The 144,179-nt window shown below is 40.4% G+C and overlaps 2 protein-coding genes across 2 annotated transcripts; one reads left to right on the top strand and one right to left on the bottom strand.

Annotated features, from left to right (window-relative positions):
- Window positions 1-7,295: 7,295 nt before the first annotated feature.
- Window positions 7,296-72,888, bottom strand: LOC114652319 (transmembrane protein 144-like). Its single transcript, XM_028802660.2, has 12 exons — window positions 72,636-72,888; window positions 66,125-66,295; window positions 64,088-64,210; window positions 62,176-62,275; window positions 58,804-58,884; window positions 50,409-50,490; window positions 45,257-45,333; window positions 39,970-40,088; window positions 22,961-23,080; window positions 17,543-17,640; window positions 13,231-13,284; window positions 7,296-8,319 (listed from the first exon to the last, which is right to left on the bottom strand). Exons 1-12 carry the CDS (start codon window positions 72,742-72,744, stop codon window positions 8,236-8,238), a joined length of 1,218 nt encoding a protein of 405 aa, XP_028658493.1. The 5' UTR covers window positions 72,745-72,888; the 3' UTR covers window positions 7,296-8,235.
- Window positions 72,889-95,439: 22,551 nt separating this feature from the next.
- Window positions 95,440-142,885, top strand: gask1b (golgi associated kinase 1B). The gene is made up of 4 exons (XM_028802661.2): window positions 95,440-96,460; window positions 111,602-111,816; window positions 134,568-134,794; window positions 142,347-142,885. Exons 1-4 carry the CDS (start codon window positions 95,572-95,574, stop codon window positions 142,552-142,554), a joined length of 1,539 nt encoding a protein of 512 aa, XP_028658494.1. The 5' UTR covers window positions 95,440-95,571; the 3' UTR covers window positions 142,555-142,885.
- The last annotated feature ends 1,294 nt before the right edge of the window (window positions 142,886-144,179 follow it).

Here is a 144,179-nt window from a genome sequence, read left to right on the forward strand (position 1 = left end):
TCAGGGTGATGTTTTTAGATGGGTGCAGAATTGGCTCAGACACAGGAAGCAGAGGGTGATGGTGCAAGGAACCTCATCAGGTGATGGATGATGTTAAGAATGGTGTCCAGCAGAGGTCAGGGCAGGGGCCGCTGCTATTTTTAATATATATAAATGATTTAGATAGGAATTTAAGTAACAAGCTGGTTAAGTTTGCAGATGATAGCAAGATAGGTGGATTAACAGATAATTTGGAATCCATTATATCATTACAGAAGGACTAGGATAGCATACAGGCTTGGGCAGATTTGTGGCAGATGAAATTTAATGTCAGTAAATGTAAAGTATTATACATAGGAAGTACAAATGTTAGGTTTGAATACACAATGGAAGGTCTCAAAATCAAAAGTACACTTTATGAGAAGGAGTTTGGAGCTGTAGTTGAAATTATCTGTCACAGTGTTAGGAAGCCATTAAGAAGGCTAACAGAATGTCAGGTTATATAGCGCCTTGGTGTGTGCAGTACAAGTCCCAGGAGGTTCTGCTCAAGCTTTATAACACACTGGCGAGGCCTCATCTGGAGTCCTGTGTGCAGTTTTGGTCTCCCGGCTACAAAAAGGACATAGCAGCACTAGAAAAGGTCCAGAGAAGAGTGACTAGACTGATTCCAGGGCTACAGGGGATGAGTTATGAGGAAAGATTAAAAGAGCTGAGCCTTTTCAGTTTAAGCGAAAGAAGATTAAGAGGAGACATGATAGAAGTGTTTAAAATTATGAAAGGAATTAGTCCAGTGGATCAAGATTGTTACTTGAAAATTACTTCATCAAGAACATGGAGACACAGTTGGAAACTTGTCAAGGGTAAATGTCTGGGAAGTTTTACTTTACATAGGGAACCACAGACATATGGAATAAGACACCAAGTAGTGTTTTAGACAGTAGTACTTTAGGATCTTTCAAAACCAGACTTGATGTTACTTTAGAACAGTGCTTCCTGAACTCGGTCCTGGGGAACACACTGTGGCTGCAGGTTTTTGTTACAACCAGCTTCTGTCTTTAATTGGAGTCCTGGACTAATTAAGTGAACTGTTATTGCCCAGATTCTGTGGTTTGGTAAAAAAAAAAAACATACTAAGCTAGGGGTTCTCAAAGTCGGTCCTGGGGGCCCACTGTGGTTTCAGGTTTTTGCTTCAACCAGATTCATAATCAGTGACAACTGATATCACTGATCTCGATTAATTGGCTGGTGTTCTTTTTCTCTTCTCTTATTCTACATTAAGAAAGCACAGCAACATGATTTTTACATTTATAAGACATTTAGTAATATTTCCATTTTTGCTAGAGATTTAAATACTTAACTCACTTTTGTTGCTTTCATTATATGTTACCCTTTCTCTGTGTAGTTTGCTCCCTTCCTTGTATCTTAATAATGACAATTAAAAACCAGCAGAGCAAGGCCAACAACACTGAATCATGAAAGGCTGCAACTACTTTAGCATTAGACCCACTAATTAGAAAATAATGGATTAATTAAACAATTAGAAAACACAGAAAAATAGATTGAAAATCAAGATGAAAATATTGTTAAAAAGAAAAAAAACATTATTCCAATATAACTACTTAGTATATTTTAATTAGATTTTTAACCAAACTTAGTTTTCTAATTTCTATATTGTTCTCAAAACACAGAATCTGGGAAATAACAGTTCACTTAATTAGCCCAGGAGTCCAATTAGAAACAGAAGTTGGTTGCCACAGTGGGTCCCCAGGACTGAATTTGGGAATCCCTGCTTTAGAAGAATTAAGTGGATAGGACTGGCAAGCTTTAGTGGGCTGAATGGCCTGTTCTCGTCAAAACTGTTCAAATCTGTGGTGATCTAAAAGTAGTGGCACTACTACTAGGAATGCAACTTGGATATACTAAGACCTGTTTATCGTTTGCAAATGGGACAGCCATGCTAAAATGTCCCATTATATTATAAAGAACTGGCCCCTCAGTAAGCACTTGTCACATAAACCACATGTCGACCCAATGAAGCTTTTTTTTTGCCTCCTGTTCATATAAAACTCGTACTGTTGAAAATTTTGTGAAAGCAATGAATGTGAAAGAAGGATTGATATTTGCAATAGACGTTTCCATGAATAACTGATGCCAAGATTAAGGAAGGCATTATTGTTGGTCCACAAATCAGACACGCCATCAATGACAAGCAGTTTGACAATGTGCTAGTGGGGCCGGAGGAAATTGCAAGGTATAAGGCATTCAAGGATGCTGTGAAAAGTTTCATGGTACCTCCTGAGCACCATTATGTCCAACTATTTGACAACATGCATAAAGCACAAAAAAAAGCATAAAAGTGAAGTGCAACATGACAATCTAGGATCATTTTCTTGCATCACACTTTGACTTCTTTTCTGCTGTTCATGCAGTGAGTGACCAACATGGACAAAGGTTTCACCAAGACATTGCAATGATGGAAGAGCAGGATAAGGACAAGTGAAATCCATCAGTGCTGGCTGACTATTGTTGGACACTGAAATAATAAAATGAAAATCGGCAGCAAAATATTTTTACCTCAATTTAAATAATGCAATATGTCAGAATCATCAAGAGCTTAAACACAATAAACTAAATAAAAATTAATTTCATGTTTCTCCAAATTTGCTTTGTGATACAGTCAATCTGAAATTATATTTGTGTTCAGCATTAAGATAGCTATCATAACCATCAAATGTTTTTCTGATAAAAAATCTTTTGCAAAAATAGTTGTTTTGTGATATTAATTTTGTTATTATTGTTGGATTATTATTTAAGCTATACCTGTTCTAAAATGGGATCTCAGACATGATGAAATGGTGTGAGGACTCTAAAAGAAGCTACTGTATAAAGCAGAGCAGGGCCCTCACTTTCCAGCCCAGAGGAGGCCCACCTAATCCAGCTCACTCCAAACTACAGCAGTACGCTTCAGCCTAACAAAGGTCAAAAACGGAGCTACTGGATAGAAGTTTACCAATAAATTTTAATTTTATAAACTGCCTCACTAGATGGTGGAACCATTGACAAAGTCCTTCTGTTGACCAAAAGGCAAACAATTATCCTTTAAAATGACATTTTTTATTGAAAAAAATCTGGGTTTTGTTCATCTGTCACATGATTACTTCCAAACCACTGGGGCTGGAACTTTGATATTGGTTTTAATTGAAAGCTTATGGCGTGATGCATACTGGTCCCCTCTGGCAGTGTCTTAAATTGTTTTGAATCCTACCTGGCAGGTAGAAAATTCTTTGTTAGTTGTGGTAATTACACTTCAAAGACACATGATGTTCTATATGGTGTTCCACAAGGCTCTATCCTGGGTCCGCTGCTCTTTTCGATTTACATGCTTCCATTAGGTCAGATTATCTTGGGGCATAACGTGAGCTACCACAGCTATGATGACGACACATAACTGTACTTATCAATAGCACCTGATGACCCCGACTCTCTTGATTCACTGACACAATGTCTTACTTGTGTTTCTGAATGGATGAGTAGTAATTTTCTCAAATAAGGAGAAAACATAAATTTTAGTGATTGGCAAAAATGGATATAATGAGGTTATTAGAAATAAACTTGATGCATTAGGATTAAAAGTCAAGACTGAGGTAAAGAATTTAGGGGTATTATTGACAGTGACCTGAAATTTAAATCACACATTAATCAGATTACTAGGACAGCATTTTTTTCACTTATGAAATATAGCAAAAGTTAGACCTCTTATAACATTGCAAGATGCTGACAAATTAGTTTATGCTTTTGTTTTCAGTCGACTAGATTACTGTGACGCACTCTATATTACTGTGACGCACTCCTCTCAGGACCACCCAAAAAAGATATCAATCGATTGCAACGAGTGCAGAATACATCTGCTAGGAAAAGAAAATCCGAGCACATTTCTCCAGTTTTGATGTCACTACATTGATTACCTGTGTCATTTAGAATTGACTCCAAAATACTGCTTATGGTTTACAAAGCCTTAAATCGTCTCTGCTCCATCTTATATTTCGGAATGTCTTACACCTTAAACTCCAACTTGTAACCTTAGATCTTCAAATGAGTGTCCACTTTAGAATTCCAAGATCTAAACTCAAAAGAAGTGGTGAGGTGGCCTTCTGCTGTTATGCACCTAAAATCTGGAATAGCTTGCTAATAGGAATTCGCCAGGCTAATACAGTGGAGCACTTTAAAAAACTTCTGAAAACACATTACTTTAACATGGCTTTCTCATAACTTCATCTTAGTTTAATCCTGATGCTCTGTATATTCAATTAATTGTCATTATTATTCATGGTGGCTCCAAAATTCGTACAAACCACTACTTTCTCTTCTGTTCTTTTTCCGTTTTTCTGTGGTGGCGACCTGCAACACCACCACCTAATCAAAGCACCGTGATGTCCCTACATTGATGGATTAAAGGCCAGAAGTACACATGACCGTCATCATCAAATTCTTCCATGAGAACCCTGAATAAAATGAGGACTGATTGAGGTCATTTATGTTAGGTAGAATGCCTTGAAGGGGCTGGGTGGTCTTGTGTCCTGGAACCCCTGCAGATTTTATTTTTTTCTCCAGTCGTTTTTTTTTTTTTTTTGTTTTTTATGTCCTCCCTGGCCAGTGTTCCCTAATTTTAATTCTTATTTATTTTGTCTTTTTTCTTTCTTCATTATGTAAAGCACTTTGAGCTACATTACTTGTATGAAAATGTGCTATATAAATAAATGTTGTTGTTGTTGGTGAGGCACAACATGTAGCTAAGTTTCAACCTCTGCAGAGCTATCAGGCTTTGTGTGTTTTACGTCAAGAAAGGTGACATGACAGAAATAAAAAGAACAGCAGTAACACCTGTCAACCGTCAAGCAATTTGCAGAAGGTGATTACATAATATGAAGAAGAAGAATAACACCACTGGCATCAGCTGCATGGCAACCTGCTGGTACTTGCGAACAACTGGGGCTACAATCTGGATCTTGAGAGGACCAGCCTGTGTGTTTCCTGATAGGATAGGATCAGATAAAGGTAAGGTAAGGTAAGGTAAGGTAAGGTAAGGTAAGGTAAATAGCTTTATTAATCCCAATGGGAAATTCACTAAAATAATAAGAAAAATTTCAAAGAGCAAAAAAGAGCTGTAGAGAAAAGTCAAGCAAAATGACACCTTTTATTGGCTAACTAAAAAGACTACAATATGCAAGCTTTCGAGGCAACACAGGCCTCTTCTTCAGGCAAGATGATTACCTGAAGAAGGGGTCTGAGTTGCTTTGAAAGCTTGCATATTTTAAAAATTTTAGTTAGCCAATAAAAGGTGTCATTTTTCTTGGCTTTTCTCTACATTCATAATGGCTAACACGGTACAACACCCTAGTACTAAAAAAGAGCTGCTAAAGTGTAAAATTCTCAAAACACAAATCTAAGAGCAGAATCCAATAAACAGTAGCAAAACGGAATGAAAAACTATACTCACTATAAACTTCTTCCAAAGTGAATGCACCACTCCTGAGCTCCCATTTTTCCCAGGTTAAATAGCCGGAGAGAAATCTGAAGAGCGATGATGTCAGAGTGGCCGTCTCTTGGGGAACCACCCACGGAGCACATGGAATGAATGTCACTATAAGGTGACAGTACACAATGGTGCAAAAATACATAAAATTATGGCAAAATTAACAAAATACATAAATTCAGCCTGATATATAATAGTAGCCTGTAACGTTTTTGTCACCCCCAATGTTTATTACAATTCAGCACCCACAGTCATGTTAATCTTTATGCTGAATGCTTTCATACCCTAAAGCACAGGTGTCTATCTCTGGTCCTGGAGGGCCACAGTGTCTGCAGGTTTTCATTCTAACCATCTTCTCCATCAGTGACCAGTTTTTGCTAATTAACTTCTTTTGCTTTAGTTTTAATTAACTTGACTCAGGCCCCTTAGTTTGTCTATTTTTCTTTAATTTGCAGCCAAACAATAATGAGACACAAAACAAGCCACCACATGACCGGCTCACCTGTGCTCATCACACAATATCTGAAAATAAAGAAAGGTGAAGGTCTTGGTAAGGTTCATCTCTCAGGTCACCAAACCATTTTGATGATGTTCTTAGGAAAAACAGAAAATCAATTTTAGAAATGTCTGCTGTGGCAGAATAAGAGCAGCAACAAGCCATAGAATTAAATAACGGGTTTAATTAACAGTAACAATCGGCGTCTCATTTCTGTTTTGCTGTTATTTAATGAAGAAATGAATAAATTCATAGGACTGAATCCTTAAAAATAGGGATATTAAAATGAAGGGAAAAGGAGTTAATTAGCAGTAATGACTGGTCACTGATTAGGAAAAGGGTTAGAATGAAAACCTGCAGCCACTGCGGCCCTCCAGGCCCAGAGTTCGACACCCTTGCCCTAAAGAGAGGATATACAATAATAAGATATTGAATCTGGCATCATGTAGTGCCAGCTTGCAATGAAACAACTTCAGTCTTTGTTGGTTGATGGAAACACTCTTAACTTAAATTATTATCCTTTAAACATTGACTGCTGGATCATTTATTACCAGGATGCTGCAGTATTGGTCTATGCATATATGATAAACAATGAACTCTATCAAAACTTATAAAAAATGTATAGAAATTATTAGAAAGCAAAGGTTTTATTATCAACAGTAACACAAAACAAGAGAAACGTACTTAAGGACTGGATCATTTGTTATACCAACATCGCCAGAGATTCTCCAACAATCTGTAAAGTGAAAAACTAAATTCATAAATGTTAAGAAACTGTTAATTACTTTATTTTAACCAGTAACATGACTAAAGGTTTCTTACTACTCAAAGCGCTCAGCAATTGCAGGTTAAGGGCCTTGCTCAAGGGCCCAACAGAGCAGAGTCCCTATTGGCATTTACGCGATTCGAACCGGCAACCTTCCAATTGCCAGTGCAGATCCCTAGCCACAGAGCCACTGGAACCACAGAAAGTTGGTACATCGATTATACGTCTCATCTGTATGACGGTGCCATTTTTAGAACATAGTGTCCCCATCATTGCACTGGGGCATTGGGATCCAAACTCAGACCACAGGGTAAGCGCCCCCTACTGGCCTCTTCCAGCAGCTGCCATCCAAGTACTGGCCAGGCCCAAACATACTTAGCTGCAGGTGGATGACCTTTTCTGAAGTGCTCAATGAGACACGTCACGTTCAAACTGTTAAAGGTGCTTAAAACTATAATAAATAGCATTTCAACCTGTAGAGAGCACATGAAACCAAATAATTAAATTAAAAAGAACACACACACAATAAAAAATATTTTCTTTATTTTGTAACAATTCTTTTAATTTTTCAGTTTTGGTCGCTGACATCATACAAAGTTAAAGTGCAGTCGTTTAATTTGCTTGTTATGCTATAAATGTTTCAAGGCTCATGAGACGCACTTAAGGACTGGATCATTTGTTATACCAACATCGCCAGAGATTCTCCAACAATCTGTAAAGTGAAAAACTAAAACGCCTGGTAACGGTTTACTATTTAACATCACACGTCTTTCCATTGAAAGGTGAACCGCCTTCCACTAAAAAGTGGAAATAAAGCACAATATGACTCAAGGAAGACATTCTCAAGTTGTCTTTTTTCCTACTATCAGAACGGTTGTATTTTTCTTGCTATATACAGCAGTTTTCCAAAAAAAAAAAAGTATTTTCTATTGCACATTTTTGCAACTTTACTATTCAAAGCTACAGCTAATGCCAAGATAAAATAATAGGTGACCAACGTTTAATACCTGCTACACTGTAGCCATAAACACCATTTTAATGTAAGATATGGCAGAAAACTGTAAACCACACTGCTTATTGGTACACCGAGGATGTCTTTTATAAAGGCGTCAAGGGATTTAAACAATTAAATTACATATGTGCACAAGTATTATAGTTTAAATGAAGATACAACTTTTGCAGCTCGGTGATATCGACTTCATGCAAACATAACAGTATTTTAGACATGAAGCGTTGATATTTTTTTCTAATCCCTTTATCCAATTAGACTCCACAGATAAAAAGGATAAAAAGTGAATATTATTTCAAAATTTAATGAAGCATGAATTAGCTATTTTAATCTTCTAAACCCTTTTGCTTTGGCTTTTAAAAACTGAATTATAACTGAGCTGATTTATAAACAACAGCGGGGGAAAAAAGGGATTGTGGTGTGTGCTGCCATCTGAAGGAGAAGCGCGGAGCTTAGAGCTTTGAAAATGCAGTCGTTAGGGCACCAGCCAACACAATGCAGAAGGCTAAAATCAAAATGAGGTAGTTTCGAATGCCCTACAAAGAAAGAAAAACAAAATTTTTGTAACATCTATGTAAGAAAATGGCTTACATATTCAACAGTAGTACATAAGAAAAGGCATTATATGCAATACATTACACAGTATATTCAAATAGCTCTGAGGTTGTAATTAAAAAGCTAAAGACAGACAAAGAGGGAAGGTGCGATATAATATGCTAATACAGGGGTTCTCAAACTCACTCCTGGGGACCCCCTGTGGCTGCAGGTTTTTGTTCCAATCAGATTCCTAATCAGTGACAACGCCTGATAGCACTGATCTCATTTAATTAGCTGATATTTTTTTTCGCTTATTCTACATTCAGAAAAGCACAGTAGCATGATTTTTACATTTATAAGATTTAGCAATATTTCCATTTTTGCTATAGATTTAAATGCTTAACTCACTTTTCGTTGATTTCATTATATTTTACCCTTTCTCTGTGCAGTTTGCTCCCTTCATTGTATCTTAGTAATGACAATTAAAAATGAGCAGAGCAGACACCCAGGCAAGCAACACTGAAAAATTAAAGGCTGCAACTACTTTAGCGTAAGACCCACTAATTAGTAAATAATGAGTTAATTAAACAATTAGAACACCTGGAAATGTAGAATAAAAATAATGTTAAAAAGAAGAAAAATACATTATTCCCATATAACTGCTTGGTATATTTTAATTTTTTTTTCTTCATTTTTATCAAACTTAGTTTTCTAATTTCTATATTGTTCCCAAAACACAGAACTTGGGAAATAACAGTTCACTTAATTAGCCCATGAGTCCAATTAGAAACAGAAGCTGGTTGGAACAAAAACCTGCAGCCATAGTGGGTCCCCATGACCAAGTTTGTGAAGCACTATGCTAATAAGAAGACAGATAGATTTGAAAGGTGAAATACACAACACAGATAGTCTCACTAATAAGCACTAGATAGATAGGCAGATAGCAGAACAGAGATATTACACATTTTAGTGATAAATGGAGTATGGGGAAACAGGGGACTCTAAATTAGCCTCCTACAGTGGTGTGAAAAACTATTTGCCCCCTTCCTGATTTCTTATTCTTTTGCATGTTTGTCACACAAAATGTTTCTGATCATCAAACACATTTAACCATTAGTCAAATATAACACAAGTAAACACAAAATGCAGTTTGTAAATGGTGGTTTTTATTATTTAGGGAGAAAAAAAAATCCAAACCTACATGGCCCTGTGTGAAAAAGTAATTGCCCCCTGAACCTAATAACTGGTTGGGCCACCCTTAGCAGCAATAACTGCAATCAAGCGTTTGCGATAACTTGCAATGAGTCTATTACAGCGCTCTGGAGGAATTTTGGCCCACTCATCTTTGCAAAATTGTTGTAATTCAGCTTTATTTGAGGGGTTTCTAGCATGAACCGCCTTTTTAAGGTCATGCCATAGCATCTCAATTGGATTCAGGTCAGGACTTTGACTAGGCCACTCCAAAGTCTTCATTTTGTTTTTCTTCAGCCATTCAGAGGTGGATTTGCTGGTGTGTTTTGGGTCATTGTCCTGTTGCAGCACCCAAGATCGCTTCAGCTTGAGTTGACGAACAGATGGCCGGACATTCTCCTTCAGGATTTTTTGGTAAACAGTAGAATTCATGGTTCCATCTATCACAGCAAGCCTTCCAGGTCCTGAAGCAGCAAAACAACCCCAGACCATCACACTACCACCACCATATTTTACTGTTGGTATGATGTTCTTTTTCTGAAATGCTGTGTTCCTTTTACGCCAGATGTAACGGGACATTTGCCTTCCAAAAAGTTCAACTTTTGTCTCATCAGTCCACAAGGTATTTTCCCAAAAGTCTTGGCAATCATTGAGATGTTTCTTAGCAAAACTGAGACGAGCCCTAATGTTCTTTTTGCTTAACAGTGGTTTGCGTCTTGGAAATCTGCCATGCAGGCCGTTTTTGCCCAGTCTCTTTCTTATGGTGGAGTCGTGAACACTGACCTTAATTGAGGCAAGTGAGGCCTGCAGTTCTTTAGACGTTGTCCTGGGGTCTTTTGTGACCTCTCGGATGAGTCGTCTCTGCGCTCTTGGGGTAATTTTGGTCGGCTGGCCACTCCTGGGAAGGTTCACCACTGTTCCATGTTTTTGCCATTTGTGGATAATGGCTCTCACTGTGGTTCGCTGGAGTCCCAAAGCTTTAGAAATGGCTTTATAACCTTTACCAGACTGATAGATCTCAATTACTTCTGTTCTCATTTGTTCCTGAATTTCTTTGGATCTTGGCATGATGTCTAGCTTTTGAGGTGCTTTTGGTCTACTTCTCTGTGTCAGGCAGCTCCTATTTAAGTGATTTCTTGATTGAAACAGGTGTGGCAGTAATCAGGCCTGGGGGTGGCTACGGAAATTGAACTCAGGTGTGATACACCACAGTTAGGTTATTTTTTAACAAGGGGGCAATTACTTTTTCACACAGGGCCATGTAGGTTTGGATTTTTTTTCTCCCTAAATAATAAAAACCATCATTTAAAAACTGCATTTTGTGTTTACTTGTGTTATATTTGACTAATGGTTAAATGTGTTTGATGATCAGAAACATTTTGTGTGACAAACATGCAAAAGAATAAGAAATCAGGAAGGGGGCAAATAGTTTTTCACACCACTGTATGTGTGTGACCATATGGCATATAACAGTAACTGGCTAGGGCTGTTACCCGCCTTGCATTTGGTCCTACCAGCATTGACTCCAGACGCCTAAAACCCCAACATGGAATAAGCAGGTTTAAGAATGTGTGTATGTAGGAAAAAGACTTGAAAGGCAGAATAAACAGTGCAGTATACAAAATATACAGCTCCTAGTCACCATAACTCTAAAGACAGAGAGATAAGGAAGGTGCTACATGATAGATAGATAGATAGATAGATAGATAGATAGATAGATAGATAGATAGATAGATAGATAGATAGATAGATAGATAGATAGATAGATAGATAGATAGATAGATAGATAGATAGATAGATAGATAGATGAAAGGCACTATATACTGAGATACATAGATAGATGCATATTTTACACTACATAGTATCTAAAAGAAGTATTCACCCCTTTGGAAGTTTAATTTTTTTAAATATTGAGTTAAACTGGATTTTATATGGCAAATTTTCACTCTGATCAACAGCAAGAGACTCCTTAATGTCAAAGTGAGAACAGAGTTTATCAAATTGATTTAAATTAACTACAAATATAATACATAAAATAATCGATTGTGCAAGTATTCAGCTCCTCCAAGTCAGTATTTAGTAGATATACCTTTGGCAACCATGCCAGCTTTGAATCTGTATGGGCAGGTCTCTCTTAATCAACTCTGTTAATCCTCTTAATTCTCCTGTTCTGCAAAACTCTTCAAGCTCTGCCAGGTGTCATGGGGATCATGAGTGAACAGCCACTAATAAATTGTGATCTGCTCTTTGTGTCGGTCACTCCAGGAATGTAACATGGTTATTTATAAGACACTCCTGTGTAGCTCTGCCTTTATGCTTGGGGTCGTCGTCTTGCTGGAAAACAAGTGTTTTCCTAAGGCGCAGGTTCCTTGTGCACTTTATCAGTTTTCTTCTAGGATTTTCTCATATTTTGCTGCATTCATTTTAACTTCACAATCCTTCCAGGGCCTGCTGCAGAGAAGTACACCCCCACACAGGGTGGTATGGTTTTCATAATGTGCAGTGCAAGATGGCATTTAGTCTCGACAGCCAAAAACTTAAATTTTGGCCTCGTCAGACTGTAGAACCTTTTCCTGCTGACTTCATAGTCTTCCATGTGATTTTGGCAAATTCTGTGTTTTTTTTTTTTTTTTTTAATATTTTTTACTTTTTTTTAAAAAATCTATTAATAAAATTTAAAAACTCTTTGCCACTCTCTCATAAAGCTGCAACAGGTGAAACACCAAGGCAACAGTTATTGTCTGAATAGTCTCTCCAATCTCCTTCAGAGTTATCATTATTCCATTTGTGGTCTCCCTCACTAGTATTCTTCTTGCAAGTTCACTCAGTTTTTTGTGGACGGCCTGCTCTAGTCAGATTTACACCTCTGCCACACTCTTTCCATTTCTTAATGATTGATTTAACTAGACTCTGAGGAATATTCTGTGACTTGGATATCCACGCTCCGACTTATACTTTTCAGTCAGTTGTTCATGGAATTGCTTGAAGTGTTCTTTTGTCTTTATTGTTTAGGTTAGGTCAACATTCTGACACATCACAAATTGAACCTCCAGATACAGGAGTGTTTCTAGACTACAAACATTTAAACATCAGAGAGATGATCTCCATTGAACTAATTCTGTGACTTCTAAACCAATGATGTTGGTGATGTGATGTTTTAGGGGTGTCAAATTAAAGGAGGGGAAAACTAAAAAGAACAATTACTTTGTGTTTTGTATTTGTTATTAATTTAGACTACTGTGCAGTGATCGGTTTTCATTCTGACATCTTTTTCTGTTGATCTATATCAAAAAGCAAAATTAAATACATTGTGATTCAATGTTGCATAATAATAAAATGTGAAAATTTCCAATTCATAGCATTGTAGATAAGCTAATTTCTGTAGCTGTCTCCAGAGAGAGTGGGGGAAGACACATGGATAGATATAAATGTCATTAGAGATAGAACGCTATACTCTAGATACTAGATATGAAGGTAACTCTGTAACAAACAGAGAGATGGCATATTAAAGGTCCACATACAGTACTTTACCAAAACCAAAGGGAAATTGCATTGTTATCGTTTTAAAATACTTAATTATCAGATATTGGCACCTTATATTTGTTTAGGAAACAAAGCTGTGTACACTGAGATAGACATTGGACTTGCGCCTTATTATACTAAACTTGACGAATTCTGTAGAATGCATTTAGAGCACTCAAAGATAAAACACAACTTACTTTTACTTCCTTAAACACTAACACTCCCCACATGGCAGCAATGAGTCCAGGACCCTAACAGAAAGAAAGAAAATTTTTATCAGTCAAGTCTTACCCCACAAATGTGTTCTGTTTCACTGTGGATCTTCAGAAAACCATTTATGTAAAAACTACAGTGCCCACTATATTGTTTGGGGCAAAGACACTTTTTTCCTTGATTTCCCCCTCTGCTCCACAGCTTACAATTGCAAATTTAAACAATTCAGATGTGATTAAAGTGCACATTGTAGACTTTCATTTCAGGGGATTTGAATAAATTTCGGTCACACTATGTGGAAATGACATTTTTTTTTTTTTTAAACACGGTTCCCCCATTTCTGGGCACCTTAATATTTGTGGCAATTGGCATTACAGGTGTTTGTGATTCTCTACACTTTGGAGTTTGTAGTTGCCATTGTTCAACATAAGAACAAGAAATTTGCCAATGAAAATCAAAGAAGCCATAATATGTCTAAAAAACAAGAATAAAACCATTACAGACATCGGTAGAGCCTTAGAATTACCTAAATAAACTATCTTGATTATCACTACGAAGAAACAGCACACTGGAAAGCTCAGTAATCAGAAAGGGATTGATAGGCCAAAGAAGACCTCAACTGCCAGTGACAGAAGAATCCTCACTATGGTAAAGAAAAAGCTCCAAACGGCTGTCCGACAGATCAGAAACAGACTTCAGAAGGCAGATATGGATGTGTCAGAGACGACTATCCACAGATGACTTCATGAACAGAAATACAGAGGCCACACCGCAAGATGCAAACCACTAGTCAGCCACAAAAACAGGATGGACAGATTACAGTTTGATGAAAAAGTACTTGTAAGAGCATGCAGAATTCTGGAAAAAAGTTTTGTGGACTGATGAGACAAAGATGAGATGAAAATAAACTGCCCAAGATCCAAATCATTCCAACTCATCTGTTAAACATGTTGCTGGGGGTGCTATGGCTGCCACAGGTCCTAGCACAGTTATCTTCATTGATGATGGAACTACTGACGGGAGTTGCACAAAGAATTCAAAGCTAAAAAATGAACAATTCTTGAATGTCCAAGCCAGTCGCCTGATTTCAATCCAAGTGAGCAGGCGTTCCATATGCTAAAGAGAATACTTAAGGGGACAAGCCCCTGAAACAAGCAGGAGTTGAAAATGGCTGCACAAAGAGGCTTGGCAGAGCATCATTGGAGGAAATCCTCAGCACCTGGTGATGTCAGTGAATTGCAGACTTCAAGCAATCATTGACGGGAAGGAATATGTGACAAAAGTCTTTAATAGACCTGCCATTGATGTGTCCAAAAATTATGGTGTACTGAAATGGGGGGAACCCTACAGAAAAAGTGTTGTCATTTCTACACGGTGTGACCAAAATGTATGCTAACACCCTTAAATGAAAGTCTGCCATGTACACTTTGTAATCACATCTGAATTGTTTGATTTGTAATTTCAAACTGTGGAACAGAGGTGTATATCAAAGAAAAACATGTCTTTGTCACAAACATTATGGAGGGCACTAAAGATCACCTAATAAATACAGTTCACAGATCCACTACAAATTAGCTCTCTAATTACTTCCAGACATCAAAGCAGTTAAACAGATGGATACTTCAAAGAAAAATACTGGATTTATTGATGTTTTCTTCCAGCAAATCAATATCATCTATGTGCACACAACATTCAATTGGCAAGGATACCCGAGTATGTTGTATTTTACATAAACCTTTTTGTGAATATTTGATCTCTTTTTACATATCATAGGTACAACAAAGAGAAGCTGGTCTTTTTTGAAACATCTGTTCAAAGGACTTTATAATAAACCGATTAATGTTTGCTTTAGAGAGATTTTACCATAGACTAGATGTCAGTCCATCACTGGGCACACATGCAGTGACAGAATTTTTTTGTAGATTTACTAGGGAGCTTTGCCCCCTGCTCGCTTCAGTCGCCAACCCTCCTGGCCTGCGCTACATGCCACCCACTTCGCGTCTCTGCCACTTGCATATGTGGATTTCACTTTCACCGAACAACAAATCTTTTAATTCTCGCGGATACGCTGAGTTTGCAATGAAATCACAGTGCTTTGGGGGCATACTGTATTTAGGGTTTAAACTATAAAAATAGGCATATAAAAGGCATTTTTTAACCACATACAAAAGTCGTGGTTTTTCACAATTCACGGGTGCTCTAGGAGCGTAACCCCCATGAATTTTGGGGGTGTACTGTACTGAATTTCTTTCTTCTTCAATGTTTCAGTTCAGAAATGCCAAAATAGAAACTGAGACTTGCTTTTTTGACCTGCACTGTTAAGCTGTGCTTGAAACTGTTATAATGTGGCACCTATGATCACGCAAGCTGGTGACCCACAGAAACGTGTCTTCTGATTGGCTTGTGACTTTGGCTCTGCCAGATGTCCTCCTATCAGAGTTTCTTCCAGTTTCCAGTTGCCTTTGGATTGTGTAGGACACCACTGTACTCAATGACACTTTGATTTATTTTGCAAGTTCTCTAAACGAAAGGCCTACATACACTTCTAACGGTAATAATGCTCTGTCTCATTTCATTTGTTAATCGCCATTTTCTTGTCATTATCATTGGAATATTGTCCAAACAGTACTGCAAAGGGTGTAGTAACACAGCTTTAAGACAGACAGAGAGTTTTTAAGTAATCAATAGAAGTTGGGACACCTGTGCAAACTGTTTGCTTCAACTTGCAAGACCTTCATTTACTTTAATTGCTGCAGAACATCTGTAGGTTTTAATTAATTAAATGTTCCCTGAAGAAGGCCCATTTGTAATATTTTGACCATTCTTTTCAGTTTTTGCTAACCTAAACTTTACATTTAAATCTCTGGCAGTTTACTCCTTACTTTTTCACCATTTCAAATGATTAAATATGAAGAAAAACCAAGGTGTTCAAAAACCTGTGACCAGTGTTGTACATATGATCTCATTTTAAGGTCACTACCCAAGGTAAGGGCAGTAAGACAGGGGGTGAGGAAGGTAAATTGAGTGACCAGGAGACAAAGTGAGAACTGCTGTTTGCCTGGATTGGGATCTGGCTGATAAAATGATGTAAGCATCTAGTTAGAGGATGCTTCTTCGTTGCCTTACACAGGAGATGTGCCAAACAAGTCACAATGTGAGGGAACATCAAGGCAAACAGTAAACTATCCTGACATATGTTATAGTAATCATCTGTATAGTGTATAGCTGTCTAAACAATAGTGTTGATCAGTGAATTTGCTGCATATGCACTTGTTTGTCGATTATTGTTTACTGAGAATTTGGGTTGTTGGGGAGAACTTTTTTCCCCCAGCGCCCCATAATGCTTTGCGAGGCACCAGTGCGACATCCCCCACAGCTGTAACAGTCAATGGATGAGACTGCCACCGTGGTATCTGGTGCCGATCATTTGCATTACAGACTCTGTGGGACTTAGTGGTGGAACAGATAAGTAAATAATGCAGGCTCTCAACATTTTATTTTTATGAATCATATACAGAATAAATAACAAGTTATCTCAGCTTGTCGCCAAGTGTCGATCTTTGAGTTCTATGTCAGTATAAGAGAAAGAGATGCGTGCCCTAATTAGCATAATTAGCCATGTGGAGATTATAAACAAACCTTGAAAGAGCCGGACGCAAACACAAACATCGGAGACTCTATGAAATAATTTTTGAACAGAAGAAAAAGTGCAAAGCATCAGCACAGACAGTTTGGAGAACCTTCAGTGCGACTTCATAAACAGAAAGAGCTAGCGGCTTCAACCATAAAACGGTACTTTGAATTTTCTGCCTTTAAAAGACCTACATATTTTTTCAGACTTTTGACTACGATTTCGGCATTTCTGCTTTGCTTTGACAAAATATATGATTGTGCGTCTCTGACTACGATCTTTCTACTTTGATCTTACAGAGGCACAGTGGTGCACTGGCTGGCACTGCTGCCGCATAGCTCAGGTCACCTTTTTGGCCACAATAATTGGCCCAATATAGTTGGCAGACGGGTCCCTAGGCCTCAGGGACACTTCAAAGATGATTGCACCATTATAGTCCAATCAAATCTGGTTTACTTAGTCCTTCCCCATCGACTTCAATGCATTTTGCTAAGTTTGCCAATATTCGCACTTTGATTTCTCTGAACTTGAGGCGAAATACTAAACATCACTACTAAACAATATAATCCTGGACTGTTTCTTTTTTATATTAATACACCTACTGGTTCATGTTACTTGACAAACCAAACATTTCATGGAGCACTATAACAAAAAAGCCTTCTTACCGCAGTGATAATAGGGAAGCTGACAACAGCGCTGAGGTAGTTGTTGGCCAAGAACCAGCAGCAATTTGCTACTGCCCATAACACCCCGGAGACAACAGCTGAAAAACAAATAAAAATAATAATTTTCTGTGAATGTTTAATGATTGTTATTTGACATTTGTTAGAGCTCAACAATTAAGCAATAGCAACTCTGGCAATCACTTTGAGAAGATTGTAGAGTTGAAAATGTAACCAATTAAAGGGGATTCAGAAAGTATTCAGACCGCTTCACTTTCTACAAATTTTACTGTGTTTAATTTTAAATGAATAAATCTGTCAGTTTATGTCCATCAATTTATAATCAATAACTCATAATAATAAAGTAAAAACATGTTTTCAGAAAACTTTGCAAATGTATTACCAATCATCCATAAGCGCTGTACACCCGTTCAATATTACAGCCTTCTTTCCAAGGACGGCAGAATGTGATGATACAGCCAGTGGAATTACATGTACTGCTCTTAAATACGTTTCTATCATACTTGTTCACTCGTGATCCTATATCGTTTATTACAATAGAAATGTGTGCATTTGTCTATTATCTTCAGTTAGTGTATTCTGGTTTTATGTAAATCTATCTTCTTCTCTAATTAACAATTACCAGATATTTTACCAGGAGTTTTGTTTTTATTACAATACAACTGATCATATAATACATTTTTGGTTCCGCAACTGCTGTATAATGTATTCTTTTTGATATACATCACATGAAATTATATTAGAAAAGAATACACTAGTTTTACAATACAATTGCATTTCCTTTGTATTTCTTTTCAATGCCTTAGTGTACTTATTCATCAGTAATTGCAGGCAAGACACCGGGACAAAGGGTTTTTGGAACTTGTACAAGTTAGCTTTTTTCAATTTTATTCTGACAGTCATGTTTACGCTCTCTCCTCATTATCTGACCCTAACTAAAAGCGTTAGCAATTTATATCCGATCTGACATTGTTCGTTTCAAATAATATTGCATTAGTGTGATGATGTTTTCTGATTGGTACTATTCAGGTCATAAAATGATTTCTTCAAAATGTCACATATATTTGTCGCTTTCTTTTTTTCATCCAGTGCTGCATTGACATCATGCACCAGAAGGCGTGAGCTTATTCAGGACGAGAAGGAGCATGTGGGTGGCCAGTTGCTGTGTGCTATAACATGCATGACCTGGCGGCGATTAAAGCACATGTACTGTACAAGGCATGCATGGGTCCACTGAGCTCATTTCGCAGAGGAACTTCGTTGTCGCTTCTTACAAGAAAAGGCGATGGAAAAAGAAAAAGAGGATGCAGCATCGACAAGCTTCTGTTTCAAGACTGCCGCTTCCCCCAGGAAAGCAAACTGAGTCAGTGTCAGGTGCCCCTTCAATGTAATAGGAACCATAGCATAAAGAGAAATCTGTCCATCTGTATCGTGATTGTGACTGAGAGAATAAAACTGAAAAAAAAAACACTAACTTTTACAAGTACTATAAATTTACACCGGCTGTTACAGACACAAATCAAATGTATGTTTTTATTGTATGATATTAACAATAAGAGCAGCTCACTACTCAAAAATTAGTTTTAATTAATTAAATTTGTGAGGCAGGCAGAATTGAACCAGCGGTTTTTTGATTGCAAAAAATCAGTTCTTACCGCTGTACCATGGAAGCTGTCGTATTGCACTTGTACCTTTTGTGAAAGTGTTTATTTGAATATGAATACCTGGCAACACTGATGGCAAACAATATTAAAACAGAAAAGGGAATAAGAAGGCTAACTACTTATATTAACAAGTCAACCACACAGTGCTAGGTAGGAGAGAGCTCAGCTAAAAAGAATTAAATACTCATGATTAGGGCTGTCAAAGTTAACGCAAGTTAAAATTAGTGCCGTTAACGCAGGTTCTTTTTGACCCTACGAAATTCCCGTAGTTCATGCTGAGCCTACAAACTGAATGCATGCCACTCTAGCCTTCAAGTTATTTCTCGCAGAAGTCACTCCATATTCCTAATTGTTGAACGATGGAAAAAGGTCCATTAAATGGGAAGTTCATTTTCAAAACTTTGCCCGATGACTCACTCAATAAAACTAAGGTTGTGTGTAGTTACTGTCAAGCTGAGTTTAGTTGTCACTGGAGTAGAAGTAGCCTACCGGTACAATATCACATGCAAGCCAAACATTCATTTTACACTAATAGCATTAGCCCAGGTAATATGCGACAGACCACGCTCGACAGTGTTTGTCAGAAACCAATGGACACGCCAACCTCCAGCAAATTAACGGTAGCAATTGCTAAATGGATAGCCACAGCATACAGGCCAATTTACATAGTGGAGGACGAAGGTCTGCGTGAAATAATTTGGATCGCGTCCAGCGACCTAACTTATGAATTACCCTCGAGAGCCACAGTCGTAACTAGGATACACGAGCTATATGACTCAGAGAGGGCAAAACTAGCTAAGGAGTTGGAGATCACAGAGACGGTCGCCCTTACTGGCGACTACTGGACATCACTTGGAAATCATAGCTACCTCGGGCTTACAACCCATTATATCGACGAACAGTGGAAGCTGCATTCACATACTTTGATGGTCATGAAAACATCGGAGAGACATCATGCCGAAACATGCACCGAACATTTTATGAATGTAGCAAAGCAGTGGAACATTGAGAGTAAAGTAAGCACACTCAGTACAGATAGTGCACGAAATTTAATTTCAGCAGCGAGACAGCTGCCTTTCAAACACTTGCCATGCATCGCGCACAGAATTCAATGACTGTCACAGTGTCTCTGTAGAATAGTGCATTTGATGGCGCACTTTCCAAATGCCGAAAAATGGTGGGACACTTCAGGCACAATCCATCAAATACTGCAGAACTTGAGAAACAGCAAGTTGCACATGGCCTGAAGACTGAGACACTTGTACAAGACATACCGACTAGATTGAACTCCACTCTGGAGATGTTGAAGCGTGTGCAAAAAAACGAGCAAACACTAAGAGATGCACTAACCCTACATAAAAGTAACGTGGTCGTGCCAACAAATGCTTAGCTGGAGAAATTTCAGAAGATGGAGGCATTGCTACAGCCCTTCAGGTAATAGTTTTTTTTTTCTTCTAGCAATCTCGCACACTGTCATTGAAAAATGTGCGTCTCCATTAGTGGGAGTGTGGAGGAGGACTGTATTCAAAAATGTCTGGAGCACTATAAAGCAGAGCCTGTCATCAGCATGGAGGATTTCCCCCTAAAGTGGTGGTCCACACTTGCTCTGGTATGCAAAGAGCTAGCTTGCCTTGCTCGCAAGTACTTGGCAACACCTGCCACATCAGTGCTTTGAGAAAGGTTGTTTTCACACTCTGGGCATATTGTGCAGAAAAAATGAGCTGCCTTGTCCTCTGGAAATGTGACCAAACTTGTATGTTTAAGCAACTGGCTTGGTTTAATAAAACAGAAATAGTGTATTATTTATAATAATCCAACCTGCTGCTTCTGCTGAGAAATTAACTTGGCTAACTACATTAACAATTTTGATTTGTATTCTATTTATAAAATCCTGTTTCTGGAGTTTTTGTATGGCTTTTGAGTGAGATTTATTAAGCATTATTGAGAAATACATGGAGACTGCAGTATGAGACTGTATGTCTTAAATATGTCATCTGTTTTACAATATAAGCCCAATTGTTTGTTTTCTATGTTCAGCATTGCACAACCCTAGAGTATGAGTGAATACAGCATCCTCACAGTTGAAGTTTTGCCTTTATTTCCTCTTGTTCCAGTTACCTGAATGCGTGAAGTACATTTATATGCCATTATATTGTGTCCAATCTTCTTAATATGGTCTGATTGCACTTAAAAATCTTTGTGGTAAAATTTAATTTAATATAAAAAATAAATTTGAGGTTAATCACAATTAATTACACAAAGTCATGCGATTAACCGTGATTAAACTTTTTGATCGCTTGACAGCACTACTCATGATACAGGTTGGTATATCTACCTATTCTGAAGTGTGGTACTTTGACTTTTATGAGCAAACATATAAAGGCAGTCTTAGCAGCAAAAGTGAAACTCTTAAGACATACAATTAATAATACTAGGAAGAACTAAATAAAAAAATTAAAAGAATCAGGGCAGAAACTGCAGTAAAACAGCAAACTGAAGAAAAATAACTGAATTGATCTGGTCATATAAATAAAATGGGGTAGAGAAAAAAAACAAAACAAAACAGTAAATGGAAATAAGACCAGACGGTAAGCAGAGTTGGGACAGACTGAGGAGTGTGTACAAAGATAAAACTGAAGAGCTACTAAGGAGGGAAACAATTAAGAGACATAAAGAACTTGGGACCTAGATCAGGGAAAATAGCAGAGGTGGCGTGAACATGAGACCACAACGCTGTGACTATCATAATGGGAAAATAAAAGAAAAAGCCCAGGCACTACCTGTGCAGAGTCTACATGTTTTCCTCATGTCTGCATGCGGTTTTTCCACCATATATGCTGGTTTTACATCCACATCCATATGTTAGGTTAATTAGCATTTTTGTGCCGGCATGTGCAAGTATGTCCTGCAATGCACCATGCAGTCCCTACATTGAAGGATTGAAAGCCAGATGTCCACATGACCGTCATCATCATCTAATTCTTCCACGTGAAGCCTGAAAACCATGAGGACTGATTTAGATCATTTATGTTAGATAGAATGCCCAGTGTGGGCTGGGTGGTCTCATGGCCTTGGGACCCCTGCAGATTTTGTTTTTATTTCCTCTGGCCGTCTAGAGTTTTTTGTTTGTTTGTTTTTTCTGTCCTCCTGGCCATCAGACCTTACTTTATTCTTTGTTACTTAGTACTGCCTAATCTTATTTTTATATTTTTTTTTTATAAACTTTTTTTTCTTCATCTTGTAAAGCACTTTGAGCTACATCATTTGTATGAAAACGTGCTATAGACATGTTGTTGTCCCACTCAGGACTGATTCTTGCCTTGCCTTGTACCCCATGCTTCTGAGAATGGTATCAGCTCCACATGACTCTGAATTAGGCTGAATGGATTTTAAAATGGATGGAGAGATGAACTGTATTCAACTAGTGCATGCCACTCTTTTGTTCTCCTGATGTTTCCATAGATTTCTGACCCGGAGATTAAAAAAATGTATTAGATCACTTGGTGCCTTCTAAATAGTGCAAAAACCACAACAGTTTCACATAGTACCCAGCATGCATTCCTGCCATGAACCTTCTCATGCCAGGAATTCAAGAACCATGTGGTCCTAAGCATAGGACCAACAAATTAAAAATTGGATAACTAGCTTGAAGACACAATATGCTGCAATGTAGGTCCTGAATTATAAGATCTAAATCAGAAAAGACGCCTCAGGATGTTCTTACAATACTACTTACCTGGTAATATTGCCTTGGGGTAGACTTTGGGTTTATTCTTCATTGCCGCACAGTATATTAAAAAATATACAGAGCTAGTAAGAAATATCCCACAGAACTGGGCAAAAACATAATCAAGGTCTGGAAAGACACAACATAAATACTGTTAAAATTCAAAACTGAACAGAGATGTACAATTACTATATTCTGAAACCCCATGCTTTAAAACAGTTCTTAAAAAGGTCCAAACTCATAGAAATCAATACAACTGAAAATGTCTAATTTGAACACAACAGTTATGTAATTTTAAGTTATCTGTTCCTATTTTTTTTTAGAAAATCAATACTACACTAACTTACCAATGAAGTTATTGGAAAATGCTACAGATAAAGACAGTGCAAGGAAATTGGACACATTTCTAAATTAAGGTGTACAAAAATGCTCCAAGCAATATTCTGCTTGAATGGTTATTACAACTTAGAATCATCTTAAGTCCTGGAAGCCATGCAGTGAATTAGAAATATTTAAACTGAAAACTCTGTTTATCACATTTACCTTCAGGCTGCTAAAGCAGAAAAAGAGAAACATATTCTGCAATGATTTTAAAATGTTTTATGTTTTACTAATGTTTCGAGAGCAGAATGGTTAGTCCTGCTCTGTCACACCTGCAGGACATTGGGCATGAATTTCACTAAGGTCTCGTTATGTGTGGGTTTGCACATTCTTCCCATTGCTCTGGTTTATCCTCATACTGTGCATCTCAAAGAATGGCAAGCCAGGTCAATGGTGACTCTAATCTGCCCCTCCAATATTAAATGTAGGTGGAGTGAATGAGAGGGCCTTGTGATCAAACCACACCACTGCTGGGATAGCCTGCTCCCCTGCAATCAACAGTTGGATACACAGTTTCAGAAATCAGGTGGATGGATAGAAAGATGGATCAGGATTTAAATATAAAAAAGTCAAAAACCATAAAAAGGACTTCAAGAATTTCAGGCCAGTTCGTCTTATTTTGCACATTATGAAGACCTTTGAGGGGCTGGGACTATAACAGTTACGACCCCTAGCTTCAGAACATCTGAATCCTCCACAGTTTATCTTTCCATACGGGTGTGGAGGATGACCTGATCGACATGCTCCACAGAGGCTACTCCCAATTTGACAAAGCCGGCATTAGAATCACAATGTTCTTGACGTTTTCAGTGCCTTTAACACCATTCTGCATCATGGACAAGGAGCTTCAGAGACCAGTCACCATCCAGAGGGAGTACATGGAAGTGGTACAGAGCTACAAGTACCTGGGGCTTCATATAACTAACCAACCTGACTGGTAGGACAGCACAGTGACGCTGTACCAGAAGGGCCAGAGCAGACTGTACTTCCTAAGGAGACTCCGGTCTTTTGATGTATGCAGCAAGCTACTAGAAATGCTCTATCAGTCCATAGTAGCAAGTGTGTTGTTGTAATGGTGGACCGACTTCTAGCATATAAGTTGATAAATATTTTGTATGTCTTTATTTGTACCCTAGAAAAAGCAAATGTAATATTAGATAGTGTTTCAGGAGGCACTCATGAGAACTGCACTGCTTTGAAGTTTACCTAAACAACCCCCAAGTCTTTAGGAGGGATGCAGGATGAGGAATTCATGGCAAGGGGGATGGAGCATCAGACCAGCTTGAACAAAGGGTGACTGTGTTAAGACTTAAAGCCTGTAGTGAGAAGTCAAAGAAAATGACACCATTTATTGGCTAACTAAAAAGATTACAATATGCAAGCTTTCAAGGTAACTCAGGCCGCTTCTTCAGGCAAGATGTAAATGTTAGAGTCTATAAGCCTTCACCTGCAGGAAGGTTATCAACTGACTAAACAAAGCAACTGGGGAATCAGTTGGACCTAAGTGTGTTCATTGGTAGACGACCAAGGAAGGGACAGATATGTTCATTCCATTGGTCTAAAGTACGGCTGTTTATGATTGGTTTTGAATTGGAGGCCACTCTGTACAACAACACCCTATTGGTTTGTGTTTTGTTGTAAGAATGCTATATTGTTGGTCACCGTGCCTTTACCTCTCTCTTTCTCCATCTGGCCATGAAAAGAAGACCATGATGAAGACAACTCTGTCTTGGCAGCCATTTTAAGACAGGCATGTAGCCTGCTTCAATACTCCATTTAAAGGCCACGTGGTAGCAATACAAGCTAGACTGATGATAAGCTGAGAGCCACCTATGGTCACAAGACATACAGCTACTTAAACTGCAAGGGTTGTTTGCCAATATTTACATTGTATTCTGTTTCCTTAATATTTTAAGTTCCAGAGTACCTGATCACAGTGTGGAAAATGTATGGGATTTTAGATATTTTATTAAGGTTGCTCCATCCTGGGTTTGACGTTAACTTGCATCCAGCCCTACAAACAGATCCTCCAACTTGCAGGGAAAACCTGGGGGTTGGTGTAAAAAAAAACAAAAAAAAAAAACCTCACACCGTTCCCCTCCATTTGAATTAGTGTGGTGCTGAGGTGTCACTCATTACACAGTTGTGCTAAGGTCCTAATTTGGGATTCTGAGGTGGTTCATCGGGTGTTGAGTGCGGCAACATGCTGTATCAGTGCATGCTCCCAAATCCTCTCTCTCTCTGTCTCTACACAATTAAGAGAATAAAGGGGAAAATAGGGTCACCATAGGACCTTACACGATAAAACAGTTGTTTTAGGCTATAGATTCTTAGGGAAACAACTTGAGCTCAATAGATTCATGCCTTAACAAATTTACGAGGAAACCCTGCTCCATTGCTAAGCTAAACGTGGACACAATGAAAGCTGTTATGGAAAAGAGTCTGGGGGGCAAAATGCCATTTTGAAAAATCCTCTCCATCTCCCTTTCTTGGAACACTTTTAGCAACAGGCACATTCCAGGATGGCATACTAAGAAGTCTTTCCTGCCCACTGCTAGTATGCAGTTCAATGCTTCCTACTGGCATACTCCGTTCATTTTGAAATTTCTCTCCAATATACATTTATTTATTCAGTGTATTGATTGATTGGATTGATTGATTGACTGTATTATCTGTCCTGTGAGTCTGCATCCTTGTTTTTATGTTTCTGCTGCTGTATGCATCTAAATTTCTCCCTGGGATTGATAAAGTTTGTCTAATCTAATCGAATCTAACCTAACCTAATCTAATCTAATCTAAATACTGGAATACAAACAAACATGGAGTTTAAGTCAATATTCATTGTTGCCATCTTTTCTTATATTTACTTCTGCACTCTCCTGTTTTATACAAGTTTCTTTCCCTGTTAAACTGCAAAATAACAACAACATTTGCAATCACATGCAGCCTATACATAATCAGTCTCAATTTCAAAACCAACTTTATGAGACACATATTTTTGTTTTTAACTAAAATCTATTAAGCAGGCACTGGTGAATCCAGTGCATGAGGATTAATAAACCTAAAAAGAACAAAGTGTGTACTGAAAATGTATATAAAACATCTATATCAGAGAATGTCAGGACATGTAGTCAGGATGCCCACTGGGAAAGGGGAAGTGTGTAAGGCACAGCTCACTGAGACATGCCGGCTGCATTAAAATCTGCCATCTTTGGAGTTGTTGAAAGGAGGTGCAGAGGGTAAAATGGCTCGATCTGTTCAGTTCAGCATGTTGTCATCTCAAACCTCTTTAGGATATGAAGGGTACCTGCTCTCAAATTTTTTTTCAGTGAGTTTAAAAATGTGTAAAAATCTTAAAAAAAGTTGTACACACGGTAAAATGTTTTATCTGTACCTGAAATTTAATTTTTACAAATGCATACACTAAAAATATTCACCCTTTTGGAAGTTTCCACGTGTTATTGTTATACAACATTGAATCATAATGGATTTAATTTGGATTTTTTAAACTGATCATCAGAAAAAGGTTCTTCCCTGTGTCTGCATGGGTTTCCTCCAGGTACTCTGGTTTCCTCCCACAGTCCAAAGACATACTGGTTAGCTGCACTGGCGATTCTAAATTGTCCCTAGTGTATGCTTGGTGTGTGTGTGTGTGTGCCCTGCAGTGGGCTGGCGCCCTGCCCGGGGTTTGTTTCCTGCCTTGCGTCCCGCGTTGGCTGGGATTGGCTCCAGCGGACCCCCCGTGACCCTGTAGTTAGGATATAGCGGGTTGGATAATGGATGGATGATTGATTGCATAAATATTCGGTCAATATTTAGTGCACCTTTGAGTCTCTGTGCACAGGTTTGTGTATCTGGACACCGCCATTTTCCCCATTCTTTGCAAAACTGCTGAGGCTCTGGCAGGTGACATGCAAATCAGAAGTTAGCAGCCTTTTTCAATTTCAGCCACAAATTCTCAGCTGGACTGAGATCTTGACTTGGCCACTACAACCCTGTGTATCTTCTGCCTTATGCTTGGACCCATTGCCTTGCTGGAAAACAAATCTTCTCCCAAGGTGCAGGTGTCTTGCAGACTACATCAGGTTTTCTGTATTTTTCCACATTCATTTTATTGTCCATTTTCACAAGCTTTGCTGCCACCACAATGCTTCATGTTGGGAATGCTGTGTCATTGATAACACACAGCACTTGGCTTACATTAAATATGGCATTGAGAATGTTGGCCAAAAAGCTCTATTTGAGTCCTGTTAGACCATAGAACCTTTTTCCAGTTGACTTAAGAGTCTCCCATGTCCATCCTAGCAAACTTTAGCCAACATTTATGTACGTTTTTTAACAGTGGCTTTCCTTTTGCAACTCTTCCATAAAGCTGAAACTGCTGAAGCACCCAGACAACAGTTATTATCTGTACAGTCTCTCCATTCTCAGGCACTGTAACTTGTAACTCCTTCAGAGTTCTCACAGGCATCTTGGTGGCCTCCCTCACACGTCTTTTTTTGCAGGATTACTCACGTTTTTTTGGACGGCTTGCTCTAAGTAGATTTAAAGCCGTGCCATACTCTTTAAATTTCTTAATAACGGATTTAACTGGACTACATGGGAAATTCATTGACTTAGATATTTTATTGTCTCCATCCCTTCCCTTGTGTTTACTAATTACAGTTTCAAGGAGTTGCTCAGTTGTTCTTTTGTCTTCGTTGTGTAGGTTACATCACCATACTGACTCACAAATGTTGGCCCTTCCACATTCTGGTGCATTTATACAACATAAAATTGAAAACCTTTGAGAGGTGATCTCCACTGAACTCATTCCGTGACTTTTAAAATTAACTGGCTACACCAGCAATGATTTAGGTGTGCCATATTAAAGGAGTGAACGCGTATGAGATAAAGTATTTTGTGTTTTATATTTGTAATTAATTTAGACCTCTTTGCAGAAATCCGTTTACACTTGGATATTAAAGAGTCTTTTTCTGTTCGTCGGAGTTAAAAAAGCCAAATTAAAACTGCTGTGATTCGATGTTGTATCACAGTAAAATGTGAAAATGTCCAAAGGGGTAAATTATTTTTACATGCAATGTATGTTGCTGGTTTTTTTATTGAATGGCAGTGCTGTGGGTAGCACTGCTGTTTGTAGATTCAGTGCTTTGGGATGGCATCAGACACCTGATTGCTTTCTGTTTGAAGTTAGCCTCTTCATATGTTTTACTCCGGGTACTCCACATTTCAAATTGGCCCAGTGTGAGTGGGTTTCGTGATGAAATGGCACCCAGTCCAGGGTTAGTTCCTACTTTGTAATCAATGCTGCTAGTTCTATTAAGTTTCCACACAGCTTATACTAAGAAGATTATGACTTCATCTAAAAGTAACTTGTGGTTATTTTGCACACTTTCTCTTACAACTACATTTTTAATCTTGTGGGACTGTGCTCCAAATCAGGCTATTGTGTCTACAATAAGAAAAACTGCAGTGTGAGCGCCAGAATGTGAGCAACAAATTTAATATTGTTTTTTTGTATCAGTATGCTGCTGCTGGAGAATGTGAATTTCCCCTTGGGATTAATAAAGTATCTATCTATCTATCTATGAACAGGATGTCATGAGGTGGCAGATATGCAGATGTCACTGGCTGGGAAAAAATGCTCCCAGTCTGTGCCAGGCCTAAACCTTATTTGGTAAATGAAGGCTTGCAAAGCTGTAAATTGTAGTGTGCGGCCAGGGCCCTTGCCTGGCCGAGACGCCTCCACGCTAGGAGGACTGGAGGAGCAAGCATGGCCAGAGAGTCACCTCCCCTGGGACAGTAGATGGCAACCTCTTTGGGTTGTGGCGGTGCCTCGGACTCTCGCAGGGCTTCATGGGAGTTGGTGCAACTCTGTTAGAATCCGCAGGCACTGCCAGGGGGTGCTGCAGCAGGAGCTGTTGAGCCCTTATGGGCAGTTCTTTTATCACACCCAGAAGTGCTGCCAGAAATGAGTCATCAAGCACCTAAAGCACTCTCAGGTGCCTTATAAAAGGAGCCAGCAGCCACTACTCAGGGAGCCAGAGTTGGGAGTAGGAGTGATGAAGCTTGACCAGAGGAGTGGAGGAAAAAGGAGATAAAGAGAAGGAAAAGAACTGTTTGGGTGCTGTGCTTGTGCTGGACTTGTTGAGCTTGTGGGAACGGGGAAGGCGTTGCCTACAAGGTGAAAAACAAAATTAAAAAAAGTGTGTGCCTTGAACTTTTGTCCCGTGCTTGTCTGTCAGGTTCAGCTGGCGGTGCCAGCCTGAGTGGCCCACAAAATCCATTATTACTTTGTCCAAGGCGACTTAACCACATTAAAGATATAATTGGTTCCATTTCTATTGTTTTTCCAATTGGAGCACAGGCAGGTGAAGTGACTTGCTCATTGTCACACAGTGTAGAAAATCAGGGTGTAAAGTCTACAGCCTTAACCACTATGCCACACTGCCTGTTATTAAAAGGAAGTGACTATGCTGGCATGACCCAGTCCTTTAAAAAACAGAAAGTACAGAGGTTATGTGTAGGGTTAATGCTTGAGTGGGCATAGTCTCCGAGTGTGTGTGTGTGATGAGGAATGTAAGGGGAGCTGGCATCACTTGTGACACTACTCTGACTCAATAGACGATACATCTGACATCAGAAGACTGGAATGTTACATTTAAAACAAAAAGTTAAAAGTATTAAACTTCTACTGTTTTACCTGGAGTTATGAACAATCGGGACAACTTCACATCAAACACAACACTGACAACATCACTCAGTATCTCACACAGACCTGAAATTTAGTTTTACTTTCCCCTAGAGCTTCACCTGCATGGCATGCCATCCAGTAACACTTATGGCCATCACTCAATACAGTAACTGTCAAGAATGCAAATATGGCTTTACCTGTCAACAGCTCATGAAGATCCAGCAAGACGACCTTCCTTCAGAAGAATTAATATAAAGCTTACATGGACTTTGCCAAGGAGAAAACAAGAACTTAAAGAAACACACTGGACTGTACCCAAAACTGGACTCAGGCATTAGAGAGAAGAGTGCCAAAGTCTCAACAGCATAAGCAAATAGAGAAAGACTAAAGGGCATGTTGTGATGTGAAATTTTGCATAGAAGTTGATAAATATTTTGTATGTCTTTATTTGTAACTTAGACAAAGCAATGTAATATTAGTGTTACATTATAGATAATAACAGCAATGGTTTGACTGTTTAAGAACCCCTTCCCCATTTTTGGAATGAGTCTCTTTGTAATTTTACGACAGGGTTGGGGGAAGTGCCTCAAACAAGTTTGGCTAATATATCTCTGCTGAATATTATAACGAATATTACTCGTTTTCAAATAATATTGCATTAGTGCGACAATGTTTTCTGATTGGTACTATTCAGGTCATAAAATAATTTCTTCAAAATGTCGCATATATTTGTCTCTTCTTTTTTGCCCGGTGCTGTGTTGACATCATGCACCAGAAGGCGTGAGCTTATTCATTACGAGAAGGAGCACGCAGGTGGCCAGTTGCTTGTGCTATAGCATGCTTGACTTGGCGGTGATGAACGCACATGTACTGTACAAGTCATGCACGGGGGACACTGAAAAAAGAAGAGTGTTCATGGCTCAACTTGCAGAGGAGCTTCGTCGTCACTTCTTACAAGAAAAGGTGATGGATAAAGCAAAAGAGGATGCAACATCGACAAGCTTCTGTTCCAAGACCACCGCTTCCCCAGCCTCTTCAGTGTAATAGTAACCAGAGCACAGGTACACATGTTGTAAATGTAGAAAGGACGGTCCTTGGGTGTGTGGGAACTGTTAACATTTGAATCTGATGATTGCATATAGCGCAGAACTGACCTCTCTGTACTATTCTTTCCTCTGCATGTCCTGGAGTATCCTGGAGTACAAAAGAAACAGCACTGTGCACCAAAATGCGGAGACTGCATGGGCAAGATCGAAAAAAAAAAAACAGCGGTCACTGATTACAAGGGCAAGAAGGCATGCGAATGAATACGAATAATATGAATAATGTTGCATCAGTGCCATGTTTCCCAAAATGTACTATACATGGCATAAAATGAGTTATTCCAAATATCATATATACCTACAGTATGTCTCTGTTTTTTTTGTCAGTGCGGCTTTGACATCATGGACCATAAGGTGCATACTAATTCAGCGTGAGCAGGAACACTCAATAAAACTGAATAAAAAAAATTTCAAGTGACGGTGAGATACGAAGCAGGCAGATTCACCAGTGTTTGTGTGTCAGCTTTTATCCCTCCAGATCTGAGAATTTCCAGTTCCATTGTCTCAAAACACCACTCACATCTACAGTTATTCCCAGTTTCAGATAAAAAGTAATCGCGTCAGATCTGGGGCAGGGGCGAGTGCTGTATCGTGATCATGACTGAGAGAATAAAAATGGAAAAAAAAAAAAACGCTAACTTTTACAAGTTCTATAAACTTACACCGGCTGTTACAGACACAAATCAAATGTATGTTTTTATTGTATAATATTAACAATAAGAGTAGTGGGGGGAATGGTATAGCAGGCTGCTTGCTGCTTCAGCTTATCGACACATTTAGAAAACAAAAGACGCTGACGGAGAGGTGCAAAGGGATTTAAGGTGGGCCGGATTTACAAGTTTTTTCGTTGGCTCTGGTAATTCTAGTGTTAATTAATCACAAGCATTGCTGAAAGGCAAAACTAATTAACCAAGTAAAACTCTTCCCATTCCTACAACACTGTCTTTTGATAAATAAAATGCAATAATTTCGGCTATCTAAATTTCTTTTTCGATAGCCTGCTCAAACAGCATAATCAAGCAATTCACAGATATTTTGTGATGGAATTAATGTTACTAGGTCTTGGTACTGCTTGCTTAGCTTTTCTGCACTCTTGTGGACTATGTGGTTTATGAATAAAGTAGCTGTCCCCCGCGGCTTCACCCGCGTAGTAGTGAAACAGGACAGTGAGGAGGGCCCTGTCCGGCTCCCTACTCCTGATGTCACGTTTCCCCCTCACCTCGGCCCGCAGCTTCTGTCTCAGATTAGTGCAAATACATCGCTCCTGCCAGCGACCTAGGGTTCTTAGTACAATAAGAGAAGTCGCAAAATCAATCGGAATGTTCAAAGCAAATTATTGACGGAAAAAAAAAAAAACAATCTAAATCTGTTAAGTAGTTCTTTCGTTTACTAACTAAGCGGAGTTACACCCCGAGGCTGGTGCGTGAGTGAGGAGGGCCCCACCCCCCTCCTTGCTGCGCCTCTCTCAGATTTACATAAATAAATCGGTACAGTAAACAAACTGATACATAGCATGATGACAGAAGTCGCAAAATCAGTCGGAATGTTCAAGCAAATTAGAGAGAAAAACCCGACCTAAATCCATTAAGTAGTTCTCTCGTTCATTAGGTAAGCAGATGTAAGATACGCTCCGAGGCTGGTGCATGAGTGAGGACGGCCCTGCTCCCCTCCCTTTGGCCCGCTGCGTCCCTCTCGGATTCGTGCAAATAAATCGGTACCGCAAACGAACTATGATTCTTAGCGCAATGAGAGAAGTCGCAAAATCAACCGGAATGTTCAAGCAAATTATGGAAAAAAAAACAGACCTAAATCTGTTAAGTAGTTCTCTTGTGAAAAGCGAACAGACATACAGACAGACTGACGCTGGATTATATACAGTATATTATATATATATTATATATATACACAGAGAGAGAGAGAGATGGTTGTATAAACATTTGGGTGCAGTTCTCCAAAATTATGATTTTTTTTAATAAACATCAACACTATTAAAAACAAAACAATTCAATATTAAGGACTATTCTCTTAATTTTGGAACTAAAATATTAAATTAAAAAAAAAGTGTCAGATGATCTAACACATTCAACATTATTCAAACTTCTCTTTTCTTTAAAGCTTTTTTCTAAAGCCTACATCAAACAGAAGAGAAAGACTTTAACACGTTTTAAAAGATGTTGTTAGGAATCAGACTGCTAATGCGTTCAGCTCAGTTGCCTGCAATTATTCATAGGATGACAGTGCCTCAGAGTCCCAAATGCATTTGTGCTTAGTGAATGTGTCTGTGCTGGATTACAACACTCATATGCCAATTATAGCAAGCCTGCGACAGGAAAAGCTCTATTTTTGACAGCACAGGAGTACTACGTAGAATCAAGTAATCACCACTTTTGTTGAATAGTGTATCATGGTAACTGTAAAGGTAATTCTGATTAATATACACTCACTGGCCACTTTATTACCCACTCTTTGCTAGTAAAGGGTTGGACCCCTTTTCCATTCAGAACTACCACAATTCTTTGTGGCACAAATTTTGGTCCATATTGACATGATAGCACCAGGCAGTTGCTGCAGATTTTCCGGCAGCACATCCATGATGCGAGTCTCCCATTCCGCCACATCCCAAAGGTGCTCTATTGGATTGAGATCTGGCGACTGTGGAGACCATTCCTGTATACTGAACTCATTGCCATGTTCAAGAAACCAGTTTAAGATGATCTAAGCTTTATGACATGGCGGATTATCTTGCTGGAAGTAGCCATCAGAAGAAGAGTACACTGCAATCATAAAGTGGTGGACATGGTCAGCAACAATGCTCCGGTAGTCTACTGCATTTAAACAATGCCGAGTAGGTACTAATGGGCCCAAAGTGTGCCCAGAAAATATCCTCCACACTATTATACCACCAACACCACCAGACTGAAATGTTGATACAAGCCAGGATAAATCCAAGCTTTCATGTTTGTTGATGCCAAATTCTGACCCTACCGTCCGAATGTCGCAACAGAAATCGAGACTCATTAGACCAACGCAACAGTTTTTCAATCATCTGTTGTCCAGACTTGGTGAGCACCGTGCGAATTGTAGCCTCAGTTGCGTGTTCTTAACTGATAGGAGTGGCACCCAGTGGGGTCTCCTGCTGCTATAGCCTATCTGCTTCAAAGTTCGACGTGTTGTGCGTTCAGAGATGCTCATCTGCATACCTCAGTTGTAGCGAATGGTTATTGGAGTCGCTGTTGTCTTTCTATAAGCTCAAACTAGTCTGGCCATTCTCCGCTGACCTCTGGCACCAACAAGGAATTTTTGCCCAAACAACTACTGCTCACTGCATATTTTCCATTTTTTGGACTATTCTCTGTAAAACCCAGTGATGTTATGTGTAAAACTCCCTGTGGATCAGTAGTCTCAGACCAACCGATATAGCAACCAAAAACCATCCCACAATCAAAGTCACTTCAGTCACCTTTCTTCCACATTCTGATGATTGGTTTGAATTTCAGCAAATTATTGTACCAGTGTCTACATGCCGAAGCTGCCATGTGATTGACTGATTAGATATTTGTGTTTGCAAGCAGGTGTACCTAATAAAGTGGCCAGTGCATGTACAACTAACTGTGCAGTCCTACCGGAAAGCAATGCATTTTTCAGAAAAAAAAGGTCAGCAAGATGCAGTTGCCAGAAAGAGAGGCCACCATCTCTGTAGCAAACTGAGCACTAAAGAGGCAAGAGTTAAAAACCTATGGTGAAAGACAACAGCAAGTCACTGTCGTGGGTGAAAGAAACAGAGGGAAAGAATGATTCCACAGGTGCATTGGTAGTAAAAGATGCACATTGCCACATTCGTGTAACAGTCACTGCCCTTTTGAAAACAACAGAATTGCAGTTCATGGTGCCAGTACAAATAAGCATTTAAAAGTACCTGTATGGGGGATGCTTTAACCCTTATAACTGACAGATTTCAGGTAAAATGGCCAAGTCCTGAAAGACTTGTCTAGCTGGATAGAAGTGAAGTGTATTCTGGGAAAGCTAAAAGGCAAAGCAAGACCTTAGGATATATTGTGTAGCCAGTCTGTTTGCAGCTTAGTACAGTTTATGATTCAAACAGGAATAGACCTTGACAGTGTGAGAACTTTCCTGTGTTTGGGGAAGAAGAAAACCAGGTACTCATTTTGGGTGAGAAAGGGCTCAAGTCAGTTTTCGGGTTAGTTTTTAGTTCAGTTGGCGTTTTGTCACAGAATGTTCAGTTGCTGCCTTTCTGACATTTTGAGATGAGACACAGGTGTTTAAAATGAGCTTGTTATCTGCTTAGCTGCTGGAAACCTTCTATAGAAATGAAAATGGAGCTGTCCTTCAGGTGAGACGTAAAACCAAGGTCCTGACTCTTTGTGGTCATAAAAGAATCCTGGGCATTCCTTCGTAAACTGGAGGGTGTTTCCCAATGACCAGGCTAAATTGTCCTCCATGGCCTAGTCATTTTGGCCCCCTATTCATCCATGTCTCTAATTGGCTTCCTTTCTCTCTCACCACTTCACCACCTAACAGCTAATGTGTGGCAAGTGTACTGGCACAAAAATGGCTGTCATCACATCATCCAGGTGGATGCTACGCATTACTGGTAGCTGAAGTGGCTCCCCACTCCCTATGTAAAGTGCTTTGAGTAGTGAGAAAAGCGCTATATAAGTGTAAAGAATAATTTCCACTCTTGTTAAATGTGATCGATATCAGTTTCTGACTGACTGACTAATGTGCTCTGTGTAATCCATGAGTGATGCGTTTACACCTTCTTTCTTTCGGTGGCCAAGTGACAACTGATCATAATGAATATTGATGCAGATGAACATGAATGAGGGGTGGCATGGTGGCGCAGTGGTAGCGCTGCTGCCTCGCAGTAAGAAGACCTGGGTTCGCTTCCTGGGTCCTCCCTGCATGGAGTTTGCATGTTCTCCCCGTGTCTGTGTGGGTTTCCTCCAACAGTCCAAAGACATGCAGGTTAGGTGCATTGGCAATTATAAATTGTATGGGGGTGGGTGTGTGTGTGTGCCCTGCGGTGTGCTGGCGCCCTGCCTGGGGTTTGTACCTGCCTTGCTCCCTGTGTTGGCTGGGATTGGCTTCAGCAGACCCACGTGACCCTGTGTTAGGATATAGCGGGTTGGAAAATGGATGGATGGATGGACAATGACTGACTGAACATTGCATAACCTACAAATACTTGTGTTTGTGACCAGAAGGCTGTCCTCCTTTGACAATATGCTGATTTTGGTCACCTCACCCACTTAGCTTTCTTAACCAGTGCAATCTCCATGGGGTTAAAAAAAAAAAGAAAAGAAAGGAAGACATCTTCAACAGAGATGAGGAGCTGAATATAAGAATGTGATGAGCAGATAAACCTGTAGCCAGTGGGTCATGTTTGTAAGGACAACGTGTCAGTAGTTAGTTCTTCATATATTCTGAATTGCCTTGGGTATATAAAGTGTTACTTTTGTCCCTCAATAAAATTGAAATTGACATCCCTGTTCTAGAGTGTTCCCATATGTGGTTGAATGTGTGCTTATTTGTGCTTTCTGAAGTACCATGACCCTAAACAGAATAAGTGGGTTAGAAGAATGGATGGATGAAGAATACACGAAGTGCTGAAAAATCAAGGTAATGTTCCAGGAGGATTTAGAATGAATGTTTGTGTATAGTTGTTATAACACAATATGCGTACAAATGACAGGATTCTGGTACAATCCTGGTTTCAAAATTCTTTTCATTTCATTCATTCACTAAAATTATTTTTTGTTTTCTAATCCATTAAGCAAAGGAATAAAATAGCATGAGGCATAATTAAGTGCATGGATTAAATCATAACTGAAAGTGTTCTGAAAATACAATTGTAAGTCTAAATACTTATATAATTGTGAGAATGCAGTTTATTGACTTCAGCTCAGAATTCAACACCAACATCCCCCTGAAGCTAGTAGCAAAGCTCGGAGCTGCTGAACTGAACATCACCCCGTGTAATTGAATCCAGGAATTCATTATTGGTTGAGCCCAGGTGGTCAGACTTGTTGACACTTTGAACACTGAAGAACCTCACCCCTGGGTGCTTAGTTTTTGACAGTTTTCCTTTTTTATGGATCATTTTATTGCCAAGCATGATACAAACCCTATCATCAAATCCGCCGAACAGATAGAGGTAGATTTTTGATTACCAACAATGACAAAGAAGCCTGTAGAAATCAAGCGAAACATTTTACTGAATAGTATGATTACGGCAATCTGAACATCAAATGTGAGCAAAGCAAAAAATCTTTTTATGAATTTCATCAGTTTCTTGCACCTACTGACATGGAAAAAGTGAGTAGCTTTACGTTCTATTAAGTTAGGTGCCTAACATCTTGTTTGTCCTTGCACACGATCTCAATTATTTTGCCTTTTTGTCACGCAGCTAGCATCGCATAACATTGCTGAAGCCTCACGTGACCAAATTCATCAGGCATATCACGAAGGTTCAGTTGTACAGTGCCGTATCATGCATATGTTTCACTTTCTGTGTCAATGTCTGATGACTAGTTCAGATTGTCATCACTGTTGCTTGATTCAAGCAATGGTTCAGTTTTAGTTCGCTCTAAAAGTGCCTTAATGGCTTTTCATTTGCATTTGTGTTTTTCGTTGGAGGCTCCAGCCCACTCATTAATATTGATGAGTTACAGTGGCAGAACGCATAGAAATATTCATGATTTTTTGCAGCATGATGTTATTTCATCCACCTCTGATGATCAGTATGCACTTCCATAACTTATGACCAACCAAGAAAGTTATACACAGGAAAAGCTGTGGAACCAGATGGACTTAGTCCCTAAATGCTTAGAGCCTGTGCTGACCAACATTGTGGTATCGTCTGCTACCTGTTCAGCCTGTCAATAAGGCACCAGAAAGTGCCACTGCTGTGGAAAACAGCCTGTAATGTTCCAGTTAAAAAAAAAAACCAGACATGACCGTCAGTAGGCTTTGCGCCCTAGGAACAAAGTTATCCGAACTATTCTATAACATTTCAGTAATTATTTACCGCTCTAATGCTGATCTTTATGGTCATAAAATAGGTCATTACGTTAGCAATTGACAAGAAGAATTTATAATCATTTGCAGAAATACAGTATTTGAGGGTTCCTCTAGAGTGCCTCTTTCTCTTGCACGATTTGACTCAAAAACTAATCAGCACATCATCATCATCTCATAACAGGCTTAAGTTTCGAGTTTGGTATTCTTCCATCCAACAGTTTTAGCTATAGACCGTCCTCAAGAAACTGTGACACATAGACACAGACCACACACCAATCATCGAGATATCAATATTTTCAGTTTCTAAAACATCGAGATCCATTAAAAACCAGAGATCGAAATGTTTTATGAATCTAAAGCTTTCGCTCCTCCCCCATAGACAACAGGTAATAGTGGGGGAGGGCACAAAGATAAAAAGGCACCTAATGACTATAGATCAGTGGCCCTTAATTCCAAACCATGAAAACGTTTTACAGGTTGCTCCTGGACTACGTGAGTTCTCATGAGAAAGATCACCTTGACCCACTGTAGTTTGCTTTTTAGACAAAGACCGAAAGTCGAAAGATTCAATTATCTGTCTGCTCCATAAGACTTTGTCACATTTTGAAACAGATGGCAGCCCTGTGAGAATTATGTTTTATGATTTCTCCAATTCCCTCAATACCATCAGCCATCCCTGGTAAGGAGTAAGTTCAAAGATATGGATAATGGATGACCTGTCCGGCACATTGCAGTTTGTGAGGCTTAAGGGCTGTGCCTCTGATCTGGATGTGAGCAAGAGTGACAGCAAAGTGCACAAAATCTATGATATGGATGTGGGGTGCCACAATTATGAGAACTATCTAGTTTTGTGTTCACCTTGTACACCTCAGTCTATAAATATAACACCAGGTCATGTCACATGTGGAAATTCTGAGATGATTCTGTCCTAACTGAACTTTATTTCTTAGAGCAAAAAGAATTGTCTGCAAAGTAACATCAGCAAGGCCAAATAACTGATCACTGACTTTCGCTGTACCAAAGAGTTTCTATGCCTGGTTACTCTTCAGGGAGTAGATGTGGAGGTGGTTCACTATTACACGCACTTCGGGGTCCACATCAACAACACGCTGAGCTAGTCTAAAAACACCGAAAAACTATATAAGAAACAGCAGAGCAGGTTGTTTTTTTTTTTTCCTTAGGAGACTGTATTCCATTAATGGATTTTCTACACTATCGTGTTTGAGGCAGATAACATCACTTCAAGATAGGCCCACCAAATCAACAAGTTGATTAAGACAGCAGGCTCAGTAAGGGGATGCACTTTCGGCCCATTGGAGGCAGTAGTTCTGGAGAGAAATCTGAAGGACATTATGAGCAATGCTGCATATCCTCTCTGTAACAAACTAGCATTGATAGCTTTTAACCAACAAATTGCTCAACAGAAGTGTATCAGGAACTGTGAATGATGCTCCTTCAATATCTATGGCAAAATGCCTTTATGTGATTGCTCTCGTCTGAAGCTTTCTTGTTTTTTTATAATTGTTTGTATGTGTGTATATTTGAAGGGTGTTGTTGATGTTTGAAATATAGCTTTTTGCTGAAGCTCAAGAAATATTATAACACTTTCAAGAATATAAGTTATCTGTCAGTATCTATTTAATATCAATATCTATATAATAGCCGTCTTTACCTATCCACTCGGCCTGCAAATGACACAACAAGGTGCCAGCAATGTTTGAAAATAAATAAATAAATAAATAAAAATAAAATAACACACAAGCTAGACACAGAAAACTTTTCTATTTAACTTAGCTTACCAAACTGACTTGCACCAGCATATTCACTGTCTTTCCTTTTAGCATGATTCTTGATATACAGGACAGGGATGAAGGAGGACCCATACAAAATTCCGGCAACCGCAGATAATAAAACACCTCTGTGGAAAAAGGTTGAAGTTAAATTCTGCCTCTTTTATAAATCATGTTAACCTACTGACATATCATTAAACAAGACTCAGAAAACAATGCTAAAATAATTGCAAAGTTAATCTTCCTTTTTATCAGCTTCCAAGCAGGGGGTAAAGAAAAATCACAAGATAATGTGATATTGATTTTTTTTAGCATCTTTGTGTTATTTATATTAAATGTCAACTAGAAGCAGTGTAAAGTAAAATGGTTCTGCTTGTAAAATGATCAAACTACTGGTGATAGGGAATGGTAAAGCAAACAATTAAAATAGAAATTATTAAATGTATAAATCAAGAAGAAGATGGAATGATGTCACAGTCATTGGTGCTGCTGCTGAATGGTTTCAAAGCCCTGGGCTCAATCCACCATTTGGATGGAGTTGGCATGTTCTTCCCATATGTGTGTGGATTACATTTTCTACAGTTTTCTTCAATATCCCTAAAATTGTGCAACTGTGGGTATGTGCATGATTGTGCCCAGAGATGGTGGCCCAGTGCACCATCCAGGATTGTCTCAGGTCTTGTACCCAGTGCTACAGGGATGGGCTCTGGCTCTGGTGACCTAGTCTAGCAGTAATTGGGTCCAAAAAAGTAACACGTTATAAACCCAGTGCTGGTTTACTCTCCAAATGAAGATTGATTATAATATAAAGCATATACAGTTGAGGATAAGGTTGTTACTTCCTTTACAGCTCATTGAAAAAGTGCTGAATACCTCCTGAAAAGTAATTAATTGAAAAGCAATTGTTCCATGTATACCTGCAGGCCTTTGATATGTCATCGAGTAAAGCTAAGCAAGTGTGAAAAGAGATCAAGTATTACTTATTCTATAAAGATATTCTAAAATGACCTGGACACATTTGTTAGTACCCCTAGAAAAGTTCATAAATAATTGGATTTCAGTGATTTTTGAAACTTGAGGTTTTCTTTAATTAAACCCAGTCACAGGGGATTCACAAGCCAGTGTGTTTCTTCATGCCAGTCCCAAAACCAGATAAATGGGGAGGGTTACGTCAGGAAGGGCATCTGGTATAAAATTTTGCTGGCTATTCGTAAAAACAATACAGATTTTCATACCAAATTGGTCAAGGCGCGGGTTAACAATGGCCACCACAAGTACTGTTAGCCAACAAGGAGCTAGCAGAAACTGTGCTACTGTTTGCCGAAGAAGGGGAAGAAGGAGGGAATGCATGTCCAGAGGCAGGAAGAGAGGAGGAAGGTAAAGAGAGTGGAAGTGAGGGTAGGAACTTTGAAAGTTGGGAGTATGACTGGTAAGGGGAGAGAGTTTGCTGATATAATGGAAAGAAGGAAGGTAGATATATTGTGCATGCTAGAGATCAGATGGAATGGGAGTAAGGCCAGGTGTATTGGAGATAAGTTCAAATTGTTCTACCATGGTGAGGATGAGAGGAGAAATGAGGTAGGCGTTATCGTGTGTATGAGGGGTCAAAGTTACCTATTTTTTCAAAGTTTTGTGAAAAGGTGTATCTGTAATATAGGCATGTGGAGTTTTGTTTTATGCTATTTCAAAATTGCTGATCACATATATCCAAGTCCACCAAGACCCACTTCCAGAAGGTTAAAATAAACATGTTTGAAATTTGTAGAATATTTGTACATCATTGTCCTAGCAATATACTATTTTTTGACTTTGACCATTTACTAGGGATCTAGCTCCCTATGGACCTCTATCTCAGGGTGAAAAATGACAAATTGCTATTACAATTGAGAATATTTAGACTTTAAAACATTCCAACTGAAGTAAACATTTTAATATTTCAAATATTTGACACAACCTCATTTCTACCTCATGACGTAAATCAATATTTTTCTTGTGAACACTGTAAATTAGGGCAGCTTACAATATTTCAGACTTTTTACATTTTTACTCCACAGCAATGAAAGATCTCCATGATTCATGAACTGCATTGATGATAGGAAATATCTCAGATTGTATACCACTATAATAAATAGTATACCAAATAGAGGGTGGTATAACACTCTCCACAGAATTCACACTTCGGGCAAACTAGGCTAATTTTATAAATCAATCATGTATTGATCCATTGCAGAATCCGGTTGAAGCCATAGTTGAAGAAAACCTGGTGCAGATGCAGGTCAACGGAGACTATTTAGGGTACTTCCTATACTGTTCAGTCTAGTAGTTAGCAGCAGGGCGCCTCTGTACAGTACCTGATATACTGTATGGACAAGAGAATGTACAGGAGGCCTGGTATACAGTAGGCCCTTAATTGGGTGTGGGAATTCAGAAAGCTATGACACCAGGTGCTGCTAGATGGTGTTCTTGCTAATACAGTCATAAGAAAAAGTTTGGGAACCCCTCTTAATTCTTTGGATTTTTGTTTATCATTGCCTGAGCTTTCAAAGTAGCAACTTCCTTTTAATATATGACATGCCTTATGGAAACAGTAGTATTTCAGCAGTGACATTAAGTTTACTGGATTAACAGAAAATATGCAATATGCATCATAACAAAATTAGACAGGTGCATAAATTTCGACGCCCCAACACAGATATTACATCAATACTTAGTTGAGCCTCCTTTTGCAAATCTAACAGCCTCTAGATGCCTCCTATAGCCTTTCATGAGTGTCTGGATTCTGGATGGAGGTATTTTTGACCATTATTCCACACAAAATCTCTCCAGTTCAGTTAAATTTGATGGCTGCCGAGCATGGGCAGCCTGCTTCAAATCATCCCATAGATTTTCGATGATATTCAAGTCGGGAGACTGTGCCGGCCATTCCAGAACATTGTACTTCTCCCTCTGCATGAATGCCTTTGTAGATTTCGAACTGTGTTTTGGGTCATTGTCTGTCTTGCTGGAATATCCAACCCCTGCGTAACTTCAACTTTGTGACTGATGCTTGAACATTATCCTGAAGAATTTGTTGATATTGGATTGAATTCATCTGACCCTCGACTTTAACAAGGGCCCCAGTCCCTGAACTAGCCACACAGCATGATGGAACCTCCACCAAATTTGACAGTAGGTAACAGGTGTTTTCTTGGAATGCGGTGTTCTTCTTCCACCAGGCAAAGTGCTTATTGTTATGACCAAATAGCTCCATTTTTGTGTCATCAGTCCAAAGCACTTTGTTCCAAAATGAATCTGGCTTGTCTAGATGAGCATTTGCCATACAGATGTTCTGTGTGCAAATTGCACTGAATTGTAGAACGATGTACAGATACGCCATCTGCAGCAAGATGTTCTTGCAGGTCTTTGCAGTTGATCGGTAGGTTGTCAGTAACTTTTTGTAGCCTTCCCCTAAACCATGATACTGAACAAACTTTTTTTCAGATCTTTTGAGAGTTGCTTTAAGGATCCCATGTTGTCACTCTTCAGAGGAGAGTCAAAGGGAAGCACAACTTGTAATTGACCACCTTAAATACCTTTTCTCATGATTGGACACACCTGTCTATGAAGTTCAAGGCATAACGAGTTAATCCAACCAATTTGGTGTTGCAAGTAATCAGCACTGAGCAGTTACATGCATTCAAATCAGCAGAATTACAAAGGTGCCCAAATTTTTGCACAGCCAGTTTTTCACATTTGATGTAATTTCAAACAAATAAATACTGCTTCACTAAAAATCTTTGTTCGGAAAACACCCCAGTACTCAGATGTTCGTAGGAAATTAAAGACATACCACTGTTATCTTTTTTGTTGAAAGTAGAGTAAAGTATTATGCAGGCTGAGAGAAGTTCCCAAACTTTTTCATATGACTGTAGCTCCAAGTGTTTCAGAGGCTAGTATGGATTCTAGAAATGAACTTAACAATTTTGATAGACCTCCAGTGAGTGTACATAAAAGGTCTGACAAGCAATCAACTGACAAGAGCAAAAGAGACCAGGACAAGGAGAAGAAGTAAACAAAATGAAGGACAGGCAAGTGGGCAACCATCCTATTCAACAGTTAGGGACAAGCCTCATTAAGGAGGTCCACAAGGACTATCAGGGTTTTGTTTATTCTGCACCATGCTCTCTTTTTTGTTAATAAACATCCTCTTATTATTTTTTTAACTCTTTCCTCCTTACTGTGTGTAGGAGAAGAAGCATACAAAATGAAAGAGAGGCAACTGGGCAGCCAAGATATCCATTTGTTAGGAACAAACATGATTAAGTAGTTCCATAAGGACTACCATTTTTTTTGTACACAAGTATCTTTTTTGTTAACAAACATTCTCCATTATCTTTTTTAGCTCTTTATTATTATTTTGGTTGTGCGAGTTGTTCTTGAGCATACCTTAAAGTGAGCAGAAATTGTTAAATACACTAAGCAACACTATAAAACCAGTGAACACTACACAGAACTGGAAAGAGTGATTCTGAGATTGTTTTAGTTGCTGATGTTGCTGCTAGAGTTATAATGAGACCACATGTCAAATAATGGCATAGTGTCACCAGCTTCTCCAATACAGAGAAGAGGAGGAGGAGCAGAAGAAAAAAAAGACAATGAAGGCAAAGAAGAAGAGGGGAAAAGTAGGATAAACAGCAAAGCATGAAGTGCTTGCTTAATCAAAAAGAAAAGTGTCTATGGTAATAAATGAAAATAACTAACACCACCTCATTTTATTACTCATGTAGTGTCTTTCTGTTTTACAAGTACAGAGCTCTATTGGTATTGACATATTTCTTTTCTGCCACAGCACAGGCAGATAAAACAAATCTCTTAGGCTCAAACAGTGAGTTAAAGACAAAGATTGAATCTTGTTATTTAAGGGCTGAATTCTTAGGCAATAGGCTACATTACAGCTTGAAAATCTATGATGGAATATGGTGGATGCAAAGAGCATATAAACAGGCTGATGATGATAACATGCAATTATATAAAGCTGTGACATTTAAAAGGGATTTATAGCATCAAAGAGCCAAATAAAAACTAGACATTGGGACTTAGCATTAAAACTTTGAGGACGGCTTTTCATGACATTATGTAGCAGGCAAATACTTGTAATCTGTTACTGATAACAGACTGATGAATTTATTTATTATTTTTTTTACTCTCTATTACTTGTAGCCACATTGCCTCCAGGCAGCTTTTGAAAATACACAGAGTAAATAGATTAAGGCATTTAACAGTTTCAGGTGAAGCATATAAATCATTGCTTACTTACATAATTCTTTTCTTTCTGGGACTCAGTTTATCAACCCATGATTCATCTACTGAGCAGTGATCATCACTATTGATTCGCTGTTCAAAAGAAAAATAAAAAACATGTATCTGTGATTAATACTCTGTGTTAGATGCTAGTAAAACATGTTCAGGAACCCAGATAAGCTGCATGTAAGCTGTTTTATTGTTAATACAACCTACCATTCCTCTTACTTTCAAGACTGACCAAAACGAAATACATACAGTCATATGAAAAAGTTTGGGAACCCCTCTTAATTCTTTGGATTTTTGTTTCTCATTGGCTGGGCTTTCAAAGTAGCAACTTCCTTTTAATATATGACATGCCTTATGGAAACAGTAGTATTTCAGCAGTGATACTAAGTTTATTGGATTAACAGACAACAAGCAATATGCATCATAACATAATTAGACAGTTGCATAAATGTGGGCACCCCAACAGAGATATTACTTCAATACTTAGTTGAGCCTCCTTTTGCAAATATAACAGCCTCTAGACGCTGTCTTCCTATAGCCTTTGATGAGTGTCTGGATTCTGGATGGAGGTATTTTTGACTATTCTTCCATACAAAATCTCTCCAGTTCAGTTAAATTTGATGGCTGCCAAGCATGGACAGCCTGCTTCAAATCATCCCATAGATTTTCAATGATATTCAAGTCAGACTGTGATGGCCATTCCAGAACATTGTACTTCTCCCTCTGCATGAATGCCTTTGTAGATTTCGAACTGTGTTTTGGGTCATTGTCTTGTTGGAATATCCAACTCCTGCGTAACTTCAACTTTGCGACTGAAGCTTGAACATTATCCTGAAGAATTTGTTGATATTGGATTGAATTCATCTGACCCTCGACTTTAACAAGGGCCCCAGTCCCTGAACTAGCCACACTGCATGATGGAACCTCCACCAAATTTGACAGTAGGTAGCAGATGTTTTTCTTGGAAGAATCTGTGTTCTTCTTCCGCCATGCAAAGCGCTTTTTGTTATGACCAAATAAGTCAATTTGTGTCTCATCAGTCCAAAGCACTTTGATCAAAAATGAATATGGCTCGTCTAAATGAGCATTTGCATACAACAAGCGACTGTTTGTGGCGTGAGTGCAGAAAGGGCTTCTTTCTCATCACCCTGCCATACAGATGCTCTTTGTGTAAATTGTGCTGAACTGTAGAACGATGTACAGATACACCATCTGCAGCAAGATGTTCTTGCAGGTCTTTGGAGGTGATCTGTGGGTTGTCTGTCACCATTCTCACAATCCTGTTCATATACCGCTCCTGTATTTTTCTTGGCCTGACAGACCTGGGTTTAACAGCAACTGTGCCTGTGGCCTTTCATTTCCTGATTCCATTCCTTACAGTTGAAACCGACAGTTTAAACCTCTTGAGATAGCTTTTTGTAGCCTTCCCCTTTGTTTTCAGATCTTTTGAGCGTTGATTTGAGGATCCCATGATGTCACTCTTCAGAGGAGAGTCAAAGGGAAGCACAATTTGCAATTGACCACCTTAAATACCTTTTCTCATGATTGGACACACCTGTCAATGAAGTTCAAGGCTTAACGAGTTAATCCATCCAATTTGGTGTTGCAAGGAATCAGTTTGGAGCAGTTACATGCATTCAAATCAGCAAAATTACAAGTGGAGTTACATCACTGTCTACCTGAGGTATCGTCAAGTAGTTCTTGATCTCTTTTTCAATAGCAGTATGCAGAGACTCGCCTTCTCTGAATTTCTGTGTGTGTGTTTTTTTTTTTTTCTTTTTTTGTTCTCTCGTGTCATCATCTGCTCCAACTTTTGCAGCCATTGAGGCGGATGGAGCAGGGCGGGTGAGGAGGTGTGGAGATCTGTGTGCGTGCTTTAAATAATGAAAGAAAAAAATGTGCTTTGGAATCGAGAATCCCCAACCAAGATGGCCTGTGAAATAAAATGCACTCGATAGGCATATGCTTCTTACAGAAATAAAAAATAATCAGTTCGAATGGATTTATAATAGATCCCTTCCACTTCGCAGATGGTGAAACAAGTTAGTTGTTGGGCTGTCTTTAATGGCATACAATTTCCGATTGCAGATTGACGCCTTTTAAGCAACATCAGTCTTTTCAAAGCTAAATCGCCTCCACGTGAGTGAGGATGATCCAAGTCTTGCAGTCTACGTCATTAGATTTAATTATGGGCTGTTTTATCTCTTGGCGCTGTTTGCTCACTCAGTTTTAGGCAGCTATGCTAGCTTAACTTGTGGGTACGCTGACCATGCACACACGCACAGTAGTCTGTCCTGTTAGGTTACATGAGACAGTGAATGCAAAGACTCTCAAGGCGTGTTTTTCCATTGTTTTTTTTTTGCAAACTGAGTGACACAGTCAATAGTTTCAGCTCCCACATCGTTAAAACAACAATTAAGATATTATTGTAGACTAGGGGGCAGAGCCCCCTGCTCGCTTCGCTCGCCCACCTCCTGGTTTGGTTTACCAGATATACAATTTAAAGAGACTGTTATTTTCATGGGAATTGTCACATATGCATTATTTTCACTTTTACTTTAAAACTTTTGTAAAAACAATATTTGTCCTTTATTTCCAGTCCCGGCCATGACATATAATGCTGCTCACGGGGGGCTTGGTTTGGGGGGGTTGAATGCACGCTAAGGAGATGCGGTCGGATCAGCTGCTGTCTTGCTGATGCTGCTGGGAGCTGTGTGTTCTGCTTATCGTGCTGCGCATCGATCATTTAAAAGACTGTACAGCAGCTGTCCTTTTGCCACTTCGCATCTCTGCCATTCGCTTTGTGAAGGGGGGGAGCTGAATGCACGTTAAGGAGATGCGGTCGGCTCATCTGCTGGCTTGCTGCTGCTGGCGAGCTGCATGTTCTGCTTGTTGTTGTTTTAAGAGCTGGGAGCACATGAAGTTTGTCTGTCAAAAGCATTCCAACAACTGCTAGGGTCAGATGTCCGCGAACTTGTTTTAAATTGTTTGTAAGTAGGGCGTGACATTCAAAAGTTACCGTCTCACGGGTTTTGCTTCCTAAGGTTGTAATGTCTAGTCTCGTGTGACGTCGGAGTGTGTCTCCAAGATGATCACGTCTCGATCGCTTCGCTCAACCACCCCCGGATGCGCACTATGCTCCTGCCACTTCACGTTGTGAAGGGGGGGAGCTGAACGCTCGGTAAGGAGGTGCGGACGGATCAGCTGCTGGCTTTGTGCTGCTGCTGCAGAGGTGCGTGTTCTGCTTGTCACGCTGTGTGGCGATCATTTAAAAGCCTATACAGCAGCTATCCTTTTATCTCACTGCCTTGTCTCATGTGACGTTAGTGTCTCTCGCAGGACTTCAAATTGTCTTCCAAGAAGATCGCGTCTCGTCTCCCTCCTAAGATTTCCCAAGATTTTTTTTATAATAAAGAGATGATACACCTGTTACTTCCCTACTGTGGAGCAGAGAAAACATGTTCTGTGGAGTGATGAATCACACTTCATTATCTGGTGGTCTGATGGGTGAATGTGGATTTGGCAGATTCCAATAGAACACTACCTTCAAGACATTATAAATAATTGCAGCCTTCCAACTTTGCGGCAACAGTTTGGGGAATGGCCCAGTTCTGTTCCAGCATGACTGTATCCCTCTGCACAAATCGAGGTCCATAAAAACCACAGAGTAACTCGAGTGGCCTGCACAGTGCCCTGACTGTAACCCTATTGAGCACCTTTAGAGGTGAATTTGTCCTTCTCATCCAACATTACTCCTTGACCTCACAAATGCTTTTTAAGATGAATGGGTGGACGTTATAACAGACACACTCCAAAATCTTGCGGAAAGTCTTCCCAGAAAGTGGAGGCTATTATAGACTTTGAGGGAGGAAGGTTGGAGTTTTAAAGAGACTCCATATTAATGTCCATAGTTTTGAAGTGAGATCCCCAACAAGCACATATAGGTGTGATAGTCAAGTGTCCACAAGCATATGTCTATATAGTTTGTTTCTGTGGGCACAGGAATTTTCTTTTTTAGATAGTCAGGTTTAATTGTTCTTTGGTGATGAGGCCTGCTTTCATTTCCTAGGAACATCTGAGTACTGGGTGTTTACCGAACAAAGATTTTTAGTGAAGCAGTATTTAGTTGTATGAAATTAAATCAAATGTGAAAAACTGGCTGTAAAAAATGTACCAAATTGGGGAAACTTGCAAAATAGTAGCCCTTCTGAGAGGGCTTTCAGCACCGGGGGAAATGTTGTAACATTTAACTATGCTGCTCTAAAACGAAATGCTGTGGGCACTCTCAAGCTAAAAAGACTTTTTAGCCTCCTCTGTAGAATTTTACAACTGTTATTTTTTTCTGATATCTTTGTGCAATATTAAGATAAAACTTGAAGTTAGTAATTTGTTTAAAAATGTCATAGTCTTGGGAGTTTTTGTATCTTTGTGGAATATATATATATATATATATATATATATATATATATATATATATATATATGGAATATATATGACAGAACTTGTTTACAAATTAAATAGTTTTTTTTTTCCAGGCGAGTTATTTGACAGACCTTTCGATTTTTGCACTATACTAAAGTATGCTAGATTTTTGTTCTTACTTGTATGCTGCACAATTCACCAGCAGTTTACGTTTATCCAGACTGTAATATTCATGCCCTGTATTTCAATAAGTGTTTTATTCCCTTTCGATTCATATCTTGTTTACAATAAGGGTAAGTGTATGTTGAAAATGCTCTCAATTATTTATCCTTTCATTGGTCTTGGTGCAATTGTTTTGTGTAAATCCTGTAGGTCACTTTGGATTTACTCATACTTGCACTGTTTGATCTCAGTAATACTTTGACTGGTGATTTTAATGATTTTAGGTTTTAACTTCTACATGACCATGGACACTCATGTCATAAAGCTCCTGACACAAACTTCTTGTGCTAAAGTTGCTTCAAGCAGTAGTTTGGAAACCTATTATGAATGATGCAACAGAGGACAGGTGATTTTCACATGCTATATTCATAACCACTCGGTAGCCCCACACTGCAAGTTTGCCCATATAGTGAAGCTCACAATTAATGAAGAAATTACTATTCATGGTAGAACAAATTATTAAACCAGTAAAGAAAAAAAAAAGCTATTTTAATATGGAATTCACTTATACTTACAACATCCAATAATAAAGGTACAGTTTCTGAAGATCTCATGGGACTCTTAACATCGCTTTTTACAGCAAAAAAAATCAAAGCACTGAAAAGAAAGAAAAAACAAATCTATGACTCAACAACTATTTATTAATGCGATTATATAAACCATGTTTTTACTTTGAGGCACAGTGAATACTGCTGCTGCCTCAAAGATCCACTGACTTGTGTTTGAATGAAACACCTACTCATCTCTGTGCAGTCTGTATGCTCTCATATATTATACATTATATTATATATATGCATATATATACACACACATCTTTTTTTTTTTTTTTTACATCACACATACAAGAACATTGCAATGCGGTCAGAAGGAAAGACCCACAATCTCTGATATACGCACATACCAATTCAACTGGACACATGTTTAACTGGGACACAGTGCAAGTGAGATTCAGGGAAAATACTAAAAGTGCCAGAGAGCTGGCTGAATTTTGGTTATCAAATGAAAATGCTATTAACAGGCACTTGGACTTGAACCCAGCATATGCAGGCTTAAAAAAAAGAACATCCAAATAACAAAAAAAGACTGTAAAACCTACACCCTCTGATCCCCACCTTACTAATGCACACTCACCTCCTCATCTGCTATATATTGCCTTTGATTCCGTTATGTCTAATCATTTTCCTCTGATGATGACACCTGGTAGGTGTTAAAAGCTTAGGAAAAAAAGACCATTTTAAGATACATGATTTATTTTCTACCTTTGTGGACTTCTTGCTATAAATATATTACAAGTCAAGTCAAGTTGGGGAGCATGCACTGGTACAGTTTGTTGCCACACCCACTACACGACAAAACAATTCAGGATCCCGGTTGGCATCCCCCCAGGCAGACACGCAGTCCAGTCCCATCCTCCAGAAATGACCCTCTATCTGCCGCAGCCAGGTGTGACGTGGGCGACCCCTGCCACTTGGGTCCCCAACAATGAGGATCTTACGAGCTGGATCGCCCTTGGGGAAACATGCCACATGGCCGAAGTGCTGTAACTGACGCTCCCTCACAATGTAGGTAATGTGCCTCATTTGGGACTCCATGAGCAACCGCTCATTCGACACAAAGTCAAACCAACGGTACCCAAGGATATTCCGGACAGACACAGTACCAAGGGAGTCCAGTCTTCGCCTCAGGTCACTGGATAGCATCCATGTCTCGCAACCATATAGCTAGACAAGAAGCACCAGGACTCTAAAGACTTGTACCTTCGTCCTTTTGCATAGATATCAGGAGTGCCACACACCCCTTTCCAGCGACCTTATGACCCACCACGTTCTCCCAATCCGTCTACTGAAGAGTCACCAGAGACATGAATGTCACTGCCAAGGTAAGTAAACCTCTCGATGAGGTCGACACTCTCTCCGCAAATAGACACACTGCTGATGGCCATGCCCAAGAGGTCATTAAAGGCCTGGTTGTTGGTTTTTACCCAGGAAACCCGCAAGCCCAGACACTCAGACTCCTCGCTCAGTCTCTCGAGCACCCCGATCAGGGCCTCAATTGACTCTGCGAAGATCACAGCATCGTCAGCAAAGTCAAGATCCTTAAATCTTTCTTCACCAATAGATACCCCACAGCCGTTGGACCCCATGACCTTGCCCAACACCCAGTCCATACAAGCATTGAACAGAGTAGGAGCAAGTATATATACTGTATATACACACATACATACATAAATATACACATATATATACACACACACACAAACACACACACACACACACTGGTCTGAAAACACCAGAATGACTAAAAAGAAAGAAAACTTCTGACTTGGCAGTCATAAATACAGTGAGGCCAAATACAGGCATATTGTTGTTGGTATAAAGGAGCTCCAGTTGTGCTGACATACTTTTGTTGAATAATCCATATTACTAAACGAGAATGGTAAACCGGATGGACGCAGGGACATCCGGCCATGGGCCGTGGACACAAAAGACGTACTGCGCAGGCGCCCCACAAATACCCCCCCCTCCCTAGAACACCACAACCGGATGGAATGCAACGTGAAATAAGAAATGAGGCGATGCGCCCCTAGAACACCACAAACAAAGGAGTCCCACACAAGCGCCACATAGCACACAAAACGGTTCGCACACAAAAAAGACGATTCAGACCCACGACACACAAACACCCCCTCCACTAACAGAAATAAAAAGTCACGCAACAAGCCCCTAGCACACAAAAAAAAAAAAGAAGACGCGAGCGTCCCACAAAGCCCATTGGACACGAAACAGGACAGACTACGGACATAGCACATGAAACGTACACAAAAAGGACGATTCAGACTAGGGTTGCCACCCGTCCTTTAAAATACGGAATCGTCCTGTATTTGAGAATGAAATTGCGCGTCCCGCTTTGAATCAATACGTATGTGTCCCTTATTTTTTTGTATTAAAAGTGGTAACCCTAATTCAGACCCACGAGCACACTAACATAAATAAGAAATGACACACAAATCCCCATTTCTGAACGAAACGTCCGTATTAAACAGACGTCGTCTCAATATATTCACACTATGCAGCATAGGTGGATCTCATTACAATGAGGCACTATTAACCGTTCAACCGCAGAAAAGGCTCCATATTAACAGTGAGTGCAATCCTCCTTATTACTTATCCATATTTCTAACGCTGAAGAACAAACAAGTCATGAATTCGCGATCACGGGTACAAAACGATACGGCTCGGGTGACGGGACCAAACACACGAACCCGCATGAAAAAAAACAATACACGTCGGCGCCTACAACGCGCTTCTGAAACTCCGGAAGAAAAAATGTCTCGGCTCCACATGGACAGACACAATGAACGTAGACGCATGCAGCGCGCGTCTCAAAGTGCTGCATCGAAACAGGCACGGGTTCAAAACGAAACACCTCCCGTCTCAGACATATAGAAACGGCAGCGAAGGAACAAAATAAATAAACGCAGACGTCTACAACGCGCATCTGAAATGCCGGAAAACAAGCAGGCAAGGCTTCAAAAAGAGAAAGCTCAACTGACCGACATACAAAAACGGGCAAGGCTCAATACAAACAATGCACACTGTAAACTACAACGGGCTTCTCACACAGCACAGGCAAATCGATTACAGCTCCAAAACAACACGTCCCAAATACTGGACATACAACGACGCGCCTCTCAAACGGCACAAGCAAAAGATACACGTCACGGACATCAACGACAGACACCTGCTAAACACTTGCGCCAGTTAGCTGACAACGCATTCAATAATGAATCCACTATTCAGGAAAATTCATTGGGATTAATGAATGTCATCTGCAATCATTGTCATTTACTTAACTACCCTGAAGAAACAACTGGCAATACAAGTAATGAATTTACACGTTGTTGTCAAAAGGGTCAAATTAGACTGCCTCCTTTACATTCATATCCTGAATATCTACAGAAGCTTCTAACTAACGATGTACCTGAAAGTAAACACTTTATGAACTGCATTAGATCCTACAAATCGGTATCCACTATGAACATGAACAGTAGCAATGCACGTGACATCCGTCTTGCAAAACTGTTAATTATTGATGAATGTACAATGGCATCCAGTCACTTACTCAACACCATTGATAAACTTCTACAAACGTTGATGAATAATAATATTCCCTTTGGAGGAAAGGTACTTTTATTAGGAGGAGATTTTAGACAATGCCTGGCTATTGTTCCACATGCCGTGCGCTCAGCTATTGTTCAGTCCACCTTAAAATACGCAGACAATTGGCATTGCTTTCAAAAAATACAGTTGGTACAAAACATGCGATGTCCAGATCCAGAATATAACAATTGGTTATTACAACTGGGAAATGGTACACTCACCAATACAGATGGACTTCACCCAGATATTATTACAATTCCTCAAGCCTTTATCTGCGACGACTTAGTTACAGAGATATTTGGAACAGCAATCTCATTAGACCAAATACCCCTTTTAACACAACGCACTATATTATGTCCAAAAAATATTAATGTTGATCACATAAATGACCAGGTCATTGCATTACTTCCTGGAGAGGCACAACTCTTTCTAAGCTCTGACAAAGTTGACTCTGATGACGACAATGACCATCTTAATTTCCCCTTAGAATATTTGAACACTATTAACCCAGCCGGATTACCACAACACAATCTTAGCCTTAAAAACGGAACAATAATCATGCTATTAAGAAACCTTAACACTAAACAGGGTTTATGCAATGGCACACGGTTAGTCGTCAACACCATGACACACAATGTTATTCAAGCAACAGTTCTTACAGGATCACATGCTAACAATACTGTTCTGATTCCTAGAATTGACCTTACAAGTTCTGACCTGAAATTACCTTTTACACTTAAACGGCGACAATACCCCATTAAACCTACATTTGCCATGACCATCAACAAATCACAAGGACAAACCATGGACAAGGTTGGCATCTACCTCTCTGAACCCGTTTTTGGACATGGACAACTTTATGTGGCCTTCTCACGAGTTCGACGTTCATCTGACGTTAAAGTTAAGGTTATAAGTGCTCCATGCCTAGGAAAACTCATTCAAGGACAAGACACCATCTTTACTACTAATGTTGTGTACAAAGAAATTTTCCAATAAACCTTTACACTGTGCCAAACACTTTATTGTTTGCTTTCTATATGCATCATCCACACCTTCACACTATGCTATATCTCATTCATATATCTCACTCTTTGGCATTTCCCAACACCAGGGGTTGGCGAGCGAAGCGAGCAGGGAGCGGAGCCCCCTAGTTCTTTAGCTGAAAGTACTCAGTGTTAATGTTTTAGAGGGAGGATGTGCAGCATTGCTCATAATGGCACAGTTTTGCTTTTATTTTCTTTTTCACTGTGCTGACACAAACAAACAAGGAGAACAAACACAAACTGTACACAGGTCGGGATCAGGCTGAATGTCAGTCAGTTACGCAGTCAGTCTCCCATAGGTGTTTGGCTGTAGCACTGACCACTGTGCTACTATGCTGCCACCTCACGTAATCTAAATTTTCAAAATATGATAATAAGATAATGAAAGGTTATCCAAAATCTTTACACAAAAAATATATTATTTATGAAAAGGATAAGTTCTTTTTTTCTGCTGAAGCCTGACGTGAAGGTTTCTATTCTCCAATTTTGCTTCAACTTAACCCACCAGTAAAACACAAGGAGTCTTTCTGGTGAGTCAGGTCTTTTAATTCAGTTCCCCAAAAATGCTGACTTTTTAAGCTAATTTTTTTGCTATAATTTGCAGTATGGTAAATCTGAATGAAACATGTAATTTAACCCATTCATGTACAAGTCAATCTCTTTTAAAAAACAATAAAGCAGTAAAATATATGTATGGAAAATAATCTAAAGCTTATACAAAGTAGAAAAGAGTCTTCCATATAAACATCTTAACAACTACAGAATGTTAGTTCACTTTGAAGAAAAAAACCTCAGTGGTAGAGAATTGGGATATATGTGAGAGTAAAGCTAGTTTTCAATCACGAAAATCTAGTGTTAGTGGAACCATTTAGGATGGTCAAGAATCTCTAGTTAGTCAGAAAGGTAATTATTAGGTCAAGATCTAAATTAATTTAGAAGTCTTTCTTAGATTGGTTTATGACTGCGCAAAAACCACAAAACTGCAGAGTGGAGCAGGACATTCATTCAGTGAATCAGTCAAAAGAGATTTGTTTCATCATTTCACTTAAGTTTTCTGTTGGATGCAGTTTTTGAAAAGTGTTTTGAAAAAGGACAGTTTTTGAAATATGGCATCACTTTTCTTTCTTAAGGAGAAAGATGTTGAGATCAAAAGGTGTAGGGGGGCCAGCCCATTTGGGCCCACTGACACATCTTTATTCAAGCATTGACACAATTACAACTTATTTTTTATATAGCGCTCTTCACCGAGTACAAGCACAGAGTGCTGTGAACAAGTAGTCAGGTAAAATACAAAATACAGATCATACCAGTTACTAAATACAGAATGAGTACATATAAAAGATAGATTTGTTAAAAACACAGAGAAAACAAAGTAGAAACTGATTAACATAAATGGAAACCAACAATATCTGTCCATTAATTTATGAGCTATAGTCAGTTGACAATGGAGGATACTATATTTGCAATTTACAATTAAAACTATTATATTAAAAAACTAGCTATGTAAGCCCGTGCTGTAAAAAGCCTGGGGTCCTAGAAACTATTGAAATCGTCAGTTCCGGAGCTGCCCAGGCATCCCCTGGCAGTGGCCATGTTGCTCCACAGGGTTGAGCTGCCCAGCTCCGCGGCCCCCATACAATCCAGGGTGGCTGCCTTCTCCCATTCCAGGGAAGACAGTGCCCTTCTCCCGGCGTCCCGGTGGGGCAAGGTCCCTGGACGTCTGTCACAATATTATAATATATATATATATATATATATATATATATATATATATATATATATATATATATATATATATCTATGGTGTAATGAACAGCCGGGTCCCATGCCCGGTCGGGACGCCCCTGCTGTATATGGTCCGGAGGAGAAGCCATGGACTCCTCAGTACCTCCCCCACAACGCTTGGTGACAGCCTCCCTGGTTGATAATGCCTCAGTTTCCCACAGGGTTTCATGGGAGATGGAGTTCTCCCCAATCCTGTGGGGACCTGGGATGGCCGCCAGGGGGCGAGGCAGAGATCGTTAAGCCCAGCTGGTTTAATCATCTACCCCACCCGGGAGTGCGATTGGGAACAGGTGAGCAAGCACCAGGAGCACTCCCGGGAGGACCATAAAAGGAGACAGCAACCACCACTCAGGGCCATAATCGGGAGGAAGAGGACGAGGTTGTCTGAGAGGAGTGGTGGTGCCAGCGGAAGGATTGCTGTGTTAAAAGTAAGGTGCTTTGGGACTGTGTTATACCTGTGGGGTTCATGGGGAAGACGTGCCCCACAGGGGAAGAGTGTCTGGGCTGTGTTTAAGTGCTTGGGACTGTGTATTGCCTGTGGGGTTCACGGGGAAGATGTGCCCCAGAGGTGAAGAAAAATAAAAGATTTCTGCCCATTTATACGTACCTCAGTGTGGATCTGTGCCGGGTCGGGGGCTTATATAGCGCCTTATTCACACTAAGTATATATATATATATATATATATATATATATATATATATATATATATATATATATATATACTAGCTGTGTAAGCCCGTGCTGTAAAAAGCCTGGGGTCCTAGAAACTATTGAAATCGTTAGAAAAAAAATGAAATGTAGAGATGTCAGGTAATTGAAAGGAATTACTCTGGGCATCTCTCTCTCCTAGGAGGTTTCGTTTTGCCGATGTGCTCGCCTCGCTTGTCCATTAGCGGCGGGAGGAAAAGTAAAAGAGATACCGTTTTATCGATGTGCTCACCTCACTTCTGTATTAGCGGCTAAGTGAGTATCACTTTCTTCGGAGGTTTTGTTTTGCTGACGTACTGGCCTCGGTTGTGCATTAGCAGCTAAGAGACTTTCTGTTTCCTCGGAAGCGGAGCCCTTATAACAACTCCACCTCTCACTTCCAGGCCACACAGACAGATACACACACTTCCACGCATAGACATTTATATATAAGATTATAATTAACACAGTTAATATAGAATTGGGAATGTGGGATAAAAACCACTACTCATAAACCGTCTAATACAAAGGCAAAGCATGCAAACTCCGCATGGACAACGACTCACAGGATTTGAACCCATTTCACTGGATTCATGAAGCAACTACAAGTCTCCATGTCATTCCAAGTGTATTGTGCAAAACATCAACTGAATTATTAAACAGGCCAATCTTACTATTGGAGCATTTTTGCCCACAAATGTGTTTTCTTTAGACAATTTGTACTCAGTATTTATTCAATCCAAAAAAGCCAGCATAAATTAAACTTTTTATCATCATTATTAGATAGACAGATAGATGATTTTCAATCCACTCTTCCAGGTGTTCTGGCTATTTAAGTCATTTTTACTAGTGAGCACGCTGGAGGATTAGACAGTGACGTAGCTGCAGCATTTGATCTTTCTGTGACATTTGCGATGGTGTCTACTCTTTGTCAATAATTGTACAAAATCAAGAGAACAACTCAACATAAAAAGGTGAACAGAAAATAAAAATGACCAAAGAGAGATAAACATTTAAATCAATGGCAAAATACAAATATTTCTAAATTCTTATAATTGCAAATCTTACATTTGATGGTTTCTATGCTAAGACAAAGAAAAAGACGCCCATTAATTGAACAAAGAGATCAATTAGAGGTAGAACGACTCATTCATTCTGAAACTGGGTGGAACAAAAACCTGCAGACACAATGGATCTCCAGGACTGAACAGGACAAACAATGCATTTCATTTACCTTAATAATGACAAGCCAGCTCCAACGTAGTTTAGAGTCGGGTTAGCCACCTCTTCTGGGTCAATTCCAAACCAGCCAAACCTTTAATAATAAAGCATTATGTGAATACTTATTAAGTATACCCTGCAATTAATCATGTCCTCTTAAGGCTCTGCTTTCTTTGGCATTAATTAAACCCCCCACATTGGGTTTGAGAATGTTGTGTTAAAATAAATACTACCAAGTGTTGGTCTACTGTTTCTCAGCAAGGTAAATCTCAGCAAACCATCTTTTAGTTCTGGAGCTCTATTCTCATGCCTATTCATGAGACTCAATGCATTTTGATATTCAGATCCAGACTGAAATTGCAGCAATTATCACGAGCTTTTCAAACTGTTGCATCTTCATTTCAGCAGCCATGTTGCTCTTTGTGATAGCACTCTTTTCACTGTGGTAATAACAGAACTGACCTGACCTTCTACCTTTGAAAGCTCTGCCCATAGTTTATGTTATTGTTACTTTGCCATTTATTTTTCCAAACTATTCTTCTTTGTATAAATGGCTAAGGAACTGAACTCTAAATAACTACATTATTGGTTCAATATCTACCTTTGACTCCCTGACGTAGTAAGTTAACTGCCCTAAAGGCAAATGATAAAAAGACAAAACAAAAAAAAAAAGAAAAATGAATGGAGTCAGTCAAATATCCAACATTTTCAACTGTACTTGTTAAACCCCTTTATATTACATTCACACTGCAGCAAAAAGTGACAATTCAGATGTTTGGTTTATGCAGGATTTCTTTTTGTTTGATTATTTAAACTGAACTTGCAAGTACAGATGTCTATCCGCAATATTCCCCATATTAGCAAAATTAATAAAAATCAATTTGTCAAACAGATGCTACCTAATAGACAACCATGAAGAGCAATAGCATGCTTGCTTATGTGCTGCTTAATATTGTTTTTGGTACAGGATGGCTGCAAACTTGTCAACTCATGATAGCAAGGAAAAAAAAATAAAAGATTGTAGCTTTTACTTTCTGGGAAATTATAACTGTAACATCTGTACATAAAATCCTAAAAACATGAGAAAACAGGCAAAACTGCCAGGTGTGCAATGTAGAGAGCTCTGATCTAGAACACTGTCAGGTGGAGTATTACCTACTGCATGTCAATGTCCGCCAAGAAGACTCTCTTGGAAAAATATGCAGATAAGGCGTACCATTTGCAGAAAATGTGACAATTGGGTTGTATTGCCTGGTAACCGCCACCCCAAATGTTTATTAAGTCCTCTGTTACATTTTATTTCCATTTACATTATTATCATCCCTCCTAGTGTGACCATTAGGGGCGATGCAGCACCCAAAACCTCAGAAACAACCTCACATACGCAAGTCGCCAGATCCATATATACATTTATTACACAAAATACCTTACAAAAATGCTTCGAAAAATTAATATAATGCAATGCAATTCTTCTCCTACTCTCTCCTTCCACTCCTCCAAGTGAGCTTTGTCCTTCTTCCACCCGACTCTAACTCACCTAGATAAGGTTGAGTTGGCTTCCTTAATGTTTGACCTGGGAGAATTTCTGGTGATAGGACACAGCCTGAAGGAAGCACTTCAACGTCAATCGGAAGCCCCGGAAAGTAGGGATGATGAATCCCTGCAGCATGCCTGGAACCTGACAAGGCTGTCCTATAGGACTACAGTTCCCAGCATCCCTTGCGGGTGTCTGTACATATTCTTCCTTGGTCCAACCCTACTGGGGGTACCCACTGCTGCACTGTCATCTTCTGCCTGTCTTCTGGCTAAGGCAGGACAAACTTTGTCCTGTTCCTTGCAATATTAAAGAGCTGGTCTCCCTTCAAGATAAGGAATCTTGCTCCATCCCAAATTGATATGATGATAGTTGAGCAGTGTAAATTTCCACACAATTCCAATTCAAACTTTCAAGTGCAGTTAACATTCAAATTACACATTTCTACAATTTGAAATGTTCTGGTTCCATTTTTTTTGCTGTTTTCACTTCTCTAATATAAGTGAAAAAAATTAAAACTGAGCTGTAATATGAATTCAGCCGAAATCATTTGTTGTTTTAATTTGTCAGCAATGATTCCAAGTTCGTCCTGGCACTGCAGCACATGTTATTTTTATTGAATCTAGTACACAGATCAAATTAATGTACTTTAATGTACTCTTTTTACATTACTATTATTACATTGTTGGCTGAATTCTTCATCCAAAACACTTTCAAGATCAGGATTTTTTTTTATATATACATATTTCATATAAAGAGTAGGCACACAGATATTTTGACTTACTCAGGATCATAAAGTGATGTAAAAGTGAGAATTTAACCGACTTTACAGTTTCAAAGAACACAACTTAGCCTCTTGTGATGGTGCATTCTGATAGTTGCTCTACATAAATGATACAATTGATTTATCACCATTTTACTAGAATTGTGGTTTTACTATACTGTTCATGGTTGTTTTGTTGTGGAATCAGAACATGATCCATCCCAATCTCGATATTTATATTGCTGGCCACCATGAATCTGCAATGTCTAGATTACAAAGGCCCTCAGAAGTTACTTTTATGCTATGAGCAATAGGAGAACTCATGTACAAAGGAAATGCCTCTAAGAACTGTAAGTGAGGCACTTCTTTGTGACATCAGCCGAGCTCTTCCTTAATGAGTACTTGCCTTTTTTTTTGCACAGCACTGCCACTAAAAAACACCTGTCCACAGTGAAAAATCCTGCCAACTACGCCAAGTGTTTTGTCAAGGAATTACACCCCAAATCATCCAAATCCAGATATTTTCACTGTAGTAACCACAAGGAACACTATTATCACTCCAACAGTTTCATGCACCTCAATGTTTTGTAGCAATTAAAGGAAGTTTTCAGTTTTCACTTTATATAAAAGCAGGATATCCATAAAGGATTACTCTAATCTAGGTATGATTACATTTTTTTGTGGAAATACAGCATACTTTTCCTTTTTGAAAATGATTTAAAATTGCACCCAGAGTTTTATATATGTACATTTGATTCATATATCTGTCACCAGGAGCACTACAGCAGCTGTTAGCTAAAAATGAAGTCAATCACTGAGAAACTGCAAAAATAATTCTAACAGTATTCAGAATTTCTTCAGTATGGACAGATTCTATCTCACATGAAGCTTTTATATCATAAAGTTATAAAATCATTTATATTTTTCTCCTTTTGTACAACACTGCATGTGATTAAGTGTCAGTTATAATGTGACAAACATAATTTTGAGACTTTTCTTAAAGTCTATAATTTACTTTCATGAAACTTACATTTCAGTTTAGGTTCAAAGCAACAATATATTTAAGTAGAATATTCGTCAACACTCACCTCGAACTTGCCCAGCCCATCAGCAAATTAAAAGAGCCCCAGATCAACACTCCAAGTCCCAAACCAATTGTTTTTAGTATTGGCACCACCGTGATATTTCCTGTACAAAGAAAGAAAAGCAGAACAGGACACTTAGGGAAATAAAGCAAAAAAAAAAAAAAAAACACAACCTCACTCATCATTCACTCACTCACTCCAACCTAAGCTGAGGTCAACTACTTAGCTCTACAAAGAAATGTTCATGCCTACTGTTCTATATCAACCTTGCTTCAAAAATGTGTGTTACAGTCAAGATATTTATTGTTGCTTCAAAGTTCAGATAACACATTTATTTAAGTGCTCCACCCATATAATGACCACTTTTTTCTATCTGTCACTCACCCTGTCTTGTGTACAGTGATAGTCCAGAAAAGTTTTAAATTTAATCTCACGTTTTAATGGAGAACAGAGATGACAAATTGCCAATACAATGGGCATGAATGGAAACTTGGCTTGAAAAAAAGCAAACATCAAAATTGCATGAAATAAATCTAAAACTACTTGCGTTGCACAATCCACGTGGCATTTGTCCAAAATATTCTAAAACTGTTTGCTTTTGCTAAAGTATTGCCATATAAAGCATTTCCTGAAATTCCTATCACGCAAAATAGTGAAGCGAACACAAGGGAGAAGCCATGGTTCTTCCCCAGTCTTATGTTTATATTTCTTTTTTCTGTCTTTTTTCATTATTGTTACTTTGTTAAGGTCATTTCTGTTCTGTCAGTTTATTATTTAGCAAATATGCTTCATTATTTTTGATATTAATGAATTGTCATTTATTTATTGTTTATTTGTGTGTGACTGTGTTCTACTCTGTAACTGCTCTCTGGTCTTTAAAAGCAGGATGTGTAAATGAATCCCTTGTGGTTCATTGAATGCACCATGGAGGAGTGCTGCGAGAGCATTATGGTTTCACTGTTTGTTTTCAGGGTTTCTGATCCTGTCTTTGAGTTTATTGGATAATATACTACGATTTACAATTATAGTTATTTCTGACCATAGGCTCTGGAAGTTATTTTGCACCTTGGCTTTGATTTTTGGTTTGCGAATTGGTTTTGGCCACACTCCTTTTTGACTTCTAGTTTTGACCTTCACTTTGTTTTTGACTTCTTTCTTTCTCCTGTCCCTTGCGCTCCCTTTTTTGTTGACTGCTTGTTTCAATGATTACAAGTGTGAGGCAAACTTTTGTTAACCTTTGAATCTTCAATTGTATGTGTCTTCTATACCATGCCCTGTAATGTTAATATGACGTGAAATGCCCCGGGGAGCCAATGAATGAGCTATTATGGAGAGGGCTCCTGAACAGCAAAAGAGTCCAGCCGAGAACTATCACTTTGTCTCACATTTTAGCATACTCTTGTCTTTACTGAAAATGCTTGATAATGTATTCTGGATGTGTGCGGCCTATGCTTTTAAAATGCTGCATCGTTTCCATCATTGCCTCAGCATTACTGAAAGAATAAGGTGTACATCTTGGAAGGGTTTAAATGCAAAGAACGTTGTTTACATTGGAGTGTTCTTTGACAGCTTACACTTTCTGTACTTGTGTATTCTATTAAAGAAGGACTCTTCAATAGACTGTGGCATGGAGTATTATAAATCAGAGGAATATGGCACAAATCATAAATTGTACAACCTCATCATATGTGAACTCAACTTTTAGAGGAATACAACAAAAGAAGGAAAACAAGTTACATTAAAAAAAAAAAATGAAATACTTAACACTGAGAACAAGGCAACCAATGTACTTTACGGTTACTGTTAGTGTTGATATAGTATTTCCTCCAAACATGCTCTTCTACAGTTGGAAATGTTAATTCATTATTACAAACCATTAAGTGTCTGAAACAAAATTATATAATTTATATCATACCTGTGGCCCATATGAAACCACCAAGCATTGCAAGTGGCCAAAACCTGGGACACTGAAGTATTATATTCACTATTAAGGAGACCATCCAAATGGCAGCACAAAGGATCCACTGGAAGAACATTCCTGAAATGGCAGAAATACAGTATAGTCAACAAATGGTTAATATTGTTATATACGTAAGCAATAAATATACTTGTCTGCTGCAAAAAGTGTCCTCAGAATAGCTGTCCAAACACAATAATGTAATTGGGCTTTACCCAATATGATATCCATCCACCTCCTTAATTAACACACTTAATCCAATTCTTGCCACTCAGGAGACTGAAGGATATGTCAACAGCAATAGTTACAGGTTACAGGGATTGTCTTGTATCACCGGAACTTTGATCTGTTCTATGTTTTACAAAATGACAGACAGCTTATCCCTATATATTAAGAAACACAAGTGGCGAGTAAGACGGTGCCATTATATGTATCTCTTGGAGTGAGAAAAGCAATAAATCAAGAGGTATGTGTCTCACTCTCACACCACAATGTGAAACACAGAGAGAGAGAACACTAGGCACACAAATGCCTTCTTCATGCACACAAGCAAGATGGCACTCAAGTACACAGAGGAGTCTGTCTCTCTACCCCTCCTCCCATTGAGGAGGAGACTGAATGAGCATACAGTGCCTAGTGTCTCACTCCTTCTCTTGCAACCCTAGTGCACTCATGTGGTGTGTAGAAGTCCACTACGGAACACATCTACTATGTCGTCATGTACGCCACCATGAGTAAATCACAGCAAGACTTTGTGGGATTCTTCTCACACTAGTATGGATGAGAGTGAGCAAGAGTCTCCTAATGGGCATTTACCTCTTTCTTGCACTGCTGTTTGAAAGCACAAGAGTACGTTAGACAGTCATGCTACAATGACTGAGACAAAACAACATGATGACAACACAATATAATAAAAAAAGCATGTTATCATTGTCTCATACGTGCACATGGGCTTGACTAAATGTGGTATGCCAGACCAGGGGTTGACAGACTGCACTAACACCTTTTCTCCTTCTTCTGTAGATCCTCAAAAGGGAAGCCTGCTTAACTGTAATGCCAGTCCTCAAACAGACTCCACTTCCGGTTCTGATTTCCGCCCTGCTCCTGACCTCACTTCCGCCTATAGCCCCTTGGACACACCTTTTCCTCCTCCCAGACTATAACGCCAACAACTTTTCTTTGTTAATTTAGTACATCTTGGACTCAGTCTCAAGTGATTACTCAGTCATATTGTATATTAATTTACTTTATGCGTACTATTGAGAATATACGGAAACCTCAAATCTTTTTTTGTCTCTGTCTTGCTCTTTTCTCACACCGTATACAATTAAGTTATTTGCTCTATTTTTCTTCCATTTTATTTTTACTGTACATTATGCTGCCAATTTCCGGTAAGTTGAATTCACATAACCTTAGGTAGTGCAAGTTCAGGTTCTACTGTATTTTGTACATACATACTCCTCACATCTGCATTGATACATTAGAACAGAGTTTCTTAAATTATGGGTCGCGACCCAAAATGGTTTGCAGGTTGTCGCTGTATTAAATGGGAATGAATCGCAAAAGGTTTGTGAAGTGTGCCGTGGCGGGCTGCAGTGGGATAATAATAATACAACATTTTATTTATATAGCGCCTTTCCTATGCTCAAGGCTCAAGGTACTAAGAGACATCACACCACTATGACAACCGGCGGTATTTCTCGAAGTCGGTATGTTGATCAGAGGTACCCATTCTGACAACTGTCATCAAATGGATCTCAAAGACACTAAGAAGGGCAAAATTGGGTCATGAGAAAAAATAAGGAACTCTGCACTAGATACATAACGTTTGTTACTGGTACTAAACAAGAAGAACACTAGCCATATCACATACACTCCATTCCATTTTCAATATTCATAGTGCTGATCATTGACAAAACAACCTGCAGCCTTATCCCCAAACAGGGGTTCAAAGTATATCCCAGTCATTTTTTTTTTTTTTTTTACTTTTCTTACCATCGCCAGTATCAAACTTCTTCACTGGAACAAAATTGCTTCCAAAAAAGATGACAGATACTGCACTGGAGACGTAACCATAAATCAGTGCTGAGCTATTCGTCACATTGTGGCTGCTTGTTCTCATATGGATATAGTCATCCGTCATTTCATCTTGTTTACTTTCATCAACTAAAAGGAAAAGAAAAAAAGCAATCAGGATTCTTGATTTAAAAAAAAGGCTGAAAGAAATAGTTGAGTATCTTGACTTACCTGTATAATATACTGTTTTATTAATCAATTAAAATACAGGGTGATTCAAAAAGATTCATCCGATTTCAAAGTGCCATATATATACAACCGTGAGGTGCCTAGGAACCAATCACATACCAATTGAAAGACGGGGTCATAGAGTTTCTGACTGTCACCGGAAAGGGCTCCTTTCAGTATGTGAAGAGATGGCAACCCCTGAGCAGAACGTTCTCCACTTCAAATAAGAGTAAATCCGTCATATCTGTGCAATATGATTTTCATCGGCAGTATGGCTGTGAACTTCCAACAGCTCAGAACATTCATCGTTGGTAGCAACAGTTCAAAGAATGTAAAGGGAAGAGCACTGGGCAACCTCGTGTTTCTGATAAGGACGTTCAATAAATCCATGCGAATTTCCAGTGCAGACCAGGCAAATCTACTAGACGTGCCAGCCGAGAACTATCACTCCCTAACACGACTGTTTGGTGTGTCTTGAGACGACGGTTGGTGATGAAACCGTACAGATTACAACTTTACTTTATATGGCAACATTCACAAAATCTAAAATGTGCAGGTACTTTACTCTATACAGCACAACAATTAAGGAGTCAGTGAAACTTTCAGGGAATGAATAATCCCCTCCTTAATTAGAAAAAATCGATGCTGGTTGGAAAATTATAGCCCTTGAGCGTGGAAAAGGTGCTACATACCTTATATAATCACATATAAGTTGGGTCTTGAAACACAAAAAATTGATCATAAAATCAGACTCCGACTTATACGCCCGTTCAAAAATATACTTTTTTTTTTTTTTTTTTTTTTTTACATCTTCTTGCTTCCTCCAATCTTGCACCAGTTTCTCAGGCATTGAATTTTGTTGCAGCAGCGCAGTTACCTGATTTCTTTTGCCACTTCAATGACTTTTAATTTAAAACCAGCTTCATATTCTCTTCTGATCGAATGCCCCATCACAGATGAGGGATGCTCTTATGATAAAGGTGTATAAGGGTGTGAGATACAAAAAACACAAAACAGTGCAAAAATCGCATTGGAATAGTTTAGGTATTACCGTGTGGTCACGTAAGCACAATACATTGGAAAAAAAGGCTGCGTGCTCCGTGGTTACTCTCACAGGTGAGTGTTAGAATATCATAATCTCTTGGACCAATAGCGTCAATTTTCCTCATTCGACTTATACGACTGACATTACAAAATATCAGAAATTATACGGTAAAATCAAGTCCCGACTTCTCCGTGGGAGAACTTAAATGTGAGTATATACGGTAAATAAAATGTATTACGATTCTTGCATACTGTACAACAGCATACAATGACTTCATTGCCATCTAAACTTTGTAAGTACTCAATAGTATACTTAGTTATGGTCAATACTTGCTAATTTAAGAACTAAAATCGATACAAGAAATGTTGACTATACAAGCAATCTACCTAATTACTATTAATACACATAATGGACATACTAACCCAGCAAAACAAATGCACTGTTTACTTGCTCTTGGACAGATGGGAAATCTGAGCTGCCAAGTCAGAAATTCTATGTAAATGCTTTACCAACTTGGCACTACAAGTCAGAAATTTTGGAAACAACAAAGCAAACTGAATTGCCGAGTTGTGATATAACACTAATTTTTCACCTTACTCAACTATCTAAAATGAAACATACAGGGCCCTCCATAATGTTTGGGACACTGACTGTACGGCACTGTATAGCCTTGTGTGCTAGAAATACCATTTTTGGTCAAATTACATTTGAAGTGAAGCAGGACACATTTAATATGTTTATTTTACTCTTTTATTTTCACAAAAAATTAATATTGTCTTTAATTGTTTGTGTCAGAGATCTTGCACTTCTAAAAATTTGACAGGAAGTTCATGTGAATGCACTGAAGGTGAAATGTCACAACTTTTGGATCAACAAAAATCAGCAGAAGCTGCTGCTGATGGTTTGGCTTTTATTTCTTTATTAGTCATGTAAGGCCATGCTGTAAAAAGCATGGGGTCCTAGAAACTATTGAAATCGTCAGAAAAAAAAATGAAATGTAGAGATTTCAGGTAATTGAAAGGAACTACTCTGAGCATCTCTCTCCTAGGAGGATTCATTTTGCTGACATGCTCACATCGCTTGTGTAATAGCGGTGGGAGGAAAAGTAAAAGGGATACCATTTTGCCGATTTTAGCGGCTAAGCGACTTTGTCTTTCTTTGGAGGTTTCATTTTGCAGACGTGATGGCCTCACTTGTGTTTCCTCGGAGGTGGAGCCCTTACCCCGACTCCACCTCTCACTTCCGGGGTGGACAGACACACACACTTCCACGAGTAGACGTTTATATATAAGATATTGTGGGTTACACATTAATAATGTCTATTGATGGAGACTATTTTTACCTTTCAGGAACAAAGTAGTTGAGCCATGTTCTAAAAAGGAACTGAATTTTCAGGTTTTTGGGGTATATAGTAATAAACTTACAGCTAAATGGCTTAACATGAACTTTCTTTCTGTAAGTCTATATATGCCTCTACAAAATTTGCCATAACTAAAAATGTGAAAATTGTTATTTGACCGGCAAAAAAAAAAATTAATAAATAATACAAATTTTTTCTTATAAACACACCTTTCCCATGCTCAAGGTACTTAATTAGAAACTCTAACACAAAAATGAATTTTTAATATTTTATTACAGAATTTCTTGAACATATTTACTGTATAGTACTAGGGTGTTGTACCATGTTAGCCATTGTGAATGTAGTGAGAAGTCAAGTAAAATGACACCTTTTATTGGCTAACTAAAAAGACTACAATATGCAAGTTTTCAAGGCAACTCAAGTCCCTTCTTCAGGAAAGATATAACATTTAGATGATAATTCAATACATTTGCTATGCTCATCGTTTTGTTGCATAATAAGATGCTGCAGATGTTCTATCAGACGGTTGTGGCGAGCGCCCTCTTCTACGCGGTGGTGTGCTGGGGAGACAGCATAAAGAAGAGGGACGCCTCACGCCTGGACAAACTGGTGAGGAAGGCAGGCTCTATTGTAGGCATGGAGCTGGACAGCTTGACATCCGTGGCAGAGCGACGGGCGCTGAGCAGGCTCCTGTCAATCATAGAGAATCCACTGCATCCACTGAACAGTATCATCTCCAGACAGAGGAGCAGCTTCAGCGACAGACTGCTGTTACCGTCCTGCTCCACTGACAGACTGAGGAGATCGTTCCTTCCCCACACTATACAACTCTTCAATTCCACTTGGGGGGGTAAACGTTAACATTATACAAAGTTATTGTCTGTTTTACCTGCATTTTTTTTATCACTCTTTAATATTGTTTCCTTATCAGTATGCTGCTGCTGGAGTATGTGAATTTCCCCTTGGGATTAATAAAGTATCTATCTATCTATCTATCTATCTATCTATCTAATCTTTGTAAAATTCAACAGCTTTGTGTCAGCATGAAACAACAGTATGTGTTTCCTTCTTGTACCATTCTTAATCTTCCACTTACAGCCATTTTTTCAATAACCTTATCAGTTACAAACTTCTCATCACTGATTTGATGTTTCAGGGTTCCAGAGAGGTCAAGATCTGGGCCTGCAAGATGGAAGGAGAAGAATAACCCATCCAAGTTCTGTGATTGACTCCTGTGTTTTCAAACGTCCGTATGCTTGTGCATGGTCATGCTGAAGGAAACCAAAAGACCATCCATCAGATTGTTATTTATGCCTAAAGGCCGTGTCACATTAGATGACTTTTCTAGAGATTTTCAGTCGTAGTCTTCATTTATAATCTTAGCAAATTGGAAGCAGTTATTAGCATGTTTCCGTGAAGGCCAGTCACATAATCTGACAAATCCAGTAATTTACCTTATCTTTAGTTGTAGTGACGGGCTCTGTGTGCAGGCGAGAACAGACAACCAATGAATGATCATCCGTAAGCACAAGGCATATAAATACAGCATCAAGGAGTAAAGAAGTGTGGATGTTTTGACCTCACAAAAAGAACAGAGACTCATTTGGTCCGATTCCTTGTTTGTTTTTTGTTTTTTTGGTACCACAACAAAGTGGAAAAAAAGATTTAAAAAGATCAAGACTGAAGCTAAACTTGCTGCACTTGCTAACCTATCATATAGCATTTGCTACGTCAGGCAGAATGTTATTGTCCGTCAGAAAAAGGAGCTGGAAAATCATCAGGCAGTCGTTTAACTTGACATGCCCAGCAATTCTCAGTCATTTAAACTGTCATGGTTTACAGGCAGAGTGGTAGCTCTGAGGCTAAAGATCTGTGTTGGTATCTGGAAGGTTGTCAGTTCAAACCCCATTAATGCCCTTAACTCTTTTAGGGCGGATGTCGACAGGAGGGGTTGAAGGCGAATGTCGACAAAAGTCGACATCCAGGGATAGAGGGTGACAATCAGCTGTTAATGGCGACAAATCTCACTGTCACGTCACAGGCATTCCCTCTGTGCTTGGAGGAATGCTAGACTCGTTGACTCGGCAAATAAACATTGCGTGTGCGTGAGTTGCGAAATGTAAACAAAGGCAAGATGGCACCGACATGTGAAAAGGCAGCGAAGCAAGTGCAGAAAAGAAAACATTTGGCAGACGTTGTTTTGCGCATTATCGCGAAGTCGGACTCTTGATTTTTCAGAATCGGACTTTATTGGCAGTGATCAGGAGATCGCGCAAGAGAGTTAGAAGCAGGCATCAGCTGATCAGACACCAGCCGATGCCGCGCCAGCGGATCTGCTGCCAGTTGAGTGCCTTTGCGCAGCCGATGCATCTACGGCAAGGTTCGCATGGGATAAATACACAGACATTGATCCGTTGAGAGCCGATCTGGCTACCGGAGTTTACAAGACGGCGTGGCTTGCTGTTGGACACGACAGATCACCAGCTGCTGTACTTCAGGCTGCTCTCTCCTGATGCTGCTTTTCAGCTACTGTCAGACGAGACAAACAGGTAGGCAGAGATTTTTTTTGAATCGCGGGCTGCGTTTGCATCGCATTCTCGTTTTTCAAAGTGGAAACCCACAACGAAAGACGAGATGAAGCGCGCTGTGGCATTACAAATAGAGATGGGACAGAACTGGTGATATAACTTCAGGGAGCATTGGTCCAAACGTGTTTTGTCCCCTGGTGGCTTAGGTACGTGCTGCTGCAAAGTTTTATTCACTTCTGTAATAAACAGAAGCAAATCCCATGGGGTGAGCCAGGCTATAATGCCATACATAAAGTTCATAAAGTTTCAGAAGATGAAAAGAGGTGACAATACGGTTTTCATGCAGGCAGAAAACTTGGTGGCAGTGGCATGGCACGATGGCAAATGGGTGACTTGTCTCTCTACAGTACACACTAACAATATATGTTAGAAAATGCAGCAACAGACAATTGAAAAATAGGCATCAAAACAACACATATTGTAAGGACTGCAATGTGGCAATGACTGAAATTGGCTGCTTTGAGCGAGATCAGACTTTGCTGTGTAAAATGTATGTGATATGTATGTGAAATCATAGAGTATGCAGGCTCATACAACATGCAAGAAAGTAACATTTGTCAAAAGTAAATATTTTTTGTTGATTTGATATGTTAAACAATTGCTTTGTGTTCTTTTTTAAAAAATATTCAGCCCTGGGAGAAAAGAAACAAAAAAAAAATTAGCCCTAAAAGAGTTAAACTGAAAATTACACCAATGGCTGACCCTGTACCCTGACCCCCAGAGCAATAATACTATTTCCCTCAGGGATTAATACAGTGCACCATATTAAACTGAATTACAGCAGCACCGCCATGCTCATGCCAAGTATATGGCGCTTGCATGTTCTCCCTGTGTCTGTGTAGGTCTTCTCCAACAGTCGAAAGATCTGGAGGTTAGGTGAATTAGTGACGCTAAATTGGCAACCGTGTGCGTATGTGTATGTGAATGTGTGTGAGTTCACTCTGCAGTTGTTCCTGCCTTCAGCCCAATGCCTGCTCGGACAGGCTCCAGCACCTCTGCGATCCTACTCGGGATTGAGTGTGCTTAGAAAATTGTATAGCACATAAATTATGGACTCAAATGACGACCTGGCTTGGACTGAAACGAGCCACCTAAGACTTTAAAGCGTCTTCAACGTCAGCGTGCAAAGAGTAAACGTTTCATTGTTATTATTATTACTACTTTTTTTTTTTGTAATCAGAATATTTTCTCGATACCGGCTTATGCTAACTCTGAAAGTGGGCATCGTACAGTCAGAAACACTGAAAATACTACTAAAATAAAAGGTACCTGCTCTCTCCCCCGTACCGGACAGGCAGTTCGTAACCGCACACAAAGCAAGCAGAGTCACGAACAGCGTCGTTTGCCACCGCGCAGCTCTCACCGAATGCACAAACATCCTTTCGACGTTTTCACAATGAAGATATTGGAGCAAATATAATTTACTCGATTTCTCATTCCCTCTCCCGCAGATTAATTCATCGGAAGCACGGAGCTGAAACAGAGGACTTCCTTAAAATACAATCAGCTGACTTCCCGACGATCACGTGACAGTGTACAGCGCGATACACCACTGCACTTTGTACGACTTTCTTTTGAAAGCGCGTCACTCTTTCGCGATATTCGTTTGCTTCACAGTCATTAAAACCCTGTACTTTCGTGCGGTGTCAGCACCTCCTTACTGTAATGCGTTACGCGATCAGTTTCTGCCGCTTAAATGGTCTTTGGAGAACTTATTTCAGTAAAGCGATGCGTGCATCAGTTACATCGTGCTTTCGCGTTTATGCTGATATTACGGTAGATGCGGAGAAGGGTACTAGTCTGACCCCATTTTTTCCAGATCAGCGGATCTCAAGTTCAGTCCTGGGTGGGCATCTATGGCAGATTTTGGTTCCAAACAGTTTCGCAATCTGTCAGTTATTGTTACCTTTAATTGATCTCATTGTTTAATTAGCTGACCCGTTTTTTCATTTTATTTTTCATATAGAAAAGTGCAATGGTATCAGATTTACACTTATTGGAAATGAAGACATATTTATGTTTTCTGTATCTTTAAATGCTTGCTTTCTTTTAATTTACATTTTCTGTGGAGTTTGCTTCCTTAATTGTGGCAGAATTCAGACAGCAATTTGTGTTGATCTGAGCAGACACATGAAGTAGCTGATCCTTTCAGGGTCATTACTGCATTGTCATACACTTGTCTGCATATTAGGAAACAACGGGCTAAATAACTAGAACATTAAAAAAAATACAATCTAAAAAGGAAAAAGAATTCATAACCCATCTAACACAATAAAGCCCTGCTTCATTCACTAAATATATAGCATAAATTGAGGAAAAAATTGGCTTTTTACAGAAGCTCTTTATACAGGGTGTCCATAAAGTCAGTATGCAATTTAAAATAGTTGTAACTTTGTAAGTATATGTGATAGAAGGAATTCGTAAAAAGGATTAGAAAGCATGATGTAACTAGTTTTTTTGTCTTTAGAAGTTTTATTTTTGCCGTATTTGGGGAACTGAAAATCCCCACATGAGTCTGTTGAACATGAAAGAGATTCTCCCAAAGTTAAAGTGTGGTGTGCTTTGGGAAAAAATCGAGTCATAGGGCCATTCATTTTAGAAGGGCGTGTTGTTAATGGTGATAGGTGTTTAGAAAAGCTGCAAAAAGACTTCATTCCTCGACTTGAACAATTAGGACAGATAGAGAATACAGGGTTTCAACAAGATGGTGCTCCTTGTCACTTTGCTTTGAATGTTAGACTGTTTCTACATGAGAAATTCCCTAACAGATGGATTGGAAGAGGTGGACCATTTTCTTGGCCTCCACATTCGCCAGATTTGACTCCATTTTTTTTATGGGGACGTGTGAAAACTAATGTTTATTCAACCTAACCTCAATCTGTGGAAGACTTGCAAGCTGGGATAACTGATTGCTGGTATTACTGAAAATCAGCTTGAAAATGTTTTGTGAGAACTACAGAATCATATTACCCTTTGTATTATTAATGATGGTGGACATGTTGAAAATTAACAAGAACAATAAAAAATGTGTTTCTTCTTTCTAATCCTTTTTACAGATTCTTTCTATCACATATACTTACAAAGTTACAACTATTTTAAATTGCACATGGACTTTATGGACAACCTGTGTGCATATATATATATATATATCCATCCATCCATTTTCCAACCCGCTGAATCCGAACACAGGGTCACGGGGGTCTGCTGGAGCCAATCCCAGCCAACACAGGGCACAAGGCAGGAACCAATCCCAGGCAGGGTGCCAACCCACCACAGTATACATATATATATATATATATATATATATATATATATATATATATATTCACGGCATTCGAAGTCTGTGTCACAATCTGTTAGTGTGGGTGGTTACCTACCAGGTAACGCTTTGTGGTTGGCCAGCAATCTGCTAACATCCGCCACGGTGCCCTCAGTTTGTGAAGAGCAGATCATAGAATGGTTGCAATAGTTTACTGTCAAATAAATGCAAAGAGTACACGACACGTGTTTCGCCCTCATTCTGGGCCCATCAGGTGTACACACTCCACTGCACTCCCTCTCGGGAATCGAACCTCGGACGTCAGCGTCAGAGGCGATGCCCCTAACGTTGCGCCACGGCGTGTGGTTCATTTATTTGACAGCATGTAGATCGGGGTAATTACATTCACGGCATTCGAAGTCTGTGTCACAATCTGTTAGTGTGGGTGGTTACCTATCAGGTAACGCTTTATATATATATATATATATCTGTGCCTCGTGGCTCCACCCACATATTAGCAAAAAAGGACAGTGAGGATGGCCCTGCCCGGCCCCCACATTTAACGTCACGCTTCCTCTTTCCCGCAGCTCTGTCTCGGATTAGCACAAATATGTCGATCCTACAAGCGAACTTAGATTCTTAGCGCGATGAGAGAAGTTGCAAAATCAACCAGAATGTTCAAGCAAATTATAGAAAAAAACCCGATCTAAATCTGTTCAGTAGTTCTCTTGTTCACTAGCTAAGCGGAGGTAAGGTACACCCCGAGACTGGCACGTGAGTGAGGAAGTCCCCGCTCCTTCCCCTCTGCCTGCTGCGTGTCTCTCAGACTCGCGCAAATAAATCCGTACCACAAGCAAACTATGATACATAGTGTAATGAGAGAAGTCGGAAAATCAACTGGAATGTTCAGGCAAATTATAGAAAAAAACCCGATCTAAATCCATTAAATAGTTCTCTTGTGAAAAACGGACATACAGACAGACAGACAAACAGACAGACTTCCGATTTTATATATACAGAGATGGTCTGAACACGTACTAGAATGAAGGAAGACAAATTAAAAAAGAAAGAAAATGTCTCACTTGGCAGTCCGAGTCCTAGTGAGACACTATACAGACATGGCTGCTGGTGTAAAGGAACCCCAGTTGCTTTTCTTCACACACTTCTGCTGAATAATTTGTTGGCTGAAAGTCTTCAGTGTTGGTTTGTCAGAGAGAGAATGTGTAGCATTGTTCACAATGGCACTGAGTTTTGTTTTAATGCTCTTCAGGGAGTCCAGAGTACATCCCATTACTGAACCTGCCCTTTAATTCAGATTGTTGATTCAGAGGGCTTCTCTTGAAATAATGTTACCAGCCCAGCACACCACAACATAGAAAACTGCACAGGCCATCACAGACTTGTAGAAGATGTGGAGGATGTCACTATCCATATTAAAGGTATTCTACTGCACAGGTCCACAGTCTTAGGTTTGAATGTTCATATGTTTTTCTCCAGGCACTCAATTGTTCCTTCCACATCTTCAAAAGAATCCTGTTAAGGTAACTGGCAATTCTCAGCTGGGTTAGCATGAGTGAATTTGTGCGTGGTGTATAAAAGTGCACTATGCTGAAGAGACATCCCATCCATTTTTGGCCCACTGCTCTTAAAGATGTCTAGGTAGGCTTTGGTTTCCTGTGACCCTGTAAATGTACCTGCATTAAGCTGGTTTGAAGATGGATGAATTGAAAGAAAACAATGGCCACTTAGTGCATATCAGGGTCAGGTGCGGTGGGTTGCACAGAATATATTGGAAAGATTGAGCCCAAGACAGAGACCAAACTCAAACCTGCTGTACAGGATGCCCATCCATTGAAGAATCCACTCATTCACACACCCACGCCACATCAAAGCCAATTTACTAATTTCCAATCAAACTAATAGACACGTCTTTTGGGAGAAAAACTAAAATACCCAGACAAAAATCCACAAAGACACAGAGGAAACATGTATATACCACACAGACAGATACCAGACCCAGGATTTGAACCCAGGATACTGTATACAACTGATTTTGACCGTTAACCTTACCTGTCGTTCTGTGATAGTGAGCAGAAATGCTGTTTCCATGTATCTTTTTTGGGATGATCCTGACAAAACTGTGCTGCTCATCTAGCCACCAGCTGCTCACCAGTGAATACCACCTCAGGCTGGGCTAGAGGAGTGAATTCCAGGATGCTTATTCTGGTCGAAGATTGATTAGATTGATTTAAGAACATCATCATAAAAATAATATAATACATTTTATTTATATAGCACATTTCCCATGCTCAAGGCACTTATGACAGCCATCTTTCTGGATTGTTCTTTGTTTGCCCCTTCTCTTAGACATCTTTGCCATGGGTAACCTGAATAAGGCTCTGATGGATGGCTGTGTTATTACATGAGGTATTCATGTTCTCTTGTAATTTACTAGTTTCCTTCAGGCACTTATATTTCCTCTCGCAGTTCAAAGCCACACTGTCAGATTGACTGCTGAAACGGTCTTTGTTCATTTAGAGTGATAACCTCTGAATTCCATCTGTAGGATTGGAAAGTTTGTTCATGTACTGCCAAGAATGTATACAGTAAAGCAGACTGCTGATTTATGACTAAATACAAGAAAAGCCGCAGTGAGGCTAAATGTCTCCGGAGCTTACCTAAAGATAAATGAGCCTTCTAAAAGATAACAGAACATAACATTTCCAAACACACCGCTGGCCAGAGCGTAACAAGGAGACATTGGACGTAAGGTAGGAACCAAGCCTGCAAGGCCCACCAGTCCTTCACTTGGCCCGCTTATACACATACCAACATGTAGCTCATTTGGAATCACTAAGTGAGAGAAGGAAATTGGAGGACTTGTAGGGAAAGTCTAATAGATAAAGGTTGGCCATGCAAAATTTCATATATCTAGCTGAGGAGTGGTGCTCAAGTAACCAGTACACAAATTCTCTGAATTTTTTTTTCCAGCTTTTCGACCTTTGCAAACAGATTACTGCAAAGTAGGTGCTATTAATATACTGCTCAAAAAATTAAAGGAAAACTTTTTAATCCGAGTATAGAATCAAGTGAATGAAACTTGTGGGCTATTGATCTGGTCAGTTAAGTAGCAGAGGGGCTGTTAATCAGTTTCAGCTGCTTTGGTGGACTAGAGGGGCAACAATGAGATGACCCCCAAAACAGGAATGGTTTAACAGGTGGAGGCCACTGACATTTTTCCCTCCTCATCTGTTTGTTCACTAGTTTTGCATTTGGTTACGGTCAGTGTCACTACTGGTAGCATGAGGCCATACCTGGACCCTACAGAGGTTGCACAGGTAGTCCAACTTCTCCAGGATGGCAGGCACATCAATACGTGCCATTGCCAGAAGGTTTGCTGTGTCTCCCAGCACAGTCTCAAGGGCATGGTGAAGATTCCAGGAGACAGGCAGTTACTCAAGGAGAGCTGGACAGGGCTGCAGAAGGTCCTTAACCCATCAGCAGGACAGACTGGTATGTGCTCCTATGGGCAAGAAGGAACAGGATGAGCACTGCCAGAGCCCTACAAAATGACCTCCAGTAGGCCACTGGTGTGAATGTCTCTGACCAAACAATCAGAAACAGACTTCATGAGGGTGGCCTCAGGGCCCAACGTCCTGTAGTGGGCCCTGTGCTCACTGCCCGGCACCGTGGAACTCGATTGGCATTTGCCATAGAATACCATAATTGGTAGGTCCACCACAGGCACCTTGTGCTTTTCACAGATGAGAGCAGGTTCACCCTGAGCACATGTAAAATTTATTATTATTATTATTATTATGTGACAGACGTGAAAGGGTCTGGAGAAGCATTATGCTGCCTGTAACATCATTCAGCATGACGGGTTTGGTAGTGGGTCAGTGATGGTCTAGGGAGGCACATCCATGGAGGGACGCACAGACCTCTGCACCTTGACTGCCATTAGGTATCTGGATGAAATCCTTGGACCCATTGTAAGACCCTATGCTGGTGCAGTGGGTCCTGGGTTTCTCCTGGTGCATGACAAGCCCGGCCTCATGTGGCGAGGGTATGCAGGCAGTTCCTGGAGGATGAAGGAATTGATCCCATTGACTGGCCTCCACGCTCACGTGCCTGACCTCAATCCAATAGAACACCTCTGGGACATTATGTTTGGTCTATCTGATGCCACCAGGTTGTACCTCAGACAGTCCAGGAGCTCAGTGATTCCCTGGTCCAGATCTGGGAGAAGATCCCCAGGACACCTTTCGTCATCTAATTAGGAGCGCAATTTTGTCAGGCATGCATTCAACCAAGTGGGGGTCATACAAACTACTGAGTACCATTTGGAGTTGCTGTAATGAAATTTCGGCAAAATGGTCGAGCCTGCCGCATCATTTTTTCACTTTGATTTTCAGGGTGTCTTTGAATTCAGCCCTCTGTAGGTTGATGCTTTTCATTTCCATCAAACATTGTGCCATCTTTTTGTTCCTAACACGTTACCATATCAGTCCATATCAGTAGAGATAGCCAGCAGGATTTTTTTTCCCATTGAGATCTGATGTGTTTTAAAAGTGTTCCTTCAATTTTTATGAGCAGTGTATCTTTGCTACTCCAGCTTTTAGAGATACTTCTCTTGGTTTTATGATTCCAACTTCAGCCAGTCCTTCTCAAAACTACTTAATCAAAGTCAGGGTCACAAGGGGCCTGAAACATATCCTGGCAGCACTGGGTACAGTGCAGTAAATGGATGAAGTAGCAGTTCATCACAGGGCCACTTATGCGGGCACCCACACTCATGCAGGAGCCAGTTTGATGTTGCCATTTAACCTAAACTGTATGTCATTGCAGACGTTCCAACGTTGTTGGCTTTGTTTAATATTGGCCTGTGCCCTGGTTTCTAGGACTCAGTTCCCATGAGCCTTTGTTCATATGCCTGTTTTTTATCATATAGGTTTCTCTTGATTCTTGGACATGAATTGCATTTAGCTCTTTAAGCTATTAAGTATTTGTCTGAATGTTTGTGTATTTTATGCTTTCTTGTTGTTTCTGTTAATTTTCAGTTATTATTTTGCATGTCTATATGGCATTTTGGTTAAAGTTATTCTGATTATGTCTTATATTTACTGTATATAGCTGTTTTGTATAATTTCATAATTATTTCTGCTCTCCAATGATGTAATTTTGCTTCAGCACAGGAGTCACTATTTTGCTTTGTGGCTTTTTTGTCTGTTGCTAATTAGTTTGCTAGCAGCAACAGAGGAAGTTGTGAACTGATAGATAGATAGATAGATAGATAGATAGATAGATAGATAGATAGATAGATAGATAGATAGATAGATAGATAGATAGATAGATAGATAGATAGATAGATAGATAGATAGATAGATAGATAGATAGATAGATAGATAGATAGATAGATAGATAGATAGATAGATAGATAGATAGATAGATACTTTATTAATCCCAAGGGGAAATTCACACCTATTCACAACTATTAAATTAAGAGTGATAAAAATGCAGATATAACAGACAATAACTTTGTTATCGTTGTTAACGTTTACCCCACCTGAGTGGAATTGACGTCAAAAGCCATGAAGTATATAAATACCGGCCCCTGGGGTCACTTCCGTTTTTGAGTTTGTGTATACCTTAATACTTTGATCAAGATGTACAAGTTAAGTTGTATCTCATTGAGTCTGTCAAGGTGTGACGTACCCTATAACTCGTTTGTCAGTATACGGCCACTATAGCCATAGCCAGCTTGCTGGTGAGCTTTGCTGCTGCATCTCCGTTATCTACTATAGTGCTGCCATCTATTGGTTATCTACAGATTTTGGGACAACTTGTGGAAAATAGTGCTATGAATAAGCAATCTGTAGTTATGTATTTGTGACAGATGTCTAAAGCTGCTGATGTTTTCAAACTACCAGATTTGTTGCAAGATGAATATTTTGATAATAAAGAGAGTGATCAAGATAATGGCAGTCAATTGGATGTTGTGGAACCTGTAGGCCCTGGCACTGATGCCTATAATTGCTCTGAAGGCGTTTCTTCATCACAAGCCATCCAATTTGACACGACTGTCAGGAGAGGACCTGATGGACATTCTGCCACCCACTGACTGCAGCTAGTCATCAGCTACCAAATATTTTGTACGTAACAAGTGAGGAGGCACAAAGAAATGTGTTATATTAACGGCACATGTGCTTCTAAGCCTGTACTCTGTGTGGTGCCATGGTTCTTGGGCCCTTATTCAATTGCAGACTTTTAGTCGTATTGCTGTTCAAAATGAAGCAATTGACATACATTTTTGACAGATCTACTCTTGATAATAAAAACGTTCCTTTCTGTTTCATTATTTATTTGCATAGACCAAAACTACAGCGCCTAGGTAATAAATGGTCCAGCAGCCATGCAAATGTGATTTTGTAATTGTGTACTGTCACCTTAAATGTAGTTATGTTCTTTTTGAATGGAGCCCCAGGAAGCTTGGCCATCGTTATGTCACCACTCCTGGGTCCTCCCTCAAGCCATTTAAACTGGCGGATAATGGTCAGGAGTTAAAGATTAGTATTGCAATTTCTTGTTAGAATTTCTGTGTTTTTGAGTTCTTCTGTTTTAAGGATCCTGCACTCTTAACGTCAGCCAATTCTTACGGGGTTCCTCGCACCATCACCCTCTGCTTCCTGTGTCTGAGCCAATTCTGCACCCATCTACACACCACACACTGAACTCCCACTTTTTTTAGTTTGATTCCCATCCTATCATGGGGCACCTTATCAAATGCTTTCTGAAAGTCAAGACAAATAATATCACATGCTACACTTGCAGTTACAAAGAAAATGAAAAGCTGGAGAGAGCTGCTTTAGAAGCAGACCTGATATGCCATCTGGCCCCACTGCATTGTTGGTTTTTAGTTGCCGCAACGCTTTCTCCAGCTCAGTTATACTGACCTCAACACCAGTAATATTTCTCGCAATGTAGCACAATATCTGTGCAAAGCTAACAATTAAATGACTATAATGGCGTTATTTTCACTTTATTGTAGTATCTAATTACCCTATTCCTTTGAGATTTTCATGTTCCTTTTTGAACAAATCACTTCTGAGAAAGGAAGAACCCAGATGTTTCAAAGAAAGGTCCTCATTGGACTTGTTATGCTTGCTGATTGTGGTACTGGTTACATTTCCCATGTTGATCAAGCAGTCAAATGAACATTTCCCTGCACCCTGCTGATATGTGAACCAAGAATGGAGTACCAATAAATGTTGACATATCCCTACACTAACACTAGGGGTCACCAAAAGCACACAGTTCAATACACTTTACTATTACAGAAAAAGGAAACTATTGGGAAGGAAAGCATGCCGTGTGGCAGTCATAAACTTTTTGAACTTTGTAAGTTTTGAATACCAACTTGTTTTTTTTTTATAACTAGTTTTTTTAATTGAAATTGAATCAATTTATTTATTTAAAAAGAATACTGTTTTTTTTAATTGACACTAGAACTGGTTTTATTGGTTTGTGTTTTAATTAAACAGCTTGAGTTCCATTAGTTTAACTGATTATATTTATAACTCACATACAGTTTTAAACTATTACAGTCGTGATGTGGGGGTCCATCCAATGCCTGCAACCATTTCAGGGTTGCGGGGTAAGAAGTCATCCTTGTGACATGAGGATGAGTAAATTCATTTCACACACTTCTGCAAATTCCAAATTTAATGTCAGGACTTAATGAGGTGCCAGGGCACACTCATACACACCACACAGTGCCATTTTGGTATCTATAAATGAATTACTGCACTCATATCATTTGGATATGTCAGGAGAACCAGAGCTAACAAAAGCTAACGACCCATGAAGATACAAGCTGAATATGCACACTTTACACTAATTTTGTCTCCGAATTTGAGCCCAGCTTCCTGGACCTGTCAAGCTACAAAGTATGTGGTTGCTTTTTCACTTCCCCAATAACAATTCACAATTTCAATGCTCTTTTCCTCTTGAATTTAATAAGTTACTCCTGTACCTTTATTCTGTCTAAGTCCTTCGTGTTTGGTCAGTGGGAACTGAAATACAGATTCAACTTACATGACCTCTCACATTTGATGAACTCAGGTTGACAGTGCCTACTTTGTTTTGACCTCATCTTATACCCCTATAAATAAAAGGCATTATTATATTTCCAGTAATCGCGCACTGCACGATAACGTGCAGTGAATACACTTGACTTGAGCATTCATAGTATTCATCCTCTTTCTCTGTTCGTTTAGCATTCATTTGCTCAGAGGCTGATGCACTTGCTGCTTCCTGAGCAGCTCTTCGTTACTCTACCCTAGTGGCCCACTTCTTCTCTTCTTCCGTCGGCATCTTTTCACGTTAAAACTATTAAGTTAGTTTTTGTGTTGCAATTACTTAGTACATTTTCTTTAATTTTTCACTTTATTTAGCACTTAAGTCTTCAATCTGCCTCAAGAATGGTTACAGAAGGTGGTAGGGAATGAGAACGGCGCCCGTACGCATGCGCCACACGGCTGCCCTGCTGCGCACTGCCGAGAGTTGATTCTACAATAAAATAAAATAAAAATAAAAAGAGTAAGAATAAAAATCATCACCCCGAAAACAGATAGTAGATGTCATGTAGTATATGTGTACCAAATTTCAAGTCAATAGGTGAAACGGTTTGCGAGCTACAGGTGATTTAAAATCCTGGACAGACAAACGAACAGCCATGGTAGCATATTATAGAAGAAGACTATTATTACCTTGCGAGTAGCAACATTACAATACTCAATGACTTTCTTATGATGTTTGCAGTTTCAAGTGCTAAAGAGTCCCAAAAATGCTCACTGTAGGGGAAAACCATCAAACCCAGATAGTAACAAGGAGTCACACACGTGCGCATGGGAGGCAGATAAAGGGCTCGAAGGAAGGTAATTCCACGGCAGAAGAGGTGGTAGCGAGGTGCACTAGTCCTTTCTCTCTTTCCACTGCAGACTTATGAGGGAAATTCCGCCTGGCCTCCATGATGTCCATTCCGGCCATAAGCCCGATGACATCAGTTTCGGTCCAGATGATGCTACTTCTGCTCATGAGCCCGATTATGTCACTTCCGGTCCAGACAAAGTCACTTCTGGTCATGAACATGATGATGTCACTTCCGGTTCTGGTCATAATTACCTCACTTCCTTTTCCGCACTTGAAAAATCCACCATCTCAACCTCACCTGTCAGTTCTGCTTTAGACTCCAATCTGGATATACTTGCACACAAAATCAATCATTTTGCAGCCAAAATCAATTATACAGGAGGCTGCACCAAACCTTTTTTGGCTCTCTTGTCTCTTCTTTTGACAAAGGGCAAACACAGAATCTTTATATATAAACATATATACCATTCAAAAAGAACAAAGTTAAAGTTTAAAGTTCCTTCAAAAGAACAATGCTTTGTAACAATGAGAAGATCCGAAGAACAATCAAGCATACAATGCCTGTGAAAGGCAGATGCAAAAGAAAATGAAGCCCCAATACAAAATCCCAGGAATAGTCAAAAAAGAGAGCAATAGGTCAAAATCTATATATATAATTCACTAAGCCAGGAGACAAGTAGCCGACCATGGAAAGCACGCCGGAAGGGGCGTGGAGACAAGTAGCCGACCATGGAAAGCGGCGTGGATTATATAATTCACTAAGCCAGGAGACAAGTAGCCGACCATGGAAAGCACGCCGGAAGGGGCGTGGATTCACTAAACCGCCGACAAGTAAGACGCCAATGGCGCACGCAGGAAGGAACCACACCCACCAACTCTTAGACCATTGGATACGACGAAAAAATCACAGTCACGCCCACCAACTCGGACGCGACGCCTCGAAAAACATGCCGTCATTTCTGTTTGTCTGTGCCACATTCCACTTGCAGCTCTGAGCTACGTTGACTTTTCATTAGTCAACCTCAGTGGAATCTTGGTTCACACAGAGGCAGCGCGAGAGACAGAGCCGCACACACACACATACACACACACAGAGGCAACGCCAGAGAGAGACAGAAGCATACACAGGCAGCGCATGAGAGAGAGCCACGCACACACACAGAGGCAGCGCCACAGAGAGAGACAGAGGCACACACAGGCAGCGCAAGAGAGCGGCGCAATCCTTTAAAACTGAAGTTAAAACACAAAGAAGGAAGCAGTCTTTAAAAATCAATAAGCCCTGTGCCTCTTTTTCATTAGCGTCTCACCTGCTTCAGGCCCTGCAACAGTCGAGACGCTCTCTCTGCAGCTGACCTTCTCTGTGCCTGACTCCACTACTGTCAGTCGCCTGATTAAAAATGGCCTTTTCAATGTGAGCTATGGGCCTGCTGTACCACAGGAACACATTGCCTTCGAGCCTGCTCTCGCTCACTCTAACGTACCGGCTTTCTCTCTCTCTCCTCACTCACTCACACACTGCACAGGGGAGAAATGCCCGAAGCACGAGTCAACACTGTGAGTGCGATGATTATTTATATAAAAATGGGCTTTTGAAGGGGAGCTGTGGACCCGCTATACCACAGGATCACCTGTGACATTGCCTTCACATTGTTTTCCTTTTATTTATAATCCTGTTGAGCAGATCAGACACCCAGGCAAACAACACTGAATAATCAATAGCTCCAACTACTTTGCCCGCCCCCACTCCTCACCTGAGTCGGTTTCGTCTCTGTTCAGCAGTGTTTGCCAAACTCGGTCCTGGTGAACCCCTGTGGTTGCAGGGTTTTGTTCCAACCAGATTCCTAATCATTAATGCCGGTGAAACTCATCCGAGATAAGTCGGTTTTTCAAACGCAGCCATGTAGTAGATTAGTCTAGCAAGATATAATAATCCGAGATGAATGCGCGCCCTCGCGCTGAGTGAAAAGCCAATATATATTGAGTCTACAAAACATGATCAGCAAGTCTTTGATAGGCTGCAACAAAATGATGAAAGAACGGGCGCATTTTTTTCACACAAGCTGAGTGAGTGGGTGTTAGTTAGTTAATTAGCAACTCGAAGGATTAAAAAACATTGAAAAAGCGGTGCGGATTGGTTTGCAGCGTGTAAAACAGTTTGTTTGTCGCGGATAATTTGCTATCCACACAGGGACGAACCGGGAAGTGAACCCACAATCTTCCACTGTCTCCTTACTGCAAAGCAGCCGTACTACTACACCGCCACAAGGCAGTTAAACAATGCACCGGGCCGCATGTTCATTTTTTCCCCTGTGCTTAAAAGACATTAAAAAACTGTTTCTCAACTGTGACTCCCGAACAACTCAGTACGCGAAAAGCGGCCAGAATCGCAAACAACAATCAAAACTCTACGTGACTCATAGGTAGTGATGGGCCGTTCTATACTAAGGTTTCGACACTGTGTCGAGCTTTCGAAGCACTGCAGATTTTAATACTTGATCGAATAATGACATCTGTGATTTAAGGATTTCACATTTTCTTTCTCAGATGTGCTTACCTATATCATGGCAAAGTACAGGGATAAACCTTTATTTTCTGTCTACTCCGTTTTAATTAAGACAGACCAAACAAAACATTTAAGGCTATTAAATGTGATCTCAAGAAAAGATCAGGGTTAATTATAATACTAATAACAGGAGCGATTATAATGATACAGTGCAAAAGTAAATACTAATTGAAAGAGCCGGGAATGCATGAGGTGAGGCGTCTTATTTTGTTTAACTCTTGCTATCGTATAGTGTATTCTGCCTGTCGGCATTAGTTATATTTATATTTTTTAGACATCAGACACTAGAAGCTACTGACGAACCCTTCTCTTCGTTGTCAGTCTGTAGCTACGAAAAAATAAAAGCAATAAGACTTTTAACAGACGTCATTGAAGTGTATCATAAGTTTCTGTAACGTTAATGAAAATGGCCAAAAGGTGTCACGTGACAGGTGAGTGTCAAATGCTTCGAAGCTTCTATTCGATTTCCGACACAATTGCTTCAAACGTGTTGATGCTTCTCAAGGCTTCACCCCGCCCATCACTACTCACAGGTTACTAAACGAGAAATCAGCAGACTAGCATGACGAATGGGGCATAATGGGCGTCCTTTCCCTCTCCTCCGGATTTTTCAAATGTTAATTTTTTCCCTGTGCTTAAAAATCATTTAAAAAGCGGCCTGATTATGCGGCGTATGGTACGCCGCGGGTTGGCTAGTAATTCAATAAATCACTAAGCTCAAGCACAGCAAAACACTCCTACGTGCATTCAAATGAACCACCAAGCCGGGACGTGTGGCCTGGGGAGGCAGGTCATCATGAAAAGTAAAAAAAAACTAATGATGATATAAATAAATGTGTCCACTGGTCTGTGCTATAAATTTGTTTTCTGTATGATTCCAATAATTTTGATCATTTTTAAAGTCAAAATCGCTGAATCAACGCATTTCCTGTTCAAATATAGGGGAGAAACGCGAGGTGCAGCGATGACGAGCCTCACCTCACCTCGGACTGTGCTCTCCCTCACACACGGGGCTGATGCATGCAATTGGTGTGTGCCTGTTGCTGTCTCTCTGTATGTCACCAATATAAAGTTTGTAGACACGTTTATTATACACCCTGACTGTCCACAGTCTGGCTAATATCTTTAATGAATGTGTGTAACATATATACTCTTGCTGATCGGACAAAAAAAACGCAGTGAAAAGGCACAAGGTGAGGCAGACAGTACTGTGCCACCCTGAAGGGGGCTCATGTCAGCCCAACTTATTGTTTGTTGCTGAATTGTTTGATTTGTAATTAAAAATCAAGGAAAAATATGTCTTCATCCCAAATATTATGAAGGGCACTGATTTTATGAATAATCTTGACCAGTTTGCAGAGATCTATTTTCATTTTGATGTTAAAGAGTCTTTTTATTTTCTCACATACGAAGTATAGGGAAAGTGTTATAATCGTCCAAAAAATTTGACCTCGTAATTTTGATTAGTCTTGATGTTTTAGACCTCCCTGAGTCTGATTTACTTTCTCATAGAGAAAGTATTGTAATCGTCCAAAAATTCCATTTCGAGATTTTGACGAATCTCAATTTTTTTAGTTCTCCCTGAGTCCGAAAATACCATTATTATAATTATGTCTGTGTGTGTGTGTGTGTGTATGTAAACACAATAACCTGAGTATGCTTTCACTTAGGCCAACCAAATTTTACATACAAGTATTAGGTACAACACATAGATTTCCATCAACGTTTGGGCTATTTCCGCTAACCAGAAGTGGTACCTTTTTATTCATGCAGCTGCAGATTCCAATTTATTCAACCTTACTTTTATAATAATTGTTCGATATATTATTAATTTGATTTAATTTGTTGTTGATGGTTCTTTAATGTACATAATATAAAAATAAAATCATTGTCTTACGTTTTACTCCTCAAATATCTATCCCCATATTTGAGTATATGAGAAAGTCTAGGGGAGACCACTTCCGATTTTTAATGAATGTCAAAAAAGTCAAATTGAATCCATTGTGATTTAATGTTGTAGAACAATAAAATGTGAAAACTTCCAATGGTGTGAATACTTTTTATATGCACTGTAAGAGGTTTTTGGCTACTTAGAGTGTTTGCACTGCTAATTTTTAGAATAATTTTGCACTTCTCAACTCCACCAGAGAAAACCTTTTCCAGCATTAAATTATATTTACACCTGCAGTTCTACAAGAGGTTATTCCTCCCATTCATTCCTCCCACATACTACAGATGTGCATGTTATAGTTAATTAGCTACTCTAAACTGACCCAATATGACAGTGTGTATGTGTTTGGGGTGTTTCTGAAGGGTATTATTTATATGCCTGAAAGCAGCTAAGTTCATGTGTCTGAGAGATATGACAACAGGGATGCCTCCAAAATATTCCACATAGCAAATCTCACCCCAAGGCAACTCTGACCCCAGGAAATTGGGAGTGTTGTGAACTTGGGGTTCTTAAGCAAACAGATTCCCAAAAAAAGCCACAAAAATACCCAGTAGATGGGGAAAGCTGTCAAACCCCAGCTAGTAATGAAAAAAGGGCAAATGTAGAATCTGTAAAAATAAAAAGTTCTATTTTCAAACAAAATGATGTGTAGCAAAAATAAGCTCTGAGGAACACAAGAGGCAGGAGTTGCCTGAAATAATTAAGTCAATCCAAGGCAAACAAGAGCCAGTGCACAAAGTTAATCAGAATCCAAAAAACTTGCCGGACATCAGGGCCGTCTTAACCAATCGGCACAATGGCCCCTGGAGCACAGGGGCCCCCTCAACATATGTTTCTGTTTTGCTATCAAAACAGGGCCCCCAGTAGACTACTTTTCCCGGGGACCTATGATGTGTTAAAATGGTCCTGCCTGACATGCAGCAATGTCCATTTATGACACTCAGTGGCAGCATTTAGCTGATTCAAGTTCAAGTTCTTTCATTGTCATTGCACTTACAGTACAACGTGATCGAGTTAGCACAACATAGCAGTGGAAATACAAAATACAAAGGATAAAAGTACATATGTAAAATAAAATGACTATAAACAAGAAGGTGTACAACACAATTCACAAACAAGGGCAAATATTACAAAACACAATACAATACAAACAAGGCCAAACACACAGTAGCCAAAGAACTGAGGGTCCAAAATGATCACAAGAGACTAGGAACAAGGTGTACAACCCCATCTAAAGTGCAAACAATAGCAGATATTGCAGAATATAAAAGGGTGGTTTGATGTGGTCATAAATTACAGTCCAGGGGCCTCATGTATAACGCCGTGCGTAGAACTCACACTATAACATGGCGTAAGCACAAAAGCGGGAATGTGCATACACAGAGAAAAATCCAGATGCAGGAATCTGTGCGTACGCAAACTTCCACGTTCTTCCGCTACATAAATCCCGATCAGTGTGAAAAGTAATGCACGTACACGCGCCTTCTGTCCCGCCCCAACTCCTCCCAGAATTACGCCTCTTTGACTATGCAAATCAATATAAATAGCCTTCTGTGAAATGACAATGGGAAAAGCATGGGGGAAAATATAAGAATTTCAGCGAATACCAAGTGAGGCAAAGGAAAGTCTTACTATTTGTTGGTTTAAACAGTGGGATAATCAACAAAAGGAAGCTGATCGAGTGACAGAGTGTCGGAGAAACTTCAAAGCTCAAGTTCACAAAGTCGCACAGTGCCCAAAATAAAAAAGAAATCACATATCAAAGTCGCTGTGAAAAGGCGAGTCGTAGCCCACCATCTGAGTGTCATATGACAGCTTATTAGGGTACAGAGAAAAAAAATAGGCACACAGTGGGAAAAAAGCACGAAATGTAAACTTTAATCTCGAAATTTCCACTTTAATCACGTAGTTTATTTTGTCATTAAAGTAGAATATCATAAACTTCATCGTAAAATTGTTTATTTTACTAGTTTCTCAAATCCCATCGTAACTAAAGTAGCACGTTAAATGCTTTGTTCTGTGTTTGATCTTCTATGTGCTCTATGTGTGTGAATCACTACATGCTTCCGTTCTTTCTCTTTCTCCGACAGGACACAGAATCCATTACATTCGTGATATTACAGCTCTCTGAATAATTATAATACTGAGATGTATACATGATATCTTTTTCATGATGATAGGAATGAAAGCATGTTATTAAACATGGGAACACGGTGGCACAGTGATTGTTCATATCTCACGCAAGAGGCTTGCTGCACCATGTGCGACCTTCGATGAAATAATTTATTGCAGAAGTACTGTCTCTTTCAAACGTACTAACCTCCAATTCCTGTCCTTACTTTTCTTTCTCCAAATACCCAATAGACGTTAAGCCATCTGTAAGCTTACAACACAGAAACTTTTAAGGAACATTGAAATATCTTCGTAGTACATTTTTAATTATTCTATCCATCTATCCTTCCAGTGTCACACCAGCCCCAGCAAGAATACAGCGCAAGGCAGGAACAATCCGTGAACGCTAGTGCTGTGGCACCATGTCCTCACATGTTTAATTATTAACAAAATAGATTATTTAAATTAAGTTAAAGTTTTATCTGTATAATATAATAAACATATTTTGCTGTATTTCATCTTAAAAATGATATTGTCATCATATGTAAATATGCGTTTTATAAAGTGCCTCAGGTTGTGCAATATTATAACTATCGCAAGTTTACAGTAAGGTACTTATAGGTACAAACAGTTCTACAAGGAGCAGTTGATGGACTGATTGAGTGCTTTTATAGTTCTCAGGATGAAATTGTTTCAGAACCACGAGGTCCGTACAGGAAAGGCTCTGAAGCATTTTTCATATGAGAGCAGTTCAATAGACAGCATGGCTGTGGCACCGTGTCCTCACATATTTATTAATTAACAAAACAGATTATTTAAATTAAGTTAAAGTTTTATCTGTATAATATAATAAACATATTTTGCTGTATTTCATCTTAAAAATGATATCGTCATCATACGCGCTTTATAAAGTGGCGCAGGTTGTGCAATATTATAACTGTACTGCAAGTTTACAGTGGGGTAATTGTACTTATAAGTACAAACAGTTCTACAAGGAGCACTTGATTGAGTGCATTTATAGTTCTTGGGATGAAACTGTTTCTGAAACACGAGGTCTGTACAGGAAAGGCTTTGACGCATTTTGTCGTGGCTGAGGCAGCATCTGCTTCATGCTGTATACCGATAATTCTCTTTCCGATCAGCTGCTGCTGTGATTCCCTACTCAGATACAGTGATATAAATACTCCAAGTGGTGCAGTGAGAGTAATATGGAAAAAGATGATCCGCTGTGACAACCCTTAACGGGAGCAGCTGAAAGAAGAAGATGCAGTGAGAGTAACAATGCTAAAGCAGTTATGGTATTTGGAATACTATGGCTATTCCCTGGACCATTATATTGCTACAGGTTAATTACAATCAGATGCATTACACTAATAAACAATATGCAGTTAGTTTCAGTGTATTTATAAAGCCGCGTCAGGAATGTGGGTCTAAGAAAGAAAGGGTAACCACACAGGAACAGTAGCACTGCTTTGATGCTGGGTGCCGCCAGTCTGCAAAACAGAGCGGAGAAATTGTGTACGCCAGGGTATGAGGTCACGTGGAAATGTGCGCGGCTTTAGAGCAAGTTTAGGTTTTATACATCGCGATTTGAGCGTGGAAACGTTCATACGCAACATTTCTGTGCGTACGCACCATTTATACATGAGGCCCCTTGTGTTTCTGGTCCACCCTGATGACCACAGTTGTGAGGAAACTTTTTCTGTCTGGATGTGTGGACTTTGATGGCCCTAACCTGCTACCGGATGGTAAACGTGAGTTTCGCCTCATGTAATTTGTGAACCAGTTTCATGATTCGTGTTCATTTGATTTGTCAATGAAGCATTACGAGTTGCACGATTCTCATTAACCTAAGATTTTGTAATTTAACAACATATTTTAATTATGTATGATAAATATGTTATCAAGCTTTGTGTACAGAAACAGGGAAATGGCATGTGAATTTTGTTTTAAATATATATATTGTGGAAACCGGGCCGGACACAGACAGGCGGACACGTTGACGTCACCCACAACACGTTTATTATACATATTTCTATTTTTTACAAGTCAATAAGTGCACCACAACACCCCCAAATACTCCCCCAAAGTCCTGGCCAACACAAATGCCTTTCTCTTCTCTTCAGGCACCTCTTTTCCTCTCCCTCTCCAAGCTCTGTCCTTCTCCTCACCCAACTCCAGCTCCCGAATGGAAGGAGGCGGCCCCTTTTATCATCACCCGGATGTGCTCCAAGTGCTCCCCAGCAATCTTCCACCGGCACTCCCCAGTGTGGCGGGAGTGCCGGCTGTGCCCCCGGAAGCACCCCAGGTGTCCCCGCTTCACTTCTCCCCAGCACTTCCGGGTGTGGCGGAAGTGCTGAGGTGCAGGGCTCCAAAGGTATTGGGGCGCCCCCTGGCGGTGACCACGGGCCCCTACAGGGTTGAGCTTCAAAGCTCTGTACCCATGGTCCCCATAGCAACCAGGGTGGTCACCCCCACGTGGTCTGGAGGAGGCACAAGCCCTCCTGTGGTCCTCCTGGGCGTCCCGGCTGGGTACCACCTCCAGCCACGTGCCACAATATATATTTGCATATAATAATCATATACTGATAGATAATAAATTATCAAGCAATAATATGAATTATATAATTGTATACACACATACATAGAATATGTATTTGAAACTAATGTACAAATTAAATATGAATTCTTAAATTACGTATTTGTGATGTGATCAGAGGGGACCCCCACCCCAAAATTACAGTATAAGCTATCCCTAATAAGCAAATCCTCAATAAGATCTGTGATCACCTGCTCACATATCCGTGATCAGCATCCTGGCACTGAGGGTTCTCATGGAGCACAAATGTGAATATTGGTACAGTGTCTTTGCAGCCTTTGTCAATTTTCATAAAGTTTTCAACTCAGTTGATAGATTGCCATGTGGGACATCCTGAGACCTTGAGGGACCCCGTCAAGGTTGCTGGATATCATGAGCGGCCTGTACACTGGAAATGTGAGTGCTGTGCAGAGTGGAGGCAGAACCTCTGCGTTTTTCCCATTTGATTCTGGTGGTCATCTGGGGTGTGTACTGCTCCTACTCTGTTCAATGCTTGTATGGAATGAGTGTTAGGCCGTGTGGTCCAGCGGAAGTGAGGTGTCTGATGGTGAAGAAAGATTCACTGATCTTCACTTTGCTGATGTTGCTGTGATCTTCACAGAGTCAATGGAGGCTCTCAAGAGACTGTGTGAGGAGTCGGAGTGTCTGGGCTTGCGAGTGTCCTGGATAAAAACCTAAGAGCCAGGCCTTTAATGACCTCTTAGGCACAGCCATCAGCAGTGTGTCTGTCTGCAGAGAGAGTGTTGACCTCGTCGAGAGGTTTACTTACCACAGCAATAACATTCATGTCTCTGGTGACTCTTCCTATGAAGTCAGTAGACGGACTGGGAGAGCATGGGTAGTCAAAAGTTCACTGGAAAGGGGTGTGTGGTGCTCCTGATATCTCTGCAAAAGGATGAAAGTCCAAGTCTTTAGATTCCTGGTGCTTCCTTTCTTGCTATATGGTTGCGAGACATGGACGCTATCCAGTGACCTGAGATGAAGACTGTACTCCTTTTGTACTGTGTCTTTTTGCAGAATCCTTGGGTACCACTGGTTTGACTTTGTGTTGAATAAACTGTTAATCATGGAGTCCAAAATGAGGCACATTACCTAAAGGTGCATCAGCTATGGCACAACAGCCATGTGGCACAGTTCCCCAAGGTGATGAGGCTCATGGGATGCTCATTTTGGGTGATCTAAATGCCTGGACCAGGCCAAGGGGGCATCCATGTAACACCTGGCTGTGGCAGATGCATGGTCTTTTCTGGAGGGTGGGACTGGACTGTGTGTCTGCCTTGGAGGTGGCCAACCGGGATTCCAAGCTGTTTTGTCGTGTGGTGGGTGCTGCAATGTGCTGTACCAGCTCATGTTCCCCAAGCAGGACCTGACCTAACCTAAAAATGAAGCAAATGACTCAGAAGAATCAATTCACTTAAATTAAAAATTAAACATAAGGTAGGGGAGAAACCCATTGGCTTATATATGACATTATTTGAAATAAGCATTTTGAAAACAGCTCCTTATACACAGAGGTAAAGACTGTTTAATGTTCGACATTCCTTAGATATATGGATTTTGAGGCATCACTTCTCCGAAAAGAAAATATCAACATCATTAAAGCCAAATATGGAAAAAAAATCACATTGCTCACAATTTATTTACAAACGTTCATTTTTCTAGAAATGTTGTTATTTTTTTCGTAAAAATCAAAATGCAAAAAATAGTCCGAATTTGAATTTTATGACAATCTATAAATTTTTTGTGAGTGTTACTGACTGTTTCATTATTTTTAAAATGACACCTTTTATTGGCTAACTAGAAAGATTACAATATTCAAGCTTTTGAGGCAACTTAGGCTCCTTCTTCAGGAAAGATGTTAAAGGTGTCGTTTTGCTTAACTTCTTTCCACTTCCATAATGGCTAACACGGTACAACACCCTAGTATTATTTTTAAATGAAGCATAACTTACACCAATGTAAATTCAACTGCATAAAAGTCAAAACAGACATCAACCCAAAACTGATTTTTGATGTATACCTTTAAGTATATTTTGTATAATTTGTATAGTGTTTTTCAAAAACATTCAGCAGCCTATGTAACTGCTAATTAACCCGTATGCGTGCGCGCGCGCGCGCGCGCGTGTGAGAGAAACGGAGAGAGAGAGAGAGAGAGTGAGAGAGAGTCAAACAAGAAGGCAGAGATTTCAACAAGGGTTAGCGGGAATCACACTAGTTATTTACAAATCTCACCAGGTTTAACTTATTAGACTGGGAAACCCGCTTCTCTTCTTCTCTTTCAAGACACAGACTTTTGGAATTGCTACTCTGTTTTTTAAATAGTTGTATCTAGTTATTAAAACTTTTTTACACGAGTGAAATGGTAGTGTGTAGGATAACGACACTTCTGTCAGACAGATATTCATATTTTGATTCATCAGATAAAACCGGTGTGTGAAATTCTTTGGGGGATCTCTCTCTCTCTCTCTCTCTCTCTCTCTCTCTCTCTCTCTCTCTCTCTCCCTTATCTTCTGTTGGCTTCCCTCCAAACGCCCCCTCCCTTTTTTCCTGTCTATGCGACTCAGTTTAGTAAATCACTTCTCTCAGTTGTCATTCACTTCAAAACCGGACGCTGCCTTCGGGCGGACAGAACGTGGCTGCCAACTGAGCATCGTGAAGTTTGTTTTGTTTTTTTCTTTTTTAGAGAAGAGTAATAGTCTGACGGCGCACTGACAGCTCGGCTTCTTGTGCAGTGTCCAGTATTAGACGTCGGCCGGGGGATTTCTATGCGGTCCATCATGTTTGATCACGATGGACGCATATTTCCCTCATCTTGGCCGCGCTGTCAATGCGTTTCTTTGCCATTCCTGCGCTTGGCTCTTCAGGGCATGGAGCGCCAGGCGCGTTCGCTCGAAAAGGAACCTGTTGATCGCGAGCGCCTGTTTTATATATCTGTTTTTTATCTTCACTCGCGCGGAAGATGTTTTGCCATGGAACAAGCCAGCTGAAAGACTAAATCTGAAAAAAACACCTGGCGCACAGTGGTCAAATGTCGCAGTCCATCCAGAATTGGATCGCAACCCACCTGAGGAAATGTATTTGGAGCACAACAGTTCAAGCATACAGCCCAACGTCGTGTACATAACCCTGAAGTCCAAAAGGAGTAAACCTGCCAATATCAGAGGAACAGTAAGGCCGAAGTTCAGGAAGAAGCGCACGCTTAAAAATGTACAAAGGGGCGCGCAAATGCCAGGGAACCCCGATTTCATGGCGCAGGACCCGGGAACGCAGAAACAGTTTACCAAGGGAGGAAGGGATGTGCCAACAAGGATTAAAAAAGTGGCAACCCACCCCGGTGGGCAGAGAGAAGCGCAGGAGAGTAACATAAGGATTTACAGCGAAAGCCCACCGCCCTGGTTAAGCAGAGAAGACTTAAGCGCGCTGAGGTTTTTAGCGGACTGCAACATCGCGCAAGTCCGACACCTTCCATTTACCCAGCGCTCTCATCTGCGGCTGTTTGACTCCGAGCCTTCAGACCAAAGCAGCACAGAGAGATCGGACAGAGCCGCCTGTCGAGGGCGTTGCGGTCTCATTAAAAGTCCAATGGATATGAGCGAAGTGTTTGCTTTTCACTTGGATCGGATATTAGGGCTGAACCGGACCCTCCCGGCCGTTAGCAGACGTTTCAGCTTCCTTCAAGGTAAGGAAGGGGTGAATAGAGCAATGATTTCACGAACACTCGAATCAAATGGGTAATTTATTTTGGAGTGTATACTGTATTTCTTAATCACGGCTGAGAACGATGCAGCAGTGTTTTAGTGCTACTGATCCTCGGGGATCCAGTGTTAAAAGTTACACAGACGCCCAGAAGGCAATGTGAGGTCTTAAAACCCCAGGTAGGCTACACTCTTAAAAATTTAGGTTCTTAAATGGCACTTTTGTGGGTTGTGTGTTTCCTTGTAGAACAATTGCTTGACAGAGAAGCATTTCATTCTGGGAAGGTTTCTTTGCGTATGAAATTGGCTCTTTGGGCTTTGGAAAAGTTCATAACATGTGAACAAAACATAAATCGTGAATGTATAGCAGGATACTAACATATCAAGAAAACTAGCCTGTGTTATTTTATACAGGAAGAGTCCATTTAAAAGCAGGAACCCTGTGGTATTTAACAAATCTGTTATCATCTGTTTGTAGCTATTTATGGATCTTGTGAAATAAATAAATAATGTTTCTTTTAGGAACTTTTATATGGACGAAACTTTTGGGAACTAGAAATGTTTCCCCTGTGGGATTGCACTGAAGAGCCACTTTAGCATTTTTATTTTTAAGAGTATAGACAGTGACCAGCAAGGGTAGATTTTGAGCTTGGGCATCAAACTAAAAGATGCTGGAGTTCAGGGTGTTGCACATAGTGATGGAGAAGGTCACTGATGTAGTTTGGTGCGAGGTTATTTAAGGCTTTGTTGGTTATTAGTAGGATTTTATATTCGATTCTGTAAGACACAGGGAGCCAGTGAAGATGGAGCAGGATGGGTGTGATGTGCTCACTGCTGCTGGTTCATGTCAGGACTCTTGCAGCTGAGTTTTGAATAAGCTGGAGCTGTGATAGAAGATTAGAAGGGGCACCTGCCAGTAGGGAATTACAGTAAATCGATGCGGGATGTGATAAAAGCATGGACAAGTTTCTCATCATTAGAGAAGGAGAGGAAGGAGTGAACATGGGACATGTTATGGAGGTGAAAGTAAGAAAGTTTCTTAATGTGATTTATGTGGGCGGAATAAGTAAGGGAGGAATCAAAAATGACACCAAGATTCTTTGCAGTAGAGGCAGGTTGACTCCATGAATTCTTTTAAAAAACAACTTAAAACTCATCTGTTCAGGAAGGCTTTTAGCTCTACTTGACTTTATTACCCTTCTCTCAGTTTACTTCTCTGTCAAGATGCTCATGTAACCTGTGTGTGTGTGTGAGAGACAATCAATTATGTTGTCTGTTAGGCTTTTTTCTTCTTCTCTGAATTCACTGTTGTAATCTTCTTTATTTATTTATCTGGTTTGTACAATGCTATATACTGTATTCCCTGCCATTCTTTCTTATATTCTGTAAGTGCCTTGAGCATGGGAAAGGCACTATATAAATAAAGTGTATTATCCATCCATCCATTTTCCAACCTGCTGAATCCGAACACAGGGTCACGGGGGTCTGCTGAAGCCAATTCCAGCCAACACAGGGCACAAGGCAGGTGCCAATCCACCGCAGGACACACACAAACACACCCACACACCAAGCACACACTAGGGCCAATTTAGAATCACCAATCCACCTAACCTGCATGTCTTTGGACTGTGGGAGGAAACCCACTGCGCCACCGTGCCACCCAAAATGTATTATTATTATTATTATTATTATTATTATTATTATTATTATTATTATTATTATTATTAAGATGGGTGCAAAACTGGCTCAGACACGGGAAGCTGAGGGTGATGGTGTGAGGATCCCGATCAGAATTTTGTGATGTTACAAGTGGGATCTCTCAGGGGTCAGTTCTGGGGGCTGCTACTGTTTCTAATATATGTAAATGATTTGAACGGGAACATAAATAACAAGCTGGTTAAGTTTGCATAGATGATACCAAGATAGGTGGATTGCCAGATAATCGGAAATCCGTTAAATCATTACAGAGGGACCTTGACAGCATATGGGCTTGGGCAAATTTGTGGCAGGTGAAATTTAATATAAGGAATGTGCAACAGCAACAGCAATTCATTTTTTCTACTGCCCAAAAATCACACAAGGAGTGCTGCAGGGGGTTTTAACAGGCCCTTGTTTTTTGCTAGCCCCTCACACTTGACTCCCTAAGAAGACAGGAAAAAATAAAAAAAGCCCTTGTAGAATAAAAAATGGAAGAAATGGGGAAGGCAATTCAGAGAAAGACCCCTTTCAAGGTAGGTTAGGCATGCATTGGGTGTCAAAAAATGAGTCAAATACCACATACAAAACAGAACACAAGTAATCCTCTTCACAGAACTAAATGGCCAATCTATCATGGCCACCTCGAAAATACAATGCAGATGTAGGAAACAAAAATGCTAGATTTGAATACACAAAGGGAGACCTGAAAATCAAAAGTACACTTTATGAGAACGGTTTAGAAGTTATAGTGGACTCATCAGTGTTCCAGTGTTCAGAAGTCATTAAAAAGGCTAAGGGAATGCTTAAGGAGGAGTGTGGAGTCCAAGTCCAAGGAAGTTCTGCTCAACCTTTATAACACACTGCTGAGGCCTCATCTGGAGTACTGGGTGCATTTTTGGTCTCCAGGCTACAAAAAGGACAACACAGCAGTAGAAAAAGTCCAGAGAAGAGCAACTTAGGCTGATTTCACGGCAACAGGGGATGAGTTATGAGGAAGATTAAAACAGCTGAGCCTTTACAGTTTAAGGCAAAGGGAGTTTAAGAGGAGACCTGACTGAAGTGTTTCAGATTCTGAAGGACATTAGTCCAGTGGATTGAGATTGTAAGTCATTCTTCTCTGGACCTGTTCTAGTGTTGCTACGTCAGTTTTTATAGTCTGGATACCATAATTCTCCAGACAAAGCCTCACCAGTGCGTTGAGCAGAACTTCCTTGGACATGTACTCTACACATCTTACTAAATAACCTGACATTTTTAATGGCTTCTGAACTCTGTTCAGAATTGGTTCTTTGTGTTTTGTAAAAGTTCTTAATATGAAGACGATCAAAAATCTGTAATGTCCAGTAGGCCACCTAGTAGGATACAACAAATCAAAAAACTCAAACTTAGTCTGTGTGATTGTATGTAGAGAGGGTCCTTTTAAAATCAGGAAACCATTTCCAACAAATCAGGAAACCAAACCAACAAATCTGTTACCATTTAGTCATGATTATTGATCAAATCTGTTCTGGATCTACGTAAGCAAAGGTTCTTTGTAGAATCTTCATGAAAGTCTCTGTTGTACTTAATGGGAATGAGTTGTGGATGTTTTGTCAAGTAGGCCGCTGAGGATTGCCATGGGTTGATTAAGCAATCGACATTGCTCTGATTGTCATTCTCAACCCTCTAAACAACGAGCAGCAATTCTCCAATGGGGTCTGATCACAGATGATCGCTGGTGATTGTCCAATGGGGTACCCCTACCCACCCCCAGCTCCGTTCTGGCACTTAACAATATAATAGACTTTGAAGACAATGAGTAGGGCAAAATTTGGTTGTTCCAAAAAACATTTAAGAAACCCTGGTTTAGGGAAAGTTAGTGCTGGTCTACAGGACAGTAGTGAGACCAGCTATGTTATATGGGTTATATGGGACGGTGGCACTGACCAGAAAGCAGGAGAGAGAGCTGGAGGTGGCAGAGTTAAAGATGCTAAGATCTGCATTGTGTGTGACGAGGATGGACAGGATTAGAAATGAGGACATTAGAGGGTCAGCTCAGGTTGGACGGTTGGGAGACTGTGGTATAGCAGGTCCACAGCTCATGTCAAAAGGGCCAGTGTTTAAAATAAATAATTGGTGCTCTCGTAGCTTAGCAAATGGGCGTAGTGGTGTGTGGCCGAGCGGTTCCCGGGGAGTTCCTTCATATACTTTACTACATATCAAAAGAGCAGGTGGGAGGACGGATGGAAGGAAAGTTATGTTTATTTCCAGTACCAAAAATACAGAAATGCTGGCACCATACTGTTTTGAACAATGGATTTTTCTGTACTTATTTAGAACTGGTATACTGGGCAACTGTAGTTTTTGAATGAAAGGCAGTTCTAGATGTGGGTGTGTGCTTGAGTGGGTACAATGATGGACTGATGCTCCATTCAGGCTGCCACCTGCACTGTGCCTGATGCTGCTAGGAAATGATCCAGCACCCCTGCAATATTTAGTCGAATTAAATGAGCTTAAAAATGTTATGTTATTATCTAATTGAGTTGTTACAGTAAATAACGGAGAGGAAAGGAAGGAGAAATGGAATGCCGTTTCATTTCCTGGTATTTCTCTTGGGGTAAATAATTGCAGTGTTTGTTTCTGGCTTGGCTGATAGCTCAGTCACTAATATGAGGAGGATATCCTTTGTTGATGAAAAAAAAAAACTTGGCATCTCCAGTGCTTCGTTATGGAAGTCAGTTATGTCACTTCAGAAGTGTCGGCATCTAAGGTACTGTGATTAATGAAGAGACTTGTGGTATGTTGTGCCTGGAATGGAAAGAGCCATAAAGAGCTGTGTGAATCAGTAGATTTGTACCTAGTGCCTAGTGTGTGATTTTACTCATATATACAGTACCCTCCGTAATGTTTGGGACAAAGACACATTTTCCTTTGATTTCCCCCTCTTCTCCACAGTTTAAAATTACAAATCAAACAATTCACATGTAAATAAAGTGCACATTGCAGATTTTAATTTTGAAATTATAACACTTTTTTATATGGTTCCCCCATTTCAGGGCACCAAAATGTATGGGACAATCAGCGTTGCAGATGTTTGTGATTCTTCTGGTGTTTTTCACTGTTTCATAAGACATCTCAGCTTGCTTCTACCTTTTGGAGTCTGTAGTTGCTCAACATGAGGAGAAGAGCTGTGCCAATGAAAGTCAAAGAAGCCATTATGAGGCTTAAAAACAAGACATCAGTAAAACCTTAGGAGTACCTACATCAAGTGTGTGGTGTAGTAGTTAAGGCTTTGGATTTCAGTCCCTGCTGTCGTGGGTTCAAATCCCCCTACTGACACTGTGTCACCATGAGAAAGTCACATAACCTGCCTGTGCTCCATTTGGAAACCCAGTAGAAATGTAACTACCATATATACTCATGTATAAGTCGGGTCTTGAAACCTGAAAAATTGATCATAAAATCAGACCCCGACTTATACGCCCATTCTTCTTGCCTCCTCCAATCTTGCACCAGTTTTTCAGACACATCGAATTTTGTTGCAGCAGCGCAGTTATCAATTTCTTCAATGATGTTTAATTTAAAACCAGCTTTATATTCCCTTCTGATCTTGAGCATGGAAAAGGTGCTACATACCTTATATACTCACATATAAGTCAGGTCTTGAAACCCAAAAAATTGATCAGCCCCCGACTTACATGCCCGTTCAAAAATAAATTTTTCTTTTACATCTTTTTGCTTCTTCCAATCTGACATCAGTTTTTCAGACACATCGAATTTTGTTGCAGCAGCGCAGTTACCACTTTCTTTCGCTACTTCAACGACTTTTAATTTAAAACCAGCTTCATATTTTCTTCTGATTGAAGTCTTCATCGTAGATAAGGGATGCTCTTACAATAAAGGTGTATGAGGGTGTGAGATACAAAAAACACAAATCAGTGCAAACGTTGCTTTGGAATAGTTCAGGTATTACCATGTGGTCACATATTCACAATACATAGAAGAAAAAGGCCGTGTGGTCTATGGTTACTCTCTCAGGTGGATGTTAGCATATCATAATCTCTTGGACCAATAGCGTGAGCTTTCCGCATTTGACTTTTATGACCGACATTAAAAACTACTGGAAATTATATGATAAAATCAAGCCCCGACCTATCCGTGGGAGAACTTATCTGCGAGTATATATGGTAATTGTATCATAAATGTTATAAGTTGTCCTAGATAAAGGCATCAGCCAAATTCATCCATCCATCCATTTTCCAACCCGCTGAATCCGAACACAGGGTCACGGGGGTCTGCTGGAGCCAATCCCGACTATCAGCAGAAGACTTCATCATAATACAATAAACACAGAGGCCACACTGCAAAATGCAAACCACAAACACAGGATGGCCAGATTACAGTTTATTAAAGAGGACTTAAAATAGCCTTCAGATCCTAACTACAGGGTCACAGGGGTCTGCTGGAACCAATCCCAGCCAACACAGGGCGCAAGGCAGGAAACAAACCCTGGGCCGGGCACCAGCCCACTGCAGGGCACACACACACACCAAGCACACACTAGGGACAATTTAGGATCGCCAATGCACCTGACCTGCATGTCTTTGGACTGTGGGAGGAAACTGGAGCACCCGGAGGTGGACTGTGGGAGGAAACCGGAGATCAGCCAAATTAGTAAATATAAATGTCTGGAATATCAGTAAGGTGAAATAACACAATGTCAGGCTCAGCAATTACAAAGGGACTGGTAGGCTAGGGAAGACCTCCACTGTTGATGACATACTGTTGGTAAAGAAAAATCCTCAAACGCCTGTCCAACAGATCAGAAACAGCCTTCAGGAGGCAGATGTGGATGTGTCAGAGACGACTATCAGCAGAAGACTTCATCATAATACAATAAACACAGAGGCCACACTGCAAAATGCAAACCACAAACACAGGATGGCCAGATTACAGTTTATTAAAGAGGACTTAAAATAGCCTTCAGATTTCTGGGAAAAGGTTTTGTGGACCAGACAAGATAAAGATGAATCTTCTTCAGAGTGATGGCAAGAGCAAAGTGTGGCGATGAAAAGGAATTGTCTAAGATCCAAAGCAGACCACCTTATCTTTTAAAGGTGGTGGGCTGTTATGTCTTGGGCATGTACTGTATGGCTGCCTCAGGTACGGGAACAGTTTTCTTCATTGATGATGTGACTGCTAATGGCAGTGGCACAATAAATTCTGAAGTGCGTAGAAAGATCTCCAATGCCTCCAAACTCATTGGACGCCGCTTCATCCTACAACAAGATAATAATTCCTAACATACTGCTAAGGCAATGCAGAACGTTTTTCAAACCTAAAAAATTGAAAATTCTTGAATGGTCAAGCAAGTCATCTGATTTAAATCCAATGGAGCAGGTCTTCCATATACTGAAGAGGAAATGTAAGAGGACAAGCCCCTGAAACAAGCAGGAAGTGAAGATGGCTGCATTAGAGGCTTGGCAGAACATCATTAGAGAAAATCCTCAGTACCTGGTGATGTCAATGAATTGAAGACTTCAAGCAGTCATTGCATGTAAGGGATATGCGACAATGTCCTAAATATGATGGCTTTGATTTGCTGTGTCCCAAACATTATGGTGTCCTGAAATGGGGGGACATTTCTACATGCTGTGACCAAAATGTATGCAAATCCCCATTAAATTAAAGTGTGCAATGTGCAGTTTAATCACAATGTCTGAATTGTTTGATTTGTAATTTTAAACTGTGGAGCAGAGGGGTACATAAATCAAGGAAAAATGTGTCTTTGTGTACAGTGATATCCATCCATCCATCCATTATCCAACCCGCTATATCCTAACTACAGGGTCACGGGGGTCTGCTGGAACCAATCCCAGCCAACACAGGGCGCAAGGCAGGAAACAAACCCTGGGCCGGGCACCAGCCCACTGCAGGGCACACACACACACCAAGCACACACTAGGGACAATTTAGGATCGCCAATGCACCTGACCTGCATGTCTTTGGACTGTGGGAGGAAACTGGAGCACCCGGAGGAAACCCACGCAGACACGGGGAGAACATGCAAACTCCACACAAGGAGGACCCGAGAAGTGAACCCACGTCTCCTAACTGCAAGGCAGCAGCGCTATCCACTGCGCCACTGTGCCGCCCGTACAATGGCATCTCCACACTAAAATCACTGGAAACACAAACGACACAGCCATTCATCCACACTGGGCATATACGCAATGGCGGACAAATCATCGAAGGGATGTAATGCCACCTGGCTACGGGGATTATCACAAAACTGTAGCAACTGGTAAGTTATTTTCCTTTTGTGCATGTGTGTAGCATTCAAACTGTACAAAATGCAATTTAGATGCATACAAGTAAACAACACAACAGGCGCCTTGGAAAACAACTCCTCTGTGCCCGGTATGTTGGAATTTGGTTTTCCTCCTAGAAGAGAGACCAGCATGTGAAGAATACTTTGTATATAATAAGCAGGATCCATGCAGGGACGGGTTACATAACAAGCTTAAACAAATCAGAGTGTGAATAGAGTCTGCTTATCTGGAAGAAACTACCGAGACATGGAGTTGAAGCAGAAACCTTGACAACCTTTAAGAAGAATCTGGATGAGACATTGGGACAGCTTAGCTATTAGCTAAACAAACAAGCTTGATGGACTGAATAGTCTCCTCTTGTTTGTCCAATTTCTTACGTTTCTTATGTTTCTTACGTTTTCACCCATCTACATTACATAGCCGTGCTGGCTTTTTCAGAAGTATACGACTCTGGAGAATATTTTCAAAAAACTCTGATTTTGGGGATTAAAAGTTGGTGGAGTAGTGGGGATGAAAGGCAAAAGTGGAGACTAATGTCTGCATTTCTAAAAAGGAAACCTATTAGTGTGGCTGCAGTGCTAGACGCCAAGTAGCATATGCTTGGCCATGTGTTAAAACTGGTGAAGATAAATATATATCAAAAGTTTGCCGATCAATGGAAGTGGAGCAAGTGGCAAATGTGGAACATAGAACGTGGAACATAGTACAAAAATGAATGCAGTAATATGGATATAAACACACTCATCTGCATCATCATAAAAATGTGTATTCAGTACGTAAGGTTGTCCAAAGTGGTGTTTCACCTGCGTGTGTTTATTATTATCTACTGTGACAGTAGATGGCACTTTACCAGCGCTTAACCCAACACAAACAGATGCAGGAGGCACACTAATAAAACACAAATGGTTCTTATTTTTCTTTTCTTCGCCTGTGGGCAACGCCTTCCTCATTGCCCACAGGCACAACATAGTCCCAATAAGCACTATCACAACAATACAAATAACTCATCTACTTCTTTCTCCTCCACTCCTCTCTGTCTTTGGCTCCCGGAGTGGTGGCTGCTGGCTCCTTTTATAGCCCACCCAGAAGAGCTCCAGGTGTTTGATGACCTATTTCTGGCTGCACTTCCTGGTGTGGCAGAAGAATCGCCCAAACGGGCTCAGGAACAACTGCAGCACCCCCTGGCGGCCCTCCCGGGTTGTAGAGAACTCCATCTCCCATGGAGTCCTGCTGGAATACAATACAATACAATACAGTTTATTTTTGTATAGCCCAAAATCACACAGGAAGTGCCGCAATGGGCTTTAACAGGCCCTGCCTCTTGACAGCCCCCCAGCCTTGACTATCTAAGAAGACAAAGAAAAACTCCCAAAAAAACCTTGTAGGGAAAAATAGAAGAAACCTTGGGAAAGGCAGTTCAAAGAGAGACCCCTTTCCAGGTAGGCTGGGCGTGCAGTGGGTGTCAAAAGAAGGGGGTCAATACAATACAATGCAGTACACAGAACACAACAATTTCTCAATATAGTAAGAAATAAAAAATATAAATTTTAGAAGTACAGAGCAGAATTTAACAGTAGATGATATATCCCATAATAAGATTTGGATTTGTGTAGAGTCCTGGAGACCTCATCCTTCAAGCTGCCTCCCCCATTTGGCCATTCCACGGCTGAAACAGTGCTGGGCCAGCCAATCCGATGAAAGGACCCCTCTTTCCCACGATTCCTGCGATCCTCCATCAGAGATGACTTTTCCTTAGGCAGGCAAAACAACTTGGCAGGTGGACCATGGCACCAAGTGCCACATTTGAGTACCGAGAAGAAAAACAGAATAAGTGAGGGTTAGTATACAATTATAACTGTCATGTTACTTATGTTTAAGTGCTAATGACTAACAACAGAGATGCAGTCTGTACAGTTAATCAGCAGCTCTAGTCAGGATATGCTAAACTGAAGTAGTGAGTCTTCAGCCGGGATTTAAAAGCTGAGACCGAAGGGGCATCTCTTATAGTAGCAGGCAGACCATTCCACAGTTTAGGGGCCCTGTAACTAAAAGCTCGACCTCCCACTGTTATTTTATTAATCCTTGGAATCATAAGCAGACCTGCATCTTGAGATCTTAATGTGTGCTCTGGTTTGTAAGTCATGATAAGTTCAGACAAGTAAGCCGGACCTCGACCATTTAATGCTTTATATGTTAAAAGAAGGATTCTGAAATCTGCCCTAAACTGAGGCACCACTGCCACCCATACCATCTAGCGTCCCAGGGGAGGTATTGTTCTGTCCATGCTTGCTCCCCTGGTGAAGAGGCGTCCCAGCTGGACAAGGACCCCGGCCATCTGTGACACTACATATTCACTGCGTTCATTCCTGCATGTTATGCACCTTACAGGTTCAGCACCTGAGTTTATGGAGACACTGGTTAAGTCCAAAACTCTTTCTCGCCCACTCTACCAGTGGACAGCGTCTGGTGATGCATCAAGTCTCAATCCAGACTCTTTTCATTTGTAGTTCCTATTTGGTGGAATGGCCTACCTACAGTACCTCCATCTATACTGCTGACTCCCTCAATGCATTTGAGAAGCAATTGAAAATCCATTTGTTTAGTGAATATTTGTCTCATTGATCAAGGGAAAAAATAAACACTTTGCTCTGTGATATTTTATATTGTTGGTTAGTTTGTTGTTAGCTTAAATTTAAATCAGTGGTTCTCAATCTCAGTCCTGGGGACCCCCTGTGGCTGAAGGTTTTTTGTTCCAACCAACTTCTGTTTTTAATTGGACTCCTTGCCTAATGAAGTGAGTGATCTGTTTGTTACCCAGTTTCTGTGTTTTGGAGTCAATTAATGTAAAAATGACAAAATTACATTTGCTAATTTTTTATTAAAATGTACTAAGCATTGTACATTTTTTTTACTTTGTAACAATATTTGCATCCTGATTTTCATCAGGTTCAGGTTTTCTGGTTATTTAATGCATTATTTATTAATTAGTGGGTCCTTCATGATTCAGTGTTGTTTTCCCAGGTCTGCTCTGCTTCTTTTTAATTGTTATTATTAGGTGTGGAACGAGCCCCCGACACAGACAGGCAGACATGTTAAAGTCACCACCACACGTTTATTTACAATAAGATTTACAGTCTTAAGTGCCACACAACCCACAGACTCCCCCAAAGTCCAGGCCAAACCACACTATGCCTTTCTTCACACCGCCTCCTTCTCTCTCCAGTACCACAGACCTCGTCCTTCTTCCACCCGACTCCAGCCACTGTCTGAAGGGAGGCGGCCCCTTTTATGCACGCCTGGATGGGCTCCAGGTGCCTCCCGACACTCCTCCGCCGACACTTCCCTGTGTGGCGGAAGTGCCAGCTGCGCACCCGGAAGCACTCCAGGTGTCCCTGGTCTTCTTCCCCCCAGCACTTCCGGGTGTGGCGGAAGTGCTGAGGTCCAGGGCTCTCCAGGCACCAGGGCACCCCCTGGTGGTGACCACGGGCCCCTAAAGGGTTGGGCTTCCAAGCCCTGCACCTGTGGTCCCCAACGCAACCAGGGTGCAAGCCCTCCTCTGGTCCTCTCAGGCGTCCCGGCTGGGTACCACCCCCAGCGGCATGCCACATAGGTTACAGCAAAAGAAGCAAACTACACAGAAAAAGGTCCAAATGATAGAAAAAAAAAATGAGTTAAGCATTTAAAGATATTGAAAAAATAGAAATACTTCTAAATCTGCTCTATACAGTATATATAAAATCCTAAGTGTAGCCGCCAAAGTATAAGGCGAGATCAAACACGGGTAAAATGCACACCAAAAGAAATCTCTTAATCCAAAAATTCGTTTTAAACATATTTAGTGAAAATTAAAAGCATATAATCCATACAAGAATAAGGAAAAAAGTAGTTACACATGTAGAATAAAAGGCAAAAAAACGGAAAAATGTATTTTCTCTAAACTTAGCCTTTCTTGAGAAACTTTAGTTATTTCTGTACTTAAAAGTTCTTTACGCCATCTTATATATTTCAAGATTCTTAGCTTCTTCTTCTGTACGCTTTAAACATATGGCACAACACTTAAATAAGCGCTGTTTTCTTAGAGTTACTTCGCACACTCAAAAGATCCATAGGCCCTTAGGCACGTAGGCACGGGCATGTTATAAAACCTTGTGCCCTCTATGCCTTACACATGGCAAGGCTGGTCACTAACTGAAGAATAATGTTTGGTTAAAGCAGATAGAAATAGCTGGAATAAACCAATTTTACTCAATTTATGGGGGTTTTAGGAACCTCCCATAGATTATGCATTGTCGTCTAGTAAAATATTTATGAATCTTATCCATTCATCCATTTTCCAACCCGCTGAATCCGAACACAGGGTCACGGGGGTCTGCCGGAGCCAATCCCAGCCAACACAGGGCACAAGGCAGGAACCAATCCCGGGCAGGGTGCCAACCCACCGCAGGACACACACAAACACACCCACACACCAAGCACACACTAGGGCCAATTTGAATCTTATATAACTAGGAAATGGCTCTTACACTAAGCCTAAAAGTGCAACGATTTTATGTAACGTTTTTATGTCACATTTTTTGTCACGCTTTAAATCGGGCTTATTTTAAAACTTACATATATATGTTTGGTATCATTCTTTTCAAAATTTATCAAACTTTAATGTGATGTTGTTAGATTGTCAGATCCTTATTCCATTTTTAAATTATAAACTAAAAAATATCAAGAACTCACGTCTCAAGAGACGAGACTTTGTGCCAAGAGATTTAACCAGGCCCGGAGCTGGAAATAAAAGACAAAGAGTAGGACAGCTGCTGTACAGGCTTTTAAATGTTTGAAGCGCTGAACGAGATGCAGATCACACAGCACAGCAGCAACATCAGTTGATCGAGCAAAGAGGAGGTAAAAAAAAAAACTGTATTGGTTTCCCATTGTATCACCATTTAAGAGGGGATTTCAGAGGAGTGACCGTGTCTCCTTGGGGTGCGTTCAGCCCCCCTCTTCACAACATGGCGGCAGAGACGCAAAGTGGCTGGGGCGTAGCGCAGGCCGGGAGGTTGGCGAGCAAAGTGAGCAGGGGGTAAGCCCCCTAGTACTTTATAAAAGTAAAAATCACACTATTGTGCTTTTCTGAATGTCGAATAATTAATTAAATGAGATCAGTTATTGTCACTGATTGGGAATCTGGTTGGCACAAAAGCCTGCAGCCTCAGAGTTTGAGAGCTCCTGATCTAAAAGCTTTATCGATTGTAAGCTATAATTGTAAACTTATTAGTTACAGTATTACATGTTCACTTGAGGCAATCACCTTTTGTTAACTGCCATATGACACTTGCTATACAAACAGACCTTAGCCTAATGTTACTCAATTATGTTTGGAAGTCGCTTTGGATAAAAACATCTGCCAATCAAATACATTTAAATGAAATGTAAATGCAATTAATTTCCAGATGTGTTGTATTATTATTATTACTTGGCTGACGCTTTATCCAAAGCGTCTTATAACATCTGAGATATAATTGGTTAAATTAATCCTTTTGGTTTGCCATTTGGAGCAAAGGAGGTGATGTGACTTGCTCGTGGTCACACAGTGTCAGTAGTGGGATGTATGCCCACAGCCTCAGTCTACCATGTCCAAAGCCTTAACCACAATGCCACACTGCCTGGCCTTATGTATTTTTCTTCTTTATTCTGCTTGGGATTATGCAGTACACATGACATCCAATGTTGTGAAATCTGGAGACCCAGGTTCGCTTCCCAGGTTCTCCCTGCGTGGAGTTTGCATGTTCTCCCCGTGTCGGCGTGGGTTTCCTCCGGGCGCTCCGGTTTCCTCCCACAGTCCAAAGACATGCAGGTTAGGTGGATTGGCGATTCTAAATTGGCCCCAGTGTGTGCTTGGTGTGTGGGTGTGTGTGTATGTGTGTGTCCTGCGGTGGGTTGGCACCCTGCCTGGGATTGGTTCCTGCCTTGTGCCCTGTGTTGGCTGGGATTGGCTCCAGCAGACCCCTGTGACCCTGTGTTTGGATTCAGCGGGTTGGAAAATGGATGGATGGATGGAAGTGTCATCTGTGTGCTGTATATTCTCCAGATATAAAGTATAAAGCATCCCGACTTTGTTGGAGAGGGCTGCTTTACCCAGCTGTGAGGCCATAATGAGTGGACAGTGGAATGAAAGAAGCAATCCAGCATTGATGGCTAATGCTTTCCTATCCCAGTCAAGGCAGTTGAGGTGTAGTGAATGGACTGGAGCAGTTTATCCCCCATCACGGGAGGTGGCAGTGCTTCTCCAGTCAGCTCCCAGTTTGGACACCTGCAGGGTATCATGGCACTTGTAGTCACGAACGGTAACCCTGATGGGGTCTCATGGTTCCACCAGAGGGCGCTGCCAAAAGAATCTCTCCCTATTTTGAGGAGCTTAAAGCTGACCTGGAATAGCCTCCCACGTTCTACTCCCTGACACTGGAAGTCTTGCATAAAACGAGTCACCTCACTTCAACCCAGAGAGTCAGAGTAGGGAGGTGGAGGATGAAGCTCACCTGGGAGAGTGGAATGAGAGGAAGGAGGAAAAGAAAGAAGAAGAAATCGTGCTGGTGTGAGTGCTTAAACATAACCTGCTTGAAGGTATTTGTTAAAATGAATTATTAATTGAACTCAGAACTTGTGGTGGTGTCACTGTGTTTGGGGCTTGGTGGCTCAGTGGCACTCCTCACAGGTCACAAAAGATTGGACTGCAAATGTGAGTTGACTGGTGGTCCCTCTTGGCTGGTTTAGGACTTGCACCCAGTGCTACCGGGGTAGGCTCTCTACCAGTAAGCCCTAAATTTATTGGATAAAACACATTTGAGAATGTCTGCTATGTATGTGACGTGTATTCAGACCTGGACTAAACTTTTTATTCCACCTATTATCATGTCTCTTTTAAGAAGTTTTTTTTTTTTGCCCGACTGGTCTTTTCATTCTCTTCTTCTACAAAGCATAATCTCTGTTATGCATAAAATTCATTTTAATTAGCACAAGAATAATACTGATCTAATTAAGGTTACTGCTTTATTTAAGACTGGATGATTGACTAGCTAAGCTTTTGAAGTGACAACTGTTGCTCCTTTCTTTCTTTTTCTTCAGGTGGCCATCCTTGTCCTGCAATTCTATGGGACTCCTCTCTTTTGCCAGCAGACAATGAAGAGCAGTCCACAGTAAGACTGACCTGGAAAACGTACCAGAACTCTCTTAAACAGAAATGTTGGCATCGTGGCATAGTGCCTAAAGCAGAATGGGGATGTGCAGACGTACATCACTACGAATGGAGCAAACTGACTCTCTTTGATTTCTTGCTGCAGGTACAGGTCATTTCTTATTAACAACTTAATTTAATCTGAATTTAGCACACTCTAGTGCTATATTCGTCTTTAATTTAGATCACTTTGCAGAGATCTGTTTACACTTTGACATTAAAGAGTCTTTGACTGTTGATCAGTGTAAAAAAAACAAAACAAATTAAATTCACTGAGATTCAATGTTGTGTAACAATAAAATGTGAAAACCTCCAAAGGCTGAAGATTTTTTAAAGGCATTGACTAGGGGTGTCACAATGCCACAATTTTTATATTTGATATCAATGCGAATAAAACTACATGATACTCAACAGCCATTCAATACCACAGCAAAAGCTTTTTCATTAAATGTAACTCCATTATTCAAGTGGACAATATTGTACCTTTCTCTGTAACAGGACATAAAATACAGAAATACCAATAGTGACAGTAAATTCAAAATAGTAGTATATCATTCAAGTAATTGTCCACCTAACATTTACTGTTTTCGTAAATAACAAATGAAGATGCAAGATTTGAATTTAATGTGTGACAGACATGGGAATTCTGCCTGTGTAATCACAAATGGGAGGATGTTATTATCATAGGGGGTGTAGCTGCCGAGATTTAGGTGTGGCCAAACACGGGTAAAACGCGTGCCGAAAGAAATCTCAAAGTCCAAAATTTTGTTTTAAAAATATTTAGTGAAAGTTAAAAGCAAATAATCCACACAAGAATAAAAGAAAAAATAGTTGTACACATAGAATAAAAGGCAAAAAAAAAGAAAAAATGTATCTTCTATAAACTTAGCTTTTCTTGAAAAACTTGTTATTTCTATACTTAAAGGTTCTTAATTTCTTCTTCTCTACTTAAAGGTTCTTTACTTCTTCTTCCCTACTTAAAGATTCTTAGCTTCTTCTTCTGTACACTTTAAACGTACGGCAGAGCACATAAATTAAGTGCTGTTTTCTTACATATTTACTTCACACACTCAAAAGGCCCATAGGCTGGTTGGCACATAGGCATGTGCCCAGGCACGGTTTAAAACCTTATGCCTTCCACACCTTACTCATGGCAAGGCTGTCACTAACTAACTGAAGAATAATGTTTACTCCAAGCTGTTAGAAATGGCAAGAATATACCAATACAATTCTATTTGCGGGGGTTATAGGAACCTCCCATAGTTTATGCATTGTCATCTAATAAATATTCATAAATCTTATAGAACGAGGAAAATGGCTCTTACAGGGGAGTTTCAGTGCAGGCTTTATAAAAAAAATGATATCTTCATGGATAACCTCATTTATCTTACACTATGCACATTCTTTATTTTATTTTATTCACTGACATTTTCTCACCTGTAACTGAAAAATACGGTTTAAAACCAATAATAAAAACAATTATTCAGACATTATTATATTGGTACTGTTGAAATGTGGAATTCCAGTATAATTCATAATATGTTCATTTAAACATAGATAGATAGATAGATAGATAGATAGATAGATAGATAGATAGATAGATAGATAGATAGATAGATAGATAGATAGATAGATAGATAGATAGATAGATAGATAGATAGATAGATATGAAAGGCACTATATGATAGATCTGCGGTGGGTTGGCACCCTGCCCAGGATTGTTTCCTGCCTTGTGCCCTGTGTTGGCTGGGATTGGCTCCAGCAGACCCCCGTGACCCTGTGTTCGGATTCAGCGGGTTGGAACATGGATGGATGGATAGATAGATAGATAGATAGATAGATAGATAGATAGATAGATAGATAGATAGATAGATAGATAGATAGATAGATAGATAGATAGATAGATAGATATGAAAGGCACTATATGATAGATCTGCGGTGGGTTGGCACCCTGCCCAGGATTGTTTCCTGCCTTGTGCCCTGTGTTGGCTGGGATTGGCTCCAGCAGATCCCCGTGACCCTGTGTTCGGATTCAGCGGGTTGGAAAATGAATGAATGAATGAATATATGATAGATAGATAGATAGATAGATAGATAGATAGATAGATAGATAGATAGATAGATAGATAGATAGATAGATAGAGATAGATAGATAGATAGATAGATAGATAGATAGATAGATAGATAGATAGATGGCTCCAGAGGGAAATGTGGCTTTTCACAGAAGCTCTTCAAATAAAAAATGCATAAAAAGAGGTGGTGGTGGCCTCATAGTAAGGAGACCAGGGTTTTCATCCCGGATCATCCCTGCATGGAGTTTGCATGTTCTCCCCATGTCTATATGGGCTTCCTTCAGGTGCTCTTGTTTCCTCTCACTGCCCAAACACATGCAAGTTAGATGGATTGGCGGTACTAAATTGGCCCTGTGTGTGTGGTTGAGGTGTGTGTTTGTGTGTGTTTTCACCTTGCAATGGACTGGTGTCATGTCCAGGGTTTTTTCCTGCCTGGCACCCTATACTAGATGGGATCATCTCCAGCACCCCATACAACCCTGTTCAGGACAAAGCGGTTTAGAAAATAACTGACATTGGTCTGAAAACACACTGGAAATACAATAAAGCAAGAAAATTCAAAAGAAAGAAAAGTTCTGACTTGGCTGTCACAGTCACATTGAGGCATTATGCAGTCATATTGCTGTTGGTATGGAGGAGCTCCCAGTAGCATTTCCAGACACACTTCTGCTGAATAATTTGTTGGTTGAAAGTCCTCAGTGTTATTGTGTCAGAGAGATAGGATGTGCAGCATTGTTGATAATGGCACTCAGTTTTGTTTTAATTCTCTCCTTCTCTATGACCTCCAGGGACCTGGAGCGTATCTGATAACTGAGTCTGCCCGATTGATTAACTTGGTGATTCAGTGGGCCTCTCTATAAGTCATGTTACCAGCCTAGCACACCACAGTGTAGAAAATCACATTGGCCATCACAGAGTTGTAGAAAATTCGAAGGATATCACTTTCCACATTAAAGGAGCACAGTCTCCTAAGGAAGAAGAACTGCTCTGTTCTTTCTTATACAGCTCCTCTTTGTTCCAAGACCAGTCCAGCCTGTCATTAATGTGGATTTATATTTGCATCATTAGCTTTTAAAAAAAATTACTAAAGAGAAACTAACATTTAATGAATGAGTCAAAATGTTTGGTAACACTTTAGTTTAGGTACTGCAAAAAAGAACCTATTACTCATTTACTATTATGTAACATTCATGTCTCCGGTGAATCTTCCTATGAAGTCAGTAGATGGATTGGGAGAGCATGGGGGGTCATGAAGTAATGGAAAGGGGTGTGTGGTACTCCCGATATCAATGCAAAAGGATGAAGGTCCAAGTCTTTAAAGTCCTCATGCTTCCGGTTGTGAGACATGGACACTATCCAGTGACCTGGGATGAAGACTGGACTCCTTGGGTACTTTGTCTCTTTGGAGAATCCTTGGGTACCGCTGGTTTGACTTTATGTTGAATGAGCAGTTGCTCACAGAGTCCCGAATGAGGCACATTACCTGCATTGTGAGGGAGCGTTAGTTACGGCATTATGGCCATGTTGCGAGATTCCCCAAGGGTGATCCGGCATGCAGGATGCTCATTGCTGAGGACCCAAGTGGCTGGATTAGGCTGAGGGGACACCCACATAAGTAACACCTCGCTGTGGCAGATAGATGGTCATTTCTGAAGGGTGGGACTGGACCGCATGTCTGTCTAGGGGGTTGCCAACTGGGATCTTGAGCTGTTCCATCGTGTGGTGGGTGTGGCAAAGCACTGTACCAGTGTATGCTTCCCAAACTGACCTGACCTAACCCTAACAAGACATTAACATACATTTCGTAGGGTCTTCATAACACTTACAAAGCATCAGTAAAGTGTTGATTCATCTCTGGTGCAATTTCTTTTTGGATTGGCTAGAGGTTTTCTCTTGATATTCCATACTTTATTTTTAAAGTATGTATTCCGTATTTGAATCCTTCATATTAACAAGTCGATTTACCATCAGGTCAATATGCCACACTGCACAGAGATGAATAACCCATGTACTGATATTTTAAAAATGTTATGAAGACAAGAAAAAGTCTTTGTTAAGGTCTTGTTACACAGGAGTAAATAAAGAATTTTTGTAATACCTAAACTAAAGTGTGACATATGAAATCAATTCAAATTTCATATGTCACAAACTGCTGAGGCTTTAATTGTTCAAATCGTTATCTTTTTTGCATTTGCCTCTGGTTCTTGTGTGAAATCATACCTGTCGGTTTTACATGAATCCATTATTTAAGAACTCTTGTAAAAACACCCTTTGTTGTGCTGCTTCATAGCATCTTGAATGAGTGATCAGACTTTGTCATTACTTAGCCTGTGTGCAAATCCAGAAATACACTAAATACTGGACTTGCGCTACTTGTAACTGAGAGACTGCATTACATTCTCCAAATTACCATTCAAATATCTATATATATAATTCACTAAGGCAAGACAACCATGGAAAGCACGCCGGAAGGGGGCGTGGATTCACTAAGCTGCCGACAAGTAAGACACCCATGGCACACGCAGGAAGGGGCCACGCCCACCAACTCTAAGCCCATTGGATACGACGACAACTCACAGAGCCACGCCCACCAAGTCGGACGCGACGCCTCCGAAAACATGCCGTCATTTCTGTTTGTCTGTGCCACAGTGTACATACAGCTCTGACCCACGTTGACTTTTCATTAGTCAACCTCAGTGGAACCTTGGTTCACACAGAGGCAGCACCAGAGAGAGACAGAGGCACACACAGGCAGCCCGAGAGAGAGAGCCACGCACACACAGGCAGCGCGACACAGAGAGCCGCGCAATCCTTTAAAACTGAGGTTAAAACACAATGAAGGAAGCAGTCTTTAAAAACCAATAAACCCTGTGCCTCTTTTTCATTCGCATCTCACCTGCTTCACCGCCCTGCAGCAGTCGAGACGCTCTCTCTGCAGCTGACCTTCTCTGTGCCTGACTCCACTACTGTCAGTCGCCTGATTAAAAATGGTGAACTCCTGCAATGTTACTATCTTGCTTGGCTTTTAAATAAAGTTCGGATTTGTTGAAATGTTCCTTTTTCCCCCCTGTGCTTAAAACTCATTTTAAAAAAAAAGTGTTTATACAACTGCTGCAATGTTACAGAGAGAGAGAGAGAGAGAGGGCTCGCGTGCTTCTGAGAGACAGAAGGGGAGGGGGCTCACGTGCTGCTAAGAGAGAGAGGGGGGGGGCTGGGGAGGCTCGCGTGCTCCTGAGAGAGAGAGAGAGAGGGGGGGGGGGGGAGGCTCCTGTGCTGCTGAGAGAGAGAGAGAGAGGGGGGGGGGCTGGGGAGGCTCGCGTGCTGCTGAGGGGGGGGGGGGTCTGGGGAGGCTCCCGTGCTGCTGAGAGAGGGGGGCGGCTGGGGAGGCTCGCGTGCTGCTGAGAGAGAGAGGGGGGGCTGGGGAGGCTCCCGTGCTCCTGAGAGAGAGGGGGGGGGGGCTGGAGAGGCTCGGGTGCTGCTGAGAGAGAGACAGGGGGGCCTGGGGAGGCTCGCGTGCTGTTGAGAGAGGGACAGGGGGAGGGGGCTCGCATGCTGCTGAGAGAGAGAGAGAGTGAGAGGGGGGGGCTGGGGAGGCTCGCGTGCTGCTGAGAGGGGGGGGGGGCTGGGGAGGCTCGCCTGCTGCTGAGAGAGGGACGGGGGCTGGGAAGTAACTTTCACCAGCGTGGCCTCCATCGTCACAGACGATCCCGCTTTCAGTCACGGACAATTGTATGTTGCTCTCTCCAGAGGTCCATCTTTTCATTCACTCACACTGGTATCCACAAACCCACCCCATTTGGACAACTGTGTCGTTCAGCAAGTGTTCACCCATCAATACATAATTATGCGGCGTATGTTACGCCGCGGGTTGGCTAGTATAATAAACAGTGCAATACAATACAACTTATTTCTTGTATATCACAGGTTCAGAGTGCTGTGAACAATTCTCAGTTAAAATACAAGTATAGTTTGACAGATGACATCAGACAGGACTCTCCGTTGACTGAGATGTTCATGGATGACGTTGTGATCTTTAGTAAGAGTAGACCACAGGTTGAGGTGAAACCTGAAGAGAAAGAGGTACGCACTGGAGAGAAGAGGTATGGAAGTCAGTAGGAGTAAGACGGAGTACATGTTCGTGAATGATAGAGAAGGTGGTGGAAGGGTGCGACTACAAGGAGAAGAGGTGGTGAAGGTAGACAAAATGAAATACTTGGGTTCAACAGACCAAAACAACAGAGAGTAATCTAGCAGTCTACAAAACCTGCAGATAGCAGATTTTATTTATTGAATATCTGGGATTATATGTACCTACATTATATTATATATATTCCTGACGCAGTACTGAAACAGAACACTAATTTGAAAATTAAAAATGACCAGGCAGTATCTCAGAAGCAGAACAAAGATGGGTGAAGAAGAGAAGCAGGAGTAATTTGTGAAAGAACAGTATCTGCAAGATTGAAAGGGACGGTCTATTAAATGGTAGTGAGACCAGCTATGTTGTACGGATTGGAGACGGTGGAAATGATGAGAGCCGGAAGTGACAGAGTTGAAGATGCTACGAGTTTCGCTTGGAAACGAGAGTAGACAAGATTAGGAATGAGTATATTAGAGGGAGGGCGGCACGGTGGCGCAGTGGGTAGTGTTGCTGCCTCGCAGTTAGGAGACCTGGGGACCTGGGTTCACTTTCCGGGTCCTCCCTGCGTGGAGTTTGCATGTTCTCCCCATGTCTGCTCTGGTTTCCTCCCACAGTCCAAAGACATGCAGGTTAGGTGGATTGGCGATTCTACATTGGCCCTAGTGTATGCTTGGTGTGTGGGTGTGTTTGTGTGTGTCCTGTGGTGGGTTGGCACCCTGCCCGGGATTGGTTCCTGCCTTGTGCCCTGTGTTGGCTGGGATTGGCTCCAGCAGACCCCTGTGATCCTGTGTTCGGATTCAGCGGGTTGGAAAATGGATGGATGGATATTAGAGGGACAACAAGGGTACGACAGTTTGGTGACCAAGTGAGAGAGGCTAGAGTGAGATAGTTTGGGCACATGAAGAGGAGAGATGAGGGGTACATCGGGAGAAGAATGTTGAGGATGGAACTGCCAGGCAAGAGGAAAAGAGGAAGGCCAAAGAGAAGGTTTATTGATGTGTTGAGGGAGGACATGAAGGCTGCCAGTGTGGCAGAAAATTATGTAAAAGACGGATAGATGGAGACAGATGATCCACTATGGTGACCCCTAAATGGAAGCAGCCAAAAGAAGAAGAAGACTACTAATTACTAAATATACTGGATATGCTTTTGCTATATTCATCACATTAGGGGTTTTATAATAGATGTTAGTTTGCCTTCACAAAACTAAACGACTGATAATAAATTTGCCATTTGTAGAGTCATATTCAGGATGGTGTTGTGTGTGTATTACTACGCAATGTGTGTCTATTGACCCAGTATGTGTCTTCTTAATCGAGAGACGTGCTTTGTGCTTCTAAGCATCGAAACACTAAATAAATTTTATTGTGATAGTGACAAATGGAGGAGCTCCTTTCATCAGCAATGTTGACAAAACATTCCAATATACATCAATAAATCTTTTTTTAAGCAATTAGATTCAACAATAACCTCATTTATTTGGAACTTAAAACATCCACGTATCCAAAGAGCGACCCTGCAAAGACCTAAGGCAGAAGGTGGAATGGCTCTACCTAACTTTCAGTTTTATTACTGGGCAGCAAACATACAAGCTATAAAAACCTGGACACAGATAGATGAACAGACACAGGCCTGGTCCGCAATAGAAGTAAAATCCTGCAGTACTTCTTTATATTCCCTGCTTTGTGCCCCAGTAAATGCAAAGTATCTATATATATAATTCACTAAGCCAGAAGACAAGTAGCCGACCATGGAAAGCACGCCGGAAGGGGCGTGGATTCACTAAACCGCCGACAAGTAAGACGCCAATGGCGCACGCAGGAAGGAGCCACGCCCACCAACTCTTAGACCATTGGATACGACGAAAAAATCACAGCCACGCCCACCAACTCGGACGCGACGCCTCGAAAAACATGCCGTCATTTCTGTTTGTCTGTGCCACAGTCCACTTGCAGCTCTGAGCCACGTTGACTTTTCATTAGTCAACCTCAGTGGAATCTTGGTTCACACAGAGGCAGCGCCAAAGAGAGAGCCGCGCGCACACACAGGCAGCGACAGAGGCACACACAGAGGCAACGCCAGAGAGAGACAGAGGCATACACAGGCAGCGCAAGAGAGACAGCCGCGCACACACACAGAGGCAACGCCAGAGAGAGACAAGCGCACACACAGGCAGCGCGCGAGAGAGAGCCACGCACACACACAGAGGCAGCGGGAGAGAGAGCCGCGCACACACACAGAGGCAACGCCAGAGAGAGACAAGCGCACACACAGGCAGCGCACGAGAGAGAGCCACGCACACACACAGAGGCAGCGCGAGAGAGAGCTGCGCACACACACAGAGGCAACGCCAGAGAGAGACAGAGGCACACACAGGCAGCGCACGAGAGAGAGCCACGCACACACACAGAGGCAGCGCCACAGAGAGACAGAGGCACACACAGGCAGCGCAAGAGAGAGCCGCGCAATCCTTTAAAACTGAAGTTAAAACACAATGAAGGAAGCAGTCTTTAAAAACCAATAAGCCCTGTACCTCTTTTTCATTAGCGTCTCACCTGCTTCAGGCCCTGCAACAGTCGAGACGCTCTCTCTGCAGCTGACCTTCTCTGTGCCTGACTCCACTACTGTCAGTCGCCTGATTAAAAATAGCGCGACAGAGAGAGCCGCGCAATCCTTTAAAACTGAGGTTAAAACACAATGAAGGAAGCAGTCTTTAAAAACCAATAAACCCTGTGCCTCTTTTTCATTAGCGTCTCACCTGCTTCACCGCCCTGCAACAGTCGAGACGCTTTCTCAGCAGCTGACCTTCTCTGTGCCTGACTCCACTACTGTCAGTCACCTGATTAAAAATGGTGAACTCCTGTAATGTTACTATCTTGGTTGGCTTTTACATAAAGTTCGGATTTGTTCAAATGTTCCTTTTTTTCCCCCTGTGCTTAAAACTCATTTTAAAAAAAAGTGTTTATACAACTGCTGCAATATTACAGAGAGAGAGAGAGAGAGAGAGGGCTCCTCTGCCTCTGAGAGACAGAAGGGGAGGGGGCTCCCGTGCTGCTGAGAGAGAGGGGGGGGGGGGGGCCTGGGGAGGCTCACTGCTGCTGAGAGAGAGAGAGAGAGAGAGCCTGCGCATGCAGGGGGCCTGGGTTTTTTTCCCCTGTGCTTAAAACTCATTTTAAAAAAAAAGTGTTTATACAACTGCTGCAATGTTACAGAGAGAGAGAGAGAGGGCTCGCGTGCTTCTGAGAGAGAGCCTGCGCGTGCATCTGTGCAAAGACAATTTCCTGTTAGATTTGCCTTTGCAATGACAATTGATAAGGCACAGGGCCAAACTTTCAAAAAGATGTGAATGTATCTGCCAAAACCAGTTTTCAGTCATGGACAGTTGTATGTTGCTCTCTCCAGAGTTCCATCTTTTCATTCACTTACTGGTATGCCTGCAGGAACACGTGCAGCGAGAGAGAGAGAGCGAGCGACACACACACGCATACAGGCGCGGGAGAGAGAGAGCGCTGCACGCATAAGAATAATAATACTTCATTACATTGATATACCGGTGTTTTCAGTATTCAAAGCGCTATCCACACAGTGAGAAACCGGGAAGCGAACCCAAAATCTTCCACAGTCTCCTTTCTGCAAAACAGCAGCACTACCATTGCGCTACAAGGCAATTAAAGAATGCACCGGCCTCGATTTTGTTTTCACTTCTGTTTACAGCGATTGGATCGTAGCGTACATTGTTGCAATGTTACTTTTCTTGGTGGCTTATTACATTACGGATGTTTCACATGTTAATTTTTTTCCCTGTGCTTAAAAGACATTAAAAAAGTGTTTCTCAACTGTGACTCTGGAACAACTCAGTACGCAAGCTATATTAAGCGTCAACAATGAAGACTTGCTACACCTTAATGAACAAGTGCTGAAACTTATCCCTACCGACGAAGTAACTTTCACCAGCGTGGCCTCCATCGTCACAGACGATCCCGCTTTCAGTCACGGACAATTATATGTTGCTCTCTCCAGAGGTTCATCTTTTCATTCACTCACAGTTGTATCCACAAACCCACCCCATTTGGATAACTGTGTCGTTCATCAAGTGTTCACCCATCAATACATAATTAAGCGGCGTATGTTACGCCGCGGGTTGGCTAGTAGGCAATATACTAATAACCCAATTGTGCTTCACTCACTCAGAATATGGAACCAAATTAGAAAGCATTTTAAGATGGAGAAGCTTTTATCTGTGGCACCTCTGCAAGAGAACCACCTCTTTCAACCCTCGCAAACATATGCAGTTTTTAATATCTGGAAAAAATTTGGGATTAAATTGTTCAGAGATCTTTATATAGACAACATCTTTGCATCCTATGAACAATTACATTCCATATTTAACTTTCCAGCTACACATTTCTTTCACTATCTTCAAATTAGGAACTTTGTTAAACAGAACCTGCCAGATTTTCCTCATCTTACACCCTCGTCCATACTGGAAAAAATATTGCTCAATTTCAAGGACACCATCTCTGCAATATATAAAATTATTGTACAGTCCCTCCCTTTCAAAGATCCAAGAGGACAATGGGAAAAAGATCTCTTAATCAATATATCAGAAAGGGAGTGGAAAGTAGCAAGAGACTTCACTCGAGCTCCATATGCGCAAAGCATACAATTATTCAACTCAAAGTTATATATCGAGCACATCTGTCTCACCTAAAACTGTCCAAAATGTTTCCAGGCCAAGATCCAACCTGTGAACGCTGCAATCAAGTCCCAGCCTCACTGGGTCACATGTTTTGGGCCTGTGCCAAATTAACATCATTTTGGACCAAAATTTTTAAGTTCCTCTTAGACAGCCTTGGTGTCACAATCCCTCCTAACCCATTAACAGCTGTGTTCGGTGTTCTTCTAGATGGGTTTAAAGTGAAGAAGGACAAACAAACTGTGATTACATTCACTACATTTTTGGCACACAGACTTATTTTGCAAAACTGGAAGAATCCTAACTCTCCTCTTTTAAATCAGTGGGTAACCGATGTTTTATACTATTTCAAATTGGAAAAAATCAAATATTCAGTTAAAGAATCTGTACAGAATTTTTTAAAACCTGGCAGGATTTAATCAATAAAATTTTAGAATAAACTCTTAAAGCACCAAGGAAGCAATTATCTCTGCATGTCTTTTTCTTTTCCATTCATCTCTACTGGTCTATTAAACGCATTAATTTAGGTATGTTTACAGGCCTTAAGTTTTACCCCGTTGGCCATGCTCTCTCTCTCAGGGGTGGGGGTCAACTTGTTTTTTAATCCATCCATCCATCCTCTTCCGCTTATCCGAGGTCAGGTCACGGGGGCAGCAGCTTGAGCAGAGATGCCCAGACTTCCCTCTCCCCGGCCACTTCTTCTAGCTCTTCCGGGAGAATCCCAAGGTGTTCCCAAGCCAGCCGGGAGACATAGTCCCTCTAGCATGTCCTGGGTCTTCCCCGGGGCCTCCTCTCGGTTGGACGTGCCCAGAACACCTCACCAGGGAGGCGTCCAGGAGGCATCCTGATCAGATGCCCGAGCCATCTCATCTGACTCGTCTCGATGCGGAGGAGCAGCGGCTCTACTCTGAGCTCCTCCCGGATGACTGAGCTTCTCACCCTATCTTTAAGGGAAAGCCCAGACACCCTGCGGAGGAAACTCATTTCATCCGCTTGTATTCGCGATCTCGTTCTTTCGGAATTTGAGTTGGGTGTTTTTCAATCCTATTTTTTGTAAAAATTGATCAATTTGTATGAATGATTACAGTAAAATTAATAAAATTAAAAAAAGAAAAAAAAAGAAAATGATGTAAAAGATGGATAGATGGAGACAGATGATCCACTATGGTGACCCCTAAATGGGAGCAGCCAAAAGAAGAAGAAGACTACTAATTACTAAATATACCGGATATGCTTTTGCTACATTCATCACGTTAGTGGTTTTATAATAGACATTTGTTTGCCTTCAAAAACCAAACGACTGATAATAAATTTGCCGTTTGTAGAGTCATATTCAGGACTAACAGTCAGAGAATGAATGGACAGCCTCCATAGATCAAGGTATTAAAAAGTGATTCATCTCGCCATCTACAAGTTCAACAAGTATAACTTAGTGTCTAATTGTTAAAGTCATACACTCTCAAATTACAAACATAAATATTTCTGACCTGTTTCAAGCTTGATTCCTGAATGTTCATGCTGAAGGTTTCATTTCTGGACAAGGCTTCTACCATTTTTCTTTTTGAGATGTGTTAACATGATCCTGTAGCACTGTGAATTGTATTCATGTGTAGTTTTTACTCCTGACTTTATCGAGTATTATTGCATCTTTTGGAGTAATATGTCTACTTGCAGTCATTCATCAGTGTGGACCAGATACTGTAAAAAAAGCTAATGCTGTTATGTATTTGGCATTTTGGTATTGACCTGGTATCGGAAAATCGAGTCTATTGACATATTGACAGAGTTCTCCTTGTATCTCCTCCATTTCGGTTATTTAATGTGCTAATCCCATGTCTACTGTAACTGTCAATTACTAACACATCAAACTAAAATTCTTTTCCTATGTTGGTTGTTGTAGCCACAAGCCGTTTTAGGTATGGCAGACTCCCTTCAGTGCTTTTGAGAATTGCTTCTGCATGCTTTAAATGAAGCTGAATTTTCAGTTCTGAGAATCTTTGCTTAGATATAACTGATGCGTTTCCCTGATATTTGGTTTACAATTTATTTTAGTCTTTGTAACCATTAGCTGCCCTCTCCATGGACTCTTGCACATTAGTTATGGCCCCAGGAAAAGTTTTCTACACCTCTCAGCATTTCTACGGCATCTATGTTTAATCATTGACTTCTAGAGTGTGACATATGGTGGTATAATTACGAGTGACCTGGCACTGTGATGAAGTGGCTATCCCCCATCACGTGCCCAGAGCTGCTGGAATAGACCCCCCACCCCCCCCCGCCCATGACCCTGAATTGGATTAAGTGGGTCTGAGAACATTATGTTATTTCTTTTAACACACAGTACCACCCATGAAAGCCCAGCTCTCATGGTGCTACGAGAAATATGAATGTTTCCCTTCAGCTGGATTGACTGCTTCCTCGGAAATTACAAGTTTTAGATAATGGCGTCTTTCAGAGCACACACATTCCATTTGCTGAGTTCTTTTTCCAAAATTAGCTGTGGATCATTCATGTAAAAAAGAAGGCTGTTATTGTAGGAAGGCTGCGAAATAGGAAATCTTTACAGCACCATTACTAAATACGGGACATTCTTTATTCAGCCTGTTCTGTTGGATATGAAGTAGTATTTGGAACAGTATTGCAAATTGTCTTCTCTTATATCATAAATAATTTATAAAATAATGTTGTCTATGGCGTACACACATTTTTATGAGCTAGATGATATTGTTTGGATGAGCAGTTAGGATGCCTCATGTAGGAGATGCACCAGGCATAGGCCATTGGGAGAACCATGACATCTGGAAGGATTAAATCAGACATGTGGCAGTGTCTGGGGCTGGAGGAGGATGCCAGGGATAAGGAACTCTGGGTTATTCCAGCCGAGCCTGTTGCCACCATGACCCTCATCAGGGTAAACACTTAGAAAATGTTGCCAATCAGATTTATTGGATGGTACAGTGGTTGCTCCAGGAGGATGAGCTTCAGATCTTAGCCCCGTCACTGCTCACGTGTTTTAATTCTACTGGTGACTTTAAAATTAACCCTGTGTGTGTTAGCATTTACAATGGATTCAAAAAGTATTCAGACGCATACACTTTCTGCACACTTTATTGTATTGTACAATTAATTCCATTTTTGCTCATCAATCTGCAATTAATAACACATAACGACAAATTGAAAATGTGTTTTCAGAAAGTTTTGTGAATGTATTAAAAATGGACATAGTGAAGTCTCTTCTTCGTAGAAGGATTCAAACCCTTGGATGTGGCACTCCAAATTGTGCTGAGCTGCATTGTGTTTGCTTTAATTGTCCTTAAGATGTTTGTAGAACTTGTTTGGAGTCCACCTGTGGAAAAGTGGATTGATCTGACCTCGTTTAGAAAGGCACACATGTGTATAGAAGGTCCCACCATTCACACAGCATGTCAGTATGAAAAGCAAGCCACGAAGTTCAAGGACGTCTCTGTAGACCTCCATGATCAAATTTGTGAGGCAAAGATCAGAGTCGGTTTAATAAAGGCATTTCTGAAGCCTTGGGATGTTCCTAGGAGTACAGTGACCTCAATAATTGTGAAATGGAAGACATTTGGAACCACCAGGACTCTTTCTAGAGTCGGCCATCAAGGAAGGGTGTTGGTCAGGGAAATGTTCAAAAAGTCGATGGTCACTCAAACAGCTTCAGAAATCCACTGCTGAGAAGGGAGAAGCCGTGCAAAGGAAAACAACTTCAGCACCAGTCCATAAATCAGAAGCTTATGGCAGAGCATCTAGATGGAAACTACTCTTGAGTAAAAGACCTCTATTAGGGAGACCATATCAGAAGGATGACCACCTCAGCGCCACACCATCAATCAGGTATTTATGGTTATGTAATGAACTCCTGAATGGTGTTTGCCAAATGGCTCTGAGAACATGAGGAAAAAGTTTCTCTGGTCTGATGGGACAAAAGTTGGAGTCTTTGGGTAGAGTTCTATACACTATGCCCAGTGAACACCAGGCACTGCTTGTCACCTGCCTAATATAATCCCTACGGTGAACCATGGTAGTGGCAGCATCAAACCCTTTGGGGGTGCTTCTCAGAGAGGTCCTTAAAGAAAGCCTGCTCCAGACTGCGTGAAACCCTAGACCTCACCTTTTGATATGACAATGACTTGAAGCATACAGCCAAGACAATGCCTGGAGTGGCTTCAGGACAAATCTCTGGTGGTCAAGCATGGTGGTGACAGCATAGCATTATGAAGGTACTTCTAACTGTCAGGGACAGAGAGACTGGTCAGAACTGAGGGAAACAATGAATGTAGCCAAATACGGAGAGGTCCTTGAAGAAAACCTGCTCTTAGAGCGCTCCAGACTGGGGCGAAGGTTCACCTTTCAGCAATGATCCGAAGCATACAGCCATGACAGTGCCAGAGTGGTCTCAAGATAAGCCGCTGAGTGTCCTTGAGTGGACAAGCCAAATTACAGACTTAAATCCCAATGAACATCTTTGGAGAGACCTGAAGATGGCAGTTTACAGACACTTCCCATCCAATCTAATGGAGCCTGAAAGAATCTGCCAGGAAGAATGGAATAAACTCCATAAATCCCAGTGTGCAAAGCTTGTAGAAGCAAACCCAGGAAGACATGAAGTTATACTTGCTGCCAGAGGGACTTCTACAAACTGCAGAATTAAGGGTTTGAGTACTTCTATGAATGAGAGATTTCAGTCTGATATTTAATACATTTGATAACCTTTTCCGAAAACATGTTTTCACTTTGACATTAAAGATTATTAAGTCCATTTAAAATTAAATCTGCAACACAATAAAGTGTGCAGAAAGTGAAGGGGTCTGAATAGTTTCTGAAACCACTGCGTGGCCCTGTGATGGACTGATGCTCCATTCAACATTGGCTCTTTCTTTGTGGCCAATGCTGACAGGTCCCCTGAACTAGATTAAGCAGGTTGAAAAAGTGTAAGGATTATAACTAAGATTATAGATTATGTGTAAATATATTGAATGTATTTATTTTAATATGTTTCTCTGATGTTAATGTGGCCACGTCAGCAAGCACTATCATCATTTAGCATTGAACAACACTCTATTGTGATATTGCACACATTCCTGTTTGTATCTGTTAAATTAGCTGAACTGCACAGCTGCAGTACATTTCTAGGGACCTCCATTTGCTTCCTGGAAATTGCACTGTCTACATGGAGTTAGCCCACATGTGTGCATCGGTTTCTCCAAGAACTCAAGATTTTCTCACAGCCTGAAATCTGTGTGAGTGTGTGTGTGTAAGAGTGAGTGTACCCTATGCCAGGCTATCTGGAATTGTTTCCTGCCTTCTGTCCTGCTTCAAACCAGAGTCAGAATCAGACTTCAGTTCATTGGCACAAATACAAAAAGATCACATATAATGCAGTGTACAAGGTCAACACAAAATATAAAATGATAAAATTGAATAAAATATGACGAAATGTGAAAAAATGTCAAAGGTGTGCAGTTATATATAGATACTGAATAAAAGTTCAAAAAATGGATGGATATTATTTACCAGGGTGATGTGTTTGTGTGCAATTCTATCTATCTATCTATCTATCTATCTATCTATCTATCTATCTATCTATCTATCTATCTATCTATCTATCTATCTATCTATCTATCTATAATAATAAATAATAATAATAATTCATTTTATTTATAAGGCATTTTACATTTGTAGTAAACCTCAAAATGCTACATAAAAATATTTAAACAAAGACACAACAAGATATGATGTGATGTGTTTGTGTGCAATTCTATCTATCTATCTATCTATCTATCTATCTATCTATCTATCTATCTATCTATCTATCTATCTATCTATCTATCTATCTATCTATCTATCTATCTATCTATCTATCTATCTATCTATCTATCTATTATATAGTGCCTTTCTTATCTATTTATTTATCTATCTCTTGTCACACATGCATGTCTGAGGATCACCCTCCAAGCTCTTTCCAGGTATGTGATACCACCTGGGCTGAGACAGGATGCAGCCATTAACTGTCTTGTCATTTTCTTCCTCCACAGTGCCAAGACCATTTTTCACCATTTAACCACTCTTCAAAATCAGTGGTGGAAGAATTTAGAAAATTACTTCTGATTTTTTTATTTTCTGAACTCATTGTATGCTTAATTTAAAAAGCAGTGGTAATGCCCTGTGTGCTGGCACCCCTTACACACGCTCAAAACTCTTAGCATCTGAAAAACGTACCTGAATGAATCAGTGGTTGAGGAATCGGAGACTCAGATCAGATCAAATAATATAAGAGAGCACTTCACTTTATTTACAAGAGCCAAAAATGACAGTTCAGTGTCATGTAAATAAAAATGCAGTTCACAGCAATGACACACCATATATGTACAAAAACAAAAATAAGTTCATGTGGTTTTGCACAGTATACACAGTGGCTGAAAAGAAAAGTTGTAGCAAAATAAGAACACACAGTTCAACAGGACAAAAAGGAAAAGTATCTATAATAATAATAATAATAATAATAATAATAATAATAATTCACTGCGGTGGGTTGGCACCCTGCCCAGGATTGGTTCCTGCCTTGTGCCCTGTGTTGGCTGAGATTGGCTCCAGCAGACCCCCGTGACCCTGTGTTCGGATTCAGCGTGTTGGAAAATGGATGGATGGATAATAATTCATTTTATTTATAAGGCACTTTACATTTGCAGTAAACCTCAAAGTGCTACATAAAAATATTTAAACAAAGACACAAGATAAAAATAATGATAAAACAATAATCAGAGGCAATTTTGTTAATATGCTTTCCTAAATAAAAAAGTCTTTAATTGTTTTTTAAAACAGCCCACAATCTGCTGTGTTCTCAGGTTCTCTGGTAGGACATTCCAGAGCCGTGGAGCAGCAACTGCAGAGGCTCGGTCACCCATTGTACGAAGTTTGGTCACGGGGGGGTGAAGGCAATAGGTATTTGCAAGACTAAGGTTTCTGGTAGTGGATTGTAATATAAGAAGTTCCTTAAGGTATTGTGGAGCATTTCCATGGATACACTGGTGAGTGAGTAAACAAAGTTTGTATTCAATACGGACGTGAATAGGGAGTCAGTGAAGTGACCGAAGGATTGGTGAAATATGTTCATATTATATATAGAACATATTCTAATATATATTAGAATCCTTGCAGCACTATTTTGGATTTGTTGGAGCTTTTGAAGGCTCTTGCTGGGAATCCAGATGAGGAGTGCATTGCAACAGTCCAGCCTGGAGGAGACAAAGGCATGAACCAGCTTTTCAGCATCACAAAGGGAAAGTCGGGGACAGAGTGATGGACATGTGTATCAAATGACAAATGGGAGTCTAATTTGACACCCAAATTAGTAACAGAAGAGGAGAAAGTAATGGTATGGCCAGAAAAGGAAATACAATTTATGGAGGAACGAAGTTGATGGGGGGTACTAATTAAAAGAGCTTCAGTTTTGGTGCTGTTCAGCTTGAAAATGTTCTTGGACATCCAAGCCTCAATCTCATCCAAGCAGGAGGAAAGAGTTGATGGAGGTGTAAAAGAAGTCGAATCCAGTCTCACATAGAGCTGCGTATCATCGGCATAGCAATGGAATGAAACTCCATGCCTGCGGATGATGTGACCCAGGGGTAGCATATACAGTAGATATTAAAAAGGGTCGGCCCAAGGACTGATCTTTGTGGGACCCCACAGGTGACAGTGTGGGTATGAGATTTAGCATCCCCTAGGGCCACATACTCATACTTTTCTATCTATCTATCTATCTATCTATCTATCTATCTATCTATCTATCTATCTATCTATCTATCTATCTATCTATCTATCTATCTATCTATCTATCTATCTATCTATCTATCTATCTATCTATCTATCTATCTATCTATCTATCTATCTATCTTAAGCGATCTCTACTTGTAATATTATACCTGTGACACTGAACTGGAGTAAATGGGTGTGAAAAATTGTGGAAAGATATTTGATTTGCTTGTTTTATATGTTTTAGCTGCATGTGCAATTTTAGCCTAAATTGTTTTAACAGTGATATATGAAGTGCAGATGATACAGATATAAATTTGTCGGATGACAGCCAGCCTGGGTCCTTGGGAAACTGACCTTACCCGGTTTACATTCCATCTTTTTTTTTTCAAAACGTTTCAAGAATTTAGTCCACTGAGTAAAAGGAAGCTTGGAGGAAAAAAAAAGGACTGCAGCTGTCTTGTTTCCTATGCAGCATGACAGCTTGTAGTAAAAGAGTAAAAAACGTAAAGCTAAACTATCCATCCATCCATTATCCAACCCGCTATATCCTAACTACAAGGTCACGGGGGTCTGTTGGAGCCAATCCCAGCCAACACAGAGCACAAGGCAGGAAACAAACCCCGGGCAGGGCGCCAGCCCACCGCAGGGCACACACACACACACAAACACCAAGCACACACTACGGACAATTTAGGATCACCAATGCACCTAACCTGCATGTCTTTGGACTGTGGGAGGAAACCCACGCAGACACAGGGAGAACATGCAAACTCCATGCAGGGAGGACCCGGGAAGCAAACCCAGGTCTCCTTACTGTCAGGCAGCAGCACTACCCACTGTGCCACCGTGCTGCCAAGCTAAACTATAACAAATACATTTAAAATAAACCTTATATTCTTAAACCTGCTTTCTCCTATTCTGGGTCAGGTAGGGATAGAAGTCTATACTAACAATATTGGGTGCAAGGAGGGAGTCAATCCACCAAATATTTCAATTTATAAATAAAATGTATCAATTATGTAAAAATATTTGTATTAATTAACCAATATCAATATAAATATGTTAACATACTATGTCAACACCACCAGAGGTTGGGGGCATGCACTGATAGCGTGTTTCCATACCCACCACACAATGAACCACCTGGATTGGGACCCAAGTCCAGTGGGTGACACCTCAGCACCCCATGCTGAGGTGCTATATATAAGTCTGCTCCATCACAGGGTGACCCCTGAACACACTAGAGACTGTTGTCAAAAATTGGATGCCTCCTTTATCCCCTCCAAGGGGAGCTGTCTTGGAGCACTTTTAACCACAGGCTCGTTCCACCATTCTATCCGTGCTAAGAAGCACCTCTGGGGGTCTTTTCTGCCCAGTGCTATCAGGCAATTCAATTCTTCCACTGATGTAGTTGTTAATCCATCCATCCATCCATTTTCCAACCTGCTGAATCCGAACACAGGGTCATGGGGGTCTGCTGGAGCCAATCCCAGCCAACACAGGGCACAAGGCAGGAACCAATCCTGGGCAGGGTGCCAACCCACCAGAGTGTAGTTGTTAAGGTTATTTTTATTTATTTATTTACTTATTGATTGATTGAATCTTCTGTAATGTGAGCCTGTATCCTTGTCTTTTTTATGCTTCTACTGTTGTACGCAGTACACTCTGAATTTCCCCATGGGATTAATAAAGTTTATCAAATCTAATCTATATATTAATATCCACCTTAATAAAAGGATAAATGTCTGTGTATCTGTTTGTCAGTCTGGTTGCTATGTCTCTGTCATTTCAATTAATGGCACATCACAAACATTTGCAGTAATAAAATAAATTGCATTTATCATTCCAACAGATGGTGCAGTGCATTTTATTACTACAAATGTTTGTGATGTGCCATCTGTTGCAATGACAGACACAGTGCATTTCATTACTTCCTGCATTACAAAGTACATTCTTTTACAAAAACCTTAAGCCTGCTGAGGTCTGAGTTGATTACTTCAGACGGGTACCACAGCTAGTTACTCAAATAAGTTCACTGGACAAAGAATTTGGCACCACCCATGTAAGAGGTGATACATATTTCAGGCACCGACAGAGGGCACTCCAGTATGAATATAGTCCTACAAATTGTGTGCCACAGGATTCATAGGAGTGACAAGACGTAGTGGTGTGCCACTTGTGTTTGGTTCTCTCAGTGAAAAATGGGTCACATGACAGACGTGAATGATTAGGAAAAAGGGGTCATTGCATTCGGCCATGCCAAAGGGTAGACAGCATAGTAAGTTGCCAAATTTGCAGGTGTCTCAAAGCGTACTGACCACCGCCAGCAGTGGAGTACAACGCAATAAACTGTTAATCTTCGCCAGAAGCGCAGGTGAAAGATGATGCTTACAGATAAGGACCATCGCTATATCTCAAAAATTTCAAGAGCAAACAGTTCCTACAGGTCTCCCAACTTGTTTTGATTACTTACAGTACAAACCCTCTGCTTGAGTAAAAAGTTTTCCAAGGTGACAACCGTCACACGCATAGGGCTGAAAATGTGTGCAGCTGGAACAACGAACATTCTGAAGCATTCTTGCATCTTGAATGGCCCGCAAATACAGTATGTCTACATTTCTGTTATGGTTTGAATATTTTTAATAAAGTTGGAAGTTTCACTCAGCTTGATGTTACTAGAAATGACACCATTTGTGAGTGAGATGCACAGAGAGCTACAGCAGTAATTCATGCAGAAACATTGCAAAAGATGTTCATTGTTTCTGTGATTTTCCTTGGATTTGTTATGTAGCCTCCAGCCTGGGACTGATCCATGCCTTCTACCCTACTGTATGGTTCGTGTTGTCCCTCATTGTTGATTCCTGCCCTGCACCTGAAGCACCTCTTGGGATGCGTCTGATGCGTCTCAGGAACTGCAGGTCTGACATTGGGGTCAGCAACACAGGAGCGCCGCAGGGGACTGTACTTTCTCCGGTCCTGTTCAGCCTATATACATCGGACCTCCAATACAACTTGGAGTTCTGTCACGTGCAAAAGTTCGCTGACGACACTGCAATCGTGGGCTGCATCAGGAGTGGTCAGCAGGAGGAGTATAGGAACTTAATCAAGGACTTTGTTAAATGGTGTGACTCAAACCACCTACACCTGAACACCAGCAAAACCAAAGAGCTGCTGGTGGATTTTAGGAGGACCAGGCCCTTCATGGACCCCGTGATCATCAGAGGTGACTGTGTGCAGAGGGTGCAGACCTATAAATACCTGGGAGTGCAGCTGGATGATAAATTAGACTGGACTGCCAATACTGATGCTCTGTGTAAGAGAGGACAGAACCGACTATACTTCCTTAGAAGGCTGGCATCCTTCAACATCTGCAATAAGATGCTGCAGATGTTCTATCAGACGGTTGTGGCGAGCACCCTCTTCTATGCAGTAGTGTGCTGGGGAGGCAGCATTAAGAGGAAAGACGCCTCACGCCTGGACAAACTGGTGAGGAAGGCAGGCTCTATTGTAGGCACAGAGCTGGACAGTGTGACACTTGTGGCAGAGTGACGGGCGCTGAGCAGACTCCTGTCAATTATGGAGAATCCACTGCATCCACTAAACAGGATCATCTCCAGACAGAGGAGCAGCTTCAGCGACAGACTGCTGTCTCTTTCCTGCTCCACTGGCAGACTGAGATCATTCCTCCCCCATACTACACAACTCTTCAATTCCACCCGGGGGAGTAAACGTTAACATTATACAAAGTTATTGTCTGTTATACCTGCATTTTTATCACTCTGTAATTTAATATTGTTTTTTATCAGTATGCTGCTGCTGGTGTATGTGAATTTCCCCTTGGGATTAATAAACTATCTATCTATCTATCTATCTATCTATCTATCTATCTATCTATCTATCTATCTATCTATCTATCTATCTATCTATCTATCTATCTATCTATCTATCTATCTATCTATCTATCTATCTATCTATCTATCTATCTATCTATCTATCTATCTATCTATCTATCTATCTATCTATCTATCTACCTACCTACCTACCTACCTACCTGGGACAGGCTATGGCCCACCATGAATCTGTACTACAATAAGAGAGTCTGGGAGAGAAATGAATGTAGTAGGTTCTCATAGAACCCAAAATAAGAATGTGTCATCTTTTTCTCGTTACAGATTTACAATCGCCTAGACAGGAACTGTTGTGGGTTTAAACCACGGAAGGAAGATTCCTGTGTTGAGAATCTCCGGTACCTGAACTGTAGCAGTCAGGATGATATTAAACTTGTTCATATCATCCAGAGGAGTCTTGATCCTAGGCATCTGGTTTTTATTGATAATAAAGGTTATTTTGACAGAGATGAAGATAATCTCGATTTTAAATTGCTGGAAGGAATTAAAGAGTAAGTATACTGTATTTAAAATGTTAATATTTAAAAAGTTAATTTTCATTGGGGTAGCCATTACATTGATCTGTGCCTGAATTACCAGTGACATGCATGCACAATGCTATTCTGCTTGTACCGATCACGTAGTTTAATGAAAATTATGTTAGCACCTGTGCTGGACGTTTATCTTCAACTTACTTCCCTACACGTTCCACCATTTTAAAAGAGATCCATGTTTTTCACGTCACTCACTGCCACATACATACACATTTATGATCCTGTTCTTTTCTACACCCTGCCTAAACTAATTTTTGGTTCTTCTTCTTGGCCAATTGAAGCATCCTTTGACCTAATATTAAGAATCTGACTTGCCTACTTATTTTATGTACAGTGCAATTATAAAGTATTCAAACTGTTCACTTTATTCACATTCTGTTGTGTTGTAGCCGTGTGTTAAATTATATAAATCTATTTTTTCCCTCATTAAGAAACAGAAAACCCACAAAGTGAAAATGGGATTTAGACTTTTTTGCAAATTTATTAAAATAAAAAATAACTGAAATATTCCACTGACACAAGTATTCTACGACATTTGAAATTTGGCTCAGGTCAATCCCATTTTATTGATCGCCATTGAGATGTTTTTATACCTTGTTTGGAGTCCACCTGCGGTCAGTTTAATTGATTAAGAAAGGTACGCAGCTGTCTACAGAAAGTCTCACAGTTGAGCAAAAAGCAAGCCATGAAGTCAAACAAAATTCCCTGCATAGCTTACAGACATGATTGTGTAGAGATGCAGATCTGCAGATCTGGGAAAGGACACTAAATAAATTCTTAGAGCATTGGAGGTTCCCGATAGCACAGTTATCTTCATAATTGTAAAATAGAGAAGGTATGGAATAACCAGAAATCTTCCTAGAGCTGGCCACCTGGCCAAACTGATCAATTATGGGAGAAGGGCCATGGTAAGAGAGCTCAATGGTCACTCTGGATGAACTCCAGAGAACCTTTGTGGAGATGGTAGAAACTTCCAGAAGGACAACCATCACTGTAATACTCAATTGATCTGAGCGTTATGTCAAAGTGGCCAGACAGAAAACTGTCCTTAGTTAAAGGAAATATGGAAACCTGCTTAGAGTTTGCAGATAAGGTATCTAAAGGGCTCTCACACTACGAGGAACAAGATTCTTTGGTCTAATTAAACCAAGATTAGCATCATGGATGGAGGAAACCAGGCACTGCCCGTCACCTGTGTAATGCCATTTCAACAGTAAAGCATGGTGATGGTGGCATCATGCTATTGGAAATTTTGTAAACAAGGAGTTGTAACTTACCTTGTTTTTTGTTCTGAACTATGATCAACTCTGCAGTCTAGTAGGGCCTGATGTATAATGCCGTGTATTAGTCTGGAGACAACCATGAGTGAAGTTTGTTTAAAAGTCGGTGCTTTCACATTTCTAGACCAATCCAACACCTCAAAGTAGGGGCAGTGATTTTGAGCTGTTAAGAGTGGCGGTGCTCTTGTGAACATCGTTCCGACAGAGAGTACTCTTCTGATAATTACGATAAACTGTCTACAGTCGAAAACTCATCTACAAACTCCCTTATTAAACATATAATGGTGTGTCACGTGTGCAGAAAGCACATTGCTTGTGTTAAAATTTAACATAATCTGTTGCAAGAGAAACACTTTTCTATAGCAAAATTAGATTAAACATTGGCATTCGAAGACATTGATGGGCTGGTGGTAAACGTGGACGATACATTCACTTGGCTGTATGCATCTGGTCATTGTTGTTGTCCCAATCCAAAGTCATGTGCGCTCTGGAGCAGATTTTCTTCAATGACCTATTTGGCTGCATTCATCCTTCCCTCAATTCTGACCAGGCTCCCTGCCACTTACAAGCATCTCCATAGTGTGAAACCTGCCATCACCCTGGTTCACCATAGGAATGGTATCAGCTGATGAGTACCTGTAGTACTTGGTCTTCACCAGACATAGCGCTTGGAGTTCTGCCCAAAGAGTTCAATTTTTGTTTCATTTGACTAGAGTCCCCTAAATGCCATTTGGCAAACTTCAAGTGAGCAAGGCATATGCCTTTTGCTCAAGACTGCCTCCCATCTAGCCACTATACCATAAACACTTGATTGATGGAATGCCAATGAGATGGTCATGTTTTCGACAGGTTCTCCCATCTCATCAGAGGAGTTCTGATGCTCTGTTAGAGTGATCATTGGGTTCTTGGTCACCTCTGCCCGGTTATTTAGTTTGACAGGATGACCAGCTCTAAGAAGAGTTCTGGTAGATCCAAACTTCTTTTGTTTCACAGCTACTGAGACCATTGTGCTCCTGGGAACATTTAAAGCTTTACAAATGTTTTTTTTTTATACCCGTGCCCTGTGCTACGCCTCACCACAATTTGATTGTGGAGGTCTACAGAGAGTTTCTTGGACTCCATGCCTTGTTTTTTGTCCAACTTGCAGTGTGAATTGTGGGACCTTCTGCACACGGGTACATGTGTGCCTTTCTAAATGATGTCCAATCAATTCAGTTTGAAACAAGTGGACTCCAGTCAAGTTCAGGGCATGTCTGAAGAAGATGCATCGGAGCACAATTTGAAGTGCAACAGCAAAGGGTCTGAATACTTAGATGAATGAAAGATGTCAGTTTTTGATTTTTAATAATTTTGCAAAGTTTTCTGAAAACATGTTTTCACTTTATCATTACAGGCTAATGAGTGTAGATTGATGTGTGAAAAAAGTGCAAATGTATCCATTTAAAATTCAATCTACTAGCCAACCCGCGGCTTGGCATACGCCGCATAATTATTTATTGATGGGTGAACACTTCCTGAAAGACACAGTTGTCCAAATGGGGTGGGTTTGAGGATACGACTGTAAGTGAATGAAAAGATGGAACTCTGGAGAGAGCAACATACAATTGTCCGTGACTGAAAACTGGTTTTGGCAGATACAGGCATATCTTTTTGAAAGTTTGGCCCTGTGCCTTAATAATTGTCATTGCAAAGGCCAATCTAACAGGAAATTGTCTGCGTGTAAAAGTAAAAGGCAAATTTGAATCTGATGGGGTCAGGGATATCCGGGGAATAAGGACAGTTTGTGAGGTAGCAGCTGCGATAGTCTTACACTCCAGTACATTGTGGTGAATGCTGGTAACAGAAAGTCTCGTGCCATTACAGAGACCTTTTGCTGGCAGGAGGTTTCTGAGAAGAATTATGACTGAACCAATTTTAATTTTGAGTTTATGTGGAGGCATGCCAGTGGGAGTAAGACTATTAAGAAATTCTTCGGGGAATGAAAGTTGATCTGCAGGATCGTCTGTGACGATGGAGTCAACGCTGGTGAAAGTCACTTCGTCGGTAAGGATAAGTTTCAGCACTTGTTCATTAAGGTGTAGCAAGTCTTCGTTGGTGACGCTTAATATACGGGAGGAGGGTTAGAGTTGGCGGCCAGGGCTCTGTCGTGCGTATCCCATGACGTGGGAGGAGGGTTACAGTTGGCGGGCGGGGCTCTGTCGTACATATCCCATGGTCTTAAAGTTGGTGTGCGGGGCTCTGTGAGTTGGCGGCCGGGGCTCTGTCGTGCGTATCCCATGGTCTCTGTCTTGCGTGCCATGGTTGGCTGCTTAGTGAATTGTTGGCGGGCGTGGCTCTGTCTTGCGTGCGTCTTGCTTGCCATGAACTTAGTGAATTATATATATAGATAGATAATATAAAAGAAGTGTGCAGAAAGTGAAGGGGTCTGAATACTTTGTGAATCCACTGTAAGTACAGTTCATGCAGCCTCTATTACAGGAAACAGAGAATGATGCATCAAAAATCCTGGAAGAAAACCAGTGGGTAGTATGGCTGAACTAACTAGCAATTTATTCACGTGTGGGGCGTCTCGGAATGTGGCTTGTTTATATTCCCTGATTACTGGACGGGATTATAACAGGCCATGGGAAATGTAGCTTCCTTTCCTTTTCCGTTATTTGTTCTGTCAGACTTGCTGTTGATGTTCTGTTTTGCTAATCACATCCAAATGGTAAAATTTCAGTTGATATCAGCGGTGATTAGGGTCCTAGCTTGCACTGATGGATAAATACGTCCTAAGTACTTTAAACTGTTTTGCACCCGCTATGATTTATTTGCTTATTATACGACATACAGTTTAAAGCTGAAATTAATACTACCAAATTCCTTCTCTGTATTGACATGTTTTAGCACAACTGTAGGCACTTTAAAATGTTTGACATAATCTATACTACCTACTGGTGAACCGATGTGTAATCATGTCCAAATTCACAGCTATAATATTGGAATAAAATCTAGTAAATCACATAACTTCCAAGCTATCTTTCAAGAAGGATACATCATATGATAATTAGCATGTTATTCTGAAGCCTCATTGGTCATTAGTTCAAACCTGCAGTAATTTTGACATTAACTGTTTTCTTATTTAATTTTTCTGTAATAATTATAATTATTATAAGACATTGTACAGTATTATCAAGGGAAGCACGGTGGCGCAGTGGTAGCGCTGCTGCCTCACAGTAAGGAGACCCGAGTTCGCTTTCCAGGTCCTTCCCTGTGTGGAGTTTTAATGTCCTCCCTGTGTCTGGGTGGGTTTCCTCCCACAGTCCAAAGACATGCAGGTTAGGTGCATTTGCGATCCTAAATTGTCCCTAGTGTGTGCTTGGTGTATGGCTCTGTGTGCGTGTGTGCCCTGCGGTGGGCTGGCGCCCTGCCCAGGATTTATTCCTGCCTTGTGCCATGTGTTGGCTGGGATTGGCTCCAGCAGACCCCTGTGACCTTGTGTTAGGATATAGCGGGTTGGAAAATGACTGACAGTATTATCAAAGGCTGGACGAGGCACACCTTGTTCATTACTAGATTGGTCTACTTTCACACCTTAAGAGTAACACACACAAACACACACGCAGATCCTATTCACACAATTATGTATAAGCCTAACTGCCATTCGCTCCATTGTATTCCACACTGGATCTCATTTATATGAGTACTTTTGAGTGATATCTACAATGCCTGTCAGTCCTCAGTATTTCACATAAGGACTCACTATCTCCAGTACTGACAATGTACGGATGTTCCCCAGGCACGTGAAGGCTCATACACCTTTTGGTTAAATGCCACTTACCAACCAACGAGGGGTTTTTCTTCTTCCACACTTTTTCTTCCTATTGAGATGTAACCTGTCAGCTTGGACAACCCTGCAGGGATGAGCAAATGGGAATCTCCCACTATACCAGGTCCCCTAATATTTGTTCTGTTACTTTAGTCACTGTAGATGTAAAGATAAATTACAGCAATTTAAAAGCAATGTATTATATATTAACTGTTTGAGGGATGAATATTTTTTACACACAAAATGTAGTTTTATGAAACGTACACAAAGCAAGGGTTTCACACAAAAATCAACATTAAAACGTCTGTTGCTGCATGCTGTGGCCACCAGTTCACTAGGAATGCACGACAGGCATTTGGTTTGTACCTCTAGTCATTGTAAGTGGCAATCCTCACAGGCGAACACTGCTGTAGGTGCATCACCTACACAAACCTGTTCAACACCACGATTAGCTGGGGACTGATCAGCTGATGCTGGTACCTCACATTCGTTTTCGAGCACTTGCATCAAAATTGGAGTTCGACAAGTCAGAGTCAGCGATACCATACAAAATGTCATCTATGGAGTATTTTTCTTTACGCATTAATTTTAAAACATAACAATGGGTTTTGTTACCGTTTAGAGTTGATTACCACCGTCAACCCATCCTTTTTATAAAAGATGACATCTGCCCTGAAAGAGTTAAAGTATAATGCTACCAGCAGAAGAAAGTATCAAGTCAAGTCAAGTTGGGGAGCATGCACTGGTACAGCATGTTGCTGCACCCACTACACGACAAAACAACTCTGGATACCTGGTTTGTAACCCCCCAGGCAGACATGCAGTCCAGTCCCACCCTCCGGGAATGACCCTCTATCTGCCGCAGCCAGGTGTTACGTGGGTGACCCCTTGGCCAGCTACTCAGGTCCCCAACACTGATGATCTTACAAGCAGGATCACCCTCAGGGAAACGCGCCACATGGCTGTAGTGCCGTAACTGACGCTCCCTCACAATGCAGATAATGTGTCTCACTCAGGACTCCATGAGCAACTGTTCATTCGACACAAAGTTAAACCAACGTACCAAAGGACTCCAGTCTTCGTCTGGATGGTGTCCATGTCTCGCAACCATATAGAAATATATGGTACAATATAAGTATAATAGAAAATAAAATAACTAAGTGTGGATATTCATTGAAAGCTATCTATCTATCTATCTATCTATCTATCTATCTATCTATCTATCTATCTATCTATCTATCTATCTATCTATCTATCTATCTATCTATCTATCTATCTATCTATCTATTATATAACACCTTTCATATCTATCTATCTATCTATCTATCTATCTATCTATCTATCTATCTATCTATCTATCTATCTATCTATCTATCTATCATATACTGCATTTTATTTCTATCTATCTATCTATTATATAGCGCCTTTTAAATCTATCTATCTATCTATCTATCTATCTATCTATCTATCTATCTATCTATCTATCTATCTATCTATCTATCTATCTATCTATCTATCATATACTGCATTTTATTTCTATCTATCTATCTATTATATAGTGCCTTTTATATCTATCTATCTATCTATCTATCTATCTATCTATCTATCTATCTATCTATCTATCTATCTATCTATCTATCTATCTATCTATTATATAGCACCTTTCATATCTATCTATCTATCATACACTGCATTTTCTATCTATCTATCTATTATATAGTGCCTTTTCTTTCTTTCTTTCTTTCTTTCTTTCTTTCTTTTCTATCTATCTATCTATCTATCTATCTATCTATCTATCTATCTATCTATCTATCTATCTATCTATCTATCATATACTGCATTTTATTTCTATCTATCTATCTATTATATAGCGCCTTTTATATCTATCTATCTATCTATCTATCTATCTATCTATCTATCTATCTATCTATCTATCTATCTATCTATCTATCTATCATATACTGCATTTTATTTCTATCTATCTAGCTATTATATAGCGCCTTTTATATCTATCTATCTATCTATCTATCTATCTATCTATCTATCTATCTATCTATCTATCTATCTATCTATCTATCTATCTATCTATCTATCTATCTATCTATTATATAGCACCTTTCATATCTATCTATCTATCATACACTGCATTTTCTATCTATCTATCTATTATATAGTGCCTTTTCTTTCTTTCTTTCTTTCTTTCTTTCTTCTTTCTTTCTTTCTTTCTTTCTTTCTTTCTTTCTATCTATCTATCTATCTATCTATCTAATAAAGTGTGCAGTTATAGACAACTGAAGCATCTGATTTTTGTCGCATTTTTAAAAATGTCCGTGTTTTTATTCAAATTTGGAGAGGCAAAAGTCTCAAGATAAGGCAATATGTATTATAATTAATCTTCCATTCTTGGTTTATTTCTTAGATTTCCTGAATCTGCGGTTTCTGTGCTGAAGGGTCAGACCTTACGCCAGAAGCTCCTGCAATCGTTGTTCCTTGATAAGGTTTACTGGGAAAGCCAGGGAGGCCGTCAAGGAATCGAGAGGTTAATTGATGTCATCGAAAGAAGAGCAAAGATTCTCCTCACTTACATTAATGCACATGGGATTAAAGTGATACCAATGAATGAATAACTGAAAAGACACCGTTTTGGAAATCAATTCTCCATTTGTACTGGAGTCACGTCTGGGATTTGCTTCCATCTTGCGCTCAGTGCCACTGGGATAAACTTTGGCCCAGTGACCATGTGCGGGTTTGATGGCAGATGTGTGGACTTTCTCCTTGCACATAAGGAATTATCAACATAACTGTCATGTAGCAGCCAGTGCAATTTTTCAATACTGCACTGATCGGACATTGGGAGATCTTAATCGGGAGGAACATATAAAGCACTTGTATTAAAAAATTGTAAAATTGCACTCTGAACTTTGCTTACAGTATTAAAATAATATGTTTTTATACTTCTTTTGGGTTCTTTAACAGACGTGCTTATGAACATTTGTTCTTTACAGGCTCTCTCAGCATATTGTGGCTGGGTGCAGGAATGACAAGTCTTCTAGACGACAAAAGAAAGTTTGGGGTGCCAGCCAGGTTGTCCCTTTTATTGTCCGCGGACAAACTTAAAGCAAAGAAAACAGAAATAACGCTCTAAAGCATGCATACCTTATGTAGGAAATAATAGACAATGTAACCACAAACAGTCGTCTCTAGTGGAGCTCCGTCTGGCAGTTAATGACGCCTCCTTCCCCAATGCCTGAGAGTTTATGGCAGCTAAACTGGAAGGGGTGGGCTTAATCAATGTCTCCAGGTGGCTTCTGGGTTGTGAGGAAAGAAGAAGACAGGGTTATTGGCAGCGCCCTCTCTTGTCTCATTGGGTTACTGCATAAGTCGACTGAGCCTCTGACACACATGTGTGACATAACATTTAAGTAACTGACATGTTCAAAAAACTAAAACAGAACATCTCTGTATATATACAAGGGTCGTTTCCGCACTTTTATATTTTCGTTGGAAATGGTGAAGGCGGGAGGATTAGTAATTGGTCGTGCCTGAAAGTGTCATGTGACTAGTTCTGTCCGGCAAGCCAGCTGCCCTTTCAGTTTAGCATAAGAGTTGTCATCCTGTGGTGAGGAACAGCGTTCTGTCATATGCTTTTTGTGGGAAGAAGGTGTGCCGGGAGCACAAATTCATCTCCGCATGTGTGCTCAGCAAGGGGATAAAGTTCTTTCTTGTAGATTCGTCTATGAGTGGATTGAAATGTTCGAAAATGACCGTACTTGTGTGACAGATGCAGAGCGCTCCGTACAGGAAGAAGATTTTCATGTGATGATGATGTGAAAGCAGCGGTGCATCAGTGGCTACGCACCTAACCAAAAACATTTTTTGCTGATGACCTTAAAAAGTTGGTATGACGGTGGGGAAATTGCATCGCAAAGGAAGATGACTATGTAGAAAAGTAATGTCATTTGTTTTTGAAATTCTTAATAAACAGAGTTAAAAAAAGCATCCTTCGTAAAACAACAAAATGTCCAGTGTCCATGCCCGGACCTAATGTTGTCCAGTGTCCAATGAACAAAATCACCAAGAAACATAAAGGAAGAGGGATGTAAGGCTTAACATACAGTATATGGTGAACAGAGGTGCCAAAATGCACAATGTAATCAAAACAGATGGACTTACTATTTTACCATTGTGCCTATTTTACTAAACTGGCATGTCACTGTGCTAGTATTAAAATAATCTATAACTGCTTGGTAAT

The sequence above is a fragment of the Erpetoichthys calabaricus genome, chromosome 5, assembly GCF_900747795.2.
Source record: "Erpetoichthys calabaricus chromosome 5, fErpCal1.3, whole genome shotgun sequence".
NCBI classification, from domain to species: Eukaryota; Metazoa; Chordata; class Cladistia; order Polypteriformes; family Polypteridae; genus Erpetoichthys; species Erpetoichthys calabaricus.

Bases quoted from the DNA above. Each gene is read 5' to 3' on its own strand.
- LOC114652319 (XM_028802660.2), bottom strand. From the start codon at position 72,744: ATGTTTGTGCATTCGGTGAGAGCTGCGCGGTGGCAAACGACGCTGTTC. The intron at 58,885-62,175 runs GTGAGTGTTGAC...TTATTATTAAAG, and splicing joins ATGGGCTGGGCAAGTTCGAG to GTTTGGCTGGTTTGGAATTG. The intron at 40,089-45,256 runs GTAAGTAAGCAA...CTTTTTCCACAG, and splicing joins CCCAGAAAGAAAAGAATTAT to AGGTGTTTTATTATCTGCGG.
- gask1b (XM_028802661.2), top strand. From the start codon at position 95,572: ATGGACGCATATTTCCCTCATCTTGGCCGCGCTGTCAATGCGTTTCTT. The intron at 111,817-134,567 runs GTACAGGTCATT...TTCTCGTTACAG, and splicing joins TCTTTGATTTCTTGCTGCAG to ATTTACAATCGCCTAGACAG. The intron at 134,795-142,346 runs GTAAGTATACTG...TTTATTTCTTAG, and splicing joins TTGCTGGAAGGAATTAAAGA to ATTTCCTGAATCTGCGGTTT.